At 35.4% G+C, this 144,179-nt stretch overlaps 4 protein-coding genes across 15 annotated transcripts in view; 3 read left to right on the forward strand and 1 right to left on the reverse strand.

The window, feature by feature from the left end:
- The window catches only part of tank (TRAF family member-associated NFKB activator), a 15,740-nt gene extending 5,168 nt beyond the window's left edge, over positions 1–10,572 (reverse strand). Inside the window, exons 1-6 of the mRNA XM_039683567.2 lie at positions 10,434–10,572; positions 8,973–9,186; positions 8,781–8,892; positions 7,228–7,334; positions 4,785–4,852; positions 2,931–3,049 (exon numbers count right to left, since the gene is read on the reverse strand). Coding sequence (XP_039539501.2) covers positions 2,931–3,049; positions 4,785–4,852; positions 7,228–7,334; positions 8,781–8,892; positions 8,973–9,071 — 505 coding nt within the window. The 5' untranslated portion in view covers positions 9,072–9,186; positions 10,434–10,572. The remainder of the gene's footprint in view (positions 1–2,930; positions 3,050–4,784; positions 4,853–7,227; positions 7,335–8,780; positions 8,893–8,972; positions 9,187–10,433) is intronic.
- Positions 10,573–34,211: 23,639 nt separating this feature from the next.
- On the forward strand, positions 34,212–104,559 carry rbms1b (RNA binding motif, single stranded interacting protein 1b). Of its 3 annotated transcripts, none has more exons than XM_039683480.2 (14): positions 34,212–34,464; positions 58,297–58,475; positions 71,489–71,547; positions 78,860–78,951; positions 86,931–87,088; positions 88,515–88,594; positions 90,811–90,926; positions 91,796–91,845; positions 93,089–93,176; positions 93,263–93,313; positions 96,101–96,211; positions 97,459–97,539; positions 99,064–99,142; positions 99,740–104,559. In XM_039683480.2, exons 1-13 carry the CDS (start codon positions 34,399–34,401, stop codon positions 99,133–99,135), a joined length of 1,203 nt encoding a protein of 400 aa, XP_039539414.1. In that variant the 5' UTR covers positions 34,212–34,398; the 3' UTR covers positions 99,136–99,142; positions 99,740–104,559. The 3 variants fall into 3 exon arrangements, with proteins under 3 accessions (XP_039539414.1, XP_039539415.1, XP_039539416.1); XM_039683481.2 differs by lacking the exon at positions 34,212–34,464 and adding an exon at positions 39,724–39,815; XM_039683482.2 differs by lacking the exon at positions 34,212–34,464 and adding an exon at positions 46,302–46,687.
- A 2,279-nt stretch (positions 104,560–106,838) lies between these two features.
- On the forward strand, positions 106,839–123,942 carry cd302 (CD302 molecule). The gene is made up of 6 exons (XM_039683576.2): positions 106,839–107,004; positions 108,315–108,440; positions 108,526–108,636; positions 120,644–120,826; positions 122,818–122,841; positions 123,001–123,942. Exons 1-6 carry the CDS (start codon positions 106,911–106,913, stop codon positions 123,201–123,203), a joined length of 741 nt encoding a protein of 246 aa, XP_039539510.1. The 5' UTR covers positions 106,839–106,910; the 3' UTR covers positions 123,204–123,942.
- A 13,167-nt stretch (positions 123,943–137,109) lies between these two features.
- Positions 137,110–144,179, forward strand: part of baz2bb (bromodomain adjacent to zinc finger domain, 2Bb) — an 83,599-nt gene continuing 76,529 nt past the window's right edge. For all 10 annotated transcript variants that reach the window (XM_039683294.2, XM_039683296.2, XM_089133446.1 and 7 more), the window contains exon 1: positions 137,110–137,281. Coding sequence is in view for 8 of the 10 variants with exons in the window: in XM_089133446.1 (XP_088989572.1) it covers positions 137,254–137,281 (28 nt within the window). In the remaining 2 variants the exon portion in view is untranslated. The remainder of the gene's footprint in view (positions 137,282–144,179) is intronic.

Here is a 144,179-nt window from a genome sequence, read left to right on the forward strand (position 1 = left end):
GACTCTCCTGTTCGAACTCGTTTATCAAAATGAACAAATCTTGTTTTGTGTCATTTGGTACATTCAACGAACGAAATGAACGAATTGACTCTGGAAAAGATTCATTCATTTTGATAAACGAGTTCGAACAGGAGAGTCATGAACGCTCATCACAGAGCAGAGCAAGACGAGCATTTGAGCTTATAAAACGTAAACTTTGTTATTCATTTTTTAAATGAGCGATCGTTTCACTTGATAAGACCCTTATTCATCATCTGGAATCATTTAAAGCCCTTTGAACAGTTTGCGGTTTGCACTGAAACTGTCTTTTGGACCTCAAACCGTTTGGTCCCCATTGAAGTCCATTATAAGGAGAAAAATCCTGGAATGTTTTCATCAAAAACCTTAATTTCTTTTCGACTGAAGAAAGAAAGACATGGACATCTTGGATGACATGGGGGTGAGTAAATTATCAGCAAAAGTTTTTTTTAAAAGTGAACTACTCCTTTAAACAAGCATTAAGAGGAACAAAAATGGAAACGGACAAGCCTCGTGTAAACGGTGGAGAAAAGTCTCTAATGCTCCCTGCAATCGAATCCAGATACACTGATCTGAAGGAACAGCATTTTTCTCATGTCAATATCTCTCTCACTCATATAGATATAAGTGCATTAGTATGCAAATGCACAGAAAGCACAGCAGTGATATGCACACCATGCAACACTGACTATTAATGAGGAACTCTGTCAATTTTAGCACCAAACAATGCAGTGAGAATTGCTCTACCATAACAACTGTGTCAGCCGCTGCCACTGCAAGAGCAATTAAAATCAGCCAGACAGAGCTCACATTCACCTCCAATGTGTCCTGATCTAAGTCTGCGATCACACCGAGAAGGCACGTGGAGCTAGTAATGAAACATATTATGAATAATAATCATCAAAGCATGGCTTTCAACCTCCTCGTAAACGATGGAGGCATTTTATTTAAAAGGCAGCAAGTCTGAAATCATTGTGAAAGAAAGTAGAGTTATTATTTCTGACTACTTTTTTGAAATTTTGTTGGTTATGAAACACAAAAGATGTTTGGCAGAATGTTTGAGCTGCTCTTTTCCATTAACAAAAGTGCAGATTTATACTGTGAAGCCCCATTAAAGCATCAAAACGCAACATCAAATGCACTGTATTATTCGTCTAGTCTTCTAAAGACTTTTATGTGAGGAACAGACCCAAAGTTAATGAACTCTGTCATGCCGAACTCTCACATTTGTGTTCAATTCAAAAAGCATCGTTTGACATTATTGACTACAAACAGAATTAATTCTCGAATGGGAATGCATAATTTTAAACATGCACAACAGCAAATTAAATTTGAGAGCTATAAAAGATGAGAAGATCATATGGTTTCAGAAGACATAAAATATAGCAATATATTCAAAGTCCAAAGCTTGAATTTGTAAATCACCACCCACTATCATTGAATAAAAAACAGCAGCTTATACATTCAGCATAACATCTCATTTGACTTGCAAAGGTCAACACTAGGGTGAATAAATCATAACAACATTTCAATTCTGGGTGAACTATATAATCTTGAAATAAAAGCATATGTTGATTTTTAAATAGTTAGATTAGCTAGATCCAAGTTAGATCCAAGATGTCCATGTCTTTCTTTCTTCAGTCGAAAAGAAATGAAGGTTTTTGATGAAAACATTCCAGGAGTTTTCTCCATTTAATGGACTTCAATGGGGACCAAATGGTTCAAGGTCCAAATGAGAGTTTCAGTGCAGCTTCAAAGCGCTTTAAACGACTCCAGACGATGAATAAGGGTCTTATCAAGCGAAATGATCGCTCATTTAAAAAATAAATAACAAAGTTTAAGTTTTATAAGCTCAATGCTCGCCTTGCTCTGTTCTGTGATGCGTGTTTGTGACTCTCCTGTTCGAACTGGTTCATCAAAATGAACAAATCTTTTTCCGAGTCATTTCGTTCATTTTGTTCATTGAATTCGAACAGGAAAGTCACAGGTTTGTGCTTACAAAACTTAAACTTTTTTTTTTTTTTTGAAATGAGCGATCGTTTCGCTTGATAAGACCCTTATTCATCGTCTGGAATCATTTAAAGCCCTTTGAAGCTGCACTGAAACTCTCATTTGGACCTTGAACTGTTTGGACCCCATTGAAGTCCATTATATGGAGAAAAATCCTGGAATGTTTTCATCAAAAATCTTAATTTCTTTTCGACTGAAGAAAGAATGACATGGACATCTTGGATGACATGGGGGTGAGGAAATTATCAGCAATTTTTTTTAAAAAGTGAACTACTCCTTATAAGTTTTTTTTTTATTACATGACAAACACTGATATATTTACAGTATGGTTTTCCAGAAGCCCTAACCATTAGTATCAGCCATTAGTAATGCTTGCCTTAGCAAACACTCATAATTGTGTTTGATATACGTATGGGGCAAAAACACACCGTGCTTTCCGTCATGCAACCACGTCCAAAAATACATCTCACTAGCGTATTGTTTTCCAAGTGATTTCACAGAGGACACATAAGTGTGTAACAGTGTGCTGCTTCAAAACAACATTTATCAAAGTGATAATTGAACACGCTCATCAGCTCAGACTATTTTAATGCTACATGGAGGTCAGAGGTCATTGGAGCAAAAAGCCCTTACTATGGCTTTTCGTGGAGTATTTCTGTTTTAATTGCGTGAAAGAACAAACAATGAAATGTGTAATTACTAGTATGCTGCATTACACTACTAGCTATGTAATTACTAATTTGTTGTGACATTTCTAAAGTAATTGTATCTCCACTATTTTCATTTGACCTAATTTAATTAGAATGGGAAGAAACGCACTTGGGTGAGGTGGTATAACAGCTTTAATTTAATAAAGGATATTAGTCCGAAATTTCAAATTAAGTTCTTAAAAATGATTTTACCATTAGATGTCTCATTTCCTTTGTGTATTCTCTTCAGGTGATCTTTCTGCCGTCTGGTTAGAGTCTGAATCCGCTGGAAAGTCCCCTGGATTTCCTGCCAAGTGTCCAGAAAATTCTCACTAATTGAAAGAGAAAGAGAAGTCAAATGTCTGGCTGGGATCTTTCAAAATAATAATGCTAATAAAAAAAAAAATTAATAAAAAAAAACAGCGTTAAGATTAGAAAAATAAATAACTTTATCCAGAATATCCAGTTACTCACACTTCACTGGGAAGGAAAGTAAATAACTAAACAAAGTAACTAGCACAGTTAATAACTAATCTAATTAAAAGTAAATAACCTAACTAAATTAAGTAAATAACCAATTTTAAAAGGAACTTTTTTACTTCATTTAAATATATTAAAATATGAATGGCATAAAATAAATAACCGAGTAAATAAGCAAACTATGTAAATAAAATAACCAAGCTAAGTAAATAAATAAATAATCAAACCAAGTACACATCCAAACTGTAAATAACTAAACTAAATGAATAATTTAAGTAAATAACTAATTAAGCAAATAAGCAAACTGTGTAAAAGTAAATAAACAACCAAAATATGTAACAAGCAAAGTAAATAACTAAACTAAGTAAACAACTTCAATAACTAACTATATTAAAAAAAACATACAATATAAATCATACAATATACATTTAAATAACCTAACTAACTCAACTATGTAAATAACTAAAGCAAGTAAATAACCAAACTGTGTAAATGAATAAACTAAGTAAATAAAAAAACAAAATATGTAACTAGCTAAGTAAATAACTAAGCTAAGTAAATAACCAAACTAAATACACATCCAAACTATGTAAATAACTAAACTAACTAAATAACTAATTAAGCAAATAAGCAAACTAAGTAAATAACCTAACTAACTCAACTATGTAAATAACTAAAGCAAGTAAATAACCAAACTATGTAAATAAATAATCTAAGTAAATATACAACCAAAATAAGTAACTAGCTAAGTAAATAGCTAAACCAATTCAATAACTACTTAAAAAAAAAATCATACAATATAAAAGTGTTTGAGTGCAGATCCTCATAAAATATAATAATTTATCATTAAAAAGTCATTTTATTTAGCATCAAGTACCATCTTTCTGCTAGAATATCAAGTCCTGACATGTAATTTAAAATTAACTGTTGGATTCTATACATTGCAGCCATTGGCGTAAAGCTGGAACACTGTATTGGCCAATCAGCATCCAAGACAAGAAACATTAGATGTGTGCATTATGTGTATAATGTGCATATTACATATTCAGTGCATTTTCTACATGACTGCAATGTTGGAGACCACTTACAACGTATTTTCACCCACTACTACACATGTGGACCAAAAAACGTTCATAACCGGGGCACTTTACCACCATATCCCAAATATCTGGGACACATTTTTCACTTTTGGTGACATAAGCCCTGGTTAACTTAAAGTTAAACGCAAAATAAAGTATAACCGCCCCACTTCTGAATGTGATTCAACATGACATTTAAGTATGTACAGACATGTTCATCTCCGCTTGTTCCAAACTGATGCCATCAACTGAAGTGCATTAGTATTTCATGAGCACAGGGTATCAGGGGTGTTGTTTTTGGATCCGTTTGAATGTTATTCAGATATTATACAAGATATATTCTGCAAGAACAATACAGACCTGCTAATTCCAATAAACAAACTTAACAGGGTTGTTAATCAGTTGTTTTAGTTCAAGTTTGAACCTTTAGACTGGGTGCCTAAGGGACCGAAGTGCAAAATCCTTCATTAAAATTTCAATATTTTGTAAAGTGATATGATTCATCTACCTCTTCATTTCGCCGGGAGCAGATATTGTGTGGGGAAGCATCCCAGAATACTCTGTGGGCTCCTTTATCTGCACAAGAAAAAACAAGAGAAAAAAATATGGCGAGTATGTCAGCGCATTAATTCAAAAATATCAGATTTTTTTCTCTAAATGCATGAACAAGCTGTCCTGAAAAATAGATGTCAGCTGGATAAATAAAAAAAAAGAATAATAGAAATAATGTTTTACCAAAATAAAATGAAGCCTATTTTTAAGATCATTAAAGGGTTAGTTCACTTTTAAAAAAAAACTTTCGCTGATAATTTACTCACCCTCACGTCATCCGAGATGTCCATGTCTTTCTTTCTTCAGCCGAAAAAAAATTAAGGTTTTTGATGAAAACATTCCAAGATTTTTCTCCATATAATGGACTTCAATGGGGACCAAATGGTTCAAGGTCCAGATGACAGTTTCGGTGCAGCTTCAAAGGGCTTGAAAAATGAACAAATCTTTTTTTTTTTTTTGAGTCATTTTCTTCAATCAATGAACAAAATGAACGAAATGACTTGAAAAAAGATTCGTTCATTTTGATGAACGACTTCGAACAGGAGAGTCAGGCGCATCACAGAACAGAGCAAGGCGAGCATTTGAGCTTATAAAACTTAAACTTTTTTAATTTATTTATTTATTTTTTAAATGAGCGATCGTTTCGCTTGATAAGACCCTTATTCATCGTCTGGAATCGTTTGAACAGTTTTCCGTTTGCACTGAAACTCTCATTTGGACCTTGAACCGTTTGGTCCCCATTGAAGTCCATTATATGGAGAAAAATCCTGGAATGTTTTCATCAAAAAACTTAATTTCTTTTCGACTGAAGAAAGAAAGAAGTGGACATCTTGGATGACATGGGGGTGAGTAAATTATCAGCAAAAGTTTTTTTAAAAGTGAACTACTCCTTTAAGACTTTTCTATTGTGAAATTAAAGGGGCTATGTGTAGGTTTTTACTTTAAAAAAATCTTCTTTATTTGTACAAATATGAGCCAACCATGATGTAATAAAAAGAATGATACCTTGACTGTCCACCACGGTTGCCTCTATCTCAATTGTGTGTGAAGGAGTCGGGTCCGAATTGGCTCGAAAATTCACAAAATGTGACGTAACGCGCATTCTCGTCTACTTGGGCTTACATCCGTACGGCAGCCATTAGTAAGCAGTGGCGCTAGCACTAGTGTTTCAAATGGACTCGATAAAAGGAGCGATCAGCCTCCAGTCAATCAAGACACTCACGGAAACTCCTCGTAAGTTAAAAAAAAACAAGCGTGCAAAGCGAGAACGAGGACGAGAGACTGGCTGCAGTTCCTCTAACAGCCACTGGTGTCAGTAACAGTTAGAACTATATATATATATATATATATATATATACACTAACTAACTATATAACTATATAACTATATCTATATATATATATAGATATATATTACAAACAAACACAAATAAAAAGCAGCACAACAAATTTGTAACATTAAATAAAAAATAAAAAAAAACATTTTTTTGCATTACGGTAATGAGAACTGGAGTAAAAATGTGCTTAATTGTTGTGAAAATCATGTCTGACTCTAAAGCGGATCGTATTCGATTCACCCAGCGGAAAATACTTTAAAAAGTCCATTAAAAAGTTTGTTCAATTTCACACAAAAACTACAAACTCCCTTAATTATGGCACCTTTGGGTGAATTTGCTGCAGAATAACATACTTTGTTGCATTTACAGGTTAGGCTCTCTATAGATTTTGAACGGAGGCCATTATCTACCCAAGATTAAGTTCAGGAAAAGGAGAAAGTTGCCATTTCAAACTGTTATGTCTATATCTTTCGGTAACAGTCATCTAAAAAAAGTGACACCTCTCATAAGAGAGAACTCAATTCTCGGTGCCTGTGCTACACTGGTTGGAGATGTGGTCGAGCACAAGGAAGTGTTATGCTCTACTGCCCCCTGTGGGTTATTAACGTGCGTGCGATTAAAACAATTGAGAAGAATTATCACACTGGATTCAATTAGAGAAACATTCTCACTATGGACAGATAGCGATGAAAAATGATATCAAACTGTGAAGAGAGAGAACTACATCTTTTTCACACATTTCTCACAACTTAACCCTCGAGTGAACTGTGGATAACTAGCAAAGCACTGCAAACTCAGCTATTAGGTCTGTCTGTGCTTACAGGCGGTTAACGACGAGAACACAATATAAAGGCTGGAGGGTCTGGGGTCACGGTCAGAGAAGTCCTTTCAGAACAATTACATCACAACCAAATCTGCATTTGCACAATAACTGAGATAGAAAGAAGAAGAAAAAACAACAACATGGTGCATAGGCTTGTGTTTAGACAAAGTGTTGCAAATCACAGAGGAGAAAAGAAAATCAAACATTGGCCAGAGTCACATCCCAAGAGAAAACACACACCAGGAAATGGTTAGTCCTGCGGGGACTAGACGGGTTGTCGGAGCGATGATCGCTAGGTGACAAGGTTTCTACTTCCTTTTTTCTGTATGCAGGCTCGCAGACCTCTTCTAAAAAACAAAAATGAAAAAAAAAAAATAATAAAAATAGGGCAATTTTATGAGTCAAACTCATCAATAACAACATTTCAACACTCATCAAATCAAAGCATGCATGCTAAAATAACACTCTGAGCATGTCACATAAAATCTAATATGTGCATAAACTTGTTTAATAATGATAATACTATAATATCACTTATTGGACATAATGCAGTTTGTTAAATTGTCTGATGCTCTCTCGGTTTATGTATAGTCTTACAGACAGCACAGGTTTGCTCTATAGTGTATTTAAAGAAAACTCATACGTTTTTTATTTTTTATTTTTTTACAACATATGAATACAGAAAAGAAATGAAATAGGAATTATTTCTAAACATTTTTTTTTATTTCTTATATTGAGTATGTCATGCTTTCTTGATTCTTTAACTCAGAGGATGCAATAAACAACCCATTTTTATTGTAACATATTAAAACATATTTTATATATTTATATTCCGTATAAAGAGTGCGACAATGGAAATGTACCCTCATAAATATATAATATATTTTTTATAAGCATTTACTTTATTTTTTACTTTAGTATTTATAATATTATAATAATAATAATAATAATATATATATATATATATATATATATATATATATATATATATACACACACACACACACAGGTGAAACTGGAAAAATTAGAATATGGTGCAAAAGTTCATTTATTTTAGTAATTCAACTTAAAAGGTGAAACTAATATATTATATAATAGACTAATTACATACAATTATATATTTCAAGCCTTTATTTGTTATATGATTATGGTCTGGATTAAACCGCAAATTCGAAATTAGAATATTGTGAAAGGCTTTCATATCTGTAAGCCATAATCATCCAAATTAAAACTATTAAAGGCTTGAAATATCTCACTTTGCATGTAATGAGTCTATATAATATATTAGTTTCACCTTTTAAGTTGAATTACTGAAATAAATGAAGTTTTGCACCATATTCTAATTTTTCCAGTTTCACCTATATATATATAAATTATATTCTTAATTACTGTATATATATATATATATATATTCTTTTTGTAGTTTAGTTTAATTTAGTATTTTCACAATGTACACTATCAGTCAAAAACGTGTATAAACTTGAATTCATTTATATGTAAAATTTAGAATTTGTTTTCTAGACAAAAAATGGTGTCCACATTCAAATTCCTTTACAAAAAGGATAAATACATATATTTTTAATTTCATTAGAGAATCTAGACAAAGGGTGGCGATATTGAAGAAGTTCGAACACAGATAGTTCCCATTTTCCTGCAGTTTTAATGACTGTACTATTACACTATGTATTATGATTATTTCCACATTTTCTCCTTGTGATGCTTCTAAGTTGATTCACACACAGTTGATTATACAGCAAATACGGTGTGTGTAAAGAGAAAACCCCATTACTAACCTGATGCATGTTTACGAACTGAACTGAGCTCAGCTTTAAGATGTAAGATGGTCTTCGCCTGCTCTTCTATCTTTCTCTCCAGCATCTGAGTGTGCCGCTGATACTGCTCGCTCTGCAAAAGCAACGGGTTCACGTAAGTGTGTGTCCGTCCAACTCTCATGCTAACAAATGGATTGCAATAAAAGGCTTCACCTTAAGCAGAAGTTCCTTTCTGACCAACTCTTTCTCAATAGACACATTTCGGTACGCTTCGAAGGCTTTGTTGAGCTGCTCACTGATGTTCCTGTCCATTCCCGGGCCTTCAGTAACATGCCGGACGGGTGGTCCCGGGCCCTCGTCCCAGGCACACACAAACCCCTTCTTTAACTCAGATGAGTGAGATTCGCACCAGACCTGTCAGTAACAGCTAAACACACACACAAGTTTCATCAACACTGATAAAGCTACTAAATGGCAGTTTAACATCTAATATTTAACCAACATCACGTAAATGTGATAAACTTGATAGTGTGAAAGTCCACCTGGTCTACATTAGTGCTTCAATATCGTTATTTATATTAAATTACAAAACATAAAAGAACTAATTCATGAGGAAACCCTTTTAAAATATATGAAGGCACATTTGGTTAAGAAGTGCTTCTTTCCTTCTTTTTAATCTTATTGTACATTTCACATCTGCTGTCGCATAAACTACATATTTTGAAGAATAAAATCATGCCGACAATTAAGAAAAATAGCAATGTTTTCAGTTAGATTCAGTTTGCCAAACATGCAAAGATTGTAATAAATGCCACTCTTTTGAATGCACAAGGAATAATATGTCACTTTAAAATGCCTAAACAAATTCTGGGTCTATCTATGGGGAGGCCGGGACTAATCGTCATACGTTTATTATTTCTCATGGTAGATTTGTTTTTTAAAGCCCATTCCTAAATGGATTCAAACCTTAAAGTATTAGCTACTAAAAACCTATTGAACATTTTCACCATTACTGCCAGGGGGAAATAAAACACATCTCATGACACACTTTGGCTATGCGAAACATGGGAACTTGGCATTAAACAACCTATTTTAGGCTTTTCTTACACAAACAATTCATGAGAAGCAGAAATTTAAAGGTCAACATGCAAAATATCACATATATTGTATAAAAACCACAATATATAAATGACATGCGCCCTAATCTGACATTAAATACTCAGTTTAACATTTCAATAGTGACTACTATACTACTATTGTGTTCACTTGTTAGCAAACATATAAAAAAAACATGATGATATATTGTAATTTAACTTTGGAAGAGTGTGTTCACAATGTGTTTGAAACCAGAACAAAAACTTCTGACTCACATGAGTTATTGAGATAAGTTACAGACCTTGTGACAACTAGTTCCCGGCCTAAATACTATAACAAACAGGCTAATGTGTTTAAAAACAGTTTCCTAGAAACAAAACCAGCAAACTTTATACTTTAAGAAACCACTTACAGTTAATAAAACAAATAAAGCAACAGAAATGTAACACAATAACCCAAACAAACTACCCAATGACCAACTAAAAGCAAAAGCGATCCGTCAAACAGCCTCATATCTCAACAACACAGTGATGTGAATGAAGTTAGTGCACTCATTAGTGTGCATCACTAGCGTCTTACCTTCACTCTAAAACACCCCAAACGCATAGACTTAAAAGCAGTCTGGACATCGCGACGGTGATACACGTATATGTACGCGTTTAACGGGAGGAAATGAACTATTTCGTACAAATGAACATTTTGTATGTTTTACAATGAGCTGGAACTTCCCTCGGGGAATCCCCGAGCGCCTTCGACTTCCGCCTGCTGCGGCTCAGCCAATCAGAGCCGAGTGTGCTTTTGCGCCAGTGTGTGCGTGCGCGAGTGCGTGCAGTGGGTCTGTTATAAATATCACTGTGCTTGTGTATCCAGTCTGATCTTCTGGAACACAAAATAGCATGCTCATATTTGTGTTATTTTTCTTTTATCATGAAGATGCTTTTTTTTTTTTTTTTTTTTTTTTTTTTGCCTAAATGCCCATCCTTGTATATCCATGTTTGGATTGTTGCCACTTTGTCAATTCTGTAGCCTATATGTATATTCTGTGCATACTATATATTTTACAGACTGAACACACTCACTCACTCACACACACACACACACACACACACACACACACACACACAGTATATTTCAAGTTCATTTTATGTAGTATAATGTTGAAGTATATTTTTAAGTATACATTATGTAGTAAGTATACTAATGTCACTATGTACTAGTAGTAAACTTGTAAGTGTACTATTTTAATACCGCTTGGGACTAAATTGGCCCACTTTTAGTACATAAAAGTATATGTTTAAGTGTACTATAAGTGTAACAGTAAGTGCACAACTAGTTCATAATTATGTATCTCATGTGTACTGCAAGTAAATTTATGGGTATACTAGTAGTTTACTTTTTTACTGTAATACTCATACAAGTATACTTTTGAATACTTAATTATACTTTTAAGTATTTCTGGATCAAAAGATTGAGTACAAGAACAGGACAAATATACTTGCTTTTCTCTCAGTATAAGTCAAGTACACTTAAGTGTAATTTGAAGTATATTTCTGAGAAGTACATATTGTATACTTCTGAGAAGTACAGGAAAAATAAACTGAAAGTATACTTTCTTATTTTTTAGTTTAAAAGAAGTATACTAATGGCACACTTGAATAAACTTCTTTTCGTAAGGGTGGTCCCCACAATGTAGGTGATTTCAGGTTTTACTATAGCCTACTTGTGGGGACATTTGGTCCACACAATATAATATAAACATGAACACACACACACACACACACACACACACACTCTCTCTCTCTCTCTCTCTCTCTCTCTCGCTCTCTCTCTCTCACACACACACACACACACACACTCTCTCTCTCTCTCTCTCTCTCTCTCTCGCTCTCTCTCTCTCTCACACACACACACACACACACTCTCTCTCTCTCTCTCTCTCTCTCTCTCGCTCTCTCTCTCTCACACACACACACACACACACACACACTCTCACTCTCTCTCTCTCTCTCTCTCACACACACACACACATACACACACACACACACACAAATAACTGAAGTCAAAAGGTTATAGCTACGTCAACCATCAAACTTCCCCTCTTTTAAAGTAAAGAGAAACATTCCATGTAAAATCAACAAAACTGTCATAATGACATAATCATAATTCTTTCAGGAAGTGAACTTTTCAAGAACAAACAATGTACGGTATCTTATTATTTTCGTGTGTTTGTCAGTAGGCCTAGTATGAGGCAAATTAAGATCTGAAAGCACATACTGTACGGCAAAATGCAATTTATAAACCCTACAAAACTGAACATAGCAATCACGCTTTCTAAATATAGATGAACCCATAAGCTTGCATAAAACGTCACAGGACCAGTTTTCTATTTGTGCAGATGAGGCATTTCCCCATGCAGTCACTCAAACAGAATGAAGGACTCAAGCAAGCGTCACATCCTGTCTGCACTCGTTTACACACAACTGAGATCAACTACACATCCAAATCCAATGCATCTCATTAGTGGCTAATATGTTGCTGCCTACGCTCATTAAGTAAGCATTATGAAAGCAGTTTGGCTCGTTGGCGAATAATTAATCTAATTCATAGTGAAAGCACCGTTGATCGCCATCGATAGCGGATTTCAACTGATGCTATAAAACAACAACAAGCATTTCGTTGCACTTTGACCTCTTCGGCCTGCAGAACTTCCAGAATGTAAACAAACAAACCCGCACACACTGGATGTAATGTCAAACAATGACCTCTAGATGGAGGTGTTACTCGTGTTTGCATCAAACTGAGTGATTACGGTTCACTAAAACTGAAACTAAAACCATAAAACAACTACTTGAAATAAAATAAACATTAAAATTAAACATTTATCTCAGCTTGTTGCAAGGCAACATTTTCATTTTAACTTTATGTACCTACTAAAATAACTAAAACTGAAATAAAATTTAAACAACTATTATTATTTAAGAAGAACTAAAAAATAGGGAAAAACAACAAAATTACAAATATTTTAACTAAAATTAAAATGGAAGCATATAAAAACTATTAAAACATGATTAAAAACTAATAATAGGCCACAATGATACAGGTCTACATGAAGATATAATATTTGTCCACAGACCTCATTTAATCTCGTTTAGATTTACATATTTGGATAAATCATCATTTATACTTTTAATAAGATATACAAATAAGATAAAAACATATAAACAACGAGGTAAAACGAGGCTAGACATAGAGGACAGTGTTGCTTTAATATCATTGAGATATTGATTTTATTCTTTATTTTAGTGAATGTTTTAGTAATTTTGTTGTGGTTTTTTTTGTTATTTTTATTTTTATTTCACAACATGTCTTCATAATTTTTTATTCATTTTTATTATAGTTTCAATAATAATAATAATGTTTTATTATATAGCACCTTTCCATTGTTGCTTTACAATGCTTTACAAAGTAGATAGAAACAATGAGAAAAAGATCACAGTAATATGGTATGTAATATTAAGAGACAATAGATAATAATGACAAGCAAAACATGCAGAAACGTAGAATATTGCAAAATAGAACATTAAAGCAAAGATAATACAAGATAGTAAAAGGCCATTACACAAAGACCATTTTGCAAGATGTAAACAACACTGGTCCAGAAGCACTTCCTGATTCAGTTTTTAACACTACATAAAAGCTGGGATAAAATACAACCAACAGAACATGTAAAACTGAATCAAAAAATTAAATAACATCTTTAAGATGTTTTCTTTACATGTGAAATAAAGAAAACAGTTACAAACTGAAACAGGAAGTGTTTCTGGACCAGTGTTGTTTACATCTTGCAAAACAAAACACAAATGCTAACATTCAGAGAACAAGCGGGTTTTACGTAGGGATTTGAATTCAGAAATATTAATAATCCAGTATAGTGACCGAGGGAAGGGAATTCCATAGTTTGGGTCCAATAACCTAACATTATGATCTAATTCCCATAATATACGTTCTTTGCCATAGAAGAGACGAGGGACAGAGACAAGGCCATGCGATCGAGTCGGGATGTAGGGAAGAGTAGTAGATTACAGAGATAGCTAGGAGTCAAGCTTCAATGATTGGAAAGTGAGCAGTATTTCGTACTTGATAGTTGATACGATAGGCCACTATACAACCAGGCTATAGTACATTTCATTTGTAATGTAGGGTAAGTTAGGCCTACTGAAGTAAAATTGAGCGGAAGTGCGTTGGAGGGCGCAGCCAGGCTAATAGGCCACCGGTAGACCATAAGGGAAATATGAGTTTTCTTGAGTTTTAATATTGCAGTTTGGGAGGAAAACCGATGAAAAGGGGATTGCAGTAATCAAGATGGGAGGAAATGAAAGCATGGATTACAGTTTCACCGTCTTTAACACCAATGAAGGGACGGAGCTAATGTGACGTAAGTAAAAGAATATGGATACAGATATGGTGAATGAGTTGCAACACATAAATTTGGTAATGTTCATTTGAATTGTAATTTCTGTAAAAATTGTACCGAGTCAATTGATCATCTTTTCTTTGGGTGTTCCCTTGTCAAAGAATTTTGGATTGATTTGTCAAAACTCCTATCTTCAAAACTAAAATTGGAATTTGAACTAAAATTGAGAGATGTAATTTGTTATTTCTCGAACTGTAATCATAGAACAGAATACATAGGAAATATTTTTATTCTATTGGCAAAGTATTTTATTCATAAATGCAAATTTTCTTTAAGAGTACCCAAATTAAATGTTTTTCTTTGTGAATTTAATTATTTTTTTAACACACTAAAAAGAATTAATAACAAAAAAGGTGCCAAATTTGTGAAAATGTATGATAATATGTTGAGCGATATGTAATTGAAGTTACTTCATCTGTTTTTTTTTTCCTTTACTGTACTTATATTTCAATGTGATGTAATTATTTCCTCTGTTTCATGCTGTCATCTGTTGTTATTTGAAGTTAATCAATAAAAAAAAAATGGTGAATGAGTTGCTATGCGCTTAAAGGTGAGAGAGAAATAAAAGGTACAGTTTTATTTACAAACTGTATTTCATCAAACCCAGTACAAATGTACAGTACTGGGTTTGATAAAAGTACCAGCAATGCAGTAGGAAATTTGCTTGTGAATGAAGGGGTTCTGGTAATTATTATTTCAGTCTTGTCCATGTTTAGTTGAGCCATTCTTTTGTATCAGATATGATCAATTTGAGTTGAGCAAGCGTACACATAGTTTATATCTGGGAGTCATCAGCATAAAAATGATAATTAAACCCATGTTCGATGTAAGATCCAACCCAGAGGTAGTATGTAAATGATGAATGATAATGGACCTAGGACGGATCCCTGGGGGACACCTTGCTTCAGGGGGACAGTCAGAGATCTAAAATCCTGCATTGAAATGTAAAATTTTCTATAAGGCCGCAAATACCCACATCCGAGATGTGAGAAATAAGTCAATTAGGGCTGGGCGATATGGCCCAAAAAAATTATCACGATAATTTTTTTAATATCAGTCGATATCGATAATTATCACGATATATGTCAAATATTTATTTTTTTAAGTTTAAAGGCAGATTTTTGTAACTAAGTGAAAGTTGTATAAACCAGAGTGTTAATTGTGTTTTTAAACTACTCTTTAAATTTATGTTCTTTAACAAAAACAGTAACATCTGTTTTTTTTGTTGTTGTTTTTTTTTTTCCTATGCAACAACCATATTTTTATGTGGTAAAAAGTAATATTCTGACTGTTTGAGTTGTATTCAAATTAACCATTGGTCATCCAGTATCATGCATTTTTAGATCATGATAACCACAGATAAAACCAGTTATAGCCTATAACTTAGCTCCTCACTATAATGGCATAACTTTATGGTTTCTGTATTTTTTGTATGAAAAACAATAGCCTAACAGTTAAATACATTATTAAATACTGTACTTATATTCCATTAGTCATAATACATTGTCTACATTAATAATATTATACAATATGTATATCCCACATTTCATGGTGGAGTTAATATTACCAGGCTAACCTTACAGTAAATCCATGGGAAGCTAAATGGATTCAGTATCAATACAGATTCTGACTGTATCGTTGCACGCAGTGTTTCTCCTTTTTGTCAGCGGTGTTTCATCTGCCTTTAAACTGGTTTAAACTTGACATTTGTGTTCTTCGCTGAACTCAAGCGCTTCTCACTGGATCTCGTGAGCAAAACGACCAGAGGCGCGTCTGCGTGAGCTCGCGCTGAACTCAGTGCGCTGCATTTGGACTTTGACCCGAGCGGATAAATGCTCCGTGTGGCGCGCGCGGTTTAAATGAGTTTCGTTCTGCTTTTGACGCATAAACATTATCGAACATTTATCGACCTCTTGATATCGTTTTATCGAGGAAAATTATATCGCGATAATTATCGTTATCGTTTTATCGCCCAGCCCTAAAGTCAATCATAGCAGACAGTGTCAAAGGCGAGTAGTAGAAGCATTGAGAAAGAGCCAGAGTCACCACAAAGTAGTAGTAGTCCTTTACAAGTGCAGTTTCAGTGCAATAACCAGATTGAAAAGGATCTATGAGATTATTTTCTTTTGAAATGACTGAAGCTGAGGCAACAGTACTTTCCAATTAATTTGGCAATAAACGGTAGATTTGAAATAGGACGATAATTAGGATTTAGGGGTCAAGGTTGGGTTTCATGAGAACTGGGGTTACTATGGCTACTGCCATTTTAGTTACTTTTGTAGATTAAACTAAATAAAAAAATAAAAAACGAAAAATTTAAATGTTATTTTCGTTAATGTTTTTTGTGCATCAATGTTCAACATGCTTTAGTTTTATTTAACCCTGATATAGGCTGTACAAATTTTCAACAAAACGTATATAGGCCTACTATGGAAGCTTGTTTCCGCCACAGAATGAAAAATAAAAAAAGTAATTGTGACATTTTTTTCTCACAATTCTGACTTTTTTCTCACAATTGTGAGTTTACATCTCATAATTCTGACTTCATTTCTCAGAATTGCGAGATATAAAGTCAGAATTGCGTGATATAAAGTCGCAATTGCGTGTTAAAAGTCAGAATTGCGTGATATAAAGTCAGAATTGCGTGATATAAAGTCGCAATTGTGTGTTATAAAGTCAGAATTGCGTGATATAAAGTCAGAATTGCGTGATATAAAGTCAGAATTGTGAGAAACTATTCTGGGGTATAAAAAAGTCCTTTTTCCCCTTAGAATTGGCTTTATGCCCAGCTGCACTACTTCCTGAACTTCAGCCAGCTCCTTGTTTCCTGTCTGCCATTATTGGGCAAACTTGATTAATTCAGGTGGGTCTGATTATTGTTGCCATGACTACTGAGGTCAGGCATACCTGAATTAATCAATTTGTCCAATAATGGCTCACAGGAAACAAGTAGCTGGCTGAAGTTCAGGAAGTAGTGCAGCTGGGCATAAAGCCAATTGGCCTGAAAACTCTGAATTGCGAGTTTATATCTCACAATTCTGAGAAAAGATGTCAGAATTTCGAGATATAAACTCGCAATTAGGCCCTATGTGTTATAAAGTCTTTTTTTTTTTTGCGATTGCGACTATATTTTTTAGAATTGCGACTTTATTTCTCAGAATTGCAACTTTATATCTCGCAATTGTGACTTTATTTCTCACAATTCTGACTTCATATCTCGCAATTGTGAGAGAAAAAAAGTTGCAATTATTTATTCATTTATTTTTATTCAGTGGCGGAAACAAGCTTCCATACTATACTGCTAAAAAATACTCAGCATGAGGAAAAAAACTATCAGCGCATGTTGACAAACAGGGATTTATAAAAGTGTTGTGTTTTGGGAGAACATGAAATCAAGGGACTTTCATCCCAAAGGGCATTAGCACCATCGCACCCCACAAAGTATTACATTTAATTCAAATCAATCGGTTATTGAAACTGATCCAGTATTAGTAGGGTAAAATATTTCCAGCATGTCACCGGTCATGCAAATCTGCATTCCTTGCATTCTTCAGGCTGCATGCGAAATCATACTTAGTAGGTGAAACACAGTATGTGACAAAAGAAGTATGTCCAAATTCACAGTACTCAGATGACCTTCTACTTCTGGCAAGACTCTGAAGTGTGCTTATGATGGACACTTTTCTATCCCATGAGGCCACAGGAGAGGATTTGTGAATGGCATGAAGTGACGAAACTGATGCTGAGGTCACATGATAATAATGAAAACATGGCGATTGTACACTCGGATTACATTCATACTACACAAACTCATATACAGCATAACATACATGTGTAGCAGTCATGAAGTGATTACTTATTCAGGATAAGTACCTACTCAAGTAGTGATTTCAGACACAGATCTCTCACAGAAGATAATGTATTTACCATGAGACGTGTGCGCATGCATTAATGTATGACTTCACACGATCTCGACTTCTGCAGTCAGGAGATGGATAAAAAGAAGGGTTTTTGCTGCTGCGTGCGTGTTTCTCTTTTCTCTCTCTCTCTCGTGCATGACAACCCTTTTTTGCTTTGTTTATGCCTTGTTTTTGTCTGTTGCATATTAATTGGCTTTTCAGGTTTATTTCTCGTCTCTGCTCTCCCAGGGCCAGATGCACAGCCTAAGGCGACTGTTTAGACAAGTGTTTGCCGTGTAAGTAGTTACAACCTGGTAAATAATTCAAGATGCAGTTTGCATGTTCAGAAAAGCATTTACATTCACAGCGCTATGATGTTGCTGCTTTTGCAAAAGAAAACGGGGTCATTTTCCCAGAGACTAACTAGCTTGATTGAGCCTGGCCTCGGATTGAAGCTCTGTCAATATTAATTCACCATTGAAAATCCTATTTCGGTCTGGGAGTAAATCTGCATTAAATCCATATGCATTGTTCAAATTCTCCTTCTTTTGTAGGATTTCCTTTGAGTTTGATGAGCTTAAATGGGAAAGTCTCCAACAAACAGCTTTTCGAGGAAGGTACGCTGAAGACGAAGAATGTGCCCCACCTTGGCAGATAGTGAGACGCCGGATTAAGACCAAACGTTTATACTACGCACACTCCACACATGCTTGACATTCCTGTCTCACACCGACATCTCACTAAAAGATCCTTTCTTCTTACTGACAGGAAGTAGATTTAATCATAGCACGCTGCTATTTGAAGGTAAATGCATTCCCCATAGACACCTGCATATAGACTAGACCTCTCAGTTTCGGTTAATTCGGTCTATTCCAATTAGTACAAAAAACATGCAAAACGAGTTTTTATTACTCAAAAAACTAGTAAAGTGAAATAAGTGCATGTCTAGTAGTGTACATTTACAAGAGAGTTCCAGTAACTTAAAACTAATTTGTATAGTAAACTTGATCGTTTACTTTAGATGTACTCATTTATGCTATATGTGTATATAAATGCCCATGAGTTTTTGTGTTTAACTCACAGAGACTTTCGTTATCAGGTTGTGCTGCAGAAATTGCAAGATTTACATCTCTTTAAGCAAATACTGTTGCAAATACTTTACCCTACTTGCAAATAATATATTATTAATTAAATAAAATGGCAACTTGAAAGGATGAAAATTCTGTCATCATTTATTCACCCGCAAGTTGTTCCAACCCTGTATGAATTTATTTCTTCTGTTGAAAACAAAAGAAGATATTGATGATGACAGAATTTAATTTTGGGAGAACAATCCCATTAATAATACACGTTCATGACTGCTTAACACACCTAAAGGTGCAGTAAGCAATTTCTGAGAAACAATGTTGACATTTTAAATTTACAACTAAACAAGTTTGTGAATATTTGCTAGATGTTTGTTCTGTGTGTGTGCTGAAAAATACTTTGTACATAGTCCTAATTGAGTGTAAATGGGAGGAAAAAAATATAATGGAGACTGAGCGCCGCAACACTGTTGTAGACAATCACCAGACCAGCAGGGGGCGTGTCCAGTCCACTCATGATGGGGTAGGAAAGAGAGTAAGTCAATCACCAGTAGGGGGCGTGTCCAGTCCACTCATGATGGGGTAGGAAAGAGAGTAAGCCAATCACCAGTAGAGGGTGTGTCCAGTCCACTCATGATGGGGTAGGAAAGAGAGTAAGCCAATCACCAGTAGAGGGCGTGTCCAGTCCACTCATGATGGGGTAGGAAAGAGAGTAAAGGTGTGTTCGACATCGGCTGCGGCTGGATGCAACCGATCGGCGAGAATAGCCGCGTGCAGGCGGGGAGGAGCTGCAAACGGAGACGTGAAGTCGGACAATTTCTGGTTCCCGTAGTGACCGATCACGTGGTGTTTGCATGGTTATACCACAGCTGAAGTGAAATAAGTGCAACATTTGCCAAATAAACAGATATTTCAGACACATTTTCATTCAATACGTTACTGCTTCATACAGCATCTGTTTGAACTAGAATAAAGTTCAAAATAAGCCTATAATCAATGACGTGGAATCAACGTTTTTTAATCAGTTTTATTTTGATAAACATGATAAACATGACACAATATAACATTGCGACTACATGAAAAGAGTGTTTACTGTTATAAAATACTGATTTGTGAGCTTTAGTGGAACTAAACGTGTGAGAATAAACACGAAACGCACGTGATCGTTGTCATGCGGTGAATCCGGCGAATCGTGGAACAGCTGTGACATCATCAGAGCTCGTGCAGCCGCTCTTGAGAAGCTGCGCTGGCTGAGTCCTCCGGCTACTCTCGTATCGCTCTCGCGGTACTTTGATGGCATACATCACAGTCACGTGGAGTCAGCGCTGCATCAAGTCGGACAAAATTTCTAACCGGCATGCACTGTTTCAAGTCAGCCGCCGATCGGTCTGCGCAGAGCTGCATGAAGTCGAACAAGCCTTAAGTCGATCACCAGTAGGGGGCGTGTCCAGTCCACTCATGATGGGGTAGAAAAAACATTTAGCCAATCACCAGTAGGGGGTGTGTCCACTCATGATGGGGTAGGAAAGAGAGTAAGTCAATCACCAGTAGAGGGCGTGTCCAGTCCACTCATGATGGGGTAGGAAAGAGAGTAAGCCAATCACCAGTAAGGGTCGTGTCCACTCATGATGGGGGAGGAGAGAAATCGAGCAAGTGGGACATTTGTACAAAGAGTGATGGATGAGATATTACCAAAAAGAAAAAGGTCAGAGGAATTTAACTGCAAAGAAACTGGGACCCGGGTTGGAAAAGCTTTCCAGTGCAGGAGAGAGACGTTAGTGAGCAGGAAGACCTGAAATCGGACTTTTTGGGTGAAATTGGGTTTCCGCTTGATGCACGAGTAACATTTTGCTATGTTTCTCAGAACTGAGACATGCTGTTGTTGTTGTTGAATCACAGCTGAATCATCCCTACATGTCTGATGCACCAGCTGTTAGTTGTTGCCTGTGTTGCAGAGCGTTTGTTATTTTTGGGGGCGGAGCAATGAAGGGAGGAGGGGTGTGTTTGTTTGGGTGTTGATTTAAAAAAAAAATCAACTGTGTTTCTCGGAAATCACTTACTGCACCTTTAAGTACACGTTGTAATAATGTCAAATTAAAAAGTTTTACTTTGAGATACATTTGAAATCAATTAAACCACCTGCACAGCTGCAAAATAAAAGTGTTAAAGTCTTGACATATTTTAATATTATCATTTAATCCTCTTAGATTCACAACGTTGCTAAAGTTTCCAACTTTACAAACCCAGCAATGATCTGATCTGCTCGTGTTGATAATGGTCCAGGAGTCTCCAGGTGCATCTGACGCCTCGACAGTCTGAGACGCCACCCTGAATAATTCATTGAAGTACTGGGATAAATTGCGCGGTGAGCTGGCAGGTTTGGCTCTCTAAAGCAGGCGTATTTCTTTTTGTGTTGGCTTGCATAAATGTTAATGTGTCCAAATGACTGTTTGACTGCTGCTGCTATACCTTTGTTTTGCGTGTGTGCGTGCGTGTGGACCTGATTCAATGGATTCTGCTTTCATGTTTCTGATTTCATTATTTATTTTTATTTAATTACGCAAAACAAAAGCTTAATATATATATATGAACATTTTAAATAAACACAGATTTAGAAAAATGTATGTATAAATAAAAATACAGTAAATGTAATGTATTAAATGTGATCAATATTCTTACAACATACACTTTAAAAAATGCTGGGTTGTTTTAACCCAACTTTGGGTCAAATATGGACAAACCCAGCCATTGGGTTACATTTTTTAATGACATTTTTAACCCAACATTTGGGTTTGTCCATAATTGACCCAAAGTTGGGTTTAAACAACCCAGCATTTTTAGAGTATAAAATCCGATGCATAAATAAATAAAAATCCAATACATAAATAAATAAAAATACAATGCGTAAATAAATAAATAAAATCACAAATATTTTAAATTAATTAAAAACACATTTACAAAAAATATTTTTTAACTTGTATTAATATACATTAATACACTCAAAAAAATGCTGGGTTGTTTCTGTAAACAAATTGTTGGGTTGATTGTGCTGGGTCAAAATGCTGGGTTGTTTGGGGCACTGTTAACACATTATTGGGTTGCTCGTGCTGCTGGGTCAAATGAGTAAAAAATCTTAATTTTACCGAAAATAACTCTGGAGTATTTTTCTGTTATTTAAAATTATATTCAAAACTCCACAAACAATATCTGTAAATTAATTAATTGACTGTTCACTCTAAAAAATGCTGGGTTGTTTCAACCCAAATTTGGGTCAAATATGGACAAACCCAAATGTTGGGTTAAAAATGCAATTGAAAAATGTACAGTTGAAAGTGAAAGTTGAAGTTGGGTTAAAATTTGAAATGACATTTTTATCCCAACATTTGGGTTTGTCCATATTTGACCCAAATTTGGGTTTAAACAACCCAGCATTGTTTAGAGTGTACATACCTGTGTGCGTTTAATCTGACTGCTATACCAGTAAATTCATATGGGTTAGGGAAACATTGAGGAAATTGCTTAAATTAAATTACAGAACAACACGATGTTTGTCTCTAATAAACTTTTCATTAATTTCAAGCTTGAACTTATCTCAGGTACATTCAGTCTTCTTTGGCAGTCAGTCAAATCACCTGACCTGCACTAGCGCACAGTAACCTGAATCAAAGACTTCTCGACTGTTGACTGTACAGCGTGTACTGTACCTTCATCAATGGCCTGTCAATCAGTAATCCACGGGCATTAAGAGCCATTAATTGGGGTTGAATCGGGTGGTGCAGAGAGACTTCTGCTTAGAGAGCTGACAGAGAGTGCTGGGTCAGAGGGTTCAACTTCAGCGTTTGGCTCAACACTCTGGCAGCGTGAGAGGTTAGCAGGATAAAAGCCAGGACTTGGTTACACAAAACCGCCAATAAAAGGCTTCTTGCATGAAATGGGCCTCCGAAGTGTGTTTTCATGTTCTGAGCTTTAAAACGCAGACAGGTTCACCCCCCTCTATACATAATAAATCATGTCAGGAACATGTCCAGGTCACATTTCCCCTTGAAAAAAAACAAGAAATCATATAATGCATAAAGAAAATGATGCCTGTTTTAAGGACATCAAGATAGCATTGTGAAATTAGTTTCATGATAAAAAATAATACATTTATATATAAAGTATTTTGAGATGCAATTTACATTTCATCTCAGTGGTGATTCTCATTAGATTCACATTGATGCAGTAATTTATGTAAAACGCTGTCATAATGAAATACAGCACTACTGAAAGCTGTGACAGGAGGCTGGAGGCAGAACATGTACCGATGAAGAATTTCCCGCAGCTTCTAGAGATGCAAAGCTTCTCTCTGTCACATCAGATCCCTCTCCCAGTTAAAAATCACCATGTTACATGAAGCCTTTTTTGTGGCCTAAATCTTATGACTGCCTCGTTTTTAAGATCTAATGGTTTTCTGGCTGCCAAGAACCTTCGAGGGACTATCCATACTTATCCAGTCGAACCACTGACGACATATACTCTAATTAAATGGAAGAAGAATTCCTGAAATGCTTTCCAGATGGGGAGGGATTATTAAAGGGACAGTTCACCTTAATATAACAACACAGGCAATGTTTCTGTGCTGGAGGAGGATGGATGGATGGATGGATAGATATATAGATAGGGAGAGGATAGATAGATAGATAGATAGATAGATAGATAGATAGATAGATAGATAGATAGATAGATAGATAGATAGATAGATAGATAGATAGATAGATAGATAGATAGATAGATGGATGGATAGATAGGGAGAGAGAGAGAGAGGATAGATAGATAGATAGATAGATAGATAGATAGATAGATAGATAGATAGATAGATAGATAGATAGATAGATAGATAGATAGATGATGGATGGATAGATAGATAGATCTCTCAGTAGTGATGTATGTCTCAAGACCGGTCTTGGTCGACCTGTCTCGAGACCTCTTTTATGTGGTCTCGGTCTATTCACGGCCCTGACGGTCTTTAGTCTTGGTCTTGTCGTGGTTTCGGACCTCTCGGACTTGTCTAGGTCTTGCTGTCTCAAAAAACTGTACATGATGTGTGTTTTTTTTACATCAAATTGTCTTGGTCTCGACTTGGTCTGTCTTGGTCTTGATCTTGTCTTGGTCTCGACTGGGTTTCGACTTGGTCTTGGACTTGGTCTGTCTTGGAGTTGGTCTATCTTGGTCTTGGTCTTGATCTTGTCTTGGTCTCGACTGGGTCTCGACTTGGTCTTGGACTTGGTCTGTCTTGGTCTCGACTGGGTCTCGACTTGGTCTGTCTTGGTCTTGATCTTGTCTTGGTCTCGACTGGGTTTCGACTTGGTCTTGGACTTGGTCTGTCTTGGAGTTGGTCTATCTTGGTCTTGGTCTTGATCTTGTCTTGGTCTCGACTGGGTCTCGACTTGGTCTTGGACTTGGTCTGTCTTGGACTTGGGATTGGTCTTGTCTTGGTCTCGACTTGGTCATGGACTTGGTCTTGGTTTTGTCTTGGTCTTGATCTTGTGTTGGTCTCGACTGGGTCTCGACTTGGTCTTGGACTTGGTCTGTCTTGGTCTTGGTCTTGATCTTGTCTTGGTCTCGACTGGGTTTCGATTTGGTCTTGGACTTGGTCTGTCTTGGTCTTGGTCTTGATCTTGTCTTGGTCTCGACTGGGTCTCGACTTGGTCTGTCTTGGACTTGGGATTGGTCTTGTCTTGGTCTCGACTTGGTCATGGACTTGGTCTTGGTCTTGGTTTTGTCTTGGTCTTGATCTTGTGTTGGTCTCGACTTGGTCTTGAACTTGGTCTTGGTCTTGATCTAGGTCTGTCTTGGACTTGGTCTTGTCTTGGTCTCGACTTGGTCTGTCTTGGTCTTGGTCTGTCTTGGACTTGGTCGGTCTTGGTCTTTGTCTTGGTCTTTGGCTTGGTTTCGAATGGGTCTCAACTTGGTCTTGGACTTGGTCTGTCTTGGACTTGGGATTGGTCTTGTCTTGGTCTCGTCTTGGTCTTGTCTTGGTTTTGTCTTGGTCTTGATCTTGTCTTGGTCACGACTTGGTCTTGGTCTAGGTCTAGGTCTGTCTTGGACTTGGTCTTGGTCTTGTCTTGGTCTCGACTTGGTCTGTCTTGGTCTTGGTCTGTATTGGACTTGGTCTGTCTTGGACTTGTCTTGATCTTGGACATGTTCTTGAAATATTTCAGAAAACTCTACCATGCAATATCAGTTTTTACCCTTTGCCACACAGTGTTTTTCTGAAGTGAAGTGTGTCTGCAGGTGTAAACCACGAGCTCTGAGATCACCAGTTCTCCTCACCGCTTGACAAACATGTCACATTTCTTCGACATGCATTTTTCTGCATGTCCAGCAGAATTTATATCATGTTTGACAGGATCGTTCTCAAGTGCCTGCTCAGGTGATGACCAACCAGCCAGAATTGCTCATAGGTATTTTCCAGGGGAAATCCTATTTATTCACACATGGAAACATCCCTGATCACTAAAACGGATCAAAAATGGTGTGCAATGTCTTTTTACTTTTCAGTAGTTTTATGGTTTCAGTGAGAAACCTCTCACCAATGTATCGATCTCAGATTTGGTTGTGTCCTTGTCAGTGTTACGATTATACACTCCTTTGAAGTCGTGGGATCGAGATGGCATGAGGGTTAGCAAAGGGTCACAGAAAGATCAAAGGATTCACAATAACAACCTGTGTGTGTGTGTGTGTGTGTGTGTGTGTGTGTGTGTGTGTGTGTGTGTGTGTGTGTGTGTGTGTGTGTGTGTGACACTTTAAGAGAGCAACCGCACATCTGTGTTGTGTTTTATGTTCTTTGTTTTAAACATGATTTCATTTTATAAACATTTATAATCAATAGCATTTATGTGGTTGTCATTTGATTTATCGTTTGATATTATTTGATTTATATAATTTTTCATTTGATCATTTATTCATCATTTTATTATTATTAATTTATGTTAATTTGACCTGGTTTCACAGACAAGGTTTAGATTAGTCCTTAGCTCAATTAGGACATTTAAGTATCTTTTATAAACGTGCCTTATATATCACTGCTGAGACAAAAACAATGGCACTGACATTTTAAGATATTTTAGTGCTGAAAGTTGCTTTCATTTAAAACAGCTCAAACATTTTAGTCTGGGACCAGACTAAGCCTTGTCTGTGAAACCAGGGGTTTATGTTTTTATATTTTATTTTACTCATTATTTCACATTTTTCCTTGCTCTTGCAATGCTTGCTATTGTTTTTTAATCTTATGATTGGGTGTTTGGTATAAGAATATCTCCATATCAAGGTATAATAACACTTGATGAAATTGTACTGGTAAGGCAGTCTTGGCAGTGAAACATACGCAACAAGGATTTTTCAATAAACTCTGCTCTTTTTATTATCATCCCTTTGTCATCTGTTTCTGCTCTTTCCTGGCTTTCTCAGTCAAACTCTCAGGCTAGTAAGACGGATATCTTTTGGCAGGGTTTCGGCATCCGGGGTTTGATCTAATATATCTGACATTTCTGACATGGAAATCCATCCTCTCTAACATTTTGGCGTAGTCGGCAGGGCTTTTTGCACAATAACCAATGCTATCTCCTAACCAACTAAGACTAGAGATAAAAGCAGCCATGGGTTTTGGCAACCCGATCTCACGGCAATCGGTACGAATTTTACGAGGTGGCTAATTCGTAACAATTCGTACGACCTCACTCGATTTTCGCTAAATCGTACATATTGTACATGTACAATTCGTATGAATTCTTACGAATAATATACCCCTGACCCTATGTCACAAATGTGTCACATTTATGCTATCTCACGCTGTCTCACGACCAATTCGGACAAATTTGTATGAGTGATTAAAAGGTGGCTAATTCGTACGAATTGGTCATGAGATAGCGTAAATGTGACACGTTTGTGAGATAGGGTCAGGGCAGGGGTATATTATTCGTACAGATTCATACGAATTCAGCATTTCGTAAAATATGTTTGATTTAGCAAAAATCAAGTGAATCGAATTAGCCACCTCGTAAAATTCGTACAAACTGCCGTGAGGTCGGGTTGCCATGGCATAACCCATGGCTGCTTTTATCTCTAGTCTTAGTTACAGGTTTCTGCCTGTCAGTCAGACATTGTGCAAAGTAAATTAACAATAAACTAAGAATAAACTAGAAATAGTACAAATAACATTACTTACAATATATACAACTTCATTTAATATAACTTTTGATGAATTTGAATATAAATTTTGTAATTACATATATATATATAGAGAGAGAGAGATATTGCATTATTAATATTTAGGCCTAGAGTTTCATATGGGCAGGTTTGCATGTCAAAATAATGCAAAGTATTTTTTTTCGTTAATGTTTAAACTAAGCAACAAGGAAAGCAGCAATTACCAAATTCAGATAAATTGTATTAAATAAACAAATAATATGAAAATAACCTTAAGACACGACTAAATGTGCAAATAGTGATTCTGATACAACTAAAACAAAATGAAAACTGAAACATATAGTGACATGACAGTTAGTCTATTATAATATATTGGCCGGTATATTGTTCAGCCAGATATATCGGCCATCTTCGTTGAATGGAAATACAAAATGAGTACATTTTGAGATAAAATAGATGTACTTTGTAAATTTTGTACAAATTAGTTTTGTATCAGTATCTATAATCATAGTTATGTCTGTAGCTGTTATCATCTGCTATTGAAAACTGTAGAGTAACAAAGAAAGCAGCAATGAATGCGTTCAGAAAATAAAGGGTCTTTGTGTTTATCTTGTCTCTCGTTCCCTCTTCATGGACACAGTCAGAGTGATGCAGAATGAAACGCTGACATGCCGGTGCTGGTAAATCTTTGTCACATCGGTTGTTTCCCCCCACATGTCTCAGAGAGCGCAGAATAAACAGACTGCTGTAGGTCTGGGATCAGACAAAGGGCACGGCTGAGAGCCGGGCGTCCCACGGGAGGGAGACGTAATGAGGAATCTTGCTCAGGAATGCAGAGCGAACACCCGAAGATCACATTTCACGGAGCCACAGGATGAGCCGAGAGAATGTTCACTAGTTCTCCTGCTGTTTAGGAATAATGGTATCTAGCTAGTTTCTGGACACAGAATGGACATTGACGTGTAAATGTGGGCAGTCATATGTTAATGTGTCAGGTTTTGGCAACCAAACACTGGAAACCACTGAGAACTCTTTAACAACCACATATCAACCAACCACAGCATCATGGTGGTCAGTTATTAAAAAAAAAAAATGTTGCAATAAAAAAAAGTCTGCAATAATCTGATCTCCGCTGTCAGGAAAAACAACAAAGTTGTACACCTACAGAAAAAAATATGTTTTAAGGAACTTTGGCTCGGATTTTATGCTCTATTTTTGGTGATGACTCAACTGGCATCGTATTGCTCAGAAGTTTCACTTCTTTGTGTCATTTCTAAAGCATTCTGTGCCAACATGTCCAAACTAAAGACCAGACCACAGAAATGTTATTCCAGTAGTTTGTAATTACAGAAAAAAATATTTTAAACGTGATTTTGTGAACTGCACTAAAAAAAGAGCAATTTTAATCAATCAAATTATTATTGAGATGTGCATAACAATCATCATCATCATCATCATAGAAGTTCATATCCAAAATGATGAAGATTTACTTCATTTCCATGACTTTTCCCAGACTGGAAACTACCGTTTTAAAATTCCCTGATAACAGGGAAAATACTGATGCAAGGTTGCTGAACAAGTCTGTGGTACTTTTTCTAAGCATTTAGTTTCATCAATAGAGAGTTTTAAAAAGTCTTAAACAAACCAATCAGCTCTGAGATTTGCAACAACTTTGATTTGACACAAAAAAGCATGTGAATTTTTTTTTAAACCTAAGAGACAAGATATTATGAGAGAAAGTGCAATCCAATGAAACATTGTGAGTGACAATCCAATAAAATAAAATAAAAACGAGTATAAAAACAATATATGTTATTGCCAAATATTCAGTAGTTCAAAAATTTTGGGAATCTGACTCAATCATCCCATTCACAATTATTCGATTGGGAGTGGTAACTTATCTGTGGATTGCACTTCAGGAATAGATTGCTTTTTAACAAAATTAGGGCTTATGGCTAAGCAAATATCATTAATGTCCAACCTCGGAGCTCATGCTAAACAGTATCTCAATAAAAAAAATGTTTTAAGTAATTTTGATTTTAATTTTGAACCCTGATAATAATAATAATAATAATGGCTTTTTTTTTTTTTTTTTACAATCACAAAAAGTGAATCCCAAGCAGTCAGGGCTTTCTTCTGAGATTTTTTTCTTCTGTGTCACAGATTCTTAAATTAGCTATGCACTGACATTGTTCTCAAATGCTGTTGTTTTCTAAACTTCCTGGGGGGTGTGGCCTATGGAGCAGGCTGACCAATGAGCTTGCACCATCAAAAAAGGGTCACAGTGTCGACGGACAAGAGAAAAAACAAGCTAAAGAATGAGAGCTCTGCAAAATGCCCTGATGTGACAACACAAAGCACTGGTCAGCAGAATGAACGTCCTCAGAAACACATGCGTTCACCGAGCCGTTACTTCATGTGAACCTTGACACTTAATATGTTCCTGCATTTGCTGCCAAATCAAGGGAGGTATGCATAAACAAGACATTTGCATAACTTCGAAGATAAACAACCTAGTAATGTCACGTCGCTACAGTTTGAAAAGAGATCTGTTCTCAGATTTACCAAGTCAGAGATCTCAATATGTAATCATTTATTTCTCATTGAAATTTCCAGTCCTATCCTCTAATGGCATGTTTACATGACCACAATGTCCAGTCCAGCATGAAATTCACGTTTTTAGCTTAAAGACAATAGTATTGTTGTCAGAAAACTCGTTTACAAAAGTTTGCATTTTCAGTCCCGCAAAACGCCGTCGTTAAACAAACTGTCAAACTGCATAAAAAGTTTTGCGTTTTTTGTTAAAAATGGTGTTTAATGAAATCTAGATGCGCCCTAGCGGCAGCAATAATGATTTCGCAGCCAGTGTGGTCTACCAATAGCCTGGCATGCCAGACCTACATCAAGATGTTAGGTCTGGAAACTCATCATTGACGGGGCTCAATCCGGGGGGCGGGATAAACGGTTGTCTTTCAACGCAATTGGATAGCGCTACAACCAATCAGAGCAACGAAGAAGGTGACGGCTGAGTCCCATGCGTTTTCCCACCAGTTGGCCAGTGTTGGCAACAATAGAGAGCCTAAGTCCCTCCCCTTCCGGTCGACCACCATGGGACCTTATTTCGGAAAAATACTGAATGGTAGTCGAGAGACAACAAATATTTTGATCTCGTTTGAATTGTGTCCTGAATTACACACATGATGTTTGTCAATTTAAAAGATACATTTTAAAGTAAAGAAAGTCGCAGTTTGATGTAAAACCGTTGAGGTAGGCTATAAGACTGTGAAAATACGTAATTACAAAGACTACAAACCCCAAAGGCGCACATTTTCTCCCAATGAATGAAGCTAACTTTACTGAGGCTATTGTCTGTCATTGTTTCTACAGTCTTACGTTATAATCGTAACGCTACGCCGTCCTACCTGAGTGTTTTGTACAAGACTGCACACACACGAGCAGCGGATCTCACTCGTTGTTTCGCTTCCCGGGAGATGTAGTTCATAGAGTGATTTTCACATAAAACTAAATGTTACTCTTCTGTTGTATAACAAACTGTGACGTTTTTGACTTTCAGAATTATCTTTTATATTGACAAACATCATATGTGTAATTGAGGGCACAGTTCAGATGGAATAAAAAGATAAGTCGTCTCGCGCCATTGACTACCATTCATATTTTTTCCGAAATAACGAAATAAGGCCCCATGAGCCGGAAGCGGAGGGGCGGGACTTAGGCTCTCTATTTTCAAAGGAAAGTAGCTAATTAAGGCCTTCCCTAAAAGTCACTAAATGTCACAATTAGCATATCAATGACGTCATCGCTAAGTTGGCAACACTGCCAAAGACGTCTCAAAAACATGGTTTGAAATCGCTGGTGTTTACCTTGTAACCTGTCAGATCAACGTGTGATTTGACCGGAAGTTCTGTATCCCTACTTCGACTTCCGGAAGCAGGAAGTGTGACATTGGCCTGTTGATAAGATTAATTTTTTTTTGTTACTTGAAATCAAATTAAAAACTCTATGCACCTGAACAGTTTGTTACACCAAGCACTGGACCAAATATTATATTAGTATTGTCAGTACAAGCCAAGGGGTGAACATGATTGTTCCTCCACATGATTTGTTGATCCTGGAACAACATTCCAATCAACCAATCATATTTGAGACACAAGTTTACAGTTTATGTCAAGTTTAGGCTTAGAACCTGGATGAGGTGTTTTTAACATGATGTTATTCACCTATCATTTCCATAAAAGTTATGGGTAGGGTTAGATTTAGGGGTAAGGACTAAATTTTGGGACAGGAATGTTATTCAGGAACATGTCTTACTTGGCAAAATCACGGTGACCATAGACAAGGACAGTCCACTCCATTTAAAAACCTGCACATTAGCTGGACTCAGCTGAAAAAAAAACACAGGTTTGTGTAATTTGAGTTTAGGAAACACAGTTTGTAATACCATAGGAGATAGAGCCGGTCTCACATGATTGAAAAAAGGCAGAGTGAACCGACCGACAGCACATGACTACTTTGCACAGTCAAATCAATTTAACGTTTAAAAAACCCTGCATTTGTCCTCATGAGATATCCAATATAACTCAGAAACTACAAACAAATTTATTGTTGAATCACTGCAATAAATGAGTGTATAGAGTCTGTGTGTGTTTTGTCGTAACCCCCGGGAATGTGTGTTTTTTTCTGTGATAAATGAGCGTGTCATGCAGCTCCATCTGGAAGCTGGTATCAGGGCAGAGGAACAGCGGGTAATGAATTGGGCAGGACAGGCACAAAAAACACGAGGTGACCTGAAGAGGCCCTTCCCACGCATTACACAGGATGACATTGCGTCTCGTTCTGTGATTACAGATGAGGAGCTGTTCTGAGCATGTTCAATGCATATCAAATAAAAGTTTGCACCAAAGTTTTAATAAAATAAAGTCGCGTTTGTTTGTGCATCAGATCTGAGACTAACAGCAAAGTAATGTAAACTTGGAAAGGGACAGCGATTTGCTAAAACATTTAATTTCAGGTATATAATGCGCCCAATTATATGACTTTAGAAGGCTAATCTTTTCCCCTCTTTTCTCTTTCTCTCTGCCGTCTAGATATAAGGGGATTAAGCTCTTGCTCTCAATCGCTCAAGGCTTTGGCTTTTTACTGCAGGCTTTGGTCCAACCCTTCTTCACAGGGCGCTTAGACATGCATGATGTTTCCTGTCTCCTGAAGCTCAACAGGAAGCATCACTCACATGAGCTTCTGGCTGGACTCCAGAGGCCTGCAAAATGTCACTAAAGAAGCATTTAACTCTGTTTGCATGGATTATAACATCTCTTGTAGAATCACTGGGATTCCGAATCAAGCAATCGTGTTTGTAAAATTGTGTTAATCTTGATGATTAATGCTTATTAATAGTAATTTCATAAATATTTGGACAAAAATGTTAATAGATTTGAAATGGAAGCCTTACCATTGAAGATGCTCTGGATGGAGAACTTGACCTTTAACTTCCAGGTCCCATTCAAAAAGTATAATCATTGTGGTCCTTCACAATGCACTGAAAACTCACATTCGGGTCTTGCTATGTGGTTTGATTTTTATTTATAACCTTATTATGACCTTTTTTTTTGCTATTTCAGGAATAGTTTTGGCTGTTTTAAAATTGTTTTAGTGTTTTAATCGACCTGCAAAGCCTATATTATCAAACTTACCTTGCAATTGCTCGGCAAGTTTTAAATCTTGTTCTTCCTGCTCAATAAGTGAAAAATATTCTCTTTTTTGTAGTCAAAATCAGCATGAAAAGGAAGTTGCGGCTGTTATTCTTCATTATATTAAGGGAAATGACTTCTCAAGCAAGAAAAAATGTAGGGCGGGATTTGATTTTGTTCATAAGGGAATTGATTGGATGGTTGAGTGGTTGTGGTTTGCTATTGGTCGATCTCGTGTAAGTGACAGGTTGCCCCGACCCTCACACCAGAGGGAGGAGGAAGTTATTTTGATTAAAGATTACAAGGGCACATTAATTATATATGTATTTTTTTATTTATAATGATGTGCACGAATGGATAGGCTTAAATCATTTATAATAAATGCTGAAATATTCTTTAAGTAACAAGAATTGTCCATTTTGATTTCATGGTGATAAAGATTTTAAGATTTGTGTCAATAGAGAAACTGAGACAATTGAAACGGAAAAATAAACCCACCCTCAGAAATTATAAAGACTCACAACTCACCCCTGTATTCACTATTTGGCGCATAAACAGCATGAGGAGGCCATGACTGACTTGTCATATATATATATATATATATATATATATATATATATATATATATATATATAGATAGATAGATAGATAGATAGATAGATAGATAGATAGAAGCAAATATATAGGCCTACTACGTATATATATACAGTATATATATATATATATATATATATATATATATATATATATATATATATATATATATCATTAATAATTCATACATATGTATATATATATATATATATATATATATATATATATATATATATATATATATAATGCACATAGTTAAGCACTTAATAGAAGACATTAGAAAATTTGTGAATCTATTTTTTGCCATATACTGCAAGATTACAAACAATTATCACAGAATATGAAATATTCTTTCTCTGGTGCTTTAAATGTACAGCGTTTGGTTGGTGTTTATTAGTCTGTGTTGCAGACTTTCCAGCAGAGTTTGAGTGCACCGAAGGGAGGCTGTTTTGCTGTGTTTTGCTCCACTGCAGCTTCACCGCCCACATCATCCACAGTCTCCGCTTTCGGACGTCGAGAACAGAGCCGGTGTTGATTTTCTTCTCCAGGTTTCAGGTCTGACAGTAGTGACATCCACGTTTTTATTTACCGCTAATCTTCATGGGCAAGGTGTGGAGGCAGATGTACCCCCAATATACCTACTATTACCCCTACCTTCAAGCCAAGGTAACGTTACGAAAATCAGTTTTACCTCTTGTCTGATATCGCGTTTGTTGATGTGACCGGTGTGTATCGTGTTTTATTGGATATTGTGCGTTATGGATCGAGTGACGCTGTAGTAAGTTTGTTGCGTACTTGAGGTGATTTTTCGGGCGGACATTTTAAATCGTGTTTTTATCAGATATGAACTGTCAACTTCAGATATAACCTAATCGATGCTGTTGAGTGTACAGTGATCGTTTAAACTCTTTGTGGTCGTCGTTTTTTGGCGTTATTATATGTTTTGTTCGTTCTCTCTGCCAGTGAATTCCTGTGACGTGACATCGCGCGCTGGCTGAAGTCTGAACTCCAGCACTAGTGTTGTTGTGATCGACTCTCTTGTGAACTTGCCCATTTATCATGCTAGTTTATCCCCTTAAGTATCATTGTTGTGTTTTGTAGGACAATTAATCGTAGTTTAATTGTAAAAATGACTGAATGTGTTGTTTGTTTATACACAGTCATCATTATGCGGTCGACCGATGGTTTCATATGGGCGATATGGGTAACCAACATACAATTGTAGGCTACGAATCAAAATTGCTTGATTTTTAAATTAAATAAATATTCTCATTTTTTATATATATTTTTTTTTATTCTGAAAAACTGTTTCCAGTGGCTGATGCAGATATCTAGAGTAGGCTGGTTGATGGTACTAGCCAAATTCAGAACTTAAACTATTATATTAAAATGTTTAATACATATACAAATTACATTTAATTAATATTAGCCTACATAATCTAATAAATACTTGTTAAAAACAAAAATGACGCATATTCAATATCTTTACCAATCCATTGACAAGAAATTTTATCCATTGTTGTAAGCAATGAAAACTTTTTAAGTTCTTCAGCTATTTTACTCAAGTGGTCATTGTTTGAGCAATAATCTTTTAGCTGTTGAAATGATATTTGATTGATCAGTCTTGTTCTGTCACAATGATATTCTTTTGAATTGTGCAATTATAATAATAGTGCCGGCAACTGAGCCAATAAGATTGTTTTTTTTTTATTCAGTCAATTTTGAGTAAATATTGTTTGAAAAAAAGTTTATTGTCCATTTTTATTCTCATGCATGCACCCTCCACTTTAGATATCAGTGTCTGCCATTAAAATTATGGCATATTGGTTGAGCAGTAATAAATACTGCTGTTTATCAGACATCACATCTGATCAATAATGGGTGGAGTGTATATGCATCCTGACTATGGCTATGGTAATTGGGTGTCATTTATCTAAGATCCAGTTCCTTTCTAATAACACAGCACAAAGCTTTATGAAAGCATTGATTTTATGACATCGAGGAAATATAGCCTAAATCTTAGCTAACCATTCAGTCAATCAAAGCATTGCAAAAGAACCTCACAGTTAATGCAATGGTCACTGTTTGACCTGACTGGTTTGCCTTGTTAATATTGATGTCTGCTGTCCGAGTCCTGTAAGTATCAGATCCTGAGCTTTCATGCTTTTATTCTTGAGCAAGGCCTCATAATATTTCACATATTTCACTCTTATCAAAGTCAATCTGACATATTTATGAGGGAAAACGACCTTGATTTATTGTAAAAAGTGGATGTTAGATGTATTCAGGTGGTTGGAGGCGAGAAGCCGAGTAATTGATGATCTGATCCAAATATTCAGATGCATATTGAATGCACATTTTGATATTGCAAAGACAAAGGAGATTTGACTGATATGCACTGCAGAATCATGATGGGAAAGTAAACAGGATCAATTTTGCTAGACCCTAGGAAGCTTGTATATATGTTGACTTAATGTGGGGGCCGACAGTATATACAAAAGCATCCTGAAACTGCAAATACTGCCGTACTTATACAGGATAGAGTCCATTAACGCTTCATAAACTCTGCAATGAAGTGGCCTGACCACATTTATAGTCCACACCATTCATCCTCCTTCATTTCTTATTTTTTGTAATTAGATTTTCATTTTGTGTTCAGAAAATATCCAGCGTTTGTTTGTTGGCTGTTTTGCTATTTTTGGACACATGCCCTTGTAGGAGCTTGGAAGTTGAGATGCTTTTGTAAGATAAGCCTTGACAGGGGAGGAATGACCTTTTTTTTTATTATTATTGCTACAGCAACTTGATTTCTTTCAAGGCTGGAAGGAAGCCAGGAGCTTTTTTTCTTCATTTGAAAGCCGGATAGGTAGAACACATTTATATGGCGCTCTGCTCTGGCCTAACATACAGCTCAGACAACAAACCAATTATAGCATGTGAGCGCATTTGATTGTGATTAGCTGTAATTGAAGGGTCAACCTCACAAAACCTATCAAAAGCATGTTCCCATCATTCACACTTATATTTAGGACCATATTTCCTGCCAAATTCAATACTATAAAGCATTTGTACTACAGCCATTTTTTGATTAGGCGGCCTCGGCCTGTATTAAATTCAGTTATATTGTCATTGAGCTGTGCAAATTGGCAATGAGGTACAAATGTCAATATAATTCAAGTGAATACCTATGGGTTTCGAATAGTGTGTGCAAAAATGGAAATATAATCTGGAAAGTGCAACAGAATGTGCAAAAGGTTATATTGAGGAGTTGTATAGCATGTCAATTTTTTTTTTGCAAAAATATAAGGGGAAATACAAAATCCAGATCTGCTAAAAATTATGTGTTGGATTTATGTCTGCCATTTTTGCATCATACTTTTTAAGTAATCCCAACTTGGAATAAGTTTATTTAAAATTAACAAGAAAACCGTTGTTATATGTACTTAAATATTTGAGTTCACGCAACATTATTCACTTAAGTAATATATGTAATGTGATGCATACATTTTTAAGTAAAGAATGTTAAATGAACTCAAATATTGGAAAAGCTTTGAATGCTTTATTTGTTTGTGTTTATAAGTAATGCTTGTTCAGCTAAAGAATCGCACAGTAATGGGAGTTATGGACGATTTTTTGCACTGTAAAAAATATCGTTAGTTTAACTTAAAAAATTAAGTAACTTGGTTGCCTTAAAATTTTAAGTTAAAACAATGAAGGAGATTGATTTAATCATCAGAAACTCAAAATAATAAGTTATCTGAACTGAGTAAATTATTTAAGTTGATTTGACAAAAGAAAAAATGTGGTGATAACAAATCTTGAAAATATTTTTTTACAGCTTAATTATCATGAGAATAATGCAACAATGTAACAAATGCAAATGGTGTTGGATTACCTTGCAAATGCCTAATTCCCTATTTTTTCCTGTGAAACATGTTTTTGTGAGATTCTCAGCATTCCGCACATTTTCTTGAGAATGCATGAGATGGACTATGAAGAATATGAGGAGCAACTAAACTGTAATAAATGTATTACAAGTCGAGACTGTCATCACCGGCGCATAACTGTTCATTAATAATATGAATAATAATTCAAAAGCGCCATTTTTTCCAAGTATTTCCATGGCTTGTAGGTGGGCTGTCCGTGTCAACATGAGCCTGTGATCGAGGGGTGGGTTTTAGCACATTAACTGCCATTGGACATTACACACACACACAGCCTGCAAACAAAGCCATTGTGAAAGGCCTGAAAAAGCCCTATACAATGTTTACAATACAGTCTGAAGAGTTGCCTGGCAGCGGAATGTACACAATTAACCAGCTCATTATGTGTGTGCCGGCCTGAAAGAATTCCAATTGTTCTCCTATGATAGTCATTCTGGGAACTTTTTGACATGAGGAAAATGAGGGACCAGCTCACAATAATAACCACCATGGTGGTGAAGCACTCTGCCAAGGGCCTGTCTCACAAACACAGGCGGAGAGCTCCCAAAGCCCTTCAGCTTAACTGACAAGGTCAATGAGACCCACACAGACTCGTCGTCTGGTATTAATAGACCTGCTTTGTTACTTTGTGTAAACAGGCAATTCAGTAAATGTGTAAGTAAATATGTGAAGATCGGATGGGGTAAAAATAGTTCTGCAGAGGCCTGTCGAATAGTGCCGGACACTGTGTGAATGAATGTATATATACCCAAATCTGTCAGCTGGTAGAGATTCTGCTTAAGTGGACAGGACTATTTTTTTCCATGAAATATATAGTTCATTCATATACTATTTGTTTACTTGTGGAAACGATGGGTTAAAGCTAAAGTGGCGGGCGTGACTGCAGTTCAACGTTAATACACAACTATTTAGTCTATTTTATAGAATATTTTTTGTGGTTTATCCATGTTCACCGTCAGAATTTAGAGACAAAACTAATATATATATATATATATATATATATATATATATATATATATATTAGTGCTGTCAATCGATTAAAAATGTTTAACTAATTAATCACATACGACTTAAAGGAGTAGTTCACTTTTAAAAAAAACTTTTGCTGATAATTTATTCAGCCCCATATCATCCATGTCTTTCTTTCTTCAGTCGAAAAGAAATGGAGGTTTTTGATGAAAACGTTGCAGGATTTGTCTCCATATAATGGACTTCAATGGGGTCCAAATGGTTCGCTCATTTAAAAAAATAAATTAAAAGGTTGAAGTTTAAATACATCAAAGTATTATGTATACAACTTTAAGTTTCTCCAAATGAACAAATCTTTCTTCGAGTCATTTGGTTCATTCAAGGAACGAAATGAACGAAATGACTCGAAAAAAGATTCGTTCATTTTGATGAATGAGTTCGAACAGGAGAGTCACAAATGCGCATCACAGAACAGAGCAAGGCGAGCATTTGAGCTTTTAAAACTTAAACTTTTTAATTTATTTTTGAAACGACCTATCGTTTAACTAGATAAGACCCTTATTCACCGTCTGGAATCGTTTAAAGTCCTTTGAACAGTTTGCACTGAAACTGTCTTTTGGACCTTGAACTGTTTGGTCCCCATTGAAGTCCATTATATGGAGAAAAATCCTGGAATGTTTTCATCAAAAACCTTAATTTCTTTTCGACTGAAGAAAAAAAGACATGGACATCTTGGATGACATGGCGGTGAGTAAATTATCAGCAAATTTTTTTTAAAGTGCACATTTTTATTATGCATAACTATTTTTTTAAACAACGTAGGCAGTGCGTACAGTGCATACTGTGCAGTATTCAGCAAGTAATAAGCTTAGATAGATAGATAGATAGACCAGTCCTGCACACATCCATACTTTCTCTCTTGTTCTGTCACTGACTAACCATGTGAAAAGAGGCGTCTTCCTGTGCGACAGACACACACACATGTAAACACACTGCTGTCGTAGTGCCGCGACGAACTCGGAGCTGTCACTTTTGACGACTACGATGTGGCCCCCGTTGCGAAGATGGGGCCCTCGGTTCGAGCCAGACGGCAGAGGCAGGAAGGTATGTAGTCGACACTGTTTCAACAGCGCAGAACATTTAGCCTAATTTCTACTTTGCAAATGGACCGAGACAGAACAAGATTCTCTGGGAGGAAGTCGAGGGCTGAGATGTTTCTCCATTACAGGGAGAATGTCGAGAATGTGGTCTGGGCAAGCTCGCTCTAACGTGTGGCGCTTTTAGAGTTGCATTGGAGTTCAAAAGCTTCTCCGTGTGTTTTATGTGTGTCATAGGCACAGCAAGAGGCCGTGTGCATGTGCAAAGTCTGCATGGATTTATGCACATGCATGTGTGTTCACATGTTGGCAGGTTAGAGTGTGATTTGTAGCTCTGATAGCCTGTGGGGGAGGCTAGCGCTTTCCTCTTCATTTGTTTTCTCTGCACATTCAGCACGGACAGCTGTACCATGTCAAGCAGGGAGACTTTAGGACTGATTTGTGGCCTGCTTTCCTGTAGGTTTTCAAGCTTCTCTAGATCTTGTTAAACGTCCTTGGGTGTCATAAACCAGCAGTTCTTGACTGACTTTGTTTCTGGACTTGCAGTGTCAACAAAAATGTCCCGAAATAGACGTAATTCACTTTCTTAATACAATTTCCTGGTCGTATTGTGCATGATATTCCAAAGGAATATGGAAAACAGCAATGCGTTTGCCATTTTGTAGATATATTTAAGTAGCTCTTCCTCTGAGGTCGCCCTACAGGTTGGAAGCGGAATTGTCGTAAATAATTTAGCCTAGCGCTAATGAACGATATCCATAGACAAGGTGCATGATTTCATGAAAGTATGATGTATTGTGAGTGACATCAGAAACGAAGAAAAACCTACTGTAATAATGACCGTTTTAACGCTTGACGTAAGGGAAGTCAAATTTGTAGTTTTCTTATGTCTCATTAGAACTACAGAAACGCGACTCGATCTGGCAATCTTACACAGCGTGGTTATAGCAGATATAGGCGAATCCAGAAGTGCCTTTCACCCTGTTACGACTTAATAACGATTTTGGAAACACTATTTTAAGGTAAAAAATTTACCTCACCTAGTGTTGCTTTAAAGATGGCCGTCTTTAAGCATGAGTGTTTTGATTTACATGAAATGGTAACACTTTTCAGTAAGAGTCCACTAAGGCTAATGTAAGTATTCCTCATTGTTAATTTTAACATTTACTAATACATTTCATGCACTATGAAGTAACATTGGATGATCACGGTATAATTAATATTGTAATATTTTAGGGCTGTGCAATAGTTAATTGCGATTAATCGCATCCAAAATAAAAGTCTGTGTTTACATAATATATTTGTGTGTGCTGTATATAATTATTTTGTATATATAAATACCTATGCATGCATGTATATATTTAAGAATTATTTGCGCTTAAATTCTGTATATATATATAAATACACAATTTATATTATATAAATATAAATATTTTATGTATGAATAACACATTTTCTTAAATATATATACATGCATGTGTTTGTATTTATAAATACAAAATAATTATATACAGCACACACAAATATATTATGTAAACACAGACTTTTATTTTGGATGCGCTTAATCGCAATTAATTTTTGCACAGCCCTATAATATTTATATTTAAAAGGCACAGTGCAATTTCATGGTTCAGTACTTCTTCACATTTTTGTAGTAAAGTTCAAAACTTTTTTATTTGTTATGTTTGTTTTCATTCAGTATACGCCAAAAATGTTTTTTTTTGCGTGTATATGCTATGCACTGAAAACCCCTTGGTTATGTTTAGGGGGGAGGGGGGTGGGGAGGTCGTGCGTATTACACGGCATAAAGTGCGTATCAAATGCACGCGAAAAACGCGTACCATATACACGCAAAAATTGTTTTTTGGCGTATAAATGGCATGAGAAATGACACCGTGCTATAGATACGAACTTTCATGAGATCAGGCTCGATGTTTGTCTGTTATAGGACAACAAGCGCTCCGAGACGGGGCCATGCGCTCATAAGCAAAGTATACTGAGGGCGTTCAGATATGTGCCTAAACCGTCAAAAAGCCGACACACTAATATATCGAAAAACCATTTTGGTAAATATCCTCGTAAACAGTCGGTTACGTCTTAAGTCAATATATAAATATTTGAGAAAGCGTGTGTGTAACAGTATATTGGATCTGTGCAGCTCTACTGTTGCAGTCATTACTGTTAGTCAAAGATAAAATTGCTTTTGGATAGTTTTAAATAAGGATTAGTTGTAAAATAACACAGCTATTCCATTCCTGTTGTTGGCTACGTCTCTGAATACATCTTCAATGTTTATTTAATTAGTATTTTTGTTTTGTATTGGTTTTGTTTGCAAAAGTTTCTCTCTTGCTGACTGTTTACTTCCGTACTTCTTTATTAACTTGATAAAAATGAAAGTTTAAGCTTACCAATCTCTGTTTAAAAAATGTGCTTTTATTTATTGCAAAAAATAATGATTTTTAACACAACGGCACCCCATGCACTGCATATATACCCTTTTTAGGGCCCTTTTAACACTTTGTTTGCATGTTTAAAATCTAGTACGGGCACCCCTTTTCTCACTCTTTATCCTTTCGTTTAATTTTGCACTCTGACCCTCTTTTTTGTGCTGAATCAGCCCTTTCTGTCTCCTCATTTGCCTCTGACATGCTGGCATTACTCATACCAACACGTACACAGCGGAGGGAGAGGTGCCACAGGTCACTGTCATGACCCAGAGCAGAAAACCACATTATTATTATTACACCCCTCCGCCTACGTCACAATTTAGACATGTCCGTATCAATTTCACTGTTTTGAAACCATTGAAATTCATGAAAGTATTAGCAGAATGTGTGTGTGTGAAAAAACACATATAGTGAAACTAAAAAAAATAGAATATAGTGCAAAAGTAGTATATATGGTGCAAAAATTCAGTAATTCAACTTAAAAGATAAAACTAATATATAGACTCATTTGATTACATGCAAAGTGAGATATTTCAAGCATTTATTTGCTATAATTTTGATGATTATGCCTTTCATAGCTGCACTATAAACAATGCTGGGTTGTTTTAACCCAAATTTGGGTAAAATATGGAATAACCCAAATGTTGGGTTAAAAAATGTAATTTCACTCTTCACTTTCTACTTAATTGCATTTTTAACCCAACATTTGGGTTTGTCCATATTTGACCCAAATTTGGGTTGAAACAACCCAGCATTTTTCAGAGTGTGTAAGAGAAGTCTCTTCTGCTCACCAAAGCTGCAATTATTTGATCAAAAACACAGTAAAATCAGTAATACTGTGAAATATTATTACTCTTTTCTATGTGAATATATTTGAAAAAGTAATTTATTCCTGTGTTCAAAGCTGACTTTTTCACAGTATCACACGATCCTTCAGAAATCCTTCTAATATGATGATTTGAAACATTTATTTTTATTATAAATTTTGCTGCTTTGGAAACTTTCAGGATTCTTCAATGAAAAGAAAGCACAAAATAACAGAATTTACTTAAATGAAACAGAATTATTCAATCTTATATACCAACCACAAACTGTTGAATAGTAGTGTATGTCACATATGACCTTTTTTGCCCCATTTTTATCTGGGGCATTTTTGTCTCTTTCTGTGCACATTTTTTTTCGATAAATTTCTAAAGCTGCACGCTTTGAAGAAAGATTGTAATCCATGGCTTGTATTGACCTGCTCGTGTTTGCTCTGTCCTGAATAGCAGATGTTTTCTAGTCACATTTCTTTCCTTCACAAAAAAGGAAAAGGATTGAATCTTAGGGTGAAGATCTCCTGCTCTCTGTGGGATTGTAAATGACCTAGTATTTACATTCTAACTCTACATATCCGATGTAAACTGCTGTCTAAGCACGATCAGCCGTAGCTGGGGATTATTGACACCACTTTCGGTGCTTCTATAAGATCACATTTGAATTCAAAACGGCAGACTGAAATCGAAAACTGATGAGCTCAGGGGAAGTTACAACAGGAAATGCAGTGTTTAGGTGTGAGGATGTGCTTTACATTCAGAGAGACGGAGAAAGACATGACTTGTGTATTTTAAGGATTTTTTTTTATTTCTATTTTGTGTATAAATGCACTTACATACTGTACATTTACATTTATTCATTTAGCTGAAGCTTTTATCCAAAGCAACTTACAATTGCTATATATGTCAGAGGTCGCACGCCTCTGGAGCAACTAGGGGTTAAGTGTCTTGCTCAGGCACACATTGGTGTCTCACAGTGGATTTGAACCCGGGTCTCTCACACCAAAGGCATGTGTCTTATCCACTGCACCATCACCAAGTGTTTAAAAAGCGTCCCATGATGGTTTATGAATGTCAATGTCCAGAGCAAGCAGAGCTAGAATCTAGACCAAGGAGTTTTTAATTTTAATGACGACTTCCTTCAATATTATTCTAATACAGGTTTAAATGATTCAAGTTATTGAAAGTGTTCAGCCAGGGCCGTTTATGACCATTTCAAAACTTAAAAAGCTACGTTTTTATTGATTCGATACTTAAAATCTCTTTCAGTTTATTTTGTATCAAATCACAAAATCACAAATCACAAAAAAAAAAAAAAATATATATATATATATTTTATTGTGCTTTTAAATAAGACACACAATCTATTAAACAAAATGTACAATGCTTATAATTAAAAAATAAGAAATAATGAAGCAGTTATTATTATTTCTTTAATAACACAGTTGTTTTTGTTTATTTCACTTTCAATAATGCAACATAGCCTATTTTTTCAGAAAAAAATAAACTTTATTAAAATAATTAATTTAACCCATGACCAAGCATATATCAAATATATTATTGTTCATATATTAAATTATTCTGTAATTAAATTAAATTAAATTAATGAAAAAAATTTCACCTTTTTTAAATGAAAAATTTCTAGTATGTTTGAAACTTTTCAAATTCATTTTTTACTGGATATAATACTGCTAACAATGATTATTAAAATGATTTTTTAAAACAGTTCATATTACACTCTAAAAAAGTGCTGGGTTGTTTTAACCCAAATTTGGGTCAAATATGGACAAACCCAAATGTTGGGTTAAAAATGTAATGTACAGTTGAAAGTGAAAGTTGAAGTTGGGTTAAAAAATTGTATTACGTTTTTGACCCAACATTTGGTGCTGTTCATATTTGACCCAAATTTGTGTTAAAACAACCCAGCATTATTTAGAGTATAGAAAGCCTGGATGTTTATTATTACTGATATTAGATTTTATTTCCACATGTCATTTGAACACTTTCTGGACAAACGTTTATTTGTTTTTTTATTTTTATTTTTTTGTAAGCTGCCCAACACAAGCATATTTTGCTGTTGCGGTCATAATTTTTAAAAAAAAAAATATGTTTGACCACAGAGCTTATTTCAGCCATTTTACCGTGCTAAAATAAAAACTGGTTTCCACGTTTTACAAATCTTTCCTGCACAACTTTATTCAGCTAGATATCAAATACTGGATATTTGTAGAACAGAAACTACATTGATTTGCTTGAAAACGGATTTATGCTGAGGACATATTTGTGTTTTATGCATTTGCACTTTAACGTCATCATTGACATGGCTTAATTTTTAAATTTTCTGGCAGATTTAGATTAGATGTAAACCAGTGCGCTGGAGGAATGTTAAAGTCATATTCAGAAATTGTTGTGGATTGTTAAATTAATTCTCAATGGAAATCCTGATTTTTCTGATGCATTATATTCTGTAGGATTAAGTTTGGTTATGTTTGAAAATATTAATGTTTTATTTAATTATCACTTTTAATATATACTATACAATTAAATGTAATTTATTTATATAATTATTTACATTATTTATTAAAATTTTTTTTTATTTATTTATTACGAATTAAATTAAGCGTAATTTAATGCAATTATTTTTATAATTTATTTTGTTTTTATTATATGTAAAATCATTGAATGAAATCGATTACAATAAGTAAAACATTTATTTTTCACCAAAAATAATGCAAAAAATATCTTAACAGTCCTTCATTTTCTTTATGTAAAATATATTTCTGATTTCTTCTTTCTTTTTGAAAGGTAAACATGTTTTCGCAGGATTTTCTCCTACTACACCCATCCATGAGTAGTCCGCTTACATGTTGAAGCTCTTAAAAAACACAGAATAAACAAACAAATCCCGCTTTTTTAGCATTGATTTTATGTCATATACACTCAGTTTTGGCTTCTCGTTTTTTAAACACAGCATTAAATCAGTCCATATAGCACATATGAAACCACAAAACCTGATGGCCTCACTCAGGAATGTGAAGTATGTGAGCCAAAGGAAACCAAGCGTAGGCAAAGGGGAGGGGTGAACGTCATGTCATATCCTCTCGCTCCGAAACTGGAATGTTTTGCACTGTACATAGTGCATGTATGTAAATGCATGCATGCATACTTAACATGCAATCTGCATTGTTATCTGAGCGAAGAGGCTGTATGTGAGGTTTGTAAGTGTTGTTTGTGTGTACATCCCCCCCCTTTAACAAGAGCACAGTGGTTTCTTCCATAGTGGGAGGTGTAGTTTTGTGGAGAAGTCACCGCAGATCAATGAACTGAGCGAAACAGACGGGCTGGGCAAGCCGACTACACCGAGCGTCCGTGGGATATATGCTTCCGCAAGACATAATATTTCCTGCCTGTGACGATTCGCTCTTAAAGTGAGACTATATGACAGCACTGCTCGGTCTCTATGGTTTATAGAGGCACAAACACAACTTTACCCTCCCAAATAGGCAAGAACATATGAGATAGACGCATTTATTCATCCGTCAGGGGATATTCGCTTATTGAGGATGATTTTTGCAAATTCTGGACACACAGTGAGGACATCGTATAATCGTAAACAGGTAAATTCACTTTAATTGTGGCCCTGTGGTTTAAAGAGTGTGTTTGTGGAAACTGTGACACTTTTATTGTTTTGATAATGTAATTACATGGATATATCCAGGCTGGACGACGGATGAAAGACTGCTAGTGTCCAAAAGTAGCACTTCCATGAAACTAATCCATAAAGAATAGCTGTCATTCGCGCCCTTCCAATCAAATGCTTGCCTCTGATGGGGTGTGTTTTTGTTGTGTGAGCTTTTCATTTTATTGTGTTACTGCATCGACTCATTCACAATTTTAATACACCTCCCCAATCAAACCCGTCCCACGAGTTTAAAAATAGGCCTCTATTTGAACAAGTTTTTACGCGTCTCATGCACGTCACTGCATTTTCCTCTGATGTGAACATGCATTCACAGCCCTGTCTGCCTGCTTTGATGGAGTGTGTGGTTTCAGTGGTTAATCTGCTTTACCGGCCTGTAATGGTCAAAAGTCACAGTGCTGAATTAATGCACCTTGTGTGTTCTCATATTGACACTGATCGTTTAAGCCTCACCTCATGCATTTCACACGCACCACCTATCTTGAACAGTCATTTTCAGCCTTATTTGTTGATCGTGCATGACAAATTTGAAAACATTTGCTGGAAATGTATTAATTCCTCGATTGTTGAGGATGATATGCAAATTCTGGCCACATAATTGGGTAAAAATCGTATTTGACTTTAAAATGTTCTTTGAGGTGCGGTTTTCAAGTCTTTTTGGGTGAAATCTGCAAAGAAAATGTCAAAGTCATATTTTAGCTGGATTTCTGGCATTTTCATGAAGAATATGACATTTACATGTCAATTCCCTCTCAAATTCTCATTACTTTAATGCTGAACCAAAAACGATATATATATATATATATATATATATATATATATTAAGGATACCGTCATGTCACAATTCGATACTGAACTCACAATATATTATTGCGATACTCCAGGACATATGATAAAAGATTAAAATGCTAACTTTGATATTACATTGTGGGTTTAAATGAATATACTTGTAACCCAAGGACAATGGTGACACCAGAATAAAAATATTCATGATTCTGAAGCTGAAAATGCTTAGACGAATATTCTTGCATTAGATATATTTAAAATAATTTTGGATTTTAATGCCAAAAGTCATTTGACATTATCAGGAGGACCCACAAATATTCCCCCCATTGCATTATTATACATTTATAATCAACATTATATATAGTAGTTTAATGTAGTACTGACACTAAAACTTTTTTTTTTATGATACATATTGTCACTATCCACAATACTTATTGTTGCGTTTTTGTATTGCGATATATTGTGGCACGATATATTGTTACACCCCTAATATATATATATATATATATATATATATTAGGGCTTTCAAATGATTAATTGTGATTAATCGCATCCAAAATAAAAGTTTGCGTTTACATAATATATGTGGGTGCACTGTGTATAATTATTTTGTATATTTATAAATACACACAAATGCATGTATATTTAAGAAATAAATATTATTCATATATAAAATATTGATATTTATATATAATATAAATTATATATAAATCTATATACAGTATATACATGAAAATATTTCTTAAATATATACAAGAATGTGTGTGTATTTTATATATATATATATATATAATTATACACAGTGCATCCACATATACTGTATTATGTAAACACAAACTTTTATTTTGGATGCGATTAACTGCGATTCATCGTTTGACAGCCCTAATATATATATATATTATGATATTAAAATATATCAAAACATTAACATATCACATTACTCACAATTGGGACGAAACTGAAAAGTCAAACGTCTGCATTACGGTAATGAGAATATTTTTTACTTCTCATGACAATAAAATCACAATTCCTTTAATTTAACATTGTTTTTAATATGATTTTGGGGTCATTTGATCCGTAACTCGGTGTCATATCAGCGCATCATGTTGGGATCAGATAGTGTCGCCGTTTGGAGTTGCAGTATCTGCGGAAGCCTCGTTGCCAATCACATGCTTTTATTGCATCTCCTAATGATGAAATTTGATTTATCAGCAGCAGCGGCACGCTAAGAGATTGAGCGCTTGATAAAAGAGGAAGGGCTTGGTATAGTCGCTCGAGAGGATTATGCGTATATTCACAGGCCCGTTTAGCAGCCGAGCTGGATCTCTCGCAGGGTGAGGGCGTTTACTGGAAGTCTTCAGTGTATTTCCAGCACGGATATGATGGGCTGACGAGGTCTGCGGTTCTCTGATAAGAAGCCAGTCTCTCCCCGCAGAGCTGAATGGTCAAACAGATGCGAGATACAAAACAAGCTTTGAGTTCCTAAGAAAAGCCCGTTCCACTCTGGGAATGTGTGTGTTTCGGTCAGAGGACCTTCGAGGGGAAACACTGGCTTCTCGTCCTCAAAGATGTTCTTTGTCCACTTGTTTGTGCCTCATTTCCTGTTTCTCCGATGCAAAGATCAGATGAGCGGCCTCGTTTTGTTTTTTCGAGGCCTGTCCTGAAGTCGTGGCTTGAAAAACCGACTGTTTTCTTGGAAAGTGCTGTCCGATAAATAGGATGACGTCGACAGGAAGAGCTGCTTTATTTTACATGAATAGGATGGTAAAATGTGATTCTGCTAAACTATTCATCCTGCGAGCATTTAAAGAGATTAGCACGCTTCAAGGACTTCCCGCTTGACCGGCAACGTGACTAACTGTGCTGTTTTCCAGTGTATCCTCTCAGAACACTTGACTAATAGCATAAAGTCTTTGTGCTTTACAGGATGACGAGTTTATTTTCATCTAAAGTAGAAACCAGGGGCGTTTGGAGAGGCAGTGCCTTCTCAGAAAGAAAACAAACTGAATGAGAATCAGCGGTACAGGAACAAAGCAAAAGCAATATTCTGTATGTCATATAGTATTTTAACTACCCAGGTTTTCATTGACCTCTAAAAGCTCGACATGAATGGAGAAATGCAGGCTAACAGTGACAGAATGTGCTTTTTACTTCAAGGATTGTGCTTTAAACTTCATTTAAACTTGTGAGTGAACTTAATTAGGCATTAAAATGCATATATGGTTGCTTGTTGATTGTGTTATGCCTTTAAGCCAGAAACCATGTGAAAGCATGCATTTAAATTGCTAAAAAACCTGAACACAAAGAGACTTTGCGGCCTGATTTCAGAAGTCAAAACGTGCCACTGATCGAAAGAGACGTTTTAATTGCCCTGTTAAATGTTCAATATCAGTAGTGTTGGAGCAATTCATATCAAGGCAGATTTAGTGTTGACCTTTAATAATCCACCGTCTTCTTTTTAAACTCGAGCTTGTCTCCTTTACCCAGTCTTGTGGTTTCGCCTTTACGCAGCTGCATTGGACAATGGCATAAAGAGCGGCCAAAGGGTTTCCAGGCCATTTCAATAGGACATTGACTCTGTCCTGACCCCTAAATGCTGTCTTTGTTGTGTAGACCTTTAATGAAATGATATTTTGTTCGGCACTACTGGATTTCGTGGAGCTCAGATCTGTGCTTTTCAGCACCTGCCAATCTTGGGCATTTTCACTGCTGTCTCTGCCTTTGTGGGGGAATTAAAGGTGCAGTAAGCAATTTTGGAAAAACGCCATTGAAAAGTGGATTGAAACAAGCACCAAAACACATGTAGCCAATCAGCACTTAGGGGCGTGTCCACTCATGATAGGGGAGGAGAGAGAGTGAGCCAATCAGCTCTTAGGGGTGTGTCCACTCATGATAGGGGAGGAGAGAGAGTGAGCCAATCAGCTCTTAGGGGTGTGTCCACTCATGATAGGGGAGGAGAGAGAGTGAGCCAATCAGCACTTAGCGGTGTGTCCACTCATGATAGGAGAGAGATTGCACCAATCAGCACTTAGGGGTGTGTCCACTCATAATAGGAGAGAGATTGCACCAATCAGCACTTAGGGGTGTGTCCACTCATGATAGGAGAGAGAGTGAGCCAATCAGCACTTAGCGGTGTGTCCACTCATGATAGGAGAGAGATTGCACCAATCAGCACTTAGGGGTGTGTCCACTCATGATTGAGAGAGAGTGAGCCAATCAGCTGTAAGGGGTGTGTCCACTCATAATAGGGGAGGAGAGAGAGCCAATCAGCAGTAAGGGGCGTATCCACAGAGGGAGCCAATCAGCAGTAAGGGGCGTGTCCACTCATCATAGGGGAGGAGAGAGAGTGAGCGAGCCAATCAGCAGTAAGGGGCGTGTCCACTCATGATAGGGGAGGAGAGAGAGTGAGCCAATCAGCAGTAATGGGCGTGTCCACTCATAATAGGGGAGCCGAGGTTGATTTATATAACTAAGATTTGCTGTCTTTTGCTTGAATTCACTTGTGTGTCATTTTCGCTTGTTTTTCATTTGCATTATTATTATTATTATTATAAACCTGGACGTCTAAACCTCCTCCACCGCCCATTTCAAGCATTGGCTTCTAAAGTGTGCCCGGAAAGTGAGATAACACTCCTAATAAATGTTTTTTTCTTTGGGTTCCTCTTTTAGTGATCACTATGTCACATTTGTAATATATTAGGTACCTGTTCATGAAAACCATGTTTGTTTGTTTTGGATGGAAGGGAGTAGAGAGGCTAAATATCAATTAGACATTCGACCTAAATGATCATAGTAACACTAATTGCTTTTATGTATTGATAACATCAGGCACATCAGCAGATTTCACTGTTGTTGTTGCCTGTGTTGCGTAGCATGAGTATGAATATGGGGGCGAAGGCATCAGAATAGGGATGTGATCCTTTTTGGTAGGGGCGTGTTATTGGTGACTTCAAACATCAACCAGAAATCGCTCACTGGACCTTTAAAGGGACAGTTCACCCAAAATGATTTTACTCGTTCTCATGTCCATCTGAATTTGTGTTTTCCAAAATCATGAAAAAGTACAGTGTTTTATATTGTCACACTACAAAAAAGACAAAATGCATCATAAAAGTGATTCATATGTATTACTTTTTATTATTTACTTCAGTCTATTTTTTGCAAAATGCCATCAGCATATAGTGCATAAATCATAGACTACTTTTATCATGGAAGAAAGAATATAATACATGGTCCAAGTGGCTCAAAGTTAAGCAAATGATGACAACATTTTCATTTTTGGGTGAATTGTTTCGTTAAATGTGAGTCAAAGTGGAAATATTACTAATAGAAGTAAACAGAAGTGCTTAGTGACAGCTGAACATGGTATGAAATAATATTCATCTAAATAAGCCTGTAGCACATATTCCCAAAATTATATTTGACTTCTACGCCTCATATCCAGTACAAACAATGCATGCTATTATATGAGAGTTACTCTTTTACTCTCAAATTAAAATCAACCCTATTCTCTGGTGAACTGGCATTTGCATATTAATAACATAATGCAGATCATATATTTAAAGGGATACTCCACTTTTTTTTTGGAAATAGGCTCATTTTACCACTCCCCCAGAGTCAACAGTTGAGTTTTACAGTTTTCAAATCCATTCAGATGATTTTTTGATATTTAGAAGAATATCTTTAACCAGACAGTTTCTGGTCTCATTGACTTCCATATACTATGGAAGTCAATGAGACCAGAAAATGTCTGGTTACAGATATTCATCTAAATATCAGAAAATCGTCTGAATACATTCGAAAACGGTAAAACTCAACTGTTTTACTAATGAGCCTATTTCCAAAAAAAGTGGAGTATCCCTTTAAATCTGGTTTCTTAAATGACTTTCTTCCAATAATGTTACAGTACATGTTCATGTTTTTAGAAACTTGCAGCGTTCTACATATAAACTTTTTTTATTATGTTTTCATAACACAAAAATGAAACCACAATGAACTTTTTCTGCCTAAATAAAGTAACGATTACTGTATTTATAACTAGCATATCTCTAGTTACAGTCCCAGTGTAACGGAGGCCAGCTAGTAGTTGCTGTGCGAGTAAACCTCACTCCCCGATCTCAATAGGCGCTCTAGCGACAGACGCTAGAGGCTGCAGTCTTTAGCCTCCTTGTTAGAGCGCCTGACTCTCACGCCGGAGACCCGGGTTCGAGGCCCGCTCGGAGCGGGGCGAGTAGGACCCGGGTGTGAGGGGTTACACCTGCATTGTAAAATGTAAGTTTACTTGCGAGGAGTGAACATTTAGACATAGAGAAAAAGTATCAGACGTATCTTGTGCAGAAAAGTTAGCTTTTCTTTTACACGTGTGCGAAATCCAACAATATTTAATAAAAAAAATATATCGGCCGATATATCGGAATACAGTTTTACAGTTTTCAAATCCATTCAGATGATTTTTTGATATTTAGAAGAATATCTTTAACCAGACAGTTTCTGGTCTCGTCTGAATACATTCGAATCGTCTGAATACATTCGAAAACGGTAAAACTCAACTGTTTTACTAATGAGCCTATTTCCAAAAAAAGTGGAGTATCCCTTTAAATCTGGTTTCTTAAATGACTTTCTTCCAATAATGTTACAGTACATGTTCATGTTTTTAGAAACTTGCAGCGTTCTACATATAAGCTTTTTTTATTATGTTTTCATAACACAAAAATTAATCAGAATAGTACTTTCAGAAGATATTGCAGCAAATACATATTATTGCATTAAACTTAGTCTATTCAAATGGGTGTAGACAAGACAGAAGTGGAAGATTAATGACTTTTCTGGTAATTATACCATCAGGAAAATATTTAGTAAAAACCAGCCTTTATATTAGTTCCTCATTGGTGTTTTTCGGTCATGTGACATGTGAAATAGTATCATGTGCACTACCATGTAAAACAAAAGGAATGTGTTCTCACAATGAACTTTCTGTCCGTTTAATGTTGGAGCAGAAGTTGTGTAAAAGGCATAATGGGAACGCTGGAGGACAGTTTTCCGCTCCAGTATGAAACTCATCCAGTCAACTGTGTCACGGCTGCATACCAGAGATTCCCAACGCTTCCTCCTCCTTGTTACTTCCACAAAAGAGCGAGCGGGGTAATCACAGTTGAACTGCGAGGGCACTTGAGCAGGAAGACCTCCACAGCACAGAACATCTGTGTCCATACAAAACAGGACGGAAGTGATGTCTTTACCACACAAGAACTCTTTTATAGTGCAGAGAATGAAGCCAGCAAAGCATTGACCTCAACAGATCCGCAGCCCGTTCAGAAGATTTTCAGTGTGCCTCACATTTGGGTTCTGATTATGAAGTTTTCTTGTGGATCCTTGTGACATTTACTTGAGTGGAGTTTGCGTTTATATTTGAGAAATCAATCCAAAAGTCCATTTCTCACTGTACAAAGATTCTTTAAAAATAATTTTATTTTACCTAGTTCATATATTCCATCCCTTTTATTGAATCTAGCATGTGTACAAATCATTCATGCAGTATAAACACAACCCTTTCACCACTATAATGAGCAAAAATATCTTTATTGTATCCGTAAGAACCGAAAAACACAAATGCAAAAGCATATGTTGCACTATTTGTGCGCTATTCTCCTTTTTTTTAGATTGTGGTGAATATTAAAAAGTCAAGGAACTTAAAGGAGTAGTTCACTTTAAAAAAAAAAACTTTTGCTGATAATTTACTCACCCCCATGTCATCCAAGATGTCCATGTCTTTCTTTCTTCAGTCGAAAAGAAATGAAGGGTTTTGAAGGAAACATTCCAGGATTTTTCTCCATATAATGGACTTCAATGGGGTCCAAACGGTTCAAGGTCCAAAAGACAGTTTCAGTGCAAACATCTCAGATGTGCCGTTCACAATATAAGGCTCTTTCCCAGCCATTAATGCTTGGATAACACGCATACGTCTCCTTCCATCAATAATAATAATGTCTAGTGCCGTGGCTCTGATATATGTAAACCTACCAACGTCCGTTGCCTTGATTTTTATCATGAGAGGAAAAAATTACGTTTTAGTCGCATAACATCGGTTAATGGAAACGGCGTCATTTTTCAATCGTAATGACAGATTTTTTACCGTAGAAATTAGAGCCAGACCGATATATTAGGCATTTTCCAAAATATCGGTATCGTCAGTTATAATGGCCGATAAATGAATATTTAAAAAATGAAATAAAAATGGACGAAACACGCTTCAATCATCTCTCCTTGGCCTGTTATATTGAAAATGTATGTTTTACAATTTGCAGTATGACGTTATCTATTGCTAAATTATGGCTCATCATAGACTAGCTAACCACAAAGCTACAGTAGCTAATGCCACTATCATCAGTGGAAGACCGCTAACGTTAACATTAATGAGCTTGGAAACCACAATGAACTTTTTCTGCCTAAATAAAGTAATGATTACTGTATTTATAGCTAGCATATCTCTAGTTACAGTCCCTGCATTGTAAAATGTAAGTTTACTTGCGAGGAGTGAACATTTAGACATAGAGAAAAAGTATCAGACGTATCTTGTGCAGAAAAGTTAGCTTTTCTTTTACACGTGTGTGAAATCCAACAATATTTAATAAAAAAAATATATCGGCCGATATATCGGAATATCGGATTTTAAAACCCAAAAATATTTGTATCGGTATCGGCCTTCAAAATCCTTTATCGGTCGGGCTCTAATAGAAATAAATAATTCCTTGTGATCCTCTTGAAATTGCTGTAGACCTACTGTAGATGTTCAATGAAATGAGATCTGTCTGTCTGTCGTACATCTGCACATATCAAGCTCTCACGAAAGGGTTCGGCACATAGAAATGTTCAACACTCGCCCTTCGGCCTCTTGTGCCGCATTCACTTCCTTTAGATTCTCAAAGCGTCTTCTCCGTCAGCTTTGCTCCTAGGTCAGAGCTTCCGGCCCCTGTGGACCCACTTAATGCTGACAACCGCTTTCTGAAGTGGAAGAGACTGCACTGCAGATATGGATCACAGCGCTGCCAGATACTCATCCTAGTCCTGACAAACATGAGCAGTGTATGCTGAGGAGATTCAGAGACCCTGTACACTAGAGTTGGAGGGAGAAATCAATGCATTAAAACATAGGATTCTTAATAGCATATGCAAAACCAAACTTATTCTATTGGTGAATCAGAACAGACATGTTTTATGTTTATATGAAATGTGAGCATGAGCCATCTTAACTTGACAAAGATTTGCACCCATGCACTGCTGCAGATATGTTTTTAAAGTATCAAGAAATTTCCCAAAAAATTCCCAACAGGCTTCCTTTAGGTCCAGATTTATCAGAGCTACGACATTGCTTTCCTGTTTTGCATTTGTTTTAGCTTTTGTGTCTTGGAGATTAGACTTGAAATTACTCTTTTTAATATAGAACTTGTAAAAGCAAGCTAGTACCTTCTCTTTTGGACAGCATTAATTAATAGTGATAACTGAAATCAATGAATGATTGAATGAAAAAATGAATGATTTACTGAAATTAAAGGGTTTGTTCACCCCAAAATTTTAATTATCCCATAATTTACTTAGCCTCAAGCCATCCTAGGTGTCTATGACTTTCATCTTTCAGCCAAACAGAGTTATATTTGAAAAATATCCTGGTTCTTTCAAGCTTTATAATGGTAAAAGCTCATCAATACATCATAAAAGTAATCCATATGACTCCAGGGGTTTATAAAGGCCTTCTGAAGTGACGCGATGTGTTTTTGTAATAAAAATATCCATATTTATAACTTCTGAAGCGAAGCAATGCGTTTTTGTAAGACAAATATCTTATCAATGATGCTGGCCTTACAATTATTTTCTTTTTTTCTTGCCAAATACATCACTACAAATGTAAATAGCCCTAGACTGGAAGCATTTCAACACTGAGATTGCATTAAGAAAACCACATAAAGGATATAAACATGGTAAAATGTGTTCAAAGTAGCTGAGAGTACAACACCAATAGCAAAATTTTGTTTAAAAGTTTGAATAGCATTAAAATATCCACATACAGGTTTGAAACGACATCAGCGTGACTAAATAATGAAATCATTTTCATTTAAGGATGGTGTTTTTATGTAAAACACTGTATATGCAAACCTAAATTACAGGTTTTTTAACTTCCTCAGTCTTTATAATGAGTTCTGCAGTGTGGAGAAGGTTTGGGCGGCTCTTCGACAGTCTTGTTCAAGTCAGGTGACCAGACGTCCCGGTTTTCTTCACAAGGCGTGTCCCAAAGTCCATACCCTGGGAATCCAGAGTTCTCGCAAGAGCACAATTAAATTTGCTCAACGAGTCACTCTGGCATTGAGTAATAATGCTCATTAATGCCCACGTAGCTGAGCTGCACCAATCACATCGGTGTATTTGATATAGGCGAGCCAAACAGATGACGACAGCGCTGTGACATTGAAGTCATTAGTAAACATTGCAAGATGGCCATGGATGAACACCAGTTGTTTGAAATGGCTTTGGCCGCTACAATGAACAAGTTAGACTTGGAAGACGGCGTTCGATACGTTGCCGAAGAGTCTAGTCTACCAGTTAGCTCCACTGGTAGCGAAGCATATGGGGCGTATTGTTGTTATTGGTCGTAGTGTTATCCAATGGCGTGCTGGGAGATTTTCAAATGCATGCTTGGTGCCGCCCCTCGAGTTGGGCGATTTTCACTACTCAATGCCAGACCCTTAATCTTTCGGATTTGGGTCTGGATTTCCAGGCTACAAAGTCAACACAGTCTCATCCCAAAAAGTCATATAACTGACGTTTTGGGACGTCTTTTGACCATACGTCAATATCCGCCTTTTTAGGGCCCCCTTAAACGTCGGTAGATGGCGATCCCGGGCCGTCATACAACTGACGCTTTACCTTTAACGTCAGTTAGGTTTAGGGTTAAGTTTAGGTCTGGGGTAGGGTTAGGATCCAATAACCTCATCTACCGACGTTTAAGGGGGCCCTAAAAAGGCGAATATTGACGTATGGTCAAAAGACGTCCCAAAACGTCAGTTATATGACGTCTTGGGATGAGACCGGGTTGACAAAGTCCCAACAATTCACTAACAAATGTAAACGTGTGCCTGGTCTATGAGTTGAACTCATGGGAGAGAAATTGCATTTTAACATCACAATTACACATTTCACCTGTTTTTCATTGTTTTGCATTTGATTCTGTTCAAAATTTTGGGAAATGCTACTAGTCAGTAGTCGAGTCAAGTCGCCTTTATTTCTATAGCACCTTTTACAATACAGATTGTTTCAAAGCAGCTTTACAGTGATAACTGGAAAATAATGCAACAATGTTTGTTTCTAGAAGAAAATAGCGTCACAGTCCAGCTTAAAGGAGTAGTTCATTTTTCAAAAAACTTCTGCTGATAATTTACTCACCCCCATGTCATCCAAGAAGTCCATGTCTTTCTTTCTTCAGTCGAAAAGAAATTAAGGTTTTTGATGAAAACATTCCAGGATTTTGCTCCATATAATGGACTTCAATGTGGACCAAATGGTTCAAGGTCCTGTTCAAAGGGCTTTGAACGACACCAGACAATGAATAAGGGTCTTATTTAGCGAAACGATCGCTCATTTAAAAAAAAACAACAACAAATTTTACGTTTTATAAGCTCAAATGCTCGCCTTGCTATGTTCTGGTTTCACTCTGACTTTAGCTTTGTTTTGTGTCCCCTCCCCCACCAGCCCCCTGTTGGCCCCGCCTCCCACCCGATGGCTCCGCCCAGTCCCGGGACCAACAGCAGCACCAATCACAGCAGCAGCAGCAGCACGGCCGGCTGGGAGCAGCTCAGTAAAACTAACCTCTACATTCGTGGGTTACCGCCAAACACCACCGACCATGACCTGGTCAAGCTCTGCCAGCCGTGAGTACCGCCCTAACTTTCATTTCTGGAGATATTACCTGCAAAACGGAGCCTGGCTAACGTCTTATTGAGATTGAGACGTGGTGCGGGAACCACATGTTCATTTTCTCGTATTTGAGGCGTGGTTTACGAATGCCCAGAGCCATATTATTGGGTGCTACGAATGTCTATCAAATGCGCCTGTATGTAGCGTATAGTCAATCGTTTCAATTATACCAGATGACGTATGTAGAGCGACAGAAATTAGACGAGGAAGAAGACGATGGGTCAGAGATTTATGTGTACACGATGGCGTATGTATCTTAAGGCTGCATCGAAAGGTAACTTCGCGTCTGCTGCAATGTTTGCTCCATAGGTATAAACAAACTGCTTCGGTGTGTCGGATAGACGTCATCATCGTCTTGCTGCTCCCTCCCCGTTTTGTGATTGGTCCCCTCGCTGAGGCGAAAATTTGGTATCCAGACTGCAAGCAGTGTGAATACAATCATGCTGTGCAAAGGGAGAATGGGGAAACCCAGGCTATGCAAAACGCAGACAAGCGTCAGGATTAAGGGCTGCACTGTTATGGTAACTGGATTAATAATCATGATTATTGTCATTTTAGAAATGTATTCTACTTAAAGGGATGATTCACCCAAAAATTAAAATCACCCCATGATTTACTCACTCTCAAGCCATCCTAAGTGTGTCTGCCATTCTTCTTTCAGACAAATACAATTGGAGTTAAAGGTGTAGATCAATTTTAAAAAAAAACTTTTGCTGATAATTTACTCACCCCCATGTCATCCAAGATGTCCATGTCTTTTTTTCTTCAGTCGAAAAGAAATTAAGGTTTTTAATGAAAATATTTCGGGATTTTTCTCCATATAATGGACTTCAATGGGGTCCAAACGGTTCAAGGTCCAAAAGACAGTTTCAGTGCAAACTACAAACTGTTCAAAGGTCTTTAAACGATTCCAGACGATGAATAAGGCTCTTATCAAGCGAAACGATCGCTCATTTAAAAAATATATAACAAAGTTTAGGTTTTATAAGCTCAAACGCTCGCCTTGCTCTGTTCTGTGTGACTCTCCTGTTCGAACTCGTTCATCAAAATGAACTAATCTTTTTCCGAGTCAGTTTGTTAATTTCGTTCTTTGAATGAACCAAATGACTCGAAAAAAGATTTGTTCATTTTGATGAACGAATTCGAACAGGTGAGTCACGAACGCGCATCACAGACCAGAGCTTATAAAACTCGTTTTTTTTAAATTACTGTTTATTTCACTTGATAAGACACTTATTCATCATCTGGAATCGTTTAAAGCCCTTTGAACAGTTTGCCGTTTGCACTGAAACTGTCTTTTGGATCTTGAACCGTTTGGACCCCATTGAAGTCCATTATATGGAGAAAATCCTGGAATGTTTTCATCAAAAACCTTAATTTCTTTTCGACTGAAGAAAGAAAGACATGGACATCTTGGATGACATGGGGGTGAGTAAATTATCAGCAAAAGCTTTTTTAAAAGTGAACTACTCCTTTAAGCTTATCTGATCATACAGCCCTCGCTTAAGAGTACCGAAAGCTTTAATGATTTAGGAAAGCACTTTGAGAGTTGTTTTATTTGCTGTAGTAGAAGATAAGATGAACAGTGTGGCCTCCAGCGCCCCAGTTTGACCGTATGTGTCTCGTTAAGCCCAGTTTCACGGCTCCTCCAAATGAAGATCGATTACTGTGGCCGATGAATCAACAATCCAATCGCTGCTTTACAGGGTCAGATTTGTAGCCCATTCCCAGTTTGTTTTTGAAACAATATGCTTTTGCTTGATGAATGAAGGTTTTTGCTTGATGAATGAATGCTTCGATGTGGTCGAATGGCTCTGAGGTCAGTTTATTGATCAGAGATTGTCCGTTCATAAATTAGGGTGTTTTTGAGAGACGTTCAGAGATCTGAGGACTGTTTCAAACTCGATGCATCTTTGGCATGATTTTAAATATCACAAAAAAAAAATATTTTGACTCAGTTTTTTGGAGACAATTTGTGGCTACAGTGAGACAGATGGAGCAACATTGTAATTGCAAAAGCAGAATTATGGAGTTTGTGTTTGTTATTAAAGCACTGATGTGAATGATTCCTGAATATTACTTGACAATTAAATCATCTTTATGAAGTGGGACTATGTTTCTACTAATTATTGGTGTAATATGTGAACAGTCTCTTTCTGGTATTCTTGCACTTAAGTCACCGCATTAGCTATGTGTGTTTGACATTGAAAAGATTGGATTAAACTTAATGCGGGCAAGATAAATAAATGATTCTCTCACACTATTATAAAGTCTTATATCTTCTTTTGAACCTGTGTATTATTTTCTAAGGATGTGCAATGTATCAGAATCATATTGATTCGCGGCTAATATTCAAGAATAGTTTTAAAAAGTATCTATATTCTACATATATTGGATGTTTTATTGTGCATTTCACCTATTTTTACATGTAGATCACATGCAATCATCCAATATTCCCATCAGATTATGTTTAAGTTTCTGAAAACGATACCATTATCGTCTGTGCAAACTACAATTTGTTGTTAATTTGTTGATGTCATATGTATTTCACATTCAGTCTAATAGGAGGCGTGCATAGTGTTTCTTTACAAAGTGACATCGCCTTTGGATTTGAGCTTTCGTTTTAGTTTTCGCGAGTTTTGACAACGTTGTGGTTTGTACGTGAAGAACTTTTAGTACACCGTTGTCATGTAAATGCCCCCTTAATTGAAAAACATTGAATGAAACTGGAAAACATTGAATAATTGAATAAAACTGTTAAATGTAATTTTTATCAAATCTAAAAAGTAAACATTTGTGATTCATGGATTCACTTCATCAATTGTTGCAAAACAATTGATTTTCAGTGTGTTATTTAATTGATTTAAATCTATTTATAAGTTAAATTTATGGTCCTTTGATCAATTTCTGGCCATAAAATTAAATCAAAATTAAATCAATTATCGACGAATTATCGACTGGCCAGAATTTGAATATTTGTGCATATCTAGTATTATTGAATTTCTATTTCTTGTGTTTTAATGCTTTTTTTAAAACGGTGGAGTTTATGCACTAAATAATTATGCCATAAATTCTGTCGATTAACGGTGTTGGATAAAGAAAGAGTCATTGCTTGGCTCTGGAGTCTTAGTATTATAATCTCACACAGACTGGCACTGCGGCCCAATGAACTCTCATATTTCGGTCACTCTGTGTCAAGGGCTGGAGGGTGACTTTCCCCTCTAAGAGGTCTGGGATGAATGCCATCAATAAAATATGAGGCATATGCTGTGTCGCTTTGAGTCTATTGGATGACTTGTTGTGAGTTTCGAGCAGAATCGCAGGACTCAGAGGACTCCTGTGAGGAAGAAGACTGACAGATAGACCACACTGCATTGCTGCAGTGTTGTTGGTGCGTCTAAGTTAGGGTGAGTGGGATGACCAAATGGTAATTATATATCAGCTAGTCATTTTTGCTGAGCATTCAAAACAAAAATATATTAAATAACCAATGTTTGGGAAGGATAGTCAATTGAATTAAATCATTGCATTTATTGAGTTTTGTTAGGATGAAGTTGGGCCAGACATTGGCATGGGATTGGGGCAAAAATGCAAACAAAAAGGCCACCAATTTCAAGATAAGGGGACAAAAAAAGTTGATGCTAATAAAATTTTATTGGTAACAATCTTTAAGTCATTGGTTAAATATAAGTATTTGGGTTGTAAATTGATGTTTTAACCCAACTTTGGGTCAAATATGGACAAACCCAGCCATTGGGTTAAATTTTTGTAATTACATTTCTAACCCAACATTTGGGTTTGTCCATATTTGACCCAAAGTTGGGTTAAAACAACCCAGCATTTTTAGAGTGTAGATACATTTAATGAGCTAATTCCCTTACAAAGGTCAAAAAAGGCCCTTAACTCTACACTGTAAAAAAAAAATATTGTTGGTTTAACTTAAACAAGTGAGTAACTGGGTTGCCTTAAAATTTTAAGTTCATTGAACTGGAAAAAGTAAGTTAATACAATGAAGGAGAATGATTTAATCATCAGAAACTCAAAATTATATGTTTTCTGAACTAAATAAATTATTTAAGTTGATTTGACAAAAGAAAAAATGTTGTGATTACTACACTATAAAAAAAATATTGTTGGTTTAACTTAAAAAAGTAAGTAACCTGGGTTGCCTTAAAATTTTAAGTTGATTGAACTGGAAAAAAGTGAGTTAATACAATGAAGGAGATTAATTTAATCATCAGAAACTGAAAATAATAAGTTGTCTCAACTAAATGAATTATTATAAAGTTGATTTGACAAAAAGAAAATATGTTGTGATAACATATCTTGAAAATATTTTTTACAGTGTAGTCAGCGCATATTGCACCTCAATGGAAAAGTTTATTCCTCACCCTGCTTTACTTTATAAAACATTTGAGTTGAGAAAAATAAATGCTTAATACTGTAAAATCATATTATAGAACATTAAAAACGTATTCATGTGGCTTCTATATTAATGCGGCACGTTCCAACCACACTTGGGTGACCCAAAGTTGGGAAAAATATGGACAAACCCAAATGTTGGGTTAAAAATGTCATTTCAAATTTGAACCCAACTTCAACTTTCGATTTCAATTGTAAATTTTTTAACTGCATTTTTTAACCCAACATTTGGGTTGAAACAATCTCTAACCGTTTGATTTATTTAGGACACATCCCGCTGTGAATTTCTGCAGTACTCTGTGTTTGTTCTTAGCTGTCACATGTGAATCAGTCCTGTCCACTGATGGTGTGTAGGGTGTAGAGAAACGTGTACTGTTTGCTCCAACCCCAAGAACAAACATGTTTAGAGGTGTTTAGTTTCAAAGGAGCACGAGGTTTGTTTCGCTGCATCACGAGCAGAAGCAGAGTACAGAATGATCCTGTTACTGGATCTCAGATGGTGACTGGATGAAAGACCACTGATGTGACTTTGAAGTCTCATTTTCCTCCTCTGAGCCCTTCATCAAACTTCCTCCCACTCTATATACACAAACACACACACACAACGAACATCGACTTTGTAACACATTGCCCTTTGTGTTTGCTAATTAGAAGATCTCATTACTCAGGACTAGAAGCAGGACTCAACAATAAAACATTTTTTCTTTTCTTTTCTTTTCTTTTCTTCTCTTTTTTCCTTTTATGGCCAGATATTTGCACTATATAAAATGCCTAAGAAGCCATGAAAAATATAATAAATACTAGGGCCAAAATAATACCAAAATAAAAGTATGTGGGTGCACGGTGTATAATTATTTTGTATATATATAAATACACACACAGGCGTGTATGTTTAAGAAAAAATATTATTTATACATAAAATATTTATATTTATAGAAAATATAAATTATATTTAAATCTATATACAGTATATACATGAAAATATTTCTTAAATATATATATATACATATTAAATAATTATACACAGTGCACCCACATATATTATGTAATCACAAACTTTTATTTTGGATGCGATTAATCACGATTAATCGTTTGACAGCCCTAATTAAAATATTCAATTTCGTAACTCATACCTAAAACTGTTAATATGGATATACTGTATATCACATCATTCATTTATTTGGGTATTTGTTTATTTATTTAATTATTTTATGCAATAGTTACCTTTACATGCATTCATGTACTTGCGCACACTGTTTCAGCCTTATTTATTATTATTATTTTATGGTGTACATGTTACAGTAAAATTGTACATTTGCATACTGAGTAATATCAACATGTACTTATTATATAGGAATAGGGTTTGGTTTAGGGTTGTAATTATGCATGATTTTCTAAATAAGTTCATGTAACATGTAATAAGGACACTGTAAAATAAAATAAACCCTAAGAAGTCTAAACTATCGGGTCTGCATCTCAGTGAAGAGGCACATTTATAGGTCCAACGTCACTTTGTTTCTTGAAGAAATCACCTTTTTATATTTGCATCACCTCAAATAACTTTTCGACTGTACGCCTTGTGATGTTCACAGGTTTGTCCTCAGAGGAATTCAAGCAGTGTCTTTAATTAGAAAAAGACTAAAGAGAGCACAGTTCATCTATGGGCATGATTGAGGCTCTGGATTAGTGTTGGGCTTTTCACTGGAGGGTCAGTGGTGTGATCGTCTAACCCTTCACTGTATTTAGCCTAATCTCATCACGATGGCTAAAGAGATTTGTCCTTTGACCTTTCTGGTGTAACCTTTTCCAGGACACATCCCTGGGAAAGATGTGAGGTCAGAGGTATTGTCATCATAACACAAGCTTATGGGGCTTTGAGAATCAGATATGTTGAACCATGCAACATCCGATCAGTGTGTGTGAATTTGATCCTCTATTCTTTTTTGACTGCCGATATGATTACCTTATAGCGATATAGTTACATTTGTCTCAATATTTTTCGGCCGTTTGATGCTATTATTCAGTATCTCAATATTGATGTATTGGCTCTGTCTGAAACTGTTTTAAAATGTCTTCGTTTGTAGCCAAATATATTCAAAATGTTGAACGCTTATGAATGTTGCTTCAAAATGTTGTCCATCAGATTGGATATATGCAAATAACATGATCAATAAGTCATGACAACATATGTTTTTTTTTACATTCAACTCATCAAAATTTAGTGGAAGTGTATATAGCCTTTTTAATTTATTTTTTCATAAAGAGATTCAACTTTTTTGAAGTCGTTTTGATGTAATTTAAGTTGATTGTACTGTACTGTACTGTGCTGCTGTGTGTGTGTATAGATTTTGGTTGCAACACCTCATCCTGAAATTGAGATTTTAAAAATGCATCTCTTTACACATCATGCATGCTAAATATATATATACTTTAGCAACTCTAAAACCTCAGTGCATAGATGTTTGTTTATTTTTAAAAATCATGCTGGGGTGTAAAATTATTTTTCATTTTCATTCTCATCTGTATCTTACTGAAGATAGAAAAAATGCATGAGAACTGTGCTTGTGAATTGTCGCCGAGAGGATTTTACTCTGCAAAAAAGAAAAAAAAATCCACTTAACATAAGCGCCTGTAAGTCGCATTTTCATGCAAATCAGAGTATGGCTTTCAGGACCCTTTCACCTTTGCATATATCCAGACTAGAATAGATTTTCTGTTTTGAAACTGTTTGTGTATTGTGAAAAGTGCTATATAAATATGTCATTTAAGTTGAAATCATTTACTCAGCTAAGTTGATTGTACTGTTTGTGTGTGTGTGTGTGTTGGTGTAGGTTTTGGTAAGTGTAAGTCACATTTTCATGCAAATCAGAGAGAGTATGGCTTTCATCAGATTCAGGACCCTTTCACCTTTGCATATATCCAGACTAGAATAGATTTTCTATTTTGAAACCATGTGTATTGTGAAAAGTGCTTTATAAATATGTAATTTAAGTTGAAATCATTTACTCAGTTAAGTTGATTGTATTGTGTGTGTGTTGCTGTAGATTTTGGTAGTAAGTCGCATTTTCATGCAAATCAAAGTATGGCTTTCATCAGATTCAGGACCCTTTCACCTTCACATATATCCAGACTAGAATAGATTAAAGAGCCTGTCCTTAAGGAAACCCTAGTGTCTAGTTGGAAATGAACCAAAACCAGGGCGGTTCTCCAAGGGAGGGAACATTCCTCAAACATTCTTCAAGGGTTGTGCGTTCTTGTGTCGGGTCACTTAGCACTGCATCCTACCCAGACATGGTGCAATAAAGTGAGCTATTTCTTCCTTGTTCCTTTGAGGTTTTGGGCCCTATCTTGCACCCAGCGCATTGAATCGACTTTGTACCCTGACGCATGTATCATTCCTATTTTGCACTTGTGCAAAGTCGTACGCCGGCAAACTAGGGAATGAACTTGCGCGGTTAAACTTGCGGTTAAATACCAACAGCGCCGAGATCCGCCCACAAAGTTACTAGCGCTTTGCGCTTGACACTTGTGTTAGCTTCCCATAAAAATCTACACACCATCTACACACCAGCTAGTTGTGATTTCCAAACCAGGAAACGTCAACAAAAATTTCTTAAATGAATGTCATGGTTTGTAGTTATGCTCAGATCTGTTTATATTGTTTCATAGAGTTATGCAATATATATATATATATATATATATATATATATATATATATGAAGAGTTCAGATGCAAAAGCCTCTAAGCGCCATTTGAAATTTTCTTCTAGAATGATGATTTTTATCAAGCTTGTATATTTAAGTTCAGTGATTTCACTTAAATGGCAATAATAATTACCTATTAATTGTTATTTAAGTGAAATTACTGAACTTAAATATACAAGCTTGATAAAAATCATCATTAAAGAAGAAAATTACAAATGGCATTTAGAGGCTTTTGCATCTGAACTCTTCATATATATATATATATATATATACTTAAGAGAGAGCTAGTCTAAATATAGTCTAAAAATATATGTATTTACAAAACGTGATTAAACAGAAATAAAATCTATAAACTCATCCACGCAATCACAAATTAATATCAACATATACTCTAAACAATGCTGGGTTGATTGAACCCAAATTTGGTTAAAATATGGACAAACCCAAATGTTGGGTTCAAAATATAATTTCAAATTTAAACTCAACTTCAAATTTCACTTTCAACTGTAATTTTTTTATTGCATTTTTAACCCAACATTTGGGTGACCCAAATTTTGATTAAAAAACCCCTGCATTTTTTAGAGTGTACGACACAACTTACTTTTTACAATTTACTTTTACGGAAAAAGATGCACACATATTCATGAATACACAAGTTTTCTGTATGAATTGATTGTTTATACTGCATTTGAAAATCCTGGATCTATATATTGTGAATGCATTAATTTTGAAAATATTTCAGCTTCATATGCAGTCTCTATGAAATCATTTAAAAAAATCCTCATCCAGTATTCGCAAAAGAATTGGAAATTCATTTGTGAAAAAAAAGTGAGCACTGTAAAAAAATATTGTTGGTTTAACTTAAAAAATTAAGTAATCTGTTAAAGTTTTAAGTTCATTGAAATAGAAAAATTGAGTTAATACAATGAAGGAGATTGATTTAATCATTAGAAACTCAAAATATTATGTTATATGAACTACATATAGATAAATTATTTAAGTTGATTTGACTAAAGAAAAAAAAGTTGTGATTACAAATCTTAAAAGTAGTTTTTTACAGTTGTAAATGCTGTTTTTTAACAGCTCTTATGGTCACCAATAGTCTCAACAAATACATGAAGACTGCATCCACAGAGCAGATGTTTGCTTAAGCCGAGTTATGAAACATCGGCCAGAGCTCGTACTAGAGATCAATACGCTTCTGGTGGAGAGTAACTGGAGCTGCTATAATGGGATCAAGACTGGGGCTGAAATGGCAGGTGAAACACCAGTCACATTGTTCTCTCGGTCATTCAATCCGTCTCCCTGCTTCTCCTCCACTGTCTGGCCGCCGAAATTCAATTGTAATAGATTTTCAGTGGAAGCTAATGGAGAGCCGGCCTATTAGGACGGGTTTTTCCTCCCGATGGCCTCGTCGTTTTCCGGTAAACCAGGCGATGAAGCGCATAAAAAGGCCCATAAACGCTGTTGTGTTGTCTCTCTGGACACGAGATTAATGAATGAAATTTATCAACTTTTCATAACGCGTTCGCTCTGTGCCAAAACCTAGTGAGATGCCTACGTAGGCTGCATTCAACGGGATCAAAAAGTCGGCTAAATTCTAAGGCAGCATCACTTTTATTCTTTGTTTAAAGTGCTTTGAATGTATTTTATTTGATATTTGTGTGTGCTGGATATTTTTGTGCATTAAGTGCAACAGAAGTGTTCATTTTCTCCTTATGGGAATTGATTTTGAGCTAGGCCTTTAACATTTAAACCGTTAAAGACAGACCTACTGTGATCTACAAGGTCGTTCATCGATCGTGTATGCTTTTGATGAAGCAATCAGCACGCATTATTTTAACGTTTTGTTTTTTTAATAATGTGAATTACTCATGATTCTGCTTTGAAATCTCCACCAATCAGAGAATCAGAGAAGAAAATTGCACCAAAATTACGAATTACAGTCTCTCTACGCTCTCAACTATTTAAATATGTGTATTTAGATGCATATTTCTTTAAATATAGACAAATATATGGGATTATTTTCATTAAGTACGAGTTTGGTTTGTTTTCTTCATGTTTTTTTTGCATTTCAGGTGCTAATATGTACATTTCAGCTAATATGTACATTTTAGGTGCTAATATGTACATTTTAGGTGCTGATATGTACATTTCAGGTGCTAATATGTACACTTTAGGTGCTAATATGTACATTTGAGGTGCTGATATGTACATTTTAGGTGCTGATATGTACATTTCAGGTGCTAATATGTACATTTTAGCTGTTAATATGTACATTTCAGGTGCTGATATGTACATTTCAGGTGCTAATATGTACATTTTAGCTGTTAATATGTACATTTCAGGTGCTGATATGTACATTTCAGGTGCTAATATGTACATTTCAGGTGCAAATATGTACATTTTAGCTGTTAATATGTACATTTCAGGTGCTAATATGCACATTTCATGTGCTAATATGTACATTTTAGGTGCTAATATGTAAATCTTAGGTGCTAATATGTTCATTTTAGATGCTAATGTGTACCATTAAGGTACTAAAATGTACAAAAGTGTACCTTTTGAAAAGGTACAGCCCCAGTGACAGCTTTTATACCTTTTTTTCTGAGTGTACAAAGATGTACAGTACAGTATACTCACATAGAGCGATTATATACTCATAATGTACGTATACTTATATTATATACATACCAAATCTCAAATGCTTGATTTGTTTATATTGTCTCAACGTGATAGTCCGGCTCGAATCTCCTACATGTATATAAGGCATGAAAATATTCATATAATAATCATTAAAATTATGATTTGCTTTGAAACAATGTGTATTGTGAAAAGTGCTATATAAGTATATTTGACTTTATTACATACACAGTCTTGTATATTTGACTTTCTGTCCCATTTTCAGCAGTTTTTTTGCTTTGGTTACTTTAGATAAGGGTCCATTTCTCACTATTAACTATGATTTTTCCTCCATAAACTCCTAATTACTGTATATTAATAGTTAGTAAGGTAGTTGTTAAGTTTAGGTATTGGGTATGATTAAGGAAAGTAGAATATGGTCATGCAGAATAAGGCATTAATATGTTCTCTGTCTATATAAACAAGATAATATCCTAATAACATGCATGCTAATTAGCAACTAGTTAACAGTGAGAATGTGATTGTGATTGGTTTGTTGATTCAAGGCTTATGACTCTTTAATAATAAAAAACTAATGTGATGGGAAAAAAAGGCCGCCGTAAACGTGTCGTCCGAGTCCCTGAAAGCATTGAATCTTGAAACCCTGCCCAACACCACAGAGCTTTTGATTGAAGCACGGCTTCCCTAAGCCGCTCAGGAAGAAAGGAGCAAGATCCTCGTAAATTGATTAATTTTAGGTCAATTGGTGCAAATAACCCTCCTTCGCCCTGGAGAAGCAGACCTCGAGGTCACAGACTTCAGGAGTCTGCTGTAATTGGATTTCAAATCTCACGAAGGCTTTCCTAATTGTGTTATTAATTGAAAGAGCTTAATGACCTTTTTTTCCCTCTTTTTTTCTTGCCATCGGTGGCCGTGGAAGTATTCGTGAGGTCATATTGGTGCCGAGGTGCCCATCCTGTGAGGTCAAAGGTCGTGTTTTCACTCACATGTGCCTTACAGCATTCCACTGCAGTTTTTATAACCTCCTCATAAATCAATAAGGTTTCTGGCTCCGTTAACCTCCTCCAGAGACGCTTCCTCCTGAAGATCTCGTTTCTGGCCCTAGACGTGTGCAGGGTATTCCTCAATACAATCAAGCATTGTTCAAGATTCACTTCTTTTACATTTTCTGGTTTATAGACATACATCTTAGAGGAGTTTTTCGCCCAAAAATGAAAATAGAATGAATAATAAATTACTGCTTGTTTCAAACAAAATATTCAAATATCATTGTAGGACTTTTGTTTAATTTGCAACTGTGATACAGAAATGCATTCAATATTTTCATGATATATTTGCTGGTAATTAAAATTCAAGCAATTTTGTAAATTATTTAGGGCTGTCAAACGATTAATCGCGATTAATCGCATCCAAAATAAAAGTTTGTGTTTGCATAATATATGTGGGTGCACTGTGTATAATTATTTTGTGTATATATATATATATATATAAATACACACACATGCATGTATATTTAAGAAAAAATATTATTTATATGTCAAATATTTATATTTCTATATAATATAAATTATATATAAAACTATAGTTTATACATTAAAATATTTCTTAAATATATACAAGCATGTGTGTGTATTTATATATATATATATATATATATATATATATGTATAAAATAATTATACACAGTGCAACCACATATATGATGTAAACACAAATTTTTATTTTGGATGTGATTAATCGCGATTAATCGTTTGACAGCCCTACAATTATTTTTCAAAGTCATTTACCTAAATTAAGCTGTATCATCCTACTCTAATTTGCACACATACGGTCGTTTCATATTCAATATTCATATGCAAATACATATTAGTGTTATTTTAGTATTTTTTATTATAAGTTTCTCACAAAAAATGTAAATGTTGCCTTGGCCATTATCTAAAATAAAATAAGTTGTTTTGTATATTTTATTTTATTTCTGTAAATGGTTATTTTATTTCAAGTAATGAAAATGTAGTTAACAATAATAACCCTGGTACATACGTTAAATTTTGATTGTATACATCTGCACTCAAAGTATCGTCATGTTTCACGTGTTTCGAACATGATTTTTTTGTTGTTGTTCAAACTGAGTTATTTATATCCGTGTGTGTGTGTGTGTTCTAAAATCCATAACACATCTCTATTTGTTCTTGTTATAGGTATGGAAAAATCGTATCAACCAAGGCCATCTTAGACAAAACCACAAACAAATGCAAAGGTATGTGCGTTTATGTAATATGTGTGGATCTAAATCTGTGCAGCTTTGCCCTAAGATGGGTTTTCATATTCCTCTGAGAGCTGCTTATTGTATTAATGTGTGCACAGCAACTTTCAATTCAAATGTAATTAACTAATCCCGAAAAATTGCTTTTTATGGCTGAGATAATGAAAGAGCGCAGAGCAACAGTGCGGTGATAATTATTACAATCCCATTCATTTTCTCCATGTAGAAACTGATTTTTAAATGGTTAGTTCACCAAAAATGATAATTCTGTCATTATTTACTGTTCCAACCCTGTAAGACTTTCTTTCATCTTCGGGAACACAATTGAAGATTTTTTTTTTTTTTTGATGAAATCTGAGCGATTTCTGTCCCTTCATTGACTAAGGTCTATTGCAAGAACTAAAATGCATTTAATAGGGCCCTATGAAATCCGTTTTATTTTTTTTCCAAATTCCGTTTTTTCCGTTTTAATTTTTGGGAATTAATTTTTTTTTTTACCCTTGACTGTTATTTTAGTCATAAAAAGAGTGTGCTTTTAAAGTTAATGATTAAAATGTATACAAATAAAATAGAAATGACCTTAAATTTATTGAGGTAACAGACATTTACTCAGTAGCCTTTTCAGGACAAATACTGCATGATGCAACGTAACACTGCACTCTTTTAGTAACAACAAAACATGGTTATAATTTTTAAACTGTCCAGTAAAATAAATTATATTAGTTTATAATTTATAATAAATAAATAAAATATAATTTATTATTAAATTATAATAAAATTAAGTTTATTATTAATTTATAATAAATTTATATATTTATTTATATAAGTTTAAATAAAGTCACACTCTGTTTCTCTCTCGCCCAGTGTCGCTTACGGAGTTCGCTTCGCTTTTGTTCAGTCTGGCGCCTCATAGGCTGACGCGGTGTGCACGTTGTGTGTGTGTGTATGTGAGAGACGCATAAGTGATAGAGAGACGGAGGGAGAGCGAGGAAAGGAAATGCAATGCTGCGTGTTTTAAATAGCGTTAAAAAAATTAACGAAACGCAATATGTGGCGGCCGGAGTTGATTTTGTGGCCGCGAATTAGTCTATGTGTGGGAAACACTGCATAAAAGTCACGTGCGAACTGCTCGGCTCGGCACTGACGGTTTATAGCGTCGGGTTTCTTAACTTTTCGCCGACGAAAGCAGAACCGTGGAGAGCCGCTTCGCCATGCTTTCATTGTTTTGATTTCGTCATTGTAGCTGAAATGACGGGGGGTTGTGTCGCCCAGATTTGCTTCCCCCGGTCTGCATTTTCACCAGACATACGTTCTTCTTCCACACAAAAATAGAATTTCATTCCAAATATGTAAAATTCCACGAAATTCCACGTTAACACTAGATTCCGCGTTAATTTGCCAATTCCGCGATTCCGTGATTGCGAAAATCATACACTCTTAGAAGAAATGGTTCTATTTAGAACCAGAAATGGTTCCATCCCCCGCTTCATATATGGAACTCCAAAATGGTTCTATATAGAACCAATTTTTTCGGTAAAAGGTTCTATTGGCCAAGTATGGAACCCCAGGGTTCTATATAGAACCCAGAGGAACCCCTTTTTTAAGAGTGTATAGAACCTTTTAGGGGTTCCAAATACGTAGTGCTGATAGAACCTTTTAAGGTTCTATATAGAACCTTTTCTTCTAAGAGTGTAGGGCCCTAATTTAAAGGCCCTTGCACACTGAGTCCGAAATTGTCGTATGCGTTTTTTTGTGTTTGTCAAAACCTCGTACCGAGCGGTTCAATACGAATACGTGTATCGTTACACCTCTAATTACTGTGTATCACATCAGAGTTCCAGACTGCGACCAAATTGGTTGCATATGCAATGTACAAGATCAAATTTTATGTGGTCGCATATGTGCGAGTGGACGCTCGCGCAACAGAACGCCGTTGTATCAGCTGCTGCAGTCCGTAACTTATGTTCAAAATGAACGAGTAGGCTACCTCATAAATCCATTTTCCAAACCGTGTTTTTGACTTATCCTGAATCACTGCGATACGTCTATAATAAGTGTTTATATTCGGACTATTTTATCCCGGGGTCGACTCGGGTGCGGAGTTGCCCAGTGCCTGCGTGACTCGCCATAGACATTAATGGAAGCTCCGGCTACGGTGTTCTTCCGCAAGACACGTGCAGTTTATTTATTGACGAACGTAGACGTCACGCGCATTGCACACTGATGGTGGAACGCGCCAATTACGAATTCACAAATTAAGGCATACAAAAATAAAAATGCCTCACTAAACAATGTGCCCCTTCCTACGTCTTTTCAGCGGTTAGATGAGAGTAATCGCTCGACTGAGGAAAAGGAAATTATTATAAAATGCAGAAGGTAGGGCGTGTGAGATTTCTGATTTTTGTTACAACTATAAACTTTGATAACGAAAAATCTGTATTAGCTTATTATAATACTCTAATCTTTTAAAATGTAATGCATACATTTGAATGTTTAATGATTTTTAAAAGATAGAAAGACAGAAGATTATGATTCAAATGTAAATAGATAGATTTATTTGCTAGCTTTGGTCCATTAAAACCACTATTCGTCAGCATGCATTGATTAATCCCACACTGTAAAAATTTTTTGTTGGTTTAACTTAAAAAAGTAAGTAACTTGGGTTGCCTTAAAATTTTTAAGTTGATTGAACTGGAAAAAGTGAGTTAATACAATGAAGGAGAATGATTTAATCATCGGAAACTCGTAATTATATGTTATCTGAACTAAATAAATTATTTAAGTTGATTTGACAAAAGAAAAAATGTTGTGATTACTACACTGTAAAAAAATATTGTTGGTTTAACTTAAAAAAGTAAGTAAACTGGGTTACCTTAAAATTTTAAGTTGATTGAACTGGAAAAAGTGAGTTAATACAATGAAGGAGATTAATTTAACCATCAGAAACTCAAAATAATAAGTTATCTCAACTAAATAAATTATTATAAAGTTGATTTGACAAAAGACAATATTTTGTGATAACAAATCTTGAAAATATGTTTTACAGTGCATAGCAAAAAAAAAAAAAAAGTGCGACCAAATCAAATGCTAGTGCGACCAACTGAGAAAGTTGGTAGCACCAGTTCAACTACTTGAAAAGTTAGTCTGGAGCCCTGCACATTCCACACTGTAAAAATGAATATGCATCTAATCAATAAAATTGTGGCTACAGATTACAAGCAATATTATTTATTAGTTAATCAAATTAATATTCTAATTAATTCTAATTTGTACAATTTAATTAATAATATTGCTTGTAATATGTTGCCACAATTTTATTGATTAGATAAAGCATATTATTTTTTTCAGTGCTGCGTTGATTAATTATATTTGCAGTATATTATACAAGTGTTTATGCAGGCGTGTGTTTCCGCCCTGCTCTCCGTCACTGCACAGTTATGCTGTCGTGTGGGTGTATGGGGAACCAGATACGCAGTCGCTGCTTCCCAGACCCCTCGCTGTTAATCCCGTCCTGGCCTCGGTGTCCTGACTGAGGCCTGTGGGGTTTGTTCCAGGATCTGGCTCGGTTCCTGGGCTTGGCACCTCGGGGCACGCCTGCCCTGGAGCATGTGGCTTAGTCACAGCGCTGTGGATTATTTATGTGCTGAGTAATTTCAGTCAGGCCCGAGGAGGGTGTTGATGGACCGGTTTCACGTCTTAGTTTCCTGTAGTCCAGCCCTTCTCAACCCCGCAGGAATTTGAAAGAAGCCGGACGGAAAATGTTAACCCCCGAGTTTCCCTGTGGTGCACTAATGCAAATCATCTAAACCCAACCTATTATCTAACCAGTCAAACCTGACTTTCACTTTCACATCAAACTGATAAACACTAACCTCACTGTATACTTGCAATGTTTTCGAAGTGATTTAGCGGGTAAAGATCATATCGTTATACATACAATCGTTTCTGGTTTAGACTAGTTTCACATTTAATTTAAGTGACCCTGACCTAATAATAATATTTTTTTTTTTAAATTGAACAGTTTATTGAAACTTAAAATATTTTGAGAAATCTAAAAACCATCACATTTAATACATCAGGCTTTTGTGTCTCATATTATTATGATATAGTGAGAATATGGAGCTCATATTTGAGGAGGAAAAAACACTATTTAAAAAAAAGTACAATTTGGTGCAGATAATGATATTTATATGGACAAAAATATTGCTTGTCATGTAAATCAATGAGATTTTGACATCGGACTGCTTGCATAAAATGCATATAAATATCAGTCGTCACTATATCTCCCAGTAATATGTCTTAGAAAGATTATATTTAAAAGCTGTTGCAAGCCTATGCAATGCAATACAATGATGATTGAGAGATGAACAAATAAACGTTTATTAAAAGCCTTTATGATCATATTTGAGTACTTAATAATGTGTGGATAATCAAGTAATAAGTTGCTTCAGTCCATTAAGTGCTCATTTTGAACTGTTATTAACTATATAAAGTTATTCCTATGTTTACTTTATAAAGATTTTACAGCAAAAAAACTGAAGATGAACGCTTTTACAATTATACTAATCAATATGACAGTTTGAGTACAAAAGGAGATTTTATAGCAGTTTTGATCAGTTAGACGCCTTAGAAATTGATTGTAAGGCCAAATATGATTCAGTGGGCTTTATAGGCTTCATTATCTATAAGAAGAAGATAAATGTGTCAATTTATGCTTTTTTGGAAGATATGGGTTAAAGTTGATTTAGCAAATTATTTTTTATTTTATTTTACTTTAATTTTTAATGTAATTAAATTATTTATTATTTTATTGTAATTAAATTGTTATCTTTCCTTTTTTTCCATGAATCATTTCAAAGTGTCAGTTTCAGTGAATCAGTTTGAACCTGATTCAATGAATCATTTGCAACATCACTCCACATTCCTCAAGAAGGCTCTCCATTTTTCATATATTAAAATGTTTTAGTAAAAAAAAAATATATATAGGAAAATATTGCTGTTTATTTCTCTGTGTTAGCTTGATCAATATAAATGTGTTTAATGTTTATATAAATGTATTTAACTTCTTGCATTAAACGTTTTGAATCAACTTCACTACAGTGAAAGATTTGGCTGAAATGTTGGTTCCTGTGATGAAAAAGAATCACTCTTATGCGTTTTCAAAGTTTAAATCCGATTAAATCAGCTTTGCTAAACACCACATTGTGTTTTCTTTTACATCTTAACAATTTGATCTGATCTGATATGAAATGACGTTGCTGTCCGTAGCAGATGGATCATACCTGTGGCTGCGTTTAGTGAGTGTTTCTTTGTCCTGTATACGTCATATGTATGCGAGCTATTAGTCAGGATGTTGTGTGCTAGCTGAGTTTGTGGTTTGACCTGTTCGCAGATTAAATATAGCAACAGGCTGAAGCAGAGAGGAGTGTGAAGGGAGGAGCTGAACGTAAGGACTTATCTTGGATCGGCTTCCTCGTGTCCATTTAATTGTTCTCATTAGGGGAAGCAAACACTGATAGTGCAGCACTTCTCTCACTCTCACGACACACTCACTGATAAGATGCAAACGCTTTCAGCCACGCTCTGCACACGCTCACAACAGGTCCTGTGTCTGTTGGCGTTTTGTGCATTGAAAAATGTTATTTTAGATCTTTATTGTCTGGTAAATTGCATCACTTTTCCTGTAAATTACATAATTTCTCAAATGTTTAGTAGCAGAGTTGCACCTTCCCAGAACGTTTCGAGAAATTATATTTTACATGGATACGTGTGCACTTAAGCGATTTATGTTTTTCTGGATGATATGACTATTTGGGATTAAAGTTGAATACTCTAATTGAGCAGGCAAAAAAAACATCTCATTTCATGAATAACAATGCTAACTTTCTATAAGAACCATCTATTAGAGCTCTGACAGTGATCTTGGACTTTATACTGTCACCTTTTTATTATTTTTATTTTATTTACTTTACTTTACTTTATTAGAATCACCACAGAGAATAATAGAAATTACAGAAAAAAGCAAAACAGCAATTAATTTTTGGAGGGTAAATTATACATATATTTTTTATTAATGAATCATTTCTTAAACAGATTTATGCTATAGATTCACCCTAGTTCACTTTACTTTACTTTACTTGAATCACCACAGAGAATAATAAAAAAAATATTCATTTTTGCAGCAATTCATTTTTGGAGGTTAAATTATATTAAGATATATTTATTTTTGCAGCAATTCATTTTTGGAGGTTAAATTATATTAAGATATTCATTTTTGCTGCAATTCATTTTTGGAGGTTAAATTATATTATTTTTTTATTAATGAATCAATAATATAACATTTTTTTAAACAGTTTTATGCTATTCACCCTAGTTCACTTTGCTTTACTTCACTTTACTTGAACTACAGAGAATAATAAAAAAATATTCATTTTTGCAGCAATTCATTTTTGGAGGTTAAATTGTATTTTTTTTTTTAAATTAAATTGTATTTTTTGTATTTATTAATTAATCAATCATTAATAATTTTTGCAGATTTAATTTTTTATTTTTTATTTAAAAACTTTACTTTACTTTACTTGAATCACCATGGAGAATAATAGAAATTGACAGAAAAAAGCAAACAGCAATTTATTTTTGGAGGTTAAATTGTATTATTTTTTATTAATTAATCAATAATATAAATGTTTCTAAACAGTTTTATGCTATAGATTCACCCTAGTACGCCTTAATTTTTATTTTACTTTACTTTACTGTTTTGCTTTACTTGAATCACCACAGAGAATAATAGAAATTGACAGAAAAAAGCAAAACAGCAATTTATTTTTGGAGGTTAAATTGTATTCTTTTTTATTAATGAATCAATAATATAACATTTTTTAAACAGTTTTATGCTATAGATTCACCCTAGTACATCTTTACTTTACTTTACTTTCTTTACTTGAATCACCACAGAGAATAATAAAAATTATTCATTTTTGCAGCAATTTTGGAGGTTAAACTGTATTATTTTTTTTATTAATTAATCAATCATTAATAATTTTTGCTGATTTTTATTTTTTTTTTTGCTTTACTTTACTTTACTTTACTTGAATCACCACAGAGAATAATAGAAATTACAGAAAAAAGCAATTATTTTTTGTAGGGTAAATTATATTATTTTGTATTAATGAATCAATAATATAACATTTTTAAAACAGTTTTACGCTATAGATTGACCCTAGTACACCTTGTTTTCCAGGTTGAAAGTGTGTGTGGTGTCTTTAAAGGCGTATCTAAGTGCATGTTGTGGTTGTGTGTCTCTCAGGGTATGGCTTTGTGGACTTCGACAGCCCTGCTGCTGCTCAGAAAGCCGTCAGCGCTCTGAAGACCAGCGGAGTTCAGGCTCAGATGGCAAAGGTAAGAGCACACCTGTTCTTCTGTCACCTGCAGCTCCGTGTGACGTGTGTGTGTGTGTGTGTGTGTGTGTGTGTGAGTGCATCAACCCGAGGATTGAGACACACCCTCACAGGTGCAGCATCTAGACGACACACCCGTTGAATATTTCAGGAACATGTCAGATTTCTTGCATTGTGACATTTTCTTTATACAATTTAACACGTTTTCTACCAAATTCTCTTTATTTTAATGCAAAAAGTGAATGATTTTGGAGTCGGCAGATTTACATTCCTGCGTAAGTAAATAATTGGAGGCCGTCATGTGAAGCTTTAACGATCCTGTCGTATAAAAGCCTCAGTCAGGGTGTGTCTCATTACAGTTCCCCATCACGTGACTCAAGGACTCTCAAATCTAGTGAGCTTTAAGGCATGTCCGTGCCATCCCTTTCTAAACAAATCAAAGATGTTTTGTTTCATTGCCGTCTGGTTTTTATTAACGGAGGGTGTGTGTTGCGAAAACGCATTGTTTTTGTAAAGACAACTTATATTGACTCTGACTTGTTGTTCTTGGTCTTTTGTGATGATTCACTAACAAGGTAATTAGAGCATCAGAATTTGCATGCATATTTATTTAAAGGGCAAGTGTGTAATTAAAAGTGAGTTGCACAACTGGGTGGGATATGGTCATATTGAAGTATATCAGTGTTGACAGTGCTGTTTGTGCTCAAGAGCACGGTTATCTGTGTTTAATTATGGCTTTTTCCTATAAAATGAATGTTACAAATGAACGTATTGTAAATGGAGTTGCTTGGACGGACTTTTTTCATGCTCTCTCTCTGGCACAGACATCTTGGCGTGTTGTCCTTGGATGTTTCGTCCTTTCACCTTGTTTATGATATAAACAGATGGTTAGACATCAATATCTCAGACAGGAAGCCCCTGGAGTAACCCAGTGACACGGCACTGTGTCTGAACCTTTCACTCCGGATTTGTTTGCAAAACTATGTAGCTTACTATGCTGCCTGCATTAAAATATGTACACATTATGCAAGGACAAATCTCTCAAAAACATCTTACACTGCATTGTTGTCACAGAACTTCCAGTTTTAAGATCCAGTTTTGTTTAAAAAAAAACTTTCATCATTTTAATCAAATATTGAGTCAAGAAAGAGACATTAGTGATCATTGCTTTTGCATTGCATATCGTCGCTGTCGGGCAAAACTGAAACACTTCAGGAAATGTTTTAAATAAGTAGTCGTCTAAGTTGATATTGTGCCTTTCTTTATGGCCAGACACTTGCATGTTTTATTATATTATTACCTTTTAACCAAAGTCAAGCTCAAATGGGAGTTTATTAAGGTTTTTGATCAGCGAATTTCTGATATACGTGTTTTGTCCGTCATTTGAACGACCACATCTGAGGCTGTAAGTGCATCGCAGTACGTTTACATCAACTTACAGGTTATAAAGTTTATTGTATATATAACTATGTCAGTGTTCAGTTTTTTTTTCTGTATTTTGACCAAAATCTCATGTTATAAAAGACTAAGACACTCAAATATATATATTAGGGCTGTCAAACGATTAATCGCGATATATGCATAATATATGTGGGTGCGCTGTGTATAATTATTTTGTATATATATAAATACACACACATGCATGTATATATTTAAGAAAAAAAGATTATTTACATATAAAATATTGATATTTATATATAATATAAATTATATATAAATCTATTTAATTTATAATTTAAATTATATATAAATCTATATACATGAAAATATTTCTTAAATATATACAAGCATGTGTGTGTATTTATAATTATTATATTATATTAATGTATAATTATTTTATATATATATAAATACACACACATGCAGATATTTAAGAGAAAAATATTATTTATATATAAAATATTGATATTTATATATAATATAAATTATATATAAATCTATACAGTATTTAATTTATAATTTAAATTATATATAACTCTATATACATGAAAATATTTCTTAAATATACAAGCATGTGTGTGTATTTATATATATAATAATTATACACAGTGCATCCACATATATGTAAACCCAAACTTTTATTTTGGATGTGATTAATCGTGATTAATTGTTTGACAGCTCTTAATGTGTGTGTGTGTGTAGTGTTTCTTCCAGTTTTTACTTTTTACTTTTCATTGGTAAAATATTTGCAAAACCAAAAGAGAGATGTACTGTACAGGGCGACCAATAGTTATGATTTTTGGGAAGAAAACAAATACTGCACAGTGTTTTCTGTTGTATACTTCACATTTTGGCATTGTGGGTCATCTGGGTATTCTATGCATAAATAAACTTCACATATTAGTGCATGCACTCTAAAAAATGCTGGATTGTTTAACCCAATTTTGGGTAAAATATAGACAAACCCAGCCATTGGGTTACATTTTTAAATTACATTTTCAACCCAATGGCTGGTTTTGTCCATATTTTACCCAAAATTGGGTTAAAACAACCCAGCATTTTTTAGAGTTTGGTATATGAATAGTATATTCTGAACATAGTCTTCTTACACCCTCACATATGCCATGCGTTCCTGTTCACACATATACACTGAGTTTTTCTCTCTCACGTTCTCTTGCACCATCTGCGTCTGACACACACTTACTCCATACGCATATTGTGTGCTTTTTCTGTCGAAGTCACATGGTTCACGTTGAGTAAATTGTTAGCAGGTGACACATGCGAGCCCACACACACTGATACCAATGTTTCCTGCATTGCTTCATACTACTCTAGTATGACATTTCAGACTTAATTATTTAAATATTCATTGGGGGTTTTTTGTGCTGGAAATTGGTGTTTGGTGTCTAATGTCAGCTGGTCAGCTAATAGGGATTGATGTAGTGTCTTTGCTCACTATCTCTGTGTACTGATATCAGCGTAAAGCTCTTAATGCCTGACCTGAGAGATGTATAACTCAGCATTGCGTGCGTGCAGTGGCTCGAGCTGATCTCTGTCCGCTAATCTGAGGCCAGCTGCACCGGCCCGGCGTAACCTAGCCTACAGGTGGATGGAGATTTTCAACACATTTTTTAATAATAGTCATTAAAATATCATGCAAACCTTGAAAAAAAAGCACTAATGGAGGAAGGGGAACGATACACACATGATAATGCTTTGCAACCAACCCAACTTACGTATTTTTTAATGTTACACGAATGTAAGATTTATGAAGATGTACAAAATGCATATTTTATATTTGTATTTCTATATTCAAATATTATGCATTTAATATAATATATATTTAAATGCATATAAATACATCATTCTCACTAGGTCCATAAATCAATACTTCATATTGATAAAAATACATTTTAAATAAATGCATGCACACAGAATACATGGATATTTAAAGTATACAGATATTTCATATTAATATATTTTCTCTCCAATTTTAGTGTGCTGCTTTCAATAAAAGTGTGGTTATTTTATTTTATTTTATTGCTTGAACTTTTTTTTGGCTTGAATTCAGTACGATTAAAATGATTGAGTTTCATCAAAAAGTCTAATATTAATTAAATTATACAAAAAATTGTGAAATTAAGATATGAAATAGTTAATTTTTAAAAAGCAATTTCGATTTGTGCCTCTTTAATTTTTTTAATCTTAGGCTCAACAGACATTGATAGTAATATTAATACAATTTAAAATAATATATTTTATTGTTTATTCCCTGTGATGTCAAAGCTGAATCATTCTATTTGTGCTGTATACATCAATATACATTTATATTTATATTTATAGATAGATAGATAGATAGATAGATAGATAGATAGATAGATAGATAGATAGATAGATTCACATATTACATTATTCTCCAACATTTTGTAGTTGTAATTAAATTGTTGTTTATTAAACAGTTGTAGTAACTTAATATCACATTTTAATCATGCTGATTTTTGGAGGATAAAAACTGAAATGGCACTCTTCGTGTGATTGATTAATTACATTATTTTTAAAATTTTGTGATCATTCACATGCATTGCATTTTAGGGGTTCCAAATACGTAGCGCTTTAGAACCTTTTAAGGTTCTATATAGAACCTTTTCTTCTAAGAGTGTACTTTTTTAAAATATTGATATTTATTTAAAATACAGTGTCTCACTTTTGATCCATATGATCTTACATCGAAAGCATTCGTATCATTCAGTAAATTTTATGCTATTTTTCTTCCAGCACGTTTTAAATAAGAGCTTCCGTATGTCTGGTGTAGCCCGACCCGGATGACCAGGGTTAGCTGTGGTATTAGATTTCAGTCTGTTTAAAAACCACACCAGCGTTTTAGTTCTCCCCTGGAGCAAGCCAAGCACAATGAGAATTTATTTGCCATTCAAAAACGGGCCCATAAAACACCCCGTAATAGCTACACTGTTCGACCTTCTGTGTCATTGTCATTTGTAATAGCTACATCTTTTCAAAAAATAAATAAACATTGTTTTTGATGGCTCTTAAGCATCTCCAGCACTCGTTTGCTCTTCCATCCGTTATACCCGTGATGGAGCGTCGTTCTCGGGGTACGACAGCTTTTTTTTTTTCTGTCAGCGTATTACTTTAGTAATCCAATCCCGCCTCTCCCTTGTCTTCTCTTTGTTCTGCTCGTTTTTCCTCCATCTCTTAGGGGTGGAGATTGAACGCAGTAGGATGTTAATGAATATTAATGGAGCGGCCCTTTTGTCCCTGGGGAGAGTCTCTCTCTCTCTCTCTCTCTGCCTGTTTCTCTTTTGGTTTCTGCTGATGGAAGGGAAACTACGGCAGAAAATCAGTCGACGTTTCGCCGCTCGGATGGGGGGCCGCATGCAAATGAACCGCTCATCAATATTAATGCTCACCCTTTATTAGCTAGAGAGTGTGAGACAAGGGAGACATGTTTTCACTTTAGCCTCTTTTATGAATTTAATTCACCTGTGCTTTGTATTTAGATACTGTCTTAATTAACGGATCTACCAAAACTTAATGAGCTGTCTATCTACCTAGTCAGCATTTCCATTTCCAGCCTTCCAAAACTTAGGCAGCATTGCATGCATCCTTTGCAGAGATACAAGAAAAGCATATATGAACAGTAACCAACCACAACCAATGACGTTTGACAGGAAATCATGCTGGTTACTTGGATTCTATTTGTCCGTGGAGCACTGGGTAGCTCCGCCCACGTTCAAGGGGTAGCTCCGCCCACAGTCAAATTCTATTTGTCGAGTCATTAGATTGTTCCAAAGCTGCTTTTACAGTGATAATAGGAAATTAAAGTAACAGAGATTGTTTTGGCGTTATGACAGCTCTAGAATAAAGTTATTTTCCAGCTAAAGTTCGTTTTAATTGATTAACTTCCATCGCAACGATCATTAGTACTTAACTTAAGTTCTCTTCACGCAAACTATAAAAACATGAACCTGTGAGAATGGTGTCCACATTCTTGTTCCACATAACTGTATATTAATCATCAAATTCTGATTAACAGTGAATATATTCAGTTTTTTTGTGGGCGGAGCTTAGGTAGAGGCAAAAGGGAAGTTTTTCTGGGAAGCCTATTGGGGAGTGATCCAGCTCTCAGATTTAATCAAAAATATCTTAATTTGTGTTCCAAAGATGAGTGAAAGTCTTACGGGGTTGGTACAAGACAGAATTTTCATTTTTGGGTGAACTATCCCTTTAAGAAGACATCTACAGTATGTAGGCAGTTCACTAGGTTTATGAATAGGCTGATTATTGCATGGCAAGTGTGGATGGTCAGTGATTTCTGTTGTCAGATCTCCAGGTGTTCGTCCGATCACTGATAAAGTGTGTATAAACTGTGATGGAGCTCTGGCAGTGTGTGAATTGAAATAAATGATAAGATCAGAGGGCCTCAGGTGTTTTTACAGGTGTGTAACTCAGGTGTGACTATTAGCACCCTTTTAAACTAAAACCTGAAAAGGAGAGTTCACCCTAAAATGAAAATGAAGTTATCATTTACTCACCCTGGTGTTCTATGCAATATACGTGTGTGTGTGTGTGTATATTAGGGCTGGGTATTGAGACAAATTTCACAATTCGATTCGATTTTGATTCACAAGCTTGCAATTCGATTAGATTTCGATTAAGATTCGATTCGATTCAATATCGATTATTTTGGATATCAGTTACAATAAATGGCCATTTTTCTCAAGGAAATCAAATCTCTTAACTAATGCTGTAAACTATGGGAGTCTAGTTGTAGCCTATAGGCTTCATTAGCCTAATATGAAGTAATAATGAACTGTTTTGTAGCTATACAAACACTTAAATTACACTTTTATTTATTTTTATAATAAGAAGATTATATGAAATATAAACATTTAAATGGTGGCTGTCATAAAAACTTGCCAGATTTATTCAAATATGCATTAAATATTGAAGAACATTAAAATTATAATGTATATGTAATATGGTGTATATATTTAGCAAAATGCTCCTCTCTAGAGTTATTTTTTCTAGCTGACTAACGAGTTTATGTGGGTTTTCTGAGGTAAATATGACGATACATGACATTGATTACAAGCCGTTTAACTGACGTCTTTCTACGGTTGAAACGCTGATTGAGCGAATCAATGTGACATGATACGGATTTCGATAAGTTGTACTCTATCTTTTAACACACTTTCAGATGCTCATTCATGTTTATTTGGCGCTGTGACTGGTATTATTAAGCCGAAAGAGAGATCAGCGCTGCTGCTTCTCTAGAGCGATCTCACGCCACAGCGCCAAAACTCTATTTATGTTTTTGAATTTCTAAAGAAAATGGACGTCATTTGAAAATTGAGACTTTGTTTCATATCAATAGTAACAAAGGACAAAGATTATTGCAATTTTTTGGATGCGCGCAGCCGCGATACAATGTCCCATTCATTCAAATGAAACAGGATGACTAATCGATTCTTGAGATTTAAGAATCGATATCGGTTTGTAAAAATGAGAATCGATTAATATCGAGAAAATCGATATTTATTACCCAGCCCTAGTATATATATGAAGAGTTCAGATGCAAAAGCCTCTAAGTGCCATTTGAAATTTTCTTCTAGAATGATCATTTTTATCAAGCTTGTATATTTAAGTTCAGTGATTTCACTTAAATGGCAATGATAATTACCTATTAATTGTTATTTAAGTGAAATTACTCAACTTAAATATACAAGTTTGATAAAAATCATCATTAAAGAAGAAAATTTCAAATGGCATTTAGAGGCTTTTGCATCTGAACTCTTCATATGTATATAATGCCACATGTGTGAGCCTTCGGGTTACAGTGTCGCAGTGGTTCAGCTCATATAATAGGAGATATGCGCTCTGCCGAGGACATAATTTCTCATCTGAAATTCATGTAACATCTGGTGTTCCTCAGGGCTCAGTTCTCGGCCCTGTATTATTTTCTCTTTATATGCTTCCTTTGGGATCTATTTCAAACAGGAGTGTCCTTTCACCTTTTTGCGGACGACAACCAAATGTATCTCCCTTTAAAGCGTGAGAATTAAAGCCTATTTTAGACTGTTTGGGTGAGAGTTGTTTTTTTAAGTCTAAACCAGAGTAGGTCTGGAATGAACGCAGTGTTCATGACTTTGATGCTGATTCCCCGTTAACGTACAGTAGCACATGTGTTAGGAATCAGCAAAAAACAGCCTTAAATATGTTACACACGCAAGTGCTGTGGTTAAATGTAGTTTTTATCATCTTGGTATTTTAACTAAGGTTAAGACATTCTTGTTTTTTAAAGGAGTTTGAAACACACACACACACACACACATATATTATGTAAACACAAACTTTTATTTTGGATGCGATTAATCGTAATTAATCTTTGCACAGCTCTAATAATTTAATTAGAGGTACTTTAAATTTTTGGATTTATGTTACTACCCACCACTGATGATCAGTGAGCAGATAACCAATAAAATGGCACAAGTTTCACAGTATTTGTCTCTTTTCCGACAGCAACAAGAGCAGGACCCCACTAACCTGTACATCTCTAACCTGCCGCTGACCATGGATGAGCAGGAGTTAGAGGCCATGCTGAAGTCTTTCGGACAGGTCGTCTCCACACGCATCCTACGGGACAGCAACGGGGCCAGCCGAGGGGTCGGATTTGCCAGGTGAGGGTCTCGTATCTGAACCCAAATTACCATATCAACTCTATCATTCTTTGTGAATTCCCCGATCATGGTTCAAGACTGTAGCGTCGATCAGGGCACGGGATTCAGACGTCCTGGAAAGCCCCTGGCTTTCTGCCCACCACAACACAAACACTTCAGACCCTCCCATGATTCTTTGTGCCAGTCAGTTGCTTTCAAATATAACTGTGTATCTGACATATCAGCAAGGCAAAGCCAGGAAACTGAACTCTCTGAACTCCTCTTGGTAAATTCATGATACCGTGCAAGTAAAAACTTGCAAAAAAAAAAGTGTTATTCACTTGAGTGAAAAAAGAAATCTGAACTGGTTGAATCAGTGAAGCAAGTTTTTAAATAACAACGATATAAATAACGACAATGGTTTTTAATGATAACACAAAACTATAGTCAATTTTCTAGTAGAACAATTTTCCGCGAGCATAAATAAATAAATAAACAAAACTTGTGTTATGTTGGTTATCATAGCTTCACATATCCAAAAGTTTATGAAAATCTCAATTTCTATACCCTTTTGATGATATTCAATACAAATCTCCATATTTGTTTTGAAATTGATAACAGTGTATTTTTTTGTGGTTAAAATAATCTAGGCACCTAATCATTTTAATTTACATGCTCAAATATAACAAAATATAAAAATAAACAGCAATATTTAGGTACATATATTTTTAAATGCTTTTTAAAAGTTATTTTAGTATAATTGAGAAAAACTATTATAGTTTTTATTAATATTTTAAAAAATATTTTTAGCTATTAGGTTTTAGTCATTTTGTTGCGTTTTTAAAAAATATGTCTTTTTTATTATATATATATATATATAACTAAACCTATATATATATATAATATATAGTTTTAGTTATTTTAGAACATCAAGTTAAACTAAATTAAAATGAGAAATATTGCCTTGGAAGCTAGCTGAAATAAAATAAGTTTTACATTTTATTTTATTTCAGTTAACGTTTATTTTATTTTAAGAAACAAAAATGTATATATATATATATATATATATATATATATATATATATATATATTAGTTTAAGTTTTAGTTAACAACTGGTTCTTTGAACATTCAGTGATGGCATGCATGAATCATTGAATCATTTAAATTGATTCACTAAAATAAACAGTTTGAAGTGATTCACTGAAATGAATCGGTCTTACCAAATCTAAATCTAAATGAAGTTTAAATGAGAGATGCAGTTAAAACCTCTTTGTCTGAACAAGAAAAGAAAGACACCAGCCGTGTTTTAAAAGTAGTGTTATATTTTAAATGTAGCTTTATTAGCTATGCTTCATATGACTTTAACATGTTTGCTGGTGCAGATGATGGGAATGATGTTTGATACTCAAATGTGCAAACCTATAAACCGATAATTTGTTTCTCTAGGATGGAGTCAACAGAGAAATGTGAAGCTGTCATCTCTCACTTCAATGGAAAATTTCTGAAAACACCAGCTGGAGTTATGGGTAAGTGTGTGCCGTTGACTGTAATGGAATTGTTCACGAAAAATGAAAATACTATCATTGTTTGCTCACTGTTTCTTCCACAAAAGATTTCTAAAGAAGATCCTTGCCTCTTTTTTCCCCATATAATACGAGTAAATGATGAAAGATTATCATTTTTGGGTGAACTCCTCCTGTAATGTGTGTTTTATCTCTATTTGTTTGTGCATAAAAGCACAGCGCGGCTCTGTTGGAGCACATTCATTCATTCTCTGGTAATGATTCTCCTCGGATGGCGTCTAAATGGAAACAGGCTTTCGGGCATGTACCAAATGGCTTTCGCACGAATGTAGATTCAGACTTGCTGCACGAAACACTGAAAATCTACAAAGCTGGGTGGAGCTGATGTTCATAATGCTTATTTGATTCGTTTGGGGCTCAAGTGAAAGCAATGTGTGCTAATTTTCTTTGAGTGGAATCTCTGCCTTGCTCTAAGCATTTTAATTGGATTATTAGACTGAAATAGTCTCCACTGACCATGTCAGAAAGGAAGGAAGGGGATTATACGAAGACGGCTTCCACATTAGATTCCTGTTCTCCAAGCATTGTGGGAAAGTCATTGTGGATCGAGCCAGGAAGCCTCTGAGGCTTTAAGACGGAAATCGGCGATGTGTAACTGGTAGAGATTTTGCTGTGCAATTTATGCATTGCATCTACAACTATGAATCATAGGTGCTGAAAATGTATACAGTGGGTTAACCCTAAAACCGTATTCTGGACAAATGTGGGCAAAATAGTTTTGATTTATTTAAAAAAAAAATACTTCCCTTGATCTGAGCGGTACAAGACTTGGCTACTTTTCCTAAGTTTGCCTCCTGAACACACACAATTTTTTTTTTTACTCAATTCTACAATGTTAAGTGGGTGAAAAAAAAACTCTTTAATCTTGTATTTGGGTCAACCCATAGAAATGAATGGGAAAAACTGATTTAGAGCATTCTAAAATAAGCCAAAATAACAGCAAAGTCACTTCATCTTTAGGTTTTAGCTCTAAGAACTTATTGGAATGATATTTTAATGTAGTTAAAAAAAATTAAAAAATAAAACATAAAAATAAGCATAATTTACATTGAAAATATGGTACTTTTTGAAGTAAATAAATTCAAAAATACCCCCCAAATAAAAAAAACACCATAAATGGATAGACAAAACTTTATCGAAGACAGTGATATAACATTTATAATAAATAAAAATTACGATCACACCTGAGTCCTCTGTGCCCACATTTGTCCATAATTACAGGATTAAGGGCTATAAAGTGAATACGGTTTGAGGGCTACGTCAAGACGAGGATGTTGTTTATTAGGCACAACGTTTAGTTTTTCAACTTCAAGTCCATAATCATGAAACATGACATTCAAGAAGAAAAATGCTTGATTGTATGTCAGGGTTTAACTCCTTAGCTGTCACCCCCCTTTTTGAGAATGGGGGTTAAAACGCACTATTCAAACTTAAACGGTTGTAATTCAAGAATGCTTTGAAATATATACAAGTTTGGTCTCGTTTTAAAGGAAACAATCAGCAGATTTTTGCTGAAGTGAAAACACTTAAAAAATTTTAAGTACGAAAAAGATATGTACGTTTAAATTAACAGTAAATCAAATATACTGTACTGTATATTTTTTAATTTATGTAAAATATATATTTTACAAACTATTTTTTTACTTTAAAATTACTATAAAATCAAAGCCATATATCTAACCAAGTTATGTTCCAAATTTGAAGTTGATATCACAAAAATTGATATTTTGTTTAGGCGTAGTACCAAAAATAGCCACCGGGTGCCATTGAATTTCATTGAATTTAGTTGTATACATATAATACATTTCAGTCCAAATATCAGTTCTGTCACAAAATTTGGAACCTTTGAGACAATATGTGTTTTGTCAAGATTAGAAAAGGTTTTGATCATTAATTATGACATCTAATGATGCCCAAAAGGGGAGGAGCCTGGTAAAATAATTTAAAATACAGTTTCTATGGTAACGCAACGTTCAATTATAAAACAGTTTTCACAGGATGAATTCTGAGTGTGTTTAATGTACTTAACATAAAGCTGTCCTACTGTTCCATAACAAAGTGTGTAACGCTCGAGGCATGTCTGCTGTCACACACTGATGGTTCTGAGTGAGCAGTGAGCGTCACGCTGAGAGTTCATGCTCTCCTCTGTGTCTCCACAGCGCCGTCAGAACCCTTGCTGTGCAAGTTTGCGGACGGAGGCCAGAAGAAGCGTCAGAGTCAAAATAAATATGTGCAGAACGGACGAGGCTGGGCCAGAGACGGGGACAGCAGACTCGTGAGTACAGCCGTGTGCATCACCTGCCACAAACACACACACACAGCAGAGATGTTGCACAACGCTGCTCATGTGGGTGTGTGTGTGTTTACACAAGCTACTCTAATACAGTCATATACGTGAGCCACACAAGTGATACTGAGAGTGTGTGTGTGCGTGTCTCTGTGTGTGTACTGTATAACATGTACGATGGCCCCATCAAGCATTTGAACACACACACTCAATGACATCCATGTAATTTTTAAACTTTACTCAGTGTATTTTAGTGGATGATTCACAAGCACAATGTGGCACAACACTTTTTGTTTTGCTTTTTTAACACTTCAAAAACAGCTATGAACTGAATAATGTGATTTTTGTTTTATTTCTCTCTCTCTCTCTCTCTCTCTCTATCTCTCTATCTCTCTATCTCTCTCTCTCTCTCTCAATATAATTTAATTCAAAGGGGCTTTATTGGCATGACAGTTTTTGAAGCAATGTTGCCAAAGCATTATATATTTTATATATATATATATATATAAACATTTAACACAATGTTTGGATATATTTGTGTGTGTGTGTCAGTCACTTACTGCCCCTCAGGTTGTGGCATGTTTGTACATATTGGGCAGCAAGATAAGATTTCTAATTTAGAAATTTCTTTCAGGTCTTGAAATTTGGGATTATATAGTTAAATTAGTTAAAGTAAAGGTTCCTTGTGTCTTTGAACGCTTCACATTTTAGGAGAAAGTGCATCTCTGTCTCAACCTCTCCTGTCAAACAGTGATCACTCGTTCTGTTTTCTTTTGGTTGCCATGATTTTTTTGTGTCTTCCTTTTTCAATTGCCAATTTGTGATCACTGATTTCTCTCTCTCTCTCTCTCTCATAGGCTGGCATGACCCTCACGTACGACCCCACCACCGCTGCTATGCAAAATGGGTACGAGACAATAAGAGTTTAGAAAGAACCAGTGTTACTGTAGTATAGAGTATTATACAACTCCTGGAAAAAATTATGCAATCAACACACTTAGAGGATGTTCACCCAGATTATAGCAAATAAACAACATAAAAATTACACAAAAAAAGGTTTTGTTCAAATCCACTTAAATTTTTTTATTATTACTTGGATTAATTCCATACTTTTTTGCTCTACTTGCTCTGGGAAATTAATAAAATTAATAAAAAAGAAGTGGATTTGTGTGAGGTATGTTTCATGAAGCCAGAATGTTAAGTTATTGAGCAAAACCTTTTGGTGTCATATGTGTGATTTGTTAGTTTACTATAAAGTAACTAAAAATTCTGAGTGAACATCCATTTTTGCCAGGGATTGTAGTATTTATGAATTTTTTTTAAATTAGCTTGTATTTGTATATTTTCAGCTTTCATTTTAATTCTAGTTTATTCGTGTTCAGCGCGGATTGTGTTCATCCGCGCTGTGCCGTGCCGAAGCACAACTCACGTAAAGTTGATAATTCCGTGAAACAGAGATGGCGACAAAGAGGAAAAACTGCGAACTGCAGCTTTAACAATAACAAAACAATTCTTAATATTATTTTTTATTTTATTTTTTATTTTTCATATAGTTGCCATGGCACAATTTCAAAAATAAAATTATATATATATATATACATTTTTCATCTAATATTTATATATATTTTTTTATTTCAGCTTTATTCCAATAAATGAGTTATTTTCAATGAATACATTTTTGTTTTAGTTACCAATAACCACACTGGAGAGAGCATGCACAGATACTACAAATGCTTGAACGTTTTTAGTTGAGTAAAATAGTCAAGTATTATATACTTATACATATTAATACTTGATCGAATTATATTTACAAATATTTATATAACAGAAAGTATCTTAAGGTAGCATGCTCATACTATATTCATAATATTGCACAGCCTCACACACATACAGGTGAAACTCGAAAAATTTGAATGTATTTCAGTAGTTCAAATTAAAAGGTGAAACTAATATATTTAGTATATATTACTATATACATTTCAGAGGGCTGAAATTTCTGTATTTAAAATCCTTTTTTTATTGATATCATGTAATATTCAAATTTTCTGAGATTTTGAATTCATCATTGAAATTATAACTTTTGCACGATATTCTAATGTTTCGATTTTCACCTGTTTTTGCCTAAATATGCCCTTTTCATCTCTCTGCAGATTCTATCCGACCGCCTACAGTATTACAAACAGAATGATCACACAGACGCCCATGTCTCCATACATCTCCCCTGTGTCCACATACCAGGTAACACACATTATGCAGAGCGATCGAGGTCTCAGAGAAGTGGATGCGTCAGAACTGTCTTAAGGGACTGTGTTTGTATCGTTCAGGTCCAGAATCCATCCTGGGTCACCCATCAGCCGTACATCATGCAGCATCCGGTGAGTCTGATCACTGCCTGTCTCTCATGATCCGTCTCAACAGTGTGTGTGTGTGTGTGTGGGAGATCTACACTTGAACTGCTCATAGTGTGGGTGACGTCGACAGAGAGTCTACTAAAGCAGCAAACCACATCAAAATGAACAAACTTATGCCAAATAATATAGTTAATAAGTCTAACCGTAGGAACATCAATATTGGACAGCATTGCTCATCCAAACAGAATTAAGAGACTAGCTTCTATTTATAAAGAAATATATACATTTATGCGCGGCACTATTAATTTAATAGCCTATTTTATCATTTTATATATTTTTTTTTCTAACACTTTACAACAAGTTTGTATTAGTTAAGGTTAGTTAATGCATCAACTGACAATGAGCAATACATTCGTGACAGTATTTCTACATCTTTGTTAACATTACTATTATAAATACAACTAATCTTAACAGATACAACTTTTGATTTGAATCAGATATTAGTGAATGTTGAGATTAGCATAACAAATGCTTAAGAAATATTTTTAATTGTTAGTTCTTATTACCTAGTGTAGTTAACTATGAAACCTTACATTAAATTGTATTTCACATTTTTTTAATTATCATAATTTTTTATTATAATAATTATTATATATAATAATATTATATATTAATATAATCATTAATATTAATTAATGAATTAATATTATTCATATAATAATAAATATTATAATAATAATTATATTTTTTTATTATAAAATTATTATATATAATAATTATTATAATAAAAAATATATTATATATATATATATATATATATTATAATTATTATTTAATTATTATAATTTATTATTATAATTTTATTTTAATATTTTACTTTTGATTATTTGTTTTAGTTTATTTTATAATAAAATAAAATGTATAATAAAAAATATTATAATATTATTATATATAATAATTATTATAATAAAAAAATATATTTTATATATATATATATATATATATTATAATTATTATTTAATTATTATAATGTATTATTATAATTTTATTTTAATATTTTACTTTTGATTATTTATTTTAGTTTATTTTTTAATAAAATAAAATGTTGTTGTTGATAAAAATACCATTTATATGTCAAAGCTCTGCTGGAGATACGTCTATAGCTGTATGTTGTCTTATGAACGACCAGTAAACAATTAGTAATTAAACAGATTTAAGTTTTCATAACGCTTTATCATCATTACTTTGAAAAAGAACACAGTTGGACATCATAAGTCATCAGACGGTCATGAATATATCAGTCTGTAAATAACGTACAAAAACAGACCCATTCATTTTTGTCAATTATTTCCATTCTGTCATTTGAGAAGCTGCTTTTAGGAGCAAATTTGCCTAGAACAACATAAAAGTTCACATTCGGTCCCTGATGCGTGACGTGTGCTTCCTACTCTTGAAGAGCAGCAGCCGCCACGGTTGTGCAGGAAACACTGCTGTGTGTGTGTGTATGTGTGTAACACTAATTCACACCCTGATGCTGTAGTACAGTGTCGTTGAATTCCACGCCAGCATAAAGAACCTTAAGTGTGTGTGTGTGTGTGTGTGAGAGATCAGTAATGATCAGATTTCAGGTAATAAGTGAAGCTCAGCTGCCTGAATGACACATCAAACAGGAAGAGACTCTATGTGTGTTTTTTTCTATTTGAGTGGGTGTGTATAATGTACATAAGTAATGTGTGGTGTAATGGGTTTATGAGTCAGTGCGTATAGAGCTGAGTGCCGTGGATCATCAATGCGGAAACTGTGGCATTTAAAGGCCAGTAATGGCATTGATGGCTCATAGCTCTTAAATATACTGACTCTGACTCACAGCGTAAGAAAGCAGGACTCATCACACACACACCCCAGACAGACCCCGGGCACACACCACCAATACACTTCAGATGCCTCACACTCTCATTTACTTCATATTAAACATCAAAAACCATCATCTGTCATACATTTCAAAGAAAACCATGGGATTACCACGATCTGTTTGGTGCTTGTTTTTTTACTGAACATTATTATTTATTAAAAGCACAGCAGTGAAAATTAGCAAAAAAACAGTTTTTACTTATGCTTATTTATTTAAGTAAATATAATTTATTGAAGTAAAACATTTTTTTTAAATAATTAAAAGTATTAATTTTACTTAAATGTACTTATTTGGGTATACTTACCCAAATACGTAAGTTCCTCATTTCCAACTTTTTTTTTTCTTTGAGGGAATTATATTATTTATTAATTTTTTTACAACATTTTATTTGTCAAACATTATGAAGACATGAATAGTGTGAATAGTAATTGTGATTTTTCCAGTACAAAGTTAAATTTCTATTAAAACCTAATATTTATATTTTAGTTTTATTTCAAATAATGATTTTTAATCATTTTTGTTAAAACAATAAAAACTCTAGAAAGAGCAAATCAGCAAATTCATACTGCAAACGCTTAAATATATATATTCGAGTTTATTTCAGTTAGTTGCAATGTTTTTTATATACTTCATTTAATATGTATCATTTTTCTTTTATTTCAGCGTTATTTCAATTAATGATTTATTTCAATTAATTTCAATCATTTTCGTTTCCTTTTGAAAAGAGCACGCAGATCAGCAAATTCTTTTGCTTGAAAATACATAGTACACACATATTGAGTAAAATAGTCAAGCATTATTTATTTTATTTTATAAAATGGGCCGATTATGAAAGGAAGTGTATATATGTGGATATGTTATAAGTGCATAAATGTAACGTAATGTCCGTTCCCTCATAGGGAGCAGTGATATCGCCCTCTATAGATCACTCCATGTCTCTGCAGCCCACGTCCATGATGAGTCCTCTCACTCAGCAGATGGGTCACCTCTCTCTGGGCAGCGCAGGAACAGTGAGTGCAAATCAACACTTCTCACACTACAGTCTCATACGTGTTGCTTTGTTTCTTCAAAATCTGCTAATATAAAGCACTTGCAGCTGTTTATTAAAGGAAAATCATAATAATCGTGGTTGACAAATGAAACTTCTGAGGAAAAATACATTAAGTTACATACAGCACAATTTAAGACCCAGACATCAAAATTCAAGATTTTTAAGGTAGTATTTCCAAATTAATAAATGTAATGCTTTTAAGGCTTTTTAATTTTGTATTTAAGACATCGTTAAAACAGTGACTCAACCTTAAGTTTATCAGGCGACGAGAATACTTTTTAATATTATTGCACTATAAAATTTTCCAACATAAAAGTTTGTTAAATGGAGTAGTTCACTTTTAAAAAACATTTGCTGAAAATTTACTCACCCCCATGTCATCAAAGATGTCCATGTCTTTCTTTCTTCAGTCGAAAAGAAATTAAGGTTTTTGATGAAAACATTCCAGGATTTTCTCCATATAATGGACTTCAATGGGGACCAAACAGTTCAAGGTCCAAATGAGAGTTTCAGTGCAGCTTCAAAGGGCTTTAAACGATTCCAGACGATGAATAAGCGTCTTATCAAGCGAGATGATCGCTCATTTCAAAAATAAAAAAAACAGTTTGAGTTTTATAAGCACAAATGCTCGCTTTGCTCTGTTCTGTGATGCACGTTCGTGACTCTCCTGTTCGATCTAGTTCATCAAAATTAACAAATATTTTTTCGAGTCATTTCGTTTGTTGAATGAACGAAATGACCCGAAAAAAGATTTGTTCAATTTTTCAAGCTGCACTGAAACTCTCATTTGGACCTTGAACCGTTTGGACCCCATTGAAGTCCATTATATGGAGAAAATCCTGGAATGTTTTCATCAAAAACCTTAATTTGTTTTCGACTGAAGAAAGAAAGACATGGACATCTTGGATGGCATGAGGGTGAGTAAATAATCAGCAAAAGTCCTTTAACAATCTTTTATGTTGGAAATTTTTTTTTAGTGCAATAATATTTTGGGGGGTTACACTGATTCTGCATATAATGGCCAAACGCTGCAAAACAATGTATAAGCCTATATTTAAACATATACAGGCCAGACATGGAACCAAATACACAAACCGCTGACAGAATGAGAGCACAAAACACTACAGCAGCAAAGTGTGCAGGTTTGTAGGAGCAAATGTTGATGTTTTTTCTGTGTGTGTGTGTGTGTGTGTGTGTCTCCTGTAGTATATGCCAGCCAGTCAAGCTCTCCAGGGGCAGTACATCCCTCCATACACTCACATGCAGACCACCGCAGTCTCAGTCGAGGTGGGTTCATGTCCACACACACTTTCCCCAGACACAGATTTAATCTCGTCCTGTACTCGAGAACTTTCTGAATTCACAATCACCATAAATGGAGAAAAGTTCGAGAACAGACTGGGCTTGTGCAATCGTGCTGAAATGTTCTTGAGTGTCAACAACATGTCCAGGGAATGTTTCCAAAATCAAACAAAAGAAATACAAAAAAAATATTTTGCTCACTTGTCTTTAGAGCTATTGATTATCTTCATGACAATGAAGCACATTCTCCCAATTATGATGCATAATCATAACAATAACAATAAGTATTTATACATTAGGGTAGTATTTTGTGTATTGCCTTTAATTTATGCAATGATAAATATTTTTGAATATGAATTATACAATTGTTGATTAATTAAAATTATATAATTAATATATATGATAAAGTATTGTATAGTAGAGCCCGACCGATAAAGGATTTTGAAGGCCGATACCGATACAAATATTTTTTGGTTTTAAAATCCGATATGCCGATATATCGGCCGATATTTTATTTATTTTTTTCGAAACGCACAACAAAACATCAACAGATTTCCTTAACATAGTTATTTGTAGTTATTTATGAGTTTTAACTAAAATATTATGATCATGCATTTTAAAAAGAAACTTGTTTCTTTTATTGTCACAACAGAACAGACTGATGATAGTGGCATTAGCTAGCTTTATGGTTAGCTAGTCTATGATGAGCCATAATTTAGCAATGGATAACGTCATACTGCAAATTGTAAAACATACATTTTCAATATAACAGGCCGAGGAGAGATGAGACGTCTCATTGCTATAACTGTCACCCGCTATTAAAGAAATACTTCAGTCACATTGTCAAAAGTTAAAAGGACAGTCAGTCAACTACTCTGTAACAACGTAACATAATTATTACTAACTAATTCCGCTTCACTCTCGGCTTATTTAACAGCAAATCTGGATATGATAGTCACAAATTTAGTCATGCTTATTTGAGTTAAGAGAACTGATGGGGATGTTCTTTTAATTGTTATTCAAGCAACGTATGTCTCGTCACCAACTCAACGAGTGTTGCCAACAGGGACGGTGTAGAGCGCCCTCTGGTGGACAATCTATAAAACTCCAACACTCATGACATGGTTCAAGCGTGTTTCATCCGTTTTAATTTTATTTTTGAAATATTCATTTATCGGCCATTATAACTGCCGATACCGATAGTTTGGAAAATGCCTAATATCGGCCGATAATATCGGTCTGGCTCTATTGTATAGTAATAGTATTATTTTTGCCGAATGGGAAACCTATTATGTTGTTTGTTTTTCAGTGACATGAGCATGTTTTTGTGACATTCATCCATTAGCGCATGTTAATTGCCTTCAAAATAATAAGCGAAATATGCAGTGGAAAAATTTCACTGATTTATATTATATTAGTGCTTCAGATCTCTGTTCTGATTTCAGCTTGTATGATGACATTGATTTGGTGCCTAAATGTGAGAAATTGAAGCATGATGTTTTGTTGCAGGAGAACAGTCCACAACCTCAGGTGGATTCGTCCAGTGATCATTCACCTTATACCTATCAGCAGGCCAAGTGATGAAGAGGTACGATCACTCACATCTTTCACTGTTGATCTCTACACACGTATACATCATGTACCGGCTCGTGTGTCATTTTACCGTACGCTTTCGAATATCGAATCCACTGAGATTTTCCTATAAACCATTTAAACAAAGGCGGACAAAGTACACAGCTTTGTTACTTGAGTAAAAGTACAGATACTTTTGGAAAATACATTATTATACATTTTGGTGATGGGAAGTTTAAAATGTTTTTGAAAGAAGTGTATTCTGCTCACCAAGTCTGCATTTAATTTGATGAAACATGCAATTAAAACAATATTATTACCTTTTAAAATAATTCTTTCCAATATAGTAAAATGTAGTTTATTCCTGTGATTACTCCAGTCTTCAGTCACATGATCATTCAAATATGCTGATTTGATGATCATTTATGATAAACATTTATATATGCTTCTTCATAGTCTTTATTTCCGAATTATTTGACAAATAAATAGAATTTCATTTGAAACCAAAATCTTTTATAAGATTCTAAATGTCAATTTTGATCAGCTAAACAACAAACGTCTTCCTTTCTTTCTAATCAAACTGTTGATTTGAAGTTTTCTGCTTCACTTCTAGGGTTGAGAGAGAAGGAGACGACTGCTAAATCAATAACAGCTTCCTTTGAAGGACCGGCTCTACCGACGAATCGACATTTTGCACAGGTTCTACGACGAGTTCCTTGGTTTTCTAATAAAACTACTTCAACTATTTTGGTATAAGTTCCATTAGGTGCAAATCAAGGATTCATTTCATCAGAGGATGCTAACAAAGAGAAATGGCAAGAAAAGAAAAAGAAAAGTTTTATTTTAATAAGGAAACTGATTATTTTTTACCAAGGATTGTCACATAGATGCAGGAACTTCAATGTGCATGGATATTATTCTTGTTTCTATGATTTGAGATTTGTTTTTTTTTCTCTCTCTCTCTCTTCTTTTGTATGTTTGTTCTTAGAGATTTGTCAGCCGGACATCCTGAGAAAGATGCGTTTGTGCTTGCGGTGTGAGTGTCGTTGATGTGTTTTTCTGTCGTGTGCTGACCGATCTGTCCGTCTTCTACGATTTGCCTTAAACTCTTTCCCGTACGGTAGCCGAAGGGTGGCTCCTGCCTTGTAAATCAGCTGAATAGGGCTTTTTTAGCATCTCGCAAAAAGGAAAAATTTCGCTGCGCTTGGATTTTGGATTTCGGTGTTTTGCTTTTTCGGATCTTACCGTTTCGAGTGACGACATTGATGGAGTTTTCATAGGATTTAATGTTTTTATAATCAGAGGTCATGATCCTTTGGTTGTTTGAATGTGGTAGAAATTCTGCTGAACGATCACATTTTTGATAATTGCCTTTTACTTTCGTTTATAAATCTCGGTGTTGTAGATTAGCTTTAGATGAACTCGTGTGGGAGGGGGAGGAGCTTTGACTCGTATTCTAATTTTGGGGGCGGGAGGGAGGCGTGGCCTGTCAGTCAGACTGAAAATCGTGAACGTGTGCTCGATTATAGCAGGCGAACGAATCTCGAGTTTTTGCGCTTTCTCTCGAGACGGGCCACGCTGACACTTTTTAACAGGCTAGATTGCAGTTCTGGAGAATGTGCCTTCTTTGTACATATGCATTCAGCTGTCTTCAGTCTTCGAGGCGCGGACACCGATGGCGTGAAGGACGATTTGGATCCAGCGAGTGCCACAAACTAAACGAAAACATCACTACAGAGCAGAGACAACTGAAACTGAAACGTGGAACGAGGACAAGTTGTGTTTTAATCACCCTAGTGAGCTGCCTTCTAAGGGAGCATCATAATTATTTGTAAATCATACAGATAGACTACAGGAGAGTTTTGCATTGGCATGTTGCAGTAAAGATACAAAATTAGATTAGAATCAATTATTTTTAGCCATGATTTCTGTAAAAATGAATATGCTTTATCTAATCAATAAAAATGTGGCAACAGATTACAAGCAATATAATTTATTAAATTGAACAAATTAGAATTGAGTAATAGTTAATCAAATTAATATTCTAATTAATTCTAATTTGTACAATTTAATTAATAATATTGCTTGTAATATGTTGCCACAATTTTATTGATTAGATAAGCATATTATTTTTTTCAGTGAACTCGAAATGCATTATGGGATTGCCTTCTCAATGAAGGATTTATATGATGCTTCGCTTACTGCCGTATTTCTCCATAAATTATTCCGGTAAATGAACTGATACATTTGCAAATATTATAAACACAATGAACATCTTTAAATTTAATGGTATTCAGAGCAGAACAAAACACAAGTATAAAATAAATAATTGTTTATATCGCGATTAATCGCATCCAAAATAAAAGTTTGTGTTTACATAATATATGTGGGTGCACTGTGTATAATTATTTTGTATATATACATATATATAAATACACACAAATGCATGTATATTTAAGAAAAAAATATTATTTATATTTATATAAAATATAAATTATATATAAATATATACACAGTATATACATCTTAAATATATACAAGCATGTGTGTGTATTTATATATGCAAAATAATTATACACAGTGCACCCACATATATTATGTATATGTACACTTTTATTTTGGATGCGATTAATCGTTTGACAATATTGTGCATTCATTATAAACAACATTTAGAATTAAAAACACTGAAATATTTTGCGAATTTGACTTCATGAAATCGATATTTTTTATGGAATATCGCCGTCTTTGTTATAAATTGATTATCCGTGCACATCTTGAATCAGAACATCTTCCCCTCCCACTTGCAGCTTCTCTGATGACGAGGGCGGGGCAACCTGTCACTCGCATGAGATCAGCCAATAGCAAACCACAACCATCCAATCAATTCCCCACTGACACAATCAAGCCCCGCCTACTGTACACGTTGGAAGAAAAGACGAGCGTAACATTAACTGCATTGTTTCAGATGATAAAAACGTGACTTATTCGGGAAATACGAAAGCAGCTCACTAGGTTTTAGGACACGCTTTTGGAACAATAATCGCAACGTTTTTATTTTCTTCTGAACTCACGATATATTTTAGTAAGGCTTTATTCATTAATTTGTCTTCCAAAAGACTGTGTTTTTGACCTGGTGGGTCTTGTTGACCGGTTATCTACCTCAGAGTTTTGTTGTCCTCTGTTTTAATTGGTCGGGCTAGCAGGTTCAGCCCGCCCCTCCAGACCAAACGGGCCGCTCAGGAGCTGTCCATGTACACTTGATTTCTGTCAGGTTTTTTCTTTTCAGATACTTTGGTCCTTTTCTTCTTCTTCTTCTTCAAACAAAAAGTTTTTTTATTATTATTATTATTGTTGTTATCATTATAAGGAAAGTTGTGCGTTTGTTTTAGTGTCGTTTAGCGTTCAGATTCATCGTTTCGAAAGCAAAAAACAATGCTGCTTTTCATCACAAGATATTCCAGTAGTCCATAGGAGGTAGACAAGAAAGCGTGCGCGAGAGAGAGAGAGAGAGAGAGAGAGAGAGAGAGAGAGAGGGAAAGAGAGAGAGAAACCGCGATGCTGAAAGTTGCAAGACATCACTGTGGTATGAAGCCCATTTACCACACATAACACAAAAATAGGTAACGTTTTATTTTAAGGTGGCGTAGTTACACGTTACTACATGTACTAACTATAGTAAAAACTGTAAATTATGCATAATAATAATGCATAAGTAACTAACCTTAACCATAACTCTGTAGTAATGTAGTTCATTTAATATTACTCAGTATTTATTTGAGGAAGTACAACGTAACAACGACGTCTTAAAATAAAGGTTTACAGGGTACTTGCTACAGAGTTACGGTTAAAGTTTGCATGTAATTATGCTCAATTTAAAGTTATTACTACAGTAACTACATGTACTATATTGTTACAAAAAAATCATGTTTTGGTATAAAAAGTTAAATTATGATTTAAAAAGTCATTTATGATCTCTAAAAGTCGTAATTATGACTCTCAATTTTGAGATGAAAAGATAAATTAATACTTAAGTCAAAATTATGACTTTAACTACATGTAACAAGGACTAAATTGCTACTAAATTAAATGTAACAAAAAATCATGTTCTGGATAAATCATATTTTTGGCATAAAAAGTTAAATTATGATTTAGAAAGTCATTTATTATTTCAAAGTCGTAATTATGACTGTCAGTTTTGAGATGAAAAGATAAATTAGTACTTAAGTCAAAATTGTGATTTAAACTACATGTAACAAGGACTAAAATGTTACAAAGAATTATGTTCTGGATAAATCATATTTTTTGGTATAAAAAGTTAAATTATGATTTAAAAAGTCATTTATGATTTTTAAAAGTCGTAATTACGACTGTCAATTTTGAGATGAAAAGATAAGTTAATACTTAAGTCAAAATTATGACTTAAAAACTACATGTAACAAGGACCAAATTACTACTAAATTAAATGTAACAAAGAGTTATGTTCTGAATAAATCATATTTTTTGGCATAAAAAGTTAAATTATTATTTAAAAAGTCATTTATTATTTTTAAAAGTCGTAATTATGACTGTCAATTTTGAGATGAAAAGATAAATTAGTACTTAAGTCAAAATTATGACTTAAAAAGTTGACGTACTAAGTTGAAATTTTTGAAAAGACTTTTAATCAGAATTATTTCAACATTTCAAAATCAAAATAATTTTTAAATCTCTCTCAGTATCATAAGTTTGACTTTTTTATCTCGTAATTATGACTTGTGTAATAATTATGATTTACCGAAGCATGTTTTTTTTGTCTTATGCGTCAGAAATGGGCTTCCATACTATTGCTTTCAGACCGAGTCCAGACAGAGTTTTAACGGCGTATCCGTGGTGCTCAGCTCACAGCCGAGTCCATTCTTGACGTGTGTGTGTGTGTGTGTGTGTGTGTGTGTGGCAGCGAGTGTGTTTCTGTGGAGTTCTTGTGTGGCTCATGCTGCTAGTAACATCTGAATCCGAAGTGCCAATCTGTGTCTGGGTCAAAGAGTTGAAAAGAGTTGTTGTGCAGAGAGAAATTGCTCATGAATATGAAAAATCATGTACTAGACAGCCATTAAGTTATATGAAAAAAAAGTAATAATTTATGAAGAGAGAAGTTTTGTACAGACTGTTTGAAAAAAATAAAAACAATAAAAAGATTTTCATAGAGATATCTATACGAGAGTTGATTTTGTAATTTCTTTCTCTCTGTTGTACGTGCCACACGCTTGCCAGTGGTATCTTGTACGTCCGGTTTATCAGAAACCTTCCTCTGTATATTTTCTTTTGTTTTCTGGAGTGTTTGTTGAAGCCAAAAAAAGCTCTTTTTCTCCCCTTTGTTTTTAGTAGATTGTTAATTAAGCTTTATTTCTGTTCATTTCTTTGAGATTTTTTGAATAAAAACACATTTTTGTTTTATTCATGTTGTCATTCATTCACCTGAAGCATGCACTACTGTAATGATATTTTTTATGGTATTTTCTTTAGATAATATTCAAAGTAAATAATGCCAGAACTGTCCTTTTTAGGGTTAGTTCGCCCAAAAATGAAAATGATGTCATTATTGACTCCCCCCTCATGCGGCGAGTCATTAATGATGACATCATTTTCATTTTTGGTGAACTATCCCTTTAAGTTGCCTGCTGTTTACCACGTGACCAGTGTGGCCCTCTCAGCAGTACTTGACTTTGACCAGCAGGTGTCAGTGTCTCCGTGAAAAGCTCATTTGTTAGTGCCTTTCGTATCGTCACTTTTCCAGAGACATGAAAGAGCAGAAGCTCCTATTTGTGGTCCATTAGAGCACCTGTACTCGCTGTGGACTATTATTCAGTAACATATGGACACAAGAATAAGGTTAAAAATGTGTTCAAAGAATCAAACACTGTGATAACAGGCTCCAATTGTTCACTCAGATGTTAATTTATATATCTAAACAAGACAAAGCCAACACATGTACACAAACGCTCCAGGTAAGTGATTCACGTAAATCTCTCTCTCTTAAAATTGTCAATAAAAGAAAGTAAATTCAAGCAAAATAGTTGGTCATAAAATACAGTTTGATATGGTCTTTTACAAATTTAACAAACCTTGATAAATGAGAGAGAAAGACAAGAGTGGTTATTCAATCGGTCCTCTGTGTTGTGTATATTATTCATTACAGTTCTATATGAATATAGAAATATTTTGCTGTGTGCGTGTGTGGAGAGTTATGGAAATACAGTTTTTGCACTGTATGAATTAAATTATTAAAAAACCCTGAAGAAAAAGTTCATTTGAATAATAAATGATCTACTTTTGTATACTATACTAATTTCTAATACACTGAATATGTATATAATTACAGATAATTGTAATTATAATATATAAATACATATAATTATGTATTATTTATATACTATTGTAGTATTTATGAATATTTTTTATTTATCTTTAATTTAATTTTACCATTCTATTTCATCAGAAACGATCTTAAAACAGGGATTTAATTGTAAAATACCGAACTTGCATCAGTCCATGCAGCGAGAGCGCCATCTAAAGGCCGCGTCTGAGATCCACACCAAATATTGCTTTGGTTTGGCAACTAACTAAAAATCAATGTTTAAGTTGAAGTACTAAAATGACTATTAAATAATATCTATAAGTGATTATAGAACAAAGTTTTTGTTTCGTAAAAACGCGTTTGAAACTAAATATTTTAGGCTATTTTTCTTTGCTTTTTATGTTCTGAGAACAGGTTTTTAAAGACATACTCGACCTAATAAGGTTCACAAAGTAGACTATCCCCAAAATCTTTAAAAATGTGAAGAAGAATATCTCAGCACGATGAGCTGGCAATGATCACAGACACACATTTATTTTATTAATGTTATTATTATTCCACAGACGCCTGGTCAGTTGAGAAAGTACTAGTTTCTTTAAACAACTGTAACTCTGTTTATTTTTGCACTAAGTGTCTCAGACTTTGATATATAATATTCATCATAATATTTCTATGTGTGCCTGCTTAAAATGACAGCTTATTTAGGCTAATAAAGTTTCCTTTAAAATTTTACGTAGGCCTATTCCTAAACCGAAAAAGATGAAAACATGAATACATTTATCTATTTTTTACATTAATAAATTTAATTTTTCATGGCATAGGCCTGATTAATGACGTCCCCATCTTATTTCATTTAACGTTTAATTTAAAATGGTAAACATCTGGAAAAATATTTTCATATGCATGTCCTTTTGATTAAGAAGATTCAACATTTTTTTAATGTATTTTATTATTAGAATTTTTATTACGTAACTTTAAAAAATGAACTTTAAAGCAAACAAGCACTAAAGGCCTATCATCTCTGTGTTCAGTCAGACAGGTGTTTTATCCGATTGTATGATGGTGTGAGTTCACTGTAGTCACGTAGCCTAAATTCCTGTGGGATTTGATGGCTCGAGGCTCTTTAGTCTAGTTAACAGTGCCAAAATAATATCTGAAAGGTCATCGGTCATCTATCTGTGCTTTAATATACAGTAATACAACTTAATAATGCACAAAATCTACGCTTAGCTACATAGCAACACCATTACAAAACTAGAAACAATGCATTTAACCCCTAACTAACCAAGTTAAATTATTGTTGTGTGTGTGTGTGTGTGTGTGTGTGTGTGTGTGTGTGTGTGTGTGTGTGTGTGTGTGTGTGTGTGTGTGTGTGTGTGTGTGTGTGTGTGTGTGTGTGTCGCGGCTCAGCGCTCAGGCTCAGCCATGATATCTGCACTGTGTTGAAAACATGGAGTCCAGTTTTCGTCATTTCACAGTGTTTTGCACCGTTCTTCTTGTTCTCACGTGCCGTTTCGCGCGAGGAGAGGACACGTCTGGTGGTGGTGAGTAGTTTGCGTTAGAAAGTGTTTGTTACGCGTTTACCGCTAAGCTCGTTACTGTATTGTTTGTTTTAATGGCGATGCGACAACAAGATTGAACTTTATCAGAGTTCATCTGAGATCTCTAGTGTTCTCGTTCACGTCACGAGAAACGGTTACATTGTTTCTTTTGAGTTACATTTGAAAGTTCTGAAATGGAACGTCAAAGTTCTCTTCAAAGTTCTCCATCACAATGTCACGAGCTTTGACTTCTGTCTTAGCTAGACTGGGAAAAAAATAGTCAGGCTCTAAAAATAAAAGGGGAAGCTCAACATAAACGTTGTTTTGTTAGTTATAACGTTAGTTAGTTTTAATTATCGATACTGTAACAATATAATGATGAATAATTCCTAAACGTTTTCTGTCACGTTGTTTCGGTTTTTGGTGACAGTGACCGAACTTTCTGGAAATATGCAGATTGATTTTGATTTTCCTGAAATTATAATTTTTTTTCATGCATGTAATTGAAATGCATGTAGTGTTTACTTATACTTTTCATCAGCAAGGAATTGTTTTGCAACCTCTAAATGTTTATAGTAATAATAATTCACCCAAAATGCAACTCCTGTCATCATGTACTCATATACTTATGCAAACCAGTATGCTACCATACAACATTGGCACTATTTGGAGTCATTATCAAAACATCATTGGTTCTCGCACTGAAAAAATAATAAAATTATTTCAAATATACATATACGTCATCCACATCAAACATCCTTAAATCAAGGCCAACTGGAGAAAATTAATTAGATATTAAGTTTTGCTTAATTTAGTTTATGCTTCAAACAAGAAAATATATTTCACAATGGAGTAAGAAGTTATATTTTTCGTTTTCAGCAAAAACTCACTTAGTTTTTGATTATTTTTTCAGAGAATAAAACTTGATATATTATGGCATTGTGCATTTCAAGAAAAAAATCTTGAATGTTTAGATGTTTGTACTGGAAAACAAGACAAAAATATGGAGGAAGAGCATATTTTGCATGTCATTTACATATTGTCTGGTGTTATTTTTGATTTGTGGACTTCAACAGCTATATTTCTTGTTCCAGAAGAATATTGGAAATACAGTTCATAGGTCATGTGAACTACTGCTAAGATACTTTTGTGAGGTTTTTATGTCCTTTTTGAGTTTGACCGATGCAACTATGAAACGTTGTCTCAAGTGTTCCATGAAAACAAAGTAAAACAAAACATTTGTTATCGCTGCTACCTCGTGTAAAAACCTGGTTAGGACTTGTTGAACCCAAAAAAACGCCTTGTCTGCACAGACTGCCCCGCAGATGGACGAACATGGTTGCCGTTCGGCCTCAACTGCTATCATTTCATCCATGGAGATGAGGACGTAGCCAAGAGCTACACTTTTGGAGATGCAAAAGTCAAGTGTGGAAGATATGGTAATTGCTTTTTTTACGTTTTGCAAATATAATAATCTAAACTTGTATATTGTTTTATACACTAACCTTCCCATTACATTTTTAGATCTCTTGACGGTAAAAAGTGCTGAGGAGAATGACTTCATCGTTAACTACAGCCCTTTTGTGTGGAAAGGCAAAATGAACGTTTGGCTGGGAATGTACTACGACAGCGACGGTGAGTTTAATTTTCTTTAAACATCAGAAGGATCTAGATTTGGTTTCTTATTGTGAATATTTCATCTGTGCATGCCATTTTAGAGAAAATATGTGTGTTTTCATAATCTTTCATCAAAATGTAAATGTAATAATCTGCTCAACTTCTGAAACAAATGTGTCGGCTGACATCACAAATCCCTTTTCCTTTTAAACCCCTCCCCTCAAACTATCATCCTTCACTCTAGAGAGTGACAGGACTGGGCGATAAAATGATAGTGATGTAATTTACCCCTATAACATAATAACAAAAGTTCTATAAGTGTTTGATATAATGTTCATGCACTATTCACACGACTATTGAACAATGCTGTGAGATCCAGTGAGAAGCGTTTGAGTTCTCCCATACAACCCACAAATCAAATGCCTTGTGATTTAAACCAACGCCAGATAACATCAGAGAATGTCTAATTGAAGAGAATTGGCACTGGCTGGTTACTTCCGGGTTGTGGACTGGCTGCAGTAACACGTCTCTGTCCATGCGGGGGCGCTCGCGGTCGAGTGCGGAATGAATGGGAGTCAATGGGGTTTCACCCCCAGAAATCCACTTTTCTCAGGATGTAATTTTTTGTCAAGTAATTTGAAAGTTGCATTCAAAAGGGAGGGCTAAGATAATACACTTGCATTTTTAAGTTCACTTATCTGTTCTAAAAATACATTCAAAAATGTGATGACGTCACACAATAGCAGAATGCTAGCGTTATCCGGCCAACAACGGCCTAACCTGTAAGAAATCAAAAGGACATAAGTACACGTTCATTCGACTTTTGGCCTATAATCTATATTGAACTTGCGGAATCAACAATAAAATCTGTGTTAATTTAACGACACTTTTAGCCGTTTAGCCCCATAGAATCCCATTCGTTCTGCACTCGCCCGCGATCACCTCCAGTGGACTTCTAATGGAACTGCAACCAAGATGATACACAACGGGGCTAATAGGAAGTGCCAAGGCTCTCCGTTAGACGGGCTCTGATAACAGTCTCAACAACACTAATGCGGAAAACAGGAGAAACATGAGTGACAACCAAACTATTAGAAGGCTTTTCCAACTACAAATCACATACATTTACCATGGATTTACTCTAGTAATGCAATTGCAAACTGTAACCGGTATTGTGGCAGAAAGTGGGGTATTCATATCAATTTTTTTTTTAATTATATTATCAATGTAGACATTAAGGCCCGGTTTCACAGACAGGGTTTAGATTAAGCTAGGGTTAGGCCTTAGTTCAATGAAGACATTTATGTTTGCCTTAGTAAAAACATCACTGATGATGTGCATCTGTGATTCCGCAGGCCTCGCGTTGCGTGTGCCGCTGGTATACATTTAGCAATCATGCTTCATACTACAGTCATGTTAAAAACTAAAAACATCAATGTATTCACTCATCCATAAAAGATCAATCAAGATCCATAATTTCGCTTAATAAGAATATACGTCATCAATATACTGTACGCCTTTGTTATTGTAAGAGGTTAGCGACCCCTGGTGGCGAGAAAATCTTGCATATTGTACCTTTAATTAGGGCCCAAGCCCTGAAAGGGCGAAGGCCCTATTGTTTTCCTTGCGATTATTTTTCTTCTCTATTATTATTATAATAATTATTATTTTACTACCTTTTGGGCACTTTTGGGGCCCTTAACGTGCTCGAAAACTCTTGAAACTTTGCACACGGGTCAGAACCCGCGGCCATCAGAGCCGGGCTGAAGCTGGTACCTGGGCGTGGCAGGGGGGCTCGTCAGCGCCCCCTGGAACGGGGTCCGAACACTCGGTCCATAACTCAAACACGCTTGCATGTAATAATATGAAACTCGGTACACATGTTGATCTCATCGTTTCATCTATACCTCGCGCTCTTACTTTTTACCCCAGCCCAACAGGAAGTCGGCTATTGAGGTTTGTTTGTAAAACGCTCGCAATGGTATTTGAAATACTCCTCCTAGAGCTTTGATCCACATTCGACGAAACTCGGTCAGCGTGAAGTCAAGACATTGAGGATGAAAGTTTGCGAGGGGATTTTTGATATCTCGAACGGTTTGTCCGTGGCGAGGAAACGAAATCATGGCGAGAAACGTGAAACAGGAAGTGTGTTATAACCTCAGCATACATTAACTGATCTTGATGAAACTTCAGCAGTCTGTTTGCTGTAAGAGGACGATCACATGGATTTGACTATTGTGAGTCAAAGTTATAGCGCCACCAACTGGCAGCAGGAAGTGTGTCACTTTCAAAATGCTTTGATATCACCCTTTTATTTTTACCCGATTTGCTTCAAACTTAATCTGTATAATGTAAATACATAGCAGATGAAGACCTGTGAATGGATTCTTGATATCTTTGATACTGTTGCCGTGGCAGAGCATTAAACTTTAAAATTCTTTTTTTTTGATGATTTTGAGACTCTTAGCGGCTTTTGGGGCCCTTAACGGGTTTGAAAACTCTTGAAACTTTGCACACAGGTCAGATTCCACAGCCGTCAGAGCCGGGCTGAAGATGGTACCTGGGTGTGGCAGGGGGGCTAGACAGCGCCCCCTGGAACGGGGTCCGAACACTTGGTCCATAACTCAAACACGCTTGCATGTAATAATATGAAACTCGGTACACATGTTGATCTCATCGTTCATATATACCTCAAACTATTACTTTTTACCCCAGCCCAACAGGAAGTTGGCTATTGAGGTTTGTTTGTAAAACGCTCGCAATGGAATGTGCAATACTCCTCCTAGAGAATTCAAACACACGGCACGAAACTCGGTCAGCATGAAGTCAAGGCATTGAGGATGAAAGTTTGCGAGGGGATTTTTGATATCTCGAACGGTTTGGCCGTGGCGAGGAAACGAAATTATGGCGAGAAACGTGAAACAGGAAGTGTGTTATAACTTCAGCATACATTAACTGATCTTTATGAAACTTCAGCAGTGTGTTCGCTGTAAGAGGACGATCACATGGATGTGACTATTGTGAGTCAAAGTTATAGCGCCACCAACTGGCAGCAGGAAGTGTGTCACTTTCAAAATGCTTTGAAATCACCCTTTTATTTTTACCCGATTTGCTTCAAACTTAATCCGTATAATGTAAATATACGACAGATGTAGACCTGTGAATGGATTCTTGATATCTTTTAAACTGTTGCCGTGGCAACGCATCAAACTTTACCATTCTTTTAGGATGCTTTTGAGACCCTTAGCATGCTTCAAATCGCATGAAACTCGACAGACACATCACATTTATTAGCCAGTAGACATGTGCAAAGTTTCAGAAACGGGCGTGGTGAGGGCTCAGTAGCACCACCTTTTGACAAAAGTGGGGTTGTTAGTTTTAACTAGAGTTACAAAAATCGGTATGTATATTGTACTCCTCGAGCCGGACAACTTTCTAATTGACACTCATTAGCTAGGACCCACAGAAAGTCAGATATCTTTGTTTGAATGTAGAGAAAATCTTAGAATTTTGCCAGTCTCTCAGTGTCTCTCTGTGTGAGTGAGAGGAGGGGCGCCTGTCAGGTTAATTTTAACCCTTTATTTGCTGTGTGCGACTTCTCTGGCATTTTCGGGGGCCTTAACATCCTCTAAAACTCTTGAAACTTTGCACACGGGTCAGAACCCATGGCCATCAGGGCCGGGCTGAAGCTGGTCATCGGGCGTGGCAGGGCGGCTCGACAGCGCCCCCTGGACTGGGATTCGAACATTTGTTCATAAATCAAACACACTTGCGTGAATTAATATGAAACTCGGTACAATTATAGATCACATCAGGCCAAACAACTTTCGTGCTCTAAGTTTTACGACAATTAAAATGGAAGTTGAGAATTATGGGTTGTTTGAATAGTTGTCCTAGGAGAAATACATCAAATTACAACGCATGTGTTTACCAATCACAACCAAACTCGGTGTGCAAGAAGTCAAGACATTGAGGATGAAAGTTTGTGAGGGGATTTTTGATATCTCAAACGGTTTGGCCGTGACGAGGAAACGAAATTATGGCGAGAAACGTGAAACAGGAAGTGTGTTATAACTTCAGCATACATTAACATATCTTGATGAAACTTCATCAGTGTGTTCGCTGTAAGAGGACGATCACATGGATGTGACTATTTCGAGTCAAAGTTATAGCGCCACCAACTGGCAGCAGGAAGTGTGTCACTTTCAAAATGCTTTGAAATCAACCTCTTATTTTTACCCGATTTGCTTCAAACTTCATCTGTATAATGTAAATACATGGCAGATGAAGACCTGTGAATGGATTCTTGATATCTTTGATACTGTTGCCGTGGCAACGCATCAAACTTTAAAATTCTTTTTTTTTTTGATGATTTTGAGACTCTTAATGGCTTTTGAGGCCCTTAACGGGTTTGAAAACTCTTGAAACTTTGCACACAGGTCATATCCCACAGCCATCAGGCCCGGGCTGAAGATGGTACCTAGGCGTGGCAGGGGGGCTAGACAGCGCCCCCTGGAACGGGGTCCGAAAACTTGGTCCATAAATCAAACACGCTTGCATGTAATAATATGAATGAAAAACTTCATCTGTATAATGTAAACAGATGAAAAACTTCATCTGTATAATGATGAAAAACAGATGAAAAACTTCATCTGTATAATGTAAACATACGGTAGATGTAGACCTGTGAATGGATTCTTGATATCTTTTAAACTGTTGCCGTGGCAAAGCTTCAAACTTTGAAATTATTTTAGGATGCTTTTGAGACTCTTAGCATGCTTGAAATTGCATGAAACTCAACAGACACATCACATTTATTAGCCAGTAGACATGTGCAAAGTTTCAGAAACGGGCATGGTGCAGGGACTAAATAGCGCCACCTTTTGACAAAAGTGGGGTTGTTATTTTTATCTACAGTTACAAAAATCGTTATATACATTGTACTCCTCAAGCCAGACAACTTTCTAATTCATAGTCATTAGCTCAGACCAAGAGGAAGTCAGATATTTTGGTTTGAATATGGTGAGACTCTCTCTGAGCCTACGTCCGTGTATGGCAAGCCCTTTTAACATTTAAAAGCTAAGTTTGCCTATCCGGAAATTAACATTGTAGATATCAACAATGTCTTTCTGTCTAGTCGTAATTACATTTTGGATAGTTTGTATTATCATTTAAGATATCTGTAACATAATTGTGACTAGTCAAAATGACAGACTATGGCAAGCCGTTTTAACATTTAATCATGAAAGGGCCAAAGCCTTCGGCACCGCCACCCCGGTGCCTTTAGGTAACTAAAGGAGCCAGGGGTTGCGGTGCCACTGGCTTGGGCCCGCCATCGCTGCTCGCAGCTATATTTAGGGCCCAAGCCCTGAAAGGGCGAAGGCCCTATTGTTTTCCTTGGGATTATTTTTCTTCACTATTATTATTATAATAATTATTATTTTACTACCTTTTGGGCACTTTTGGGGCCCTTAACGTGCTCGAAAACTCTTGAAACTTTGCACACGGGTCAGAACCCGCGGCCATCAGAGCCGGGCTGAAGCTGGTACCCGGGCGTGGTAGGGCGGCTCGTCAGCGCCCCCTGGAACGGGGTCCGAACACTTGGTCCATAACTCAAACACGCGTGTATGTAATAATATGAAACTCGGTACACATGTTGATCTCATCGTTTCATCTATACCTCGCGCTCTTACTTTTTACCCCAGCCCAACAGGAAGTCGGCTATTGAGGTTTGTTTGTAAAACGCTCGCAATGGAATGTCAAATACTCCTCCTAGAGCTTTGATCCAAATTCGACGAAACTCGGTCAGCGTGAAGTCAAGACATTGAGGATGAAAGTTTGCGAGGGGATTTTTTATATCTCGAACGGTTTGGCCGTGGCGAGGAAACGAAATCATGGCGAGAAACGTGAAACAGGAAGTGTGTTATAACTTCAGCATACATTAACTGATCTTGATGAAACTTCAGCAGTGTGTTCGCTGTAAGAGGACGATCACATGGATGTGACTATTGTGAGTCAAAGTTATAGCGCCACCAACTGGCAGCAGGAAGTGTGTCACTTTCAAAATGCTTTGATATCACCCTTTTATTTTTACCCGATTTGCTTCAAACTTCATATGTATAATGTAAACATACGGCAGATGTAGACCTGTGAATGGATTCTTGATATCTTTGAAACTGTTGCCGTGGCGACGCATCAAACTTTACCCTTCTTTTAGGATGCTTTTAGGATGCTTTTGAGACCCTTAGCATGCTTCAAAATGCATGAAACTCGACAGACACATCACATTTATTAGCCAGTAGACATGTGCAAAGTTTCAGAAACGGGCGTGGTGAGGGCTCAGTAGCGCCACCTTTTGACAAAAGTGGGGTTGTTAGTTTTAACTAGAGTTACAAAAATTGTTATGTATATTGTACTCCTCGAGCCGGACAACTTTCTAATTTAAACTTATTAGCTAGGACCCACAGAAAGTCAGATGTGTTTGTTTGAATGTGGTCTTGCTTAATCTGAGCCTACATGTCTCTGTCTTTGGCTGTCTGTGTGTGTGTGAGTGTGCAGGGGGAGGGGGCTTAACCATTTCACTGCTGTGTGTATGGCCTGCATAAAGAAAATACATTTCTCAAGCCTGGTATTTTTTAAATAAGTTTTTATTTTTATTTTTTAGAAGTAAAGACATATAACTAGTTTAATTGTAGTGCATTGACAATAGTTTTATATAATTAGTTTATTAATCAGATTAACTTGGTCAATAAACTTGGTCTGAAAATTTGGTCCATAAATCAAACACACTTGCATGTAATAATATGAAACTTGGTACACATATAGATCTCATCGTTTCATATATAGCCTACTTCACACTCTTACTTTTTACCCCAGCCCAACAGGAAGACGGCTATTTAGGGTTGTGTTTAAAACACATGCAATGGAATTTAAAGTATTGCTCCTAGAGCACTGAACCAAATTCGACAAAACTCGATCAGCGTGAAGTTAAGACATTAAGGATGAAAAGGTGCCAAGGGATTTTTTATATCTCGAACGGTTTGGCCGTGGCGAGGAAACGAAATTATGGCGAAAAACATGAAACAGGATGTGTGTTATAACTTCAGCATACATTAACTGATCTTGATGAAACTTCAGCAGTGTTTTCGCTGTAAGAGACCGATCACATGGATGTGACTATTGTGAGTCAAAATTATAGCGCCACCAACTGGCAGCAGGAAGTGTATCACTTTCAAAATGCTTTGAAACCACTCTCTTATTTTTAACCGATTTGCTTCAAACTTCATCTGTATAATGTAAATACACGGCAGATGTAGACCTGTGAATGAATTTTTGATATCTTTGATACTGTTGCCGTGGCAACGAATCAAACTTTAACATTCTTTTTTGATGCTTTTGGGACTCTTAGCATGCTTGAAATTGCTTGAAACTCAACAGATACATCACATTTATTAGCCAGTAGACATGTGCAACTATGGCAAAAGATTAAAGTAATGTCAAAAAAGTAAACACTAAAAGCCTCATATCTTCTAAAAATGTAATTATACATCATTTGTTTCTAAATTAAATTATACAAATATTATAACTTCCCCAATTTTTCCTTTTTTTCATTTAAGAATTATGTTTACGTTCAAAAACAGCCAGAATTGTTGTAAAATTCATAAAAAAAATAATAATCTGAGTCATACGTAGTGCTATACTGCCCTCTTGTGTTCAATATCAGGTAGGCCTATTGTGTATATTTCCACCGGTTAATCAACGTGTGACTCCGCTGGGACTTGGGAGCTTTTAAATCGCTTACTTAAAACCGAAAGTCGAAATACGGATGTCCGCACAAGACATTAATGGTGTGGAGTAGAGCGAGCATTTTAAATAAATTCCTATTAAGTAGGATTGAACTAAACAGAATGAATGTTCACTCTGTTCTGCTGGTTCCTCGCTGGTGGATCATATGATTACTTTGTCATAATCTATGACAAAAATGCTATTATAAACCATATTAATAATAGATAATACACATTGCTCTTATTTTTGAAAAATACATTCATGAAAAACAAGATAACAAAAATCATAAAAAAATATAGCCATGGCTGCTATAAATGTTTGAAATGCATAGGACAGATGTTTAATGACGCAGCAACATATAATTGAAAGGCAATTAATAATCTGTCATTACATCACTGCATTATGATATTACGGCTCCAATACGGTGCAGCACAAAGCACTTATGTGCATCCCGAGCGGAGAATGATGTGCTTGAAGCCACATGAAGTTACAGCGCAGTGAGTCCGTATTGAAAAGTTCAAAGCACAAAGGAAATACATATTTATGAACAGTGTATTATACATTATCTATCTATGCAATAGTTTATTGAGCCTTTTCTTTTAAAGGTTTTAAATTTCAGTTACTGTGTGCGTGAAGAACAATTATAGTGCTCTGACTCTAGTGTTGTGATCTAACCGACAGCGTCCGACACCCGGTAGAAAGTAACACGGTTAAGTTACAGCAATAAAGTCCAGCAAGAAAAAGTTTCTTCATTCGAAAATATAGACCTTTAGACCTTTATCTTAAAGATCCAGTATAATAGGATTAACATTCAATCATCTTGAAGATCGTTTCATCATTGACTGTAACCGAATGTGACGTGCTGTTTGAATGCTGAATGGTGAATGACTGACAGGCGCAGAGAGGGAAAAGTTTGTGTTCTTGAATTTAATGACTTAAATATTAATTTCTATATCACATAATAGCTTCAGAACACTAATAATACAGTACACAAAAACTTTATGGTACTTTAGAAAGTTTTTGTGCCTTTGTGCCTAACATAGAATAGTATATATGCACAATATAGAATTTGAATCAGCCTCGTCAAAGATGGCAGTGTCAGAGCCGATACCGATCCTGAGTATCTAATCGGCGCACTTCTTTTCAACAGTCAAATTGAAATTGAAATTGAAATTGCTTGAAACTCAACAGATACATCACATTTATTAGCCAGTAGACATGTGCAAAGTTTCAGAAACGGGCATAGTGCAAGGACTAAATAGCGCCACCTTTTGACAAAAGTGGGGTTGTTAGTTTTATCTACAGTTACAAAAATCGCTATATACATTGTACTCCTCAAGCCGGACAACTTTCTAATACATAGTCATTAGCTCGGACCAAGAGGAAGTCAGATATTTTGGTTTGAATATGGTGAGCCTCTCTCTGAGCCTACGTCCCTGTATGGCAAGCCCTTTTAACATTTAAAAGCTAAGTTTGCCTGTCCGGAATTAACATTGTAGATATCAACAACGTCTTTCTGTCTATTCGTAATTACATTTTGGATAGTTTGTATTATCATTTAAGATATCTGTAACATAATTGTGACTAGTCGAAATGACAGAGTATGGCAAGCCGTTTTAACATTTAATCATAAAAGGGCAAAAGCCTTCGGCACCGCCACCCGGGTGCATTTAGGTAACTAAAGGAACCGGGGTTGCGGTGCCACCGGCTTGGGCCCGCCATCGCTGCTCGCAGCTATATTTCAAATTTTCTTTTAAAACATTTTTTTTTTTCATTATAAACACCAAAACACAGTAGAAGAGATGCTTAAGCATGTTATTGGACGTGGTCCAGCGTCTCTACACTGGAATGCAGCTGAACTTCACTAATCTGTTCAGACCAGCGCCTGTGGAAAAGCGTTGTTTACCAGACTGTTGCTTACACTGTGAAAAACCTTAACCAGTCTGTTTAGTTGCAGAGGATTATATGCCTGGTGTTGCTGAGAGTGTGTATAACTTCTAAATGAGTGAATCATGAGTAGATACTTTCCGTTTTAAACACTTTAAGCAAACATTTTGGCATGTCGTTCTGAGCACTTCTTTCTTCCATGGACGAATGTTCAAGCTGTTCTTTTGTGTTTGTTCTGACGGCTCTGCCAGGTCTGACATCACTTACACTAAAAATAATATGGGTTTGAATGGCATGATGAGAATGAGTACATGATGACAGATTGTCCTTTAAAGTTGCTCAGTCTCTTTGTTATATTGCTAAACACACATTAAAGGAGTAGTTCACTTTTAAAAAAACTTTTGCTGATAATTTACTCACCCCCATGTCATCCAAGATGTCCATGACTTTCTTTCTTCAGTCAAAAAGAAATTAAGGTTTATTCCAGGATTTTTCTCCATATAATGGACTTCAATGGGGACCAAACGGTTCAAGGTCCAAATGAGAGTTTCAGTGCAGCTTTAAACGACACCAGACGTTGAATAAGGGTCTCATCAAGCGAAATGATCGGCCATTTAAAAAATAAATAAAAAAGTTTAAGTTTTATAAACACAAATGGTCGCCTTGCTCTGTTCTGTGATGAGCGTTCGTGACTCTCCTGTTCGAACTCGTTTATCAAAATGAACAAATCTTTTTTCAAGTCATGACTCGTAAGACCCTTATTCATCGTCTGGTGTCGTTTGAAGCTGCACTGAAACTCTCTTTTGGACCTTGAACCGTTTGGTCCCCATTGAAGTCCATTATATGGAGAAAAATCCTGGAATGTTTTCATCAAAAACCTTAATTTCTTTTCGACTGAAGAAAGAAAGACATGGACATCTTGGATGACATGGGGGTGAGTAAATTATCAGCAAAAGTTTTTTAAAGTGAACTACTCCTTTAAAGTTTCGAGCTGTTTTCCTCTAGTGCACTTTTCACACGTGTCGTCACACAACACAAGGAAATCCTGTTATTTTAGGGGCGGATTCAAAGAATACATCATCCACACCCAGAGTCCAGATGCTTTCAAGTGACGACTATAGAAACATATTCCAGACGCCACATGTGTGTATCTGTGTGTGATGAAAGACTTCACTGAGTTGTTGAACAATGAACCCGAGGACAATGTGAACTTTGATCATCTGAGTGAGACTCAGCAAGTGTTACATTGTTGTTTCGTTCATCATGTATTTGCATGTACTTTTAGTGTGCCAAACCTAAACATTTGGCGTGGGGTTTTGTTGAAGGTGAAATAAGGAATTGCAGTTGGGTTGAAAATGATGAATGAGTTACTATATGTCATTGCTCTCCAGCAAAAATATGTGCATACCTTATAAATGATGTTCTTCTTTTATAATCGAGTATAGAGTTTTAAATGAAGGCCCTAATTCGGTCAATCATAATATATGAACAGCTGCTTGCATCACTACCAATCCATATCCACCTTTATTTCTTTGATTTATGAATAGCTTCATTATTATTCATCTGTGCAGGTGGGCTTTAGTGATCAAGTTGAGTCCCGACAGAAATCTTATGTGTTAAAGATTATATGATCTTGTGAAATAAATGTCACAGTGAAAGCTTTCCTATGGCAAGCCGTTTTAGCTTTTATTCATTTCCAGGATGATTCAATTGCTGATATCTGTATTTTTGTATAAGTTGATTTTTTTACTAGTAGAAATATAATTTTTGATATCAATAATTACATTGTTACTAGTAAAAATGCGAATTCATCAATAATTAAATTGTCACTAGTTGAAATGTCTATTCTTGATATCAACAATTCAATTGGTACTAGTAAAAATTGTAATTTTTAGTATCTGAAAATGTATTTCTGATATCAATATTATTTCAGATATCTAAAATGACTTTCTTACTAGTAACAATCACATTCATGATATCAGAAATTAACATTGTCACTAGTAAAATTGAATTATTGATATCAAAAATGATCGTTACTAGCAATTAAATTGTGGATATCAAGAATAGACATTTCAACTAGTAACAATTTAATTCTTGATATCAAAAATAAAGGTTTTTACTTGTTATAATTGTATTTTTGATATGTGAAATTGGAATTTCAACTAGTAAGAAATCAACAATTGGTTTTCAATGGCAGCCTATGGTGACATTTCACTTGTGAAAACACAATTGTTGATATCAAGCATTCATATCCTGGAAATTAATAAAAGCTAAAACGGCTTTCCATACTATCCTGTTGTTTTCACTGAGAATGTGTGTATGAAATATGTCTGGTTGCATCGTGTCTCTGCAGAAGATGTCTTCAAGTGGCATGACGATAACAGCGTGTTGCGCTATAATAACTGGGAGAACGGCGGCTCGGATGACACGGATCTGCCTCTCATGGACACTTGTGTCGCGCTTCACTCCAACACCGGGAAATGGGAAAACATCAGCTGCACGGAAGAGCCTGAGAATGGGGTAGTGTGTCAGACCAGTAAGTTCACAATTGTGAATTTGTGTTTTTAGTTTTGTATATTTTATTTTAATTTTAAAGTTTTAGTGATATTGTTGTTTTTAACAATATAACAATGTAAAAAAATGTATTTTGTTTTGTTGTCATTTTAATAGTTTTTTATCATTATTATCTTCTTTTTTCAGTTTTAGTTATTTTTGTACATCAAGTTAATCTGAATGAAAATGAGAAATGATGCTTTTGCAACTAGGGGTGGGAATCTCTAGGCACCTCACGATTCGATTCTGATTCAGAGGGTTGCGATTCGATGCTAAAGCAATTATTGATTCTCTGAATCTTTTTGTGTGTGTGTGTGAGAGAGACTATAAATACTTTGCTTTAAAACAGTACAAAGTAATCACCCATAATGAATTAACATACAATATATTTTATTAACATTGCAAAGAACCAACAGGAAAATAATTCTGTGCCTGAACTAGCAGCATACTTGTAGTAAATTAATATTATAACGACCGGTACAGCCAAGTGTTTTTCCTCCAAACGTGTCATATGGCTTCTCATATTCGTTGTGTTTCCGTCGTTAGTTTTATTCTACAAAGTTTACAACTACCGTGGCTGTTGTCCAGCTCCTTTTCCCTTCAACTTCATTGAAGCCAAAGTATTTCCACACATCAGCTTTTAACGCGGCGGGTGTTTGGATCTCGGATCTTGCCATAGACGTTAAAAGAAAGGATCTTGCGCGCCTTCGCGTCTCTGTTATGTGCACGCCACAGACGGTCCGGCCACTGCACTTCCGTGCTTCAGAGTTCCGCCTTTCGCGTTCCGTCAATATTACGTCATATATGTATATATATATGTATATATATATATATATATATATATATATATATATATATATATATGAAATTTGTTTGTTTAGAAAATTGATTCTTGACATTTGTGAATCGATTCAGAATGCGATGCATCTAAGAATCGATTTTCCCCCTCCCCTATTGTCAACTAGTTAGTTACTTAGTTTCAACTTTCAAAATATGAAAATTCTCCTTTGGCTTCTCATTAAAACACAAGCTTTACACAATATACAAAATGAAAGATATTCGCACTAAAGAGATGCTTACCCTCTAGTTTTTGGATATTTTGTTTTATTTCAAGCAAAAAAATAAAAATAAATGTTATGCTTTTGGTTGAAGCCCCACAATTATTGTCTAAACCATCACAATCTCATCACAAAAACAGTTTTTAACTACACACTGTCATTATTCATCTATTACAATAATTAAAATCGTCACGCCAGTATGTGGCAACAAGTGACTGTTAAATTATTTCTCAATTAATCATTCAAGAGATTCTGAAAAAAAAGATTCACCCAGTAATGAAATGGTCTTTAAGCAAGTCATTGAATCATTCATTAAAAATTAATTCAAAATTAAATATCTGTAAATGATTCTGAAATTAGGAGGGAGCTCTAAAATATCCAGAGAAAGCTCACTGCGAATGTCTCATCCAATGGGATTTAATATATATATATATATACATACATATACATATACAGTACTGTTCAAAAGTCTTTGGCATATTAGTATTTTCACCAAAAAATGTTTTTAAGCCAGTTATTTATTTACACTTAGCCTAGTTATTTACACTGAAGTGTGTCAGTAGGAAATATCAGTTTACATTTCTAAAGATTCCTTTTGCCATTAAAGGAGCTGTATGCAAGACATGTATTTCAATTAGTCATACATTTCCCTGATATGTCTCTAGACATTAAGAAATCATGTTCATTTCAAGTACTTTATATTGCAGGATACACCGCTCTACAGTAATTTGAAAGTGATTGCAGTACCAGTTTTGTCCACAATCTTGCATACGGCTCCTTTAATTGTAACAATCTAGTGAGATTTTCATATGCACAAGGAGTCTGACATCAGATCAGCCACTTTGATCTGATTTTTTAATATCAATGCACATAAAAATAGTACTTTGACCCCCAAATTTTCTGATCTGTTTTTCAGAGGCAGTCTGGATAAGCCCATCCAGTAAGTATGATCTTGAATTATGCTTGTAATATTACTAGTATCACTTACTTACTAGTATTCCTGTACACAGGTTTTCCTAATTTTTGTCCAATCAAGACACAAAATGTCCAAAATGAGTAATTTCCTATGTAAAGTCTTGTTTTTGTGATCCGTCTCCAGAGAACAGTCCTCTTCTCTCGGCTCTGGTCATCATCAGTGTGGTCCTCATACTGGTTGTCTCTGCTGTGATTTGGTTCCTTCACCAAAGAAACAACCCGGATTCATCCATCCTCAACCTGATCGAGTACCACCCGCCCTTCAGATCCCCGTCCAACGATCAGACCTGCTTGGTAGAAGCTGAAGAAATCGAGGAGATGCCTTAGAGCTCAGTGCTGTGATGAAGATGATGATGATGATGTTCCCAGGTTAGAATAAGCCGCAGCCGTTCTTGGAGATCGTGAACTCGTCTCTTCACCGGTTCCTCAACTACGACAGAGCGAAACACAGGCAAACTCAAATGATCTCTCTTTCTCATGGGTGGATTGGAGGACTGGATGGGGAAATATTGTATGTAAGAGTTGCTGGGGTTTCATTACACAGCATCTCATCTGGTTATTGACTCTTTTTGCTTTACTAATATTTCCTCTGAACTACATTATGTCAATTTGGTGAGATTAGTTTCTTTATCAAGCTCTGAAAAGAGCAAAAAATGCCATGTATTCTTGTGCACTGTAATCCAGGTCAGTTTATAGATTAGTGTGAGAAAGTATAAGTGGTAATTCAGTGAAAAATCAAACAGAGATCATGTGTTAATGTTTTTGCTTGTTTCTGTTGTGAGATCCACTAAATGGGAAGTTTTGTCCGATTTATTTTTGTCCAGTGTTCATTCTCCGTTGGAAAGGTTACAAATACATGTTTGTCACGTTTTTAGATATGGATACTTCCTGATTGCCAATCACAATATTTTATAAATGTTGTTGTTTTTATTTTGGATTTGCCACTAACAGTTGTCTATTATGTTACGAATGATTATGAATGTATCCATACATGAACAAGCCATTTCTCAAAGAGAAACTAATCAACTGTTGGTCTTTAAAAGCGAATAAAGATTCATCAAACGCTTCATTTTGTTTTCATTTCTGACAACCGAACTCGATTTAATGCTTCTGTAAGCAGTTTCAGGACAACTTCAAGCACACGGCGGCTCAATGAAACCTCAGCAAACACAGAATTAGCAGTTGCTGAATAAAGAAGCTCCTGAACATATATAAGCAGACGCTTGTGTCCAGATGAATCTGTGCTGGATGTGTATTGTGTGATTAGAGAGAGATCAGGATGAAGTACAGTTAATTGAGGGCAGATGAATTACCCTCTGGGATTTTTATAGATCACTGTCATTATTCTATCCTGAGCGTGTCAGTTTCTCTCTGTATCTCCAGCTGCTTCATCCACACATGTTTGGTCATGTTATGACTGTACTGCTTTCAGTGGCACGCAATGTGAAGTTGATAATAAATAGGTTTCACAATAGGATCTGCTAGTCATCATCGTCGTCCTGGAAGTGGAAGAGTATTATATCAATAGATTTGATGAATGGGCTCTATGCACGGCGGTATTTCCGGTGAAGCATTAGGGATGCTCGATAACTTCCGCCGATCATAGAGTCCAATGCAATACCGAGAATGTATATTGAATTTTATACTCCATGGTTATACTAATGAAACGTTAGTCACAAAAACAGATAAAACAGACACCCCTCGTTGTGTTTATGCTTCTTTTTAAAATTATATTAAATAAACATAACTATATATAAAATTACATCTAAACGTATGTACGTTTCGTTTCAAAGACGGGAGGACAGTAAATATTGAAGACTCTGCCATAATCCCGTTTTCTCCGGTTTTCCTCCGCTTTAATTTACACAACCGGAAATGGACGAGCATCCTTACGTCAAATGCGGAACTTATGCGTGCATATAGCCTATTCTGAGATGTTTTGTGTTAGTTGTTCTGATCATTTCCGGTTTTCTTCCCACCGGAGCCATTTCAAAATGTCGGCTGCGTGAAATCAACCTAAAGCCCAAAACTTTCCTAAATGGGAGGGATATTTTTATATAATGTCATATATGTAAATATACTGACTTTTTATTGACATCAAAGTGGTTTCGCTGGTGAAAATAGCAGATCCTCCTAAAATACGACTTGTAAGAGTCTTTAGGGTTGTTTTAATTTATTTACTCTGCGCACGCGCGCGCGAGTGTGTAGGCTAATACCGTAGTAATGCTGGCATGGCAGTGTTGGAATTAATTAATTTAACTTTCCATCAGCATAGGTAAATGATCTGCAGCTATAAATGTGCATCATGCAAACTAGTCATTTTGGTGGTTCACCCGCAGACTTCACTTCATTGAAGGTTATCATTGATGACCACTAGAGGACGCTGTTACTCGAGAAATGATCCCTGTACCAGAGATGGGCAGAGTTTACAGCTATAATAACCCTAATCAAACATACATGGACAGGCTGATTAAGGTCTTAAAGGGATAGTTCACTTTGAAATTAATTTTTGGCTGATTTTGCTTACCTCAAGGGCATCAAGATGTAGGTGTCTTTGTTTCTGCAGTAGTTTCAATTTTGATATTTTTAGGTCAAACCGTTCTGTCAGTCATATAATGGAGGTCTATGGTCACCACCTCAAAGAGCATTCACAGAGAAGTCCAAATTAAACATGATTTAATGACTCATAAATATAAGTACACATTGATGGCCTAAGGCACGAAACGAGCGGTTTGTGTGAGAAAACGAACAGTATTTATATCGTTTTTACCTCTTGCTACCACAGCCACAAAGCACCCGCGCCCTCAGATCACTTGGACGTGGCTGTGGTTACAAGAGGTAAAACGATATAAATACTGTTTTTTCTCACACAAACCGCTTGTTTCGTGTCTTAGGCCATCAATGTGTACTTACATTTACGAGTCATTAAATCATGTTTAATTTGGACTTCTCTGTGCATTCTCTTCGAGGTGGTGACCATAGACCTCCATTATATGACTAACAGACAAGAACGGTTTGACCTAGAAATATCAAAATTGAAAATACTATGGAAACAAAGACACCTACATCTTGGATGCCCTTGAGGTAAGATAAAACACACCAAAAATTATTTCAAAGTGAACTATCCCTTTAAAGCTAAAGGTAGATTTGTTATCAGGGTTGAAGTTGCCCTGTTGTAGACAGAGAAATCACAGATGCATTTTGTGCATGAAGATTGTTTGAAACAACCTTTGACATCAACAAGAAAAGATATGAGTATGTGTTGGATATATTAACTCCTTCCTTTTAAAATAATGTAAAATGCTATAGTTGCATTTGAGCATTGCATCCACAATCTGGTCATACATTTTCATAGAATACGTCTGCAATCAGTTTCTTCCTGATCCTTTCTCTTGTTTCAATGCAGTTCTAGACTCTTAAAATGAATATCTGTTAATCCTAAGGTCTGGATCAGGATATTGAAGTGTCATCGTGTCTGTTTTCACAGTTCTCAGCACAGGTAAAGAGATAGTTCAGAAGAAGTGAACGGTACGCCTCTTTGCACTCTGTTCTTGGCAGGAACTGAAAGCACTTGCACATATTTCTAGGGTTTTAAGTTTATGTTTGGTGAATTAGTAATGAATTGCAGTCACGTCAACAACACCAAACCTCAGCCAGATGGTACAAGGAGCAAAGACGCTTAGAAAGACACAAAGTCTGATTTTTATTTCACTTGTAAATAAACAAAACATGAATGACTAATCATGAGGTTTCACACACAGATCTCAAATCCAATCTCAGACTCAGACTCTTGTCACTGTCATTTTGCAATAAAATCAGACTCATGAAGAGTATCAGACAGCATAAGTCTTATGAAAAATATGTTTAGCTGTTCAGTATGGAAGCTTAATATAAAAGGTAATTGCAACTTTTTTTCTCACAATTGCACAATTCTGACTTTATGACACTCTTTTCTTTAAATGTAAATTCACAATTTGTGATATAACAAGTTTATCTTTTAAAATGTTTTAAAACTTCCATGGTTCAGACTACAGATAAGTCAACATTTATTTCTATAGCACATTTAAAAACAGCACAAGTGCTAAGATATCTATTCAGACACAACAGCATCAAACACCATAGGGTTAAGAACACACACTATGCCAACAGACTGAAGTCCGATTGTAACTCAGAGAGAAGGCTTGTGCTGCTGTTTTGTTATAAATCTTGCAAACAGGTGAAAAAATATCCTTTGTGCTGATGGGAAATAGGATTCTTATCTCTTGTGTGGTTTAGACATTGTGAATCATTTTGCAAGTAACTGTCAGGGCAAAGTCCAACTGAAGATACACACACACACACACACAAACAAACACACACTTCAGTTTGTGCTTCCTGCGTTTGTCTCCAGTCTTGTGAAACATTATAGAAAACACTAGGCCTGGTGTGTGCATGTTCAAGTCTCAATATCACAATGCTGGAGCATTCCGGCTGGTTGTCAGGGCATTGCTATGTGGTTGCTAAGGTTTTCTAAGTGGTTGTTAGTGTGTTGCTGTGTAGTTTGAAGGGTGTTTAGGTGGTTGCCAAGAGGCTGTTATTCTGGGTGGTTGCCAGGATGATGCCATATGGTTTCTGTGTACCGAGTGCTTGTTAGTGTGTTGCTATGTGGTTGCTAGGATAATCTAGGTGGCTGACAAGGTGTTGCTATGTGGTTGCTAGGGTAATCTAGGTGGTTGCCAAGGTGTTGCTATGTGATTTCTAAGGTTGTCTTTCTGGTTGTGTTTGTGTTGCTAGGGTGTGTTTGATTGTTGCCATGTGGTTGCTAAATAATGCTGGTTGTTTGTGTCTTGCTATGTGGTTTTTAGGTGTTCTGGGTGGTTGCCAGGGCGTTGCTAATGTGTGTGGTTTCTAGTGTGTTCTTTGTGGTTGTGTTGCTATGTGATTTCCAGGCCTTTGTTATGTGGCTTGCTAAAGGTGCCCTGAATGGTTGTGTGTTGCTTTGTGGTTGCTAGGGTAATCTAGGAGTTTGCTAAGTGGTTGTTGGTGTGTTGCTGTGTAGTTTGAAGGGTGTTTAGGTGGTTGCCAAGAGGCTGTTATTCTGGGTGGTTGCCAGGATGATGCCATGTGGTTTCTGTGTACCGAGTGCTTGTTAGTGTGTTGCTATGTGGTTGCTAGGATAATCTATAGGTGGCTGCCATGGTGTTGCTATGTGGTTGCTAGGGTAATCTAGGTGGTTGCCAAGGTGTTGCTATGTGATTTCTAAGGTTGTCTTTCTGGTTGTGTTTGTGTTGCTAGGGTGTGTTTGATTGTTGCCATGTGGTTGTTAAATTATGCTGGTTGTTTGTGTCTTGCTATGTGGTTTTTGGGGTGTTTTGAGTGGTTGCCAGGGCGTTGCTAATGTGTGTGGTTTCTGTTACAATATGTTATATATGGTCATAAGGAAGTGACAGACTATGTATGGTTGAACCCTGAGTCCTGTGTATGTGACGTCATTGAGATGCGCAAGCACGTGAAGTAAAGAGAAGCACTGAGAAGCATGCGGTTGTGAGATTCATTTATTTTATAGAAATAGAGTGAGTGTCATACAGAGCCAAGCATAACAGTTTCTAGTGTGTTCTTTGTGGTTGTGTTGCTATGTGATTTCCAGGCCTTTGTTATGTGGCTTGCTAAAGGTGCCCTGAATGGGTGTGTGCTGCTTTGTGGTTGCTAGGGTAATCTAGGAGTTTGCCAAGGTGTTGCAATGTGATTTCTAAGATTGTCTTTCTGGTTGTGTTTGTGTTGCTAGGGTGTTTTTGGTTGTTGCCATGTGGTTGCTAAAGTATGCTGGTTGTTTGTGTCTTGCTATGTGGTTGCTGGGGTTTTCTGGGTGGTTGCCAGGGCGTTGCTACTGTATGTTGTATGTCTGAGGACGGAGTTCTTTGTTGTTGTTAGTGTGTTGCTGTGTGGTTGCCAGGGTGTTGTCATGTGATTGCTAAGGTGTTTTGTGTGGTCATTGGTGTGTTTCTCTGCAGTTGCTAGGGTGTTCTTGGTGGTTGCCAGGGCGTTGCTATTGTATCTGAGGAGTTCTTTGTTGTTGTTAGTGTGTTGCTGTGTGGTTGCCAGGGCGTTGTCATGTGATTGCTAAGGTGTTTTGAGTGGTCACTGGTGTGTTTCTATGCAGTTGCTAGTGTGTTCTGGGTGTGAAGGGCATAAATGCTTTCAGACTCCAAGCAGCTGAGGACTGGTTTCTCACACTTTGTACTGGTTTCTCACACTTTCCCAGGGTTCGGCTCGCTGTCTGGACCTCTTAGGACATGACAAAAGCCAGGTCAACAAAGCCTAATTTATTAGAGGAGGACACAATAGCTGCTCTGAGGGAGAGGGGAGGCTCCTGCATCTGTGTATGAGAGAAAGAAATGGGGCTTACTAATAATAATGAAACAATAGACAAACCCAAGTGTTTCGTCTGAGTGACTCCTTCCGTTTTTTCTTTCTTTCAGTTTTCACCACGGCATCAGTATTCGTATAAGAGTAAGTTTCACAAACCTGAGTCCTATCTCACCCCAAGATCAGAAGAAAGAAATTATATTTTGGTTAAAGGATATAAATCTGGTTTTAAGATAATTTTTTAAGAATATTTTTTTTACCTTCCACTCATGTTTTTGTTGAGTTTTCAAAAATACGTTTATGTTTTTGCAATTTTGTGTTTTTTTCATTATCATAAAATTGTATTACAGTGTTTCAGGCTCAGCCAATCTGCTTTACTCTATTGGCATTCAAAAAAACATGTCAGCCATTATTTTCATAACAATAAAGTACCCTCAAAAAAACATATGACAGCAGCCCCCCTAATTCTCATTACTGTAATGTGAAAAAAATGATATATTATTTATAATTCATATTATTTATGCATCATAGTTGTTTTATCTATTGCCTTACATTTGTACTAGTACTGTCAAATCGATTAATTGCGATTAATAGCATCTAACATATTTATTTACACACTTTTATGTTAGAAGCGATTAATCGCGATTAATTGATTTGACAGAATACATTTATTGTGATTGAAAAATATTTTTTGTAATACAACAAAAATGATAATCTAATGGAAATTACCAAAAAATACTTCAAGTCATGAAAATAATGCACAATTTAATTGACCATGTTAATTGCACAATTTAATTGATGCAATATATATATATATATATATATATTGCATCAATTAAATTGTGCAATTAAGAATTAAAATATATATAATAATATATATATTATTTAAGAGTGAAAAGGTTTTGGTTAGATTCAGTAAGGTTCCTATGGCAGTTTTTTTTTTTTTTTTGTGCTGGTGATCTTTCCACTGTTTGATTAATTAATTTGACTCAAAATAAAAAAATATTATAGCACTGGAAATGAATGAATGTATTGCATTATTTTTAAAAGGGATGATTTATGTGATTAATTGAGCTCTTGGTACCAAATGCAGTAGAAGCCAGAGTCCAAATGATGCACCACCCGCTTCCACTTTAATTATACGGTGTCACGCGGTGCTTGATTTTTTTTTTAAACAGACCTTTGCTTGCTTTTGTCTTCCGTCTCCCTCTTTTTACATCTTTCCAGCTGTCTGTTGTCCAGGAGATGGATGGTTTCTGAGGAGCATACATTACGGAGAAGCCTGCCACTATTGTGATTATGGCTGTAATGGCCTGTTTTTGATCAAATAACAGCATCTCATTCGCACGTCTCGTGCTGGTGCATGGAGGAGGTAAAGGTTAGCTTTGACCTGACACAGCTAATTAAAAGGGACAACGTTCAGCGTTAATATGACAAGACACAAACTGACAGTTGGCATGGAAATGTGCATACCAGATGCCCTGTGCACACCACCAGACATGTGCCGTTTTCTCACGTCCTTTGTTAAGACAATATGGTGTTTGCACACAGAACGACATGGCAGATTTGCATGATTAACCTAGAAGTACATGATTTGATTTTACATTTTCTGGGGAAAAAGAGCCTTGCAAAAGTCACCCGCACAATCGTAGGTGGTTTTTATTCAACAACATGAAATACATAAGTAATACTCTCTTATGATTTTGGGAGACATTTCTACTTTCACAGCCTTTTTGTGTTTATAGTCACGCTCTTGCAAACTTACAAGTCAAGGGACATGTTTTTAGATAAAAACCGATAGAGTTGCAAGAAGTGTAATGGTTGTGATGTAGTCTGCAAATTTCATAAAAGTTGTTAATTTGTGAAGATTGTCATTATGAACAAAATGTGTAAGAATCACAAACTTTTGTTGGTCATAGAGCTTATTTTCTGCAATAATCCAAAGGCCAGTGGAAAAATCCAGTTGGGTTTTGACAAGGGTACTCTGGCCTACTAAAATAACTGCAATGCTCTATATAGTCTTTAGAGCTAATAGAAAGTTACAAAATGTGGTTTTCCAATGTGTTTTAGGCACATTTGTGGCTTAAGGCCTCTGAAGCACTTCTGTAGCTTTAACCCACACACACACAGCTAATCAGGACATGTTGAAATATCAAAAATATCATTGAAAGTGAGTTTTCCATTCACATCTGTTTCTTTTGGTCGAGGTAAACTCATTTATATTTCTTATTTCTTAGTAGTAGAAATACTACTAAGTAGTTCACTTTTGAAAAAACTTTTGCTGATAATTTACTCACCCCCATGTCATCCAAGATATCCATGTCTTTCTTTCTTCAGTCGAAAAGAAATTAAGGTTTTAGATGAAAACATTACAGGATTTTTCTCCATATAATGGACTTCAATGGGGTCCAAACAGTTCAAGGTCCAAATGAGAGTTTCAGTGCAGCTTCAAAGGGCTTTAAACGACACCAGACGATGAATAAGGGTCTTATCTAGCGAAACGATCGGTCATTTCAAAAATAAATAAAAAAATTTAAGTTTTATTAGCACAAATGCTCGCATTGATCTGTGACGCACGTTTGTGACTCTCCTGTTCAAATCTTCGAATCCTGTTCAAATTTTCGAATCTTTGTCCGAGTCATTTGGTTCATTCAACATACGAAATGAACGAATTGACCCGGAAAAAGATTTGCTCATTTTGATGAACGAGTTCAAACAGGAGAGTCACGAACGTGCATCACAGAACAGAGCATTTATTTTGAGCTTATAAAACTTTGTTTTGTTTTTTCTTTTAAATGAGCGATCGTTTCGCTTGATAAAACCCTTATTCATCGTCTGGAATCGTTTAAAGCCCTTTAAACAGTTTGCCGTTTGCACTGAAACTTTTGGACTGTCTCTGTCTTTTGGACCTTGAACCGTTTGGACCCCATTGAAGTCCATTATATGGAGAAAAATCCTGGAATGTTTTCATCAAAAACCTTAATTTCTTTTTGACTGAAGAGAGAAAGACATGGACATCTTGGATGACATGGGGGTGAGTAAATTATCAGCAAAAGATTTTTCAAAAGTGAACCACTCCTTTAACAATAGTGCTTCTCTTTCCTTTTGTTCTGTTCCCTTGCTCTGCCGTCTCTAGCCCCAATTAACAGAGCTAAAACAAGCAGGACCATTAAGACGGATGCCCACTGGAAGGAACCAAGAGGCTGCTGGGTAATACAAGTCCTGTGATCCTGTACTCATTCATCTTGTCAAATCAACACTGTTCTTGCTGTTCACTGGATGATAAGTGTTTCCTTTCGGAACATTCCTTAATAGACAAAAAGCCATGGGATTTTCCAGGGTCATATGATAACACTTGATTCTTGCAATGGCCAGATTGTGTTCTTGATCTGGAAGATTGGTCTCAATAATGTTCAGTCGTGTGTGTTGGTGTGTCAAGACAAACAATCAAAAGAAAAGCATCAACTGGTTGAATTGAAATAATATCCCTGCAACGGATTATGTCAGATGATTCATTTAGAAATATGCATCATTAAAGAGGCTATATATAAGAATTTTTCATGTATTAATCACTTTTTGTATTGCCAATGTGTGCACAGTTTGTAACGAATCATAAAAAAACGAGACCTTCCCTAACCTCCAGTCCAGGTTGTCTATAAAAAGCCTGAGACTGATTTTTATGAGAAGGTTTCACTGGGAAAATCCAAAGGATGTGACGTTTACACTCCCGAAAGCCACTCTTCCGTTCAATGACACATGTGTCACAATGTGTCATGCAAAAATAAGGGATTTATTCAAACTATAGTCTCACATAGCCAGATCTATAAAGTCTTAAATATAATAACAGAGTAATTTTAATGACCTCATCTGTGAATGCTTTCTCACTCCTGTCATTTTCATCGCGTGGAGTGGGCGGAGTCATCTTTAGAATATTGTATTTGAACTTCCGGTTTTGCGGTCGCTCTGTATATCTCTATGGCATCGCTGTCCAGGAGTAATTAGCTGGTGAAGTGGATTTAGCTACTTATGTTAGAGTTAACAAAAGTTATCATGAGCATTGTAATGTTTATCATACGCATTGTTAAAGAGATGTCTTAACAAATGTCGACCGGGAAATGTTTTACGAGCATTCATACCTATGCAAGATCGCTGTGAAAATACAGACCGGAAGTTGAAAGACAACGAGCGCAACGCTGAAAAGGGGCGGGGCTACATAAGGTCTATATCACTGCAAAAGTATTTACAACTCTTTTTTACTTCTAAGCAAAGAACAGAAAATAACTGTGAGTATTTTGGTGCATTGAATCACGTGAGCAATAATTATCTCGGTGCAGTTCACTTAAAGGCCACTAGTCTCGCTAATAACATGGAGATTTTTGCATGTAGTCTCTTTGAATATCATCCACAGGGGTCTTTGTTATATTTACCTTTCATTCATGTTTTTGGTGAGTTTTGAAAAAATCAGGGCATGTGTTAGCCATTTTTTATTTGTCTTCATTTTTTTTAGGCAGCCAAATGAATGTTTCATTTCTAGTTAAGTATTTGGTTAGTGCAGTGGGGTCCTGATCAACCTGTCTGGGTTTTGTGACAGTGACCAAATGACTGTAGATTTTCTTAAAAATGAGTTACTACAAATCTCAGAACTCAACATCTCAACAGGTCAGGATCTTTTTACTGTTTTCCCTAATATGAATATGAGTTTTCTCCATCAAATAACAAAAAACCTAACACAAATGCTCATCCTGCTTTGATGCCCTATCAAAATGTGTTTGCTTTCATTCGTTTTCAAATGCATGCATTATTAATATGCATATGTAAATTGTGCAGTAAAATAAAAGGGTATTTTTTATTTATAAATACAAACACAAAACCACCACTGAGAGATGAATCGTTTGAATATTTGAATACATTATCCATGTCAGCAAGCAGCTGAATAGTCACCCATCCAAATGATACGCCGCGTACGATCTCTTGACAGTAATTAATTCCTGCCACTGTCAGATTCATCTGCAATAATAGAGCAATTACTTTATTTAAGAGAACATTTACCGGAGAGACAAAGCCATAATTACTCTGTTATTGATCTAATGCAGGTTAATGGCACAATAGCAAACAAATGGTGTGATTGTGGGTTGCTTCATTTAGAATTTTTAGGGCGAAATTTTAATAAATGAAATGAGCCGTGTACATGGTTGGTCACCATGTGCTTAAGAAGAGTGTACTGTATTTTAACTCACCATCCTCCAGGAAGTGACATCATTTTGGTGGGAAAACAGCAGTTCTGAAATGTGTGACGTTTTGTGGTGTTAGTTGGTTTGTGTCACTGTAAAACATTCCAGCCCATTTGATCAAATGACACAAAGTGTTCAAAATGTTTGGAAGAACAAGAATTAGTTTGTTTTTCTTCAACCTTTCCTTTTGTCCTCTCTTCCGTCTTTTTGTGCTGGATGGTTATTGTTTTTGCTGAGAAAAAAAAAGGGAAAAAGATTACTCTGCATTCCCTTGATGTGTCTACAGAAAATCAATAACTCTGTCTGCATGGGCTCTGGTGGCGGACGACGATGACAACTACTCAGGATGTGCCATGGACTAATGTGGAAAAATAGGAATTAAAACAAAATAGCTACATTCATTTGTTTTCCATCAGCCTCTGGAGAGATAGCGTGCAGCGTTCCTCACAGTCTCATTATACTTTCTAATCAAGACTCTTTTAAAAATCCTTTTTAAGGCGACTGGCAGATTTGCCCTTCCCCCCGTTGTGCTGCTGCGCCTCGCCGTCATTGTGCTTCTGCTTATTACTTTACAAATGACCGAGGTGAAGCTGACATTTTCACTGCATGCAGAAAAGCTCGGCATGTTTGGCCTCTGCGGTAATGAATTTGCTTTGAGCTCTCGCTTCCCCCTCTGCTTTCCCAATCAAGATTCCCCAATATAATTACAATCACAGAATCTCATACTGTCCCCAACGCCACTCCAAAAGCTGAGCTCAAACCAACAACCTCAGTCAAAGGAATACGAAGGCAAAATCAATGAGCTCGCAGGAAACCTGATTTAAATTCTGCGAGCTGAATAAGGATTTTTTTCACGAGTGACTTTGTCTGTAAATGGTCTCATAATGTTAAAAGGAGCGAGGTGTGAAATCACAGGCCTTGTGGACAAAAAAAACACTATCAATATTTTAACAGTTAACTTGGTCATTTTCACCTTCTCCTAACGACAAATATTACACCATTTGTGCTTGGAAAAAAAAAAAAAACGGTCTAAATAGGCTTGCGCTCACAAATGATTCTTTCTCTCCTCCAAGCAATGGCACTTTTTTTATTAATTTTTATCAATTAATCCAATTGTTTATTAAAAATCAGATGCAGCCTAAGATGATTTACTGGTCTCCCAGTCTGGCCAAACTGGTTTTAGAGGGGTTTTGGGTTCTTGCAGAAGCTCAAATGTGATGCGTAACACAAGAATGAACCTCATTGGTTCTTACAGAAGATCAAACGTGCTGCGTAACACGAGAAGGAACCTCATTGGTTCTTGCTGAAGCTCAAAGTGATGCGTAACATGAGGACAAACCTCATTGGTTCTTGCTAAAGATCAAAGTGATGCGTAACACGAGAATGAACCTCATTGGTTCTTGCTGAAGCTCAAAGTGATGCGTAACACGAGAATGAACCTCATTGGTTCTTGCTGAAGCTCAAAATGATGCGTAACATGAGGACAAACCTCATTGGTTCTTGCTGAAGCTCAAACGTGATGCGTAACACGAGAATGAACCTCATTGGTTCTTACTGAAGCTCAAAGTGATGCGTAACACGAGAATGAACCTCATTGGTTCTTGCTGAAGCTCAAACGTGATGCGTAACACAAGAATGAACCTCATTGGTTCTTGCATGTCAAGCAAACATGCTTGAGCCTCCATTTATCATAACTGATGTGTGAGTTGATGAATGTTTATACATGAATAAAAGCCTAAATTCAGTCACTACAGAACATTTTGACTAAACCGCTATTCAAATGGATTAGTTTTACGATCTCTTTTTTAACTTTTTGAAGAGTCAAAGTGGTAGTTGTGTAGCTGTCAATGGAGGGACAGAAAGGACTCAGGTTTCATCAAAAAGATCTTCATTTGTGTTCTGAAGATGAACAAAAGTCGTACGGGTTTGTAACGACATGACGGTGAGTAAATGATGACAGAATTTTAATTTATGGATTTAACTAACCCTTTAAGCCTGCATTTTATCCCCTTAAACTGAAATCTCTCTGCCTAATTGTTCCCAAATAATAATAATAATAATAATAATAATAATAATACTTTATATATATATATATATATATATATATATATATATATATATATATATATATTCATTCCACAGTGACAGGTTATCAAGCTCCAAAAAACGAACATAAATAAAAATTTCTGAAGGATCATATAACACTGAAGACTGTAGTAATGATGCTGAAAATTTAGTTTTGCATCAGAGAAATAAATTATATTTTATATCAAAATAGATCACCATTATTTTAAATTTTAAGTTCACAAAATATAACAGTTTTTTCCCTGTATTTTTGATCTTGACATTGACTTGATAAGCATAAGAGACTTCTTTCAAAAACATAAAAAATAGCAATGTTTCCAAACTCTGACTGGTACTTTAGGCTATCAGTTAAAATGAAAGGAATGAGACACTGATTTTTTATTTATTTTATTATTAGACATTAAGACAAACGTGAAACATTTACAACCATAACAAGACTTCCAAAAATGTGTAAACCTAATATCTTGTTATTATCTTTTTGGATGTCTTGTAATAGTTATCATATGTTGTGAATAAGCCCTTTGATGACGTCACTCCGCTTCCTTCAAGTGCAAACGAACGTGAACCGTCACTTTGCCGTTGAAGATTCACACATACACACACGAGAGCTCAGAAGTCTCTCACACACAGCACTGCTGTGATACAGATCTTCTCAGCACTGTCGGACTCTAAGAACCCTTCGGAAATTATCTGTTTCAACATTATGTGTTTCCTGGATGGTCTATATTAAAGTGAAAGCAAAAGGTGAGGTATTATTTTCATTAATCTGCCGGAGATCGCGCGTCCTTCGGTAACGCTGAGCGCGCGCCCGTGTTGGTTTGTGTGGATAGTTGCTGTTGTTTGCGCACTGAAGCAGATTGATAAGTCACAAACTCACCAAACGATGTGTTAGTAATCACAATCTGTTGTTAAAGATATCGGTTCCCACCTTTTTAAAAGTATATGAAGTCTGTCCATATATTTAACTTAAAACGCTTCTTTTCAATCTTAAAATCGTGCGTAAAGTAGCCTTAGTTAGTTGACGTATGACAGGCACGTCAAGTGCTCCGACTCCGAGTTCCTTTGTTTACATTAGCATCATCTTGTTAAAGGCTAGTTTACATGTCAGTGAGCTTTTTTCTCATTCAGAACCATTTTTTATGTTAACATCTAGCAGCTACATATTTAATGAAGTAAAGTGCATACAGTAACTGTTTAACTGTTTAGCTCTTAATTTAAAAGACGTTTTTGTACGACAGATGGATTTTTAAGTAGAAATATTGCGTCTCTCAAATACAAGGAGCTTATAATAAAGCACCCTAAATATGTTTAAGATGATTTCTTCCAACCCTCATCCTTGATGTCAACTGGTGTAACGTAAGTAGAGGAGTGAAACATGAAATCGTGTCATTTTTCTTAGTAATAAGCTTTGCTTTCAGCCAGAAAATGTTTTTTTTTAGTAACGTTACTTGTTATATTGCTGATCTTTGGTCTTTTCTGTTTTCTATGAATTAGCCTTTATCATTCATTACGAGTCTTAGCGATAAATCACTTCACAGACAAATTGTCACTGTCGTAGTGGAGAGGAAAAGACTGAGCAGGAGTGGTTTGATTTTACAGATGATATTGTTTCTTCATGGAGGATTTATGACAATATGATTGTCCTCTTTAGGTGTCATTTTGTTTTTTATTATTGGATAAGCCAGTGATTGATCTTCTAATGCACTAAACAAATAACTGCAACTCTTACAATGCATAATTTTAGAAAGAATCAGAGTCAGATAATCTTATTTCTAGCTTAAATATACATTTGAGTCTTTTGTGATTTTAACGATTCATGCATCAAAGGGGTTAAGATGTCAAAGTGCCATAACAGTTTGAAGTTTTCGAAAGTTTTATTGTGATGTGTTGCTTGTTAGTGAGGAAAGGTTATGTTGAAATGAGTTATTGGGTCAGATCACCTTGATCTTTAGACTATTGAAGAAGTATTGTTAACATGCCTCCTCTCTTTAAATCCGATTAGATATTGTTCGTTTGACCTCTTGAACTTATGTTTGCTTGCATAGGATCCGTCCAGTGAGATATGGTGATCAGACCCTGAGACCTCAAAGGGCGACGTAGTCTCGCAAGCCAACGATGCAATTCATATGTCATTGTTGCCATTAGCCATAGCAAGATAAAAGTGGGTCTTTTATTGTAAAAAGATGAGAATTGCAGTGTCTGGATGGGAAAATTGGCCATTCAAGTGTCAAATCTCAGCTTTTTTTTTCCTTACTCGGTTTGTGCGATTCACTCAATGGGTTTCCCTCCTTCTTCATTTGTCTTTGCCCCCTTTTTATGTTTTATTTTTTTGCAAACGCTCCGCTCTTTTGGGTGACACGAAGCCGCCAGAGAGCCGAGCGTCTTCCTAACAGCATGACATTGTGCTGTAAGCCACGAGAGATCCGTGAAATGAGCTTAAATTTCGCCGTGTTTGAGCTCTTTATGCCAGCTGTGAATGAAGTTTCAGCATAAGACCCTGAAGCTTCATGAAGAAGAGCTAAAATGCATTAGAATTACTGTGAATCATTTTTTATTTAAGTTAAAGTGTCAGTTAGTTATTCCCCGACACTGCATGTAGTTGTTATTGATGAAAAGTGCTTTAAAGCGCAGTTCTGCGTGGCGTTTCTTTGAGCTAATGCAGGGGAGCAGCTGTATTGCTGAGTGTCTGTGTTCTTCGGATCTCTACTGGGAATGCGCATCTCCTCTCGTCCTCGCTGATGCATCGACCACGCAGCAGCTGCCTGATTGTGTGGAGATGCTTGGAAACCATTAGTGGAAATGAATTGAAAGAACCCGAAAGACCATGCTCTTTTTTTTTTCATCTTCTTCTTTTTTTCTGCTTAGACACACACGCTCGGAGACATGGATTATACTAATACATTCTCTCAAACTCGCGTTTTGTAGTGCAAACAAATGCCTTTTGTTAGTTTCTGTAGAGCTGCAGATGAACACAAAAGCGGCCTGTGATGTACTTGTTGTATCTCAGCTGCAGGAAGAATCCACAGCTGTCAGGACTTGTTTTGTGGTTGTACCTTTATTTTTTCCACTTGAAAGAAAAATACAGTTTCACAAACAAAGTCTCTGCTGAAACCAGTTCCGAGGCGTTGCTCAGAATCATTTATGAAAAAACGAAGAAAACAAACTCTTGAGGAAGTTATTTTGAATATTTAATATGAAAATAATTCATTAACTAATTGCAAAACATGCGAGGGTTTAATTCAGCATCTGCAAATGCAATGGCTATTTTCAGTTTATGTCTCATGGGAATTGCATTTGCCTTGATCTTTTGAGACATAAAGAAAACATTTGCATTAACGATGCATATTGTGAGTTTGGAAAAAGTTTACTCGAGTCATAGTGAGGAAAAGAGGAAGTTGCACAGATAATATTATTCTAGAACCAACAATAGCAGATGAAGCAACGATAAGAGAAAAGTGTGTCAAAGCCTGTCCTGTGTGTCTGTACTGATATTTTATGAATCATAACTGTCATTAAAACTGTATTCTGGACAAATGTGGGCAAAATAGTTTTGATTTACTTTAAAAAAAAAATATTTCCCTTGATCTGAGCGGTACAAGACTTGGCTACTTTTCCTAAGTTTGGCTCCTGAACACACACAATTTTTTGACTCAATTCTACAATGCTAAGTGTGTGAAAAAATGGCCACCCATAGAAATGAATGGGAAAAACTCTAATTTAGAGCATTCTAAAATAAGCCAAAATAAGACACCAGGTGACCGCAAAGTCACTTCACCTTTAGGTTTTAGCTCTAAGAACTTATTGGAATGATGTTTTAATGTAGTTAAAAAAAATAAAACATAAAAATACGCATAATTTACATAGAAAATATGGTACTTTTTGAAGTAAATAAATTCAAATATACCACCAAATTAAAAAAAAACATGATAAATGAATAGACAAAACTTTATCGAAGACAGTGATATAAAATTTATAATAAATAAAAATTAGTGTCACACCTGAGTCTGTGCCCACAATTACAGGATTAAGGGCTATACAGTTTAAGGGCTACTATGATCCTTCATAAATTAAGGTCACAAAGTAAAGTTAATATTTTAAACAAATTTATTTAATTATTTATCAATCTCTTTATTTGAGACATATTTTTTATTTCATGACAATTAAACGTGTTTTGCCCCAAATTCTAATTTTTGTTTTGTTGTAATTCTTGAAAGTGGTTCTCATCAGATTCCATGTATTAAAATGACTGAAAAGAAAATCAATTTTTATTTTAAATCAGTGATCAAAAATCACTAGACATTTAGCCTAACCTTGTCAATATGATATAAGTATTTATTTTATTGGCATCTGGACTGATCGTTCTTGATGGTTTTCGTGAGATTCCCCCAGACAACCTAATTGAGAATCTAATTAAATATTAGATTTTGCTTTCGAAATGCTTGACTTAAGCAGCTGGAAGACCCACAACGATGAGGGAAATTCGATTATACTGCCCGCTCGTGAATTCATCTGGCCAGAGATTCAAATAATAAAGCAGAGTTGCAGTCAGAAGGTCAACACGGATTTATTCAGAACTGTCATCCTTGAAAGTGCAACAACCTCCTCCCATGAATACAAACCCCTCTGCATCATAGTCTGGTATTTAAGGGGATGAAAAATAACACGGTGCCATTTGAATGTGGCACATGTTATCAGGCTCTGCTCTCCCCACAACATTAGCTCAAGGTTACAGTAATAGTGCTTGAAACAGCACTTTTAAATGCTAGCACAATCACTGGACACATTCGGATTATTCAAAATGTTGCTCGCGTACTGCACACATGCATTCATATTCAATACAGAATGAACATGATGCAGTGCACAAAGACTATTAGCCTTCTCCAACATTTATTAGCTTTAGTTTAATACAGTGATAAAGCCAGAGTTATTTTATAAAACAGCTGTATGATAAGTCACCAATTTTTAATTAATAGTTACATTTGAAGAGTTCAGATGCAAAAGCCTCTAAATGCCATTTGAAATTTTCTTCTTTAATGATGATTTTTATCAAACTTGTATATTTAAGTTCAGTAATTTCACTTAAATGGCAATGATAATTACCTATTAATTGTTATTTAAGTGAAATTACTGAACTTAAATATACAAGTTTGATAAAAATCATCATTAAAGAAGAAAATTTCAAATGGCATTTAGAGGCTTTTGCATCTGAACTCTTCATTTATTAATAATAATATTTTTCCACTGTGTTATCATTCACAGTAATCTCAAATGCTGCACTTTAATGAAATGAATATATGTGCTGCGTGTTTCAGAGTGAAACGTGGCTCTGTGTACCTTTATGTAAGCAGCTAATTATATAATTAGTAATAATTATTATTATTTATATAATCACAAAATCATGGCCGAATTGTGCAAACCTGCTTTAGTCACAAGCAGGGTTTGTCAGATTAGTGGCTTTTAATCTAAAAAGATTTTAGTTTGAGGTGTTAGGTGTTCAAAATGAATCAGATCTTGGGTCTGATAAAGATATAATTGTGAATTATTATTTTTTTCTGATTTAAAAAATTTGATCGCAATTTAAAATGCTTTTGAACAAAATATATATATATATATATATATGAAGAGTTCAGATGCAAAAGCCTCTAAATGCCATTTGAAATTTTCTTCTTTAATGACGATTTTTTATCAAACTTGTATATTTAAGTTCAGTAATTTCACTTAAATAACAATTAATAGGTAATTATCATTGCAATATAAGTGAAATTACTGAACTTAAATATACAAGCTTGATAAAAATGATCATTCTAGAAGAAAATTTCAAATGGCACTTAGAGGCTTTTGCATCTGAACTCTTCATATATATATAAAATTTAATCACAATTTCTATCAGAAAAAAATCCCCAAAGTGCTGTCTGTTTCAAATAAACCCAGCCTGAAAGAGCATATCAAAACGAACTGTGATTGGATGCTTTTCTTGTTAGTCTTTTCATCTCTTAATGTGCAGTTTTGGCCAAACTGGACAGAATTTGCTAACAGTAGATTAGATTCTGGCTGCTTGATTTTGTAATGGACCTATTATTTCACATCAGTGTTTTGCAAGCATGGGAAGTCTGTGTAGATGTTTTACTGGTTGGAAATGACTAATCGCTGTGGTTTTGAGAATGGGGTCGTTAGATGAGTCTGAAGAGGGGGATGTTCTTCCTGGCTAGAAAAAGGGGGAATATCGGGTGTGTTTAAAGCAAATGAAGGAGCACAGGGCCGTCAGTAATTAGGGCAGATTTCTTGATGCGAGTTTTGCGTCTGCACCATCCATCTTTCACTTCTCTCTCGCTCGCTCTTCCACTCATTAATCAGGATGCGGGGCTGAGCCGTTTGGGGGTCTGAAGACAGCAGTTAGACCCCCCAATGCAGCAGAATAAATGTGACACGGCTTTGAATGCATAATTCAATATCTCCTCTTTGTTTCTGGTTAATGTTTTGGAAGATTGTAGACGTGACATGAGTGTTTTTGTGAGTTAAGTATGGTCTGAGCTCAGACGGCACACCCCGCTCACTCATGCGTAATACACACGCTTGTTAAAACTGTGTATGACAGCGAGCGACTTTCAGGAGGATTGTGCTTTAGACACTTGCTGGATTACTAGGGTTTGTCAGGTTAGTGGCTTTTAATCTTCAATAGATGCTTAGTTTGGAGTATTGAGTGAACTCAAAACAAACAGTGTTTGATCACTTTAATGTGGCTGAATGTTAGTTCTGGATGGTTTGTGGAGATTTTTTTGTACATTTATATATATATATATATATATATATATATATATATGAAGAGTTCAGATGCAAAAGCCTCTAAATGCCATTTGAAATTTTCTTCTTTAATGATGATTTTTGTCAAGCTTGTATATTTAAGTTCAGTGATTTCACTTAAATGGCAATGATAATTACCTATTAATTGTTATTTAAGTGAAATTACTGAACTTAAATATACAAGTTTGACAAAAATCATCATTAAAGATGAAAATTTCAAATGGCATTTAGAGGCTTTTGCATCTGAACTCTTCATATATATATATATATATAACTATATTTTTATATATATTAAAATATATTTTTAAATATTTTTCTTTTTTTTTCTTTTTTAATTCTCTCTGGTAATTGTTTGCTATTTAAAACGAGATAAAAAAATAAAAAATAAAATTATAAAAAAAACCTCTTGGTCTGCTGTGCTTAGTTTTAGGGCTGCACAATTTTGCCAGAATTTTGGGATTTATATTATGAATAATTAAATATCAGATTATATATCTTAATAATAATTAAAAAAGACTAAATTAAACTAAATCAGAAAAATTACCTGCAATTCACTGCAAATTAAACAGTTAAATATATTTATATTTAATTATTTTATATATATTTTATATTTAAATATAGCCTATATTATTATCAATAATATATTATTGTTAATAATAACAACATATGATCATTATTAATAATAAATAAAAAATACAAAAATAAAAACAAAAGAAAAATTTACATTGGTAATTCACTGCTACTGTATGTAAAATACATTTTGCATTAAGGAAAAATATAATAATAATATATTTATTGTTTTATTGTGACAGAATACCAAGCCCTTCAAGCTTCTCTTTTG

The sequence above is a fragment of the Pimephales promelas genome, chromosome 7, assembly GCF_988280905.1.
Source record: "Pimephales promelas chromosome 7, fPimPro1.hap1.1, whole genome shotgun sequence".
In the NCBI taxonomy this organism is placed as follows: Eukaryota; Metazoa; Chordata; class Actinopteri; order Cypriniformes; family Leuciscidae; genus Pimephales; species Pimephales promelas.

Coding starts and splice junctions, on each gene's coding strand:
- cd302 (XM_039683576.2), top strand. CDS start 106,911: ATGGAGTCCAGTTTTCGTCATTTCACAGTGTTTTGCACCGTTCTTCTT. Junction 107,005..108,314: donor AGAGGACACGTCTGGTGGTG/GTGAGTAGTTTG, acceptor TTGTCTGCACAG/ACTGCCCCGCAGATGGACGA. Junction 120,827..122,817: donor TGGGGTAGTGTGTCAGACCA/GTAAGTTCACAA, acceptor TCTGTTTTTCAG/AGGCAGTCTGGATAAGCCCA.
- rbms1b (XM_039683480.2), top strand. CDS start 34,399: ATGGGCAAGGTGTGGAGGCAGATGTACCCCCAATATACCTACTATTAC. Junction 90,927..91,795: donor GAGACGGGGACAGCAGACTC/GTGAGTACAGCC, acceptor TCTCTCTCATAG/GCTGGCATGACCCTCACGTA. Junction 97,540..99,063: donor CCACCGCAGTCTCAGTCGAG/GTGGGTTCATGT, acceptor GTTTTGTTGCAG/GAGAACAGTCCACAACCTCA.